At 42.6% G+C, this 144,179-nt stretch overlaps 7 protein-coding genes across 8 annotated transcripts in view; 4 read left to right on the top strand and 3 right to left on the bottom strand.

Annotated features, from left to right (window-relative positions):
* Positions 1 to 32,132: 32,132 nt before the first annotated feature.
* Positions 32,133 to 34,870, bottom strand: mcee (methylmalonyl CoA epimerase). Its single transcript, XM_071905912.2, has 3 exons — positions 34,773 to 34,870; positions 33,791 to 34,131; positions 32,133 to 32,509 (listed from the first exon to the last, which is right to left on the bottom strand). The coding sequence occupies exons 1-3, from the start codon at positions 34,798 to 34,800 to the stop codon at positions 32,357 to 32,359; spliced, it is 522 nt and encodes a 173-aa protein (XP_071762013.1). The 5' UTR covers positions 34,801 to 34,870; the 3' UTR covers positions 32,133 to 32,356.
* On the top strand, positions 34,840 to 39,763 carry mphosph10 (M-phase phosphoprotein 10 (U3 small nucleolar ribonucleoprotein)). Its single transcript, XM_071905908.2, has 11 exons — positions 34,840 to 34,970; positions 35,641 to 36,310; positions 36,512 to 36,702; positions 36,860 to 37,037; positions 37,236 to 37,377; positions 37,501 to 37,568; positions 37,698 to 37,835; positions 38,002 to 38,112; positions 38,722 to 38,829; positions 38,915 to 39,145; positions 39,488 to 39,763. Exons 1-11 carry the CDS (start codon positions 34,885 to 34,887, stop codon positions 39,635 to 39,637), a joined length of 2,073 nt encoding a protein of 690 aa, XP_071762009.2. The 5' UTR covers positions 34,840 to 34,884; the 3' UTR covers positions 39,638 to 39,763.
* A 747-nt stretch (positions 39,764 to 40,510) lies between these two features.
* ist1 (IST1 factor associated with ESCRT-III) lies at positions 40,511 to 46,328 on the top strand. 2 transcript variants are annotated; one of them, XM_071905921.2, is made up of 10 exons: positions 40,511 to 40,596; positions 41,200 to 41,300; positions 41,477 to 41,657; positions 41,885 to 41,972; positions 42,122 to 42,205; positions 42,317 to 42,427; positions 42,615 to 42,803; positions 42,967 to 43,077; positions 43,648 to 43,693; positions 44,029 to 46,328. In XM_071905921.2, exons 2-10 carry the CDS (start codon positions 41,213 to 41,215, stop codon positions 44,193 to 44,195), a joined length of 1,065 nt encoding a protein of 354 aa, XP_071762022.2. In that variant the 5' UTR covers positions 40,511 to 40,596; positions 41,200 to 41,212; the 3' UTR covers positions 44,196 to 46,328. The 2 variants fall into 2 exon arrangements, with proteins under 2 accessions (XP_071762022.2, XP_071762023.2); XM_071905922.2 differs by lacking the exon at positions 40,511 to 40,596 and adding an exon at positions 40,625 to 40,804 and having other exon boundaries at positions 41,202 to 41,300.
* A 39,619-nt stretch (positions 46,329 to 85,947) lies between these two features.
* Positions 85,948 to 99,998, bottom strand: pkd1l3 (polycystic kidney disease 1-like 3). Its single transcript, XM_071923000.2, has 23 exons — positions 99,585 to 99,998; positions 98,491 to 98,628; positions 98,299 to 98,324; positions 97,970 to 98,003; positions 97,786 to 97,847; positions 97,420 to 97,482; positions 96,419 to 96,577; positions 96,190 to 96,302; positions 95,935 to 96,058; positions 95,727 to 95,849; positions 94,906 to 95,125; positions 93,954 to 94,135; positions 93,588 to 93,818; positions 92,720 to 92,821; positions 92,445 to 92,623; positions 91,456 to 91,602; positions 91,137 to 91,339; positions 90,427 to 90,614; positions 90,114 to 90,246; positions 89,162 to 89,357; positions 88,324 to 88,540; positions 87,456 to 87,540; positions 85,948 to 86,530 (listed from the first exon to the last, which is right to left on the bottom strand). The coding sequence occupies exons 1-23, from the start codon at positions 99,931 to 99,933 to the stop codon at positions 86,484 to 86,486; spliced, it is 3,321 nt and encodes a 1,106-aa protein (XP_071779101.2). The 5' UTR covers positions 99,934 to 99,998; the 3' UTR covers positions 85,948 to 86,483.
* Positions 99,999 to 100,443: 445 nt separating this feature from the next.
* Positions 100,444 to 111,330, top strand: dhodh (dihydroorotate dehydrogenase). Its single transcript, XM_071923001.2, has 9 exons — positions 100,444 to 100,520; positions 101,594 to 101,806; positions 101,965 to 102,164; positions 104,017 to 104,099; positions 105,184 to 105,371; positions 106,499 to 106,612; positions 109,410 to 109,563; positions 109,668 to 109,827; positions 110,839 to 111,330. Exons 1-9 carry the CDS (start codon positions 100,503 to 100,505, stop codon positions 110,999 to 111,001), a joined length of 1,293 nt encoding a protein of 430 aa, XP_071779102.1. The 5' UTR covers positions 100,444 to 100,502; the 3' UTR covers positions 111,002 to 111,330.
* Positions 111,331 to 128,081: 16,751 nt separating this feature from the next.
* LOC139929930 (beta-2 adrenergic receptor) lies at positions 128,082 to 129,965 on the bottom strand. Its single transcript, XM_071923005.2, has 2 exons — positions 129,680 to 129,965; positions 128,082 to 129,019 (listed from the first exon to the last, which is right to left on the bottom strand). The coding sequence occupies exons 1-2, from the start codon at positions 129,963 to 129,965 to the stop codon at positions 128,082 to 128,084; spliced, it is 1,224 nt and encodes a 407-aa protein (XP_071779106.2).
* Positions 129,966 to 143,697: 13,732 nt separating this feature from the next.
* hp (haptoglobin) overlaps positions 143,698 to 144,179 on the top strand; it is a 3,847-nt gene continuing 3,365 nt past the window's right edge. Inside the window, exons 1-2 of the mRNA XM_071923004.2 lie at positions 143,698 to 143,720; positions 144,084 to 144,172. Of these exons, the coding sequence (XP_071779105.1) occupies positions 143,698 to 143,720; positions 144,084 to 144,172 (112 nt within the window). The remainder of the gene's footprint in view (positions 143,721 to 144,083; positions 144,173 to 144,179) is intronic.

The raw sequence follows: 144,179 nt of genomic DNA, 5'->3' as shown, positions 1-144,179 counted from the left end.
AGATACTGCCATCTTATCACTACTAGCAAACTAGAGACTATGCAGTGAAAGGGACACTGGGCGACGTCAGGAATGAATGCTGTAATGCTAAACTAGGTTATGACAAGCAATCTTTGCTTTTTCATTGCGGCTTCAAAACCGATCAAAAGTCACTTTAACAAATAAAGAAATCCATATTAGAGGAAACCTCTAAAGCAAAATAGCCTCGGATGTAGTTAGAGGAAATCATTTTACACCCCTATTCATTTTCTTGTTATAGTCTGACAGGGTGCGGGATCCGGAATCCCTCATTTAGGCAGAAATATTATGTCACACTTGACTGGTCTATGATGAGGCGCATCGTTCCCCCAAGATTAATCAAAACCCAATCAGCAGTGTCGGAGATATCGCATGTGACGGACGAACGCACAGACAAATGAACAAACAAACGAACAGACAGAGATCCATAGTCACACTCCATTTAAAGTAATATTTCACTTTGGTACAACATTATCACCTTTTCAAACCGTCAATATGGATTGACTCGGGGAGGGCGCGGGGTCAGGGTTGGGGTAAACTGAATTACTGAACAACGGCGCTGACCCCCCAGCTGTCTGCCAGGCTGACCTGTCACTCCTACTGAACTGTCACTGACAGTCAGGAGAGATGAAGGTGAGAATTAATCCCTGGCTGACAGAAAGATCCACCTGACCCCACACTGAGAGGTCTTCCACAATCCTACTTCCTATCGACATTTCTCCAGAAACTGCTGGCTCCCTCCAGCCTCTAACCACCATTCATCCACACCCAGAACAACAGCAGAGCCTTGAAACTGCTCAGCGAGGTGACTTCTGTTGTTCCAGTAAATATGACCCATTAGGGGACATAGAGGTTTGTTTCTATGTTCCAAGACGGCGATTAATTGATTGATTCCTATGCTGGAATGCGGCAAATCTACTGGAGTACGATAAAGAATATTTCTATTTTTTATTATTATACTTACTTATTTTTGTATTTTTCTTTTTTAATGTAATTTACTAGACAAATTATGGATTTTTTTGTGTTTTATGTGAAGCACATTGAATTTGCATTGTATGAAATGTGCTATATAACTAAAGTTTTCCTTACCTTGCCTTGCCTTCTTGTTAATGACAGGTCTCTGGTTTGACAGCTGCCTCATAATTATTATTTAGAGTGGACAACACACTGCAGTATCAACTCTATTTTCCAAGGGTCTGTTCAGATATCAGACCATGAAAACAGCCTCTATTTCTGCTCTCGGAGAGCCGCGGCCCATATTGACAGAATCCCGAGAAAAATGCTAATAATATTCATTGAATGTGGTGATGTTCATTGTATTCAGTGACAGCACAGAATAGAGCAAGCAATATCGGGCCAGCAAATATTCCCTTATCTTGTTGACAGACAGACAGGCTGAACAGTAATGGCTGGGCCCACTAATGCAGTTTGGTGGCAGGCGCATGAAATAACTTCTGGGTTGGGTCAATTGCACCATCCCCGAGGGAAGGCAGGAGGAAAATATTCATCAGCTTTCACATCACACAATTGAGACATATAAACACACACACACACACACATACACACCCCATCAGCCTTAACCTGCCTTTTTTCCACACCCGTACGAACACCCTTACATCCCGAAATGGAACAAGAGAACATGAAAGCCGCTGAGCATTGTGTGAGTTTTTGTTTGGTCTCAGTATCAGCGCTGGCCAGCAGACAGGCTGAGGATTAATCACCTAGACACTGTCGACTCAGCCACACAGAGGAGCAGCGCCATTCTTGACAAGAACAAAGACAGACAGCGGCTTGAATTTGATTATCAGTCCAGTCCCATGCTGTAGTGCCATTTTAGCTTATCTGTGTGTGCATAAATGTTTGTTTATGTGTGTATTTGTGTGTGTGTTGGACCCATGTGACTGTGTGTGCCAAGAATATCGATTCTGATCAATATATTGGCTCTGGTGTGTATCGCCTGACTGCCTGACTGTGCATGTGTGTGCACGTGCGTGTGTGTGTGTGAGTGTGCGTGTGAATCTGTCACATCAGTCCTCCTGAAGCACTGGCAGCCTCAGGAGGGGCTGTCACATCTCCCAGCATCCTTCATGCTTTACTGAGCCCAAGGGAAACACAAAAAGTCAGGCTGAGAGATTGAAATCTGCCCACCTCTACTCAACACACACACACACACACACACACACACACACATATACACATACACATACACATGCATACATACACTCATGTCCCAACAGCAGCACTGTAATCTTGTCTGTATTCCCCCAGCAACAAAAGTAAATAGCAACTAGAGGAGAATAGTAACTGTTCTCTTCTACTTTCAAACTTCAAAACATGACAATAACTGTTCATTCATGTTGCATAATCTACTAAGGATTTTTTTTTAAGTGCATTTACTTTGAGAGACAGAAAAGCCATCTGTGAGTCCCTTCATGCCAACTATAAAGCTATGCTAATGAGTTTAGGGAATCTTTTCAGATGTGGAAGCTTGGAGAAAACAAGGAGACAATAAGCGCAGCAGCAAATGCAGCCTGACAGAGGAGGCAGGCCTGCTATGTAATAATGCATGATTCAAAGCTATTTTAAGATAGTGGATTGCTAAACCTAGATTTCTGTGGGGAAATCTCGCTCACATCACTCTGTGGAAACTGTGCCAAGCAGGAACGCAGTCGGTGCCTGGGTTCGGTAATGAGGCTGGCTTCAACTCAGTGTTACCTAGACAGGGTGGGGGACGAGGTGCCTGTTCATGTCCGGCGTCATCATGCTGCGTCTGCAATGGTTTGCTCAGGTTTACATGGCAGCGGTGAATGTCAGGGCCACCTATGGAAGCAGCCATGTTGCTGTTAAAAGCCTTCTCTACCTAGATCCCTCTCTCTTTCCTCTCTTTCCCATCTCATTCCAAAGCCAAAAGATAACAAACTGGCAAATACATTACATTCAGTAAGCACTTTAAAAAGATTATAGATTTCCTGTCATTTGATACTGAAGAACTGCCAAGACTCTAACTACCACATTTAAAAGTTATCATCGTATCATATTCCTGTGATCTAGGATTGTCAGTATTTACGAACATGAGCCAATCTCTCCTAAACCTAGAAACCACAGAACCATGACAAGGTGTGATGCCATTCTGAGGTACAGCATAGGGCTACTTCATTATCAATAGTAATAAAATTGATAAAATTGGTGATAAAATAAAGGGGAAATCTTCATTTAAAAGGTGGTTGGTGTTGATCAAAAGGCTAGGGCTTCACCTGTTAAGTAAGTAAAGAAATGATCACCCAGGATCTTTCAGGTCATTTGTGTTCTTTCACAAAACAAGTTGTTCTGACTGCATTCGATTCGCCAAAAGTCTGTTGTGCAGTAAAATTATTTTGTGTTAATCCACGGCTGCCATGGAATTTTCACCCTGTCCTTGCATCAATAAGCCAGAATTAGGTAACTAGAGTTAGGTAACTATTATTATTTATTATTTTTGCACAAACTTCATAGCAAGAAATACTGACATCCAACTCTTGCTAGCAATTCTCCCTCTGTGCAACATTTCAACGGTTATTGACATTCATTTATTTGTAGGCAGAAGAACAGAATGGCAGCCCATGCAATCCTGCTCTCTGAACAAGGCACATGAGGAGGTACTTGAGGAGTGAAAGAGAGGTGAACAGGTAGAGAGAGAGGTGCGGGTGTGATACATTTCTGGTGGGAACGAGGTGGGAGGGCTTGGGAGCAAAGACTAGAGGGAAAATGGTGCAGCAGTGTGCCAGAGAACCAATAGGGGACTATTGAATTTTGTGGTATATGCAATGAATGTAGAACGATTCCTGTCTCGGTATGTGCTCCAAGCAAAAGTAATTGACTAATGTATCATACTTTTCATTCAAGAGACTGTTCTGTAGAGTTGTCTAAACACTGAATAACAGCAATAAAAAAATCAGATATGATGATCAGCAGTCTGTCAGATTTATGGATATTTGCTACCTGTGTGCATGTGGCAATTTAAATAGGGTGGGGGTATTTAAAAATTCATCCCAGGTCACCAGATGTGTGATGCTTTACAGGAATAGTCAAGGCCAAAAGGCACAGGTTCCTTACTGTAGGTAACTCATACATTAGGAGTTTTTTGTGTCTTAAACACAGTGCATGCATTTAAATGCAAAATAGTGACAAATAGCAAAACAAATAAATGGTCAGAAATATGCAGATTTTGTTGATTTGGAGTTTACCTTAAACTAAATTGGAAGATTTATCCTCCCTTCCTAGTAAGGCTGTCACTTTTTTGATATGCAAATGTATTTCTCCCAACAGAAAGACGCTTGAGCATTGGTAATTCCTCTGCCCCCCTCGGATCCTGAATGTCATTTTCTTTGTAATGATAACAAGATCATCAAAATATACCAGTGTTGCTCAACACACTGCACTGTTCTGCTGAATGAAGCTGATGCACAGTGGAAATTGCATGCTCAGTGGTACTTTTGCTTTTAAATCAGAACAATAGGAAAGCACCTTGTTCAGCAGCTAAGCACCTAATTCATTGTCATTAACACAATGACTCTACTGTGAACATGTTGATTGTTATTTGCAGGCTGTGTTATGGTTTGTGTGGAGGCTACACTGCTGTGGCACTGCGGTACCTGCATCCTTTCAAAAATGGTGAATCGAGTCAAAAGACACCCACATACATTTCCAAATTTATTGTATAATTTTGAAAGACCGCCGTTAATGGTTTTGTTCAAATTCACTTTTGGGAAAGGATGACAGCCCGAGGCACGAAACAGACAGACAGACTGAGAGAGAGAGATACACCAACAAACAAAAACAGCTCACCATCAGCTCATCAGTGCTGTTGTCTCTAGACTTTCCAGGTCTGGAGAATTCTGGGTAAAAGACTGATTTCAGAGACTTGCAAATTTCCCTTCCCCTAAAAGAGCATCGCTAACACTGAAACCTTGGCAGAACTGGCACTGGCCAGAGGAGCTGAGTCATAGGTAAGACGGGACAGTTACAAAGCAAAGTAAACAGGAGTAGAACAGTGCAAAGCTGCAGGCAATAGTAGAGAGATACGTCAACTAACAGATACAAAACAGTAGGTGAACCAGAAATCAGGGTGCTGCAATACTAGACAAACATTAGAAATGGCTTCAGGGAGTTTGGCCTAGTAGTTATAAAGCCAAAACATTCACACAGAAACGCAACCTCTTTATCCTCTATATTGGCTTCTTGGACCCAGCTATGAGGCTTGCATCCTTTCTTGTTTGTTTCTCTTACTAAATGGATTATATAATATGCAGCAAAAGTGCATGAGCCACTTTGCATAATGTAAACAAAAATTGGGGACACTTGTCACAGCTGGAGATAACGTTCTGTTAGCAACTTTGCAACCGTCATTTGTACAAAAATAATTTCTTGGTTTGCGCTCTAATGCAATCATAACAACAGAAATTGTGTTTTTCTCCTTATTAGCTTTGTCTTTCACACACAAGGGCATTTATGAAAGGAGATTTTAATGACTTGACGCTTAGCATAAAAGATTGCCAGGCATGTCTCCAGTGATGAATAATGTTCTCCAAAATGTATTTAAAAATTTGGAGGGTATGTTGTGACTTTCATTCCAAATACAGGCTTATGCTTTCACTGATGATGTTTATGTTTTGACTGCAATCATACTTTTATTGTCTAGGGATCTTAAAAAGAGTCAAATCAAAGGAGAAGTAAAGCAATGCCAAAGATGGCAGCTGGTAGATACATAGACTACAGTCATTTCACTGTAGAGTGAAGAGCATTAATATCACTGTCCCTTGGGATCAAGCCAGGGATCATAAGATAGTAACAGAGGACAGAGGGGGTCTGACAGGGCTCAGCAGGGTTGGCTGACCAAACAGGGCCAACGGCAGCGCTGATCCCATGACGACAGAGGTCTGGATTATTGTGGCTCTGAGTTGAATCCCCTTACATCACACCACTTTGGATCTGGTCCCTCTGCTCTGCTCTAAACCTACACTGAGGACCCTTCCTCCTCGGTCCCCAGAGTAATGACAGGCGACAGGGAGGCCTAGTGGTTAGAGAGACCATCCTTCAACTGGAGGACCCAGGTTCAAGCCTTGTGACATCAAGCATGTGATCTGCTGAAGTGTCCTTGAGCATGGCACTGAATCCCCACCAGCCTCAGGTTCACTACTCTGCAGCTGACCGTGCACTCTGACCTCTGACCTTCCTGAGGAGGCTGACAAGCCAACAGAGTACTTCCCTACAGCAGTCAATAAAGTATCACATCATCAATAAGCCATTATGGTCTCATCATTGCATATCTGGTAGTAACCTAAACATGCATTGGTGCAGCTATTATATGGTTAATTTCTGTGCTGATTTTGGTGGGTAACTGATACCCCACTGATACATTTGATGGATTTTGTGTTTAGATAATGTCAGCTTGTTAGCTCTACCATAGTATCTGGTTAGCTAACTATCTCTGTCTTGTTAACACTACAAACCTATCTGGTAGAAGCTGACAGCGTTAGTACTTGCTAGTAGTCTCCTGTTAACATTAACATGGTTGCTTTGCTAAATTAGCCTGCTGGCTAGTTGTTAACTATGTGCTGTTTGTTTAGGATAACTGAGCTGACTCTTCTCAAGCTATAAATCTATAAATCAAGAGTTTTGGAGTAGAGACTAGGATTAAACTTTAGAAAGACACTTTACTATGTCACTAAATGTAGGATACCTTATCGGACCATTCACTTTTACTTATCACTGAATTGACCTACACCCACAACACAACAATCTTTTTCAGGTAGCCTATGTCTCTTTCTAGCCGGGTTGTTAGTCATTATTTGGGCACAGCCAATTCTCCTCTGGACCTCCATGATGGCACCAGATGTGGTTGCTAGGAGATTTGTGATGTAACTGCAAAGCCTCTATTCAACACATCAAGCCTAATTTTAAATGAATTAGCGAGAAGCCCTTTGTGATAATACTGTATTGTGTTCGGCAAGTGTTACAATATTATGTCAAATTTTACTTCAATTAATTAATTTCCTTCTTATTAAAAGGAAAAATTGCCTAATTTTTTTTGGTACTCAGAGCTTAAATACAGCAAATGTACCAATACACCTCAACTGAGCTGAAGGGACTGGTAGGAACCACTGCCTGAGCAGGGAGACGAAAGATGATTTGCATGGTTTAAAAAATTTAATTTTACCTGTTTTTGTTCACAACTTTCTCAGAGGACCTCATACATTTATGGCGACCTCGTACATTTTGTGCCGGCAGGTAGGCAAATTCGTCTAAATGGCAATAAGCAGGAGAATTTTCACGCTACATCACGATGCACACACAGGTGCACAAATAAAAAGACACACACACTCACACACACACTCTCGCACACAGACACCCACACACAAAATACTTAAAACTGACTGTGGGAAAATGTGCTCCTGCAAAAATCAACAGAATAAAGTTCAAGGCTCTTTGTAGGGTTCAGATGATTGCGTCCCGTGAGAGGCAGGAGAGAAGAAGAGAGCAGAAGAAAGGGGAAGAGAGTGAAGAGGCAGATGATCCCTCCAACATTTAACAGCATACGTGATGACAGGAGGCAACTTCATAGCTTGGCATCAAATTCCACCACGAATAAGAGGTTAGCTATCATTACATTCATGGTTTGGTACCACAGAATCAGTCTACACATTAATGGAGCCGCTCTGGCTTTTGATGATTTATAGCAAGCTACGAGACAGCCAGCTTCTTTGTCCTCTCCTTCGTCTTCAAAGCTTTTAATCAGAATAAGTGAAGCATCGCAGCTGGCAGACTGAGCAGACATGACTGCGCTGGCTGACTCAAATTCCAAATGCAGCCATCCCAAACTGGTTTACTATTGAAGTGCTATATATGAGGCCTAACAGCCATGGAGTTCCCATAAGTACTATCAGTAACATGCAGATGGATGGAGACCTATTTTGGAGCTGATTATGGACCTAGTCCAGAGTGAGCATGGTGTGAAGCTCACATCAGTAATCTGGTTCTAGAGGCACAGTTCTTAGTAGGACCGCAGAGCAGGCCGTAGCCTGAAACTCACAACAGCCCTGCCCCATCTCTCTCTAATCCCCTTACTGCACAGTCAGTCATAGTGCGATGTGTTCGAAAGCAGTGGTAAACATGAAATAAGGAGACAAGTGCAAAAAGGATTTCTTGCCATAGGAAGAAGCCTTGACTAGCTTGTTCCCTGTGTAGCTTTGGCTCTCCTCAGTATACTTATACAGAAGTAGAAATGGGGTTGGATCCTTGGGTGGCCATTTCACCATTAACGTAGCAATCCTGGATGATGACTTTAATCAAGTGGCTGCAACATCAAATACCACGATACGTTGTTGAGTGTCGGGATGATTGCACTCCAATACACAGCTCTGTTGATCTCTCGCTCTCAGAGGATGGCACTGTGCCGGGGTGGATGAATATTCCAGCAGCAGATGAATAAGAGATGAGGGGAGGCAGCATTGAGAGGCTCACAACATTTTGGATTGCTCAACTGTTGTTTTTGCCTCTTTCTCCTCCGCCCCTGTATGTCTTCAAACGAGTTCTCCCAGGATGCCCTCCCTCCCTCCCTCCTCAACAAGCACCGCCGCCTCCTCCCTTGCTCTCTCCTCCCTCACTGCACTTCCTTCCTAACCTCTCCATATCACCCAATACTTCCTCTTACCTCACTCATTTTTCACCTTCCCCTCTGTCCCTTGATTCTCACCTAATTCCTCGCCTTCATTCCTCTTGTAAGCACATTCACTATCTTCATCCCCCATCGCTTCCTTCAATTTGCGTACCTTCATTCACCCACAATGTTCTCTTATGTGGTATTGTGTGTGTTGTTGAAATCTCTCTCTCAAGTTGAATTTTGCTCCGACTCAGGCTGACTCGATCACCTTGCTAAATGAACCTCCTCTTTCGCTCCATGTGACAAATTATGACCACACCTAGCATCACGAGGCCAGACCCAAATCAGGCATTTTCCCCAAATCGTGGTTTGGGTCTGGGAAATACCTTCCCTTTTTCTCTTTTCGCAGTTTTAGACACTGTAATTCCTGAAATTGCATACATCATATCAGAGATGAAGCCTTTACAGAAGCTATATTTACAGGAGTTAGTTCAAGGGAGAGATGTGTTAGCATGTCTGCCAACAGGCTACAGAGAAAGCTTCTTTGTTTGATTCTGATTGGTCATCCGCTTCCTTTGCTTTCCCCCCCCCCCCTTTTGTGTGAAATACATAGGGATATTTAACAGGGTTTCTCGCTTGCATATGAAACCCTGGTAGAGGTTGGACCACACCCGGTATCTTCCTCCCACCTTTCCTCCATCCCTTTCTCCCTTATTCCCCATCCTCTTCCCCTCCCCTCACTGTTTTTTCTTTGCGTGCCAGTATGGCAAGACTCAGTAGACAGCCAGGCGGGTTAAGGAGCTCCCTAAGGCCCAGAGGTTGCTGTGTCTGTCTGTTCAATACCCAGCAACAGGTCTCGCTGTACATCAGCACACAGCAACGCATGACATGGGGGAGTAGATGGAGGACAGGGTGTTCTGAAGGTGCATGGGCAGCAAGAGCATCAGGAAGATATGCAGCTTTAAGGAAACTTTGAGCCTGAAATGTATTATGCATCCTGAAGTCTTGATTAGCATGACAGAATATTGCCCCTTCGGCAGTGAACCTATCATCCAGATGACAACAGATGCAAAAGTTGCCATGTCTAAAGTGTCTCTGCAATGACTAGCCTAGTCTTCCTGTGACACTTTCTGTGAAAGAAATCCTCCCACATTTTTCAGTACCGTAACAACCTGCCAAGGCACAGTAAAGTTGGCTTACCGATATCTGTAGGTAGGTAGGTAGAGCAGCTCTACGCTCCAGGCGTTGACCTAAAACACAGAAGAAGAGAGCGTCAAACTGAGCACCCAACTGAAAACCCAGATGAAAAGACGCATAGTTCAGCATAGAAAATTGCCTTGATCCCCCCCTCCCCCTCCCCTTTACTTCCCCTTGCTACCTGGGTCTCAGAATAATAACATAGTCAAGCAGTTGTCGGCTTTTACGTGAAAATAGCATCATTAAAGCACCCACAGCCTCATTCCCACATTTATTTCTGAGGAAAATTGCTCATATACAGAGAAAACAATCCGGGTGTATAAGACGCCTAAAATGTCCTGACTTCAGCTTGAGAACAATGACATACTATAAAATCTGACTGTCAGACAGAGAAGATTTAGACAGATAGAGGCAAACACCTACAGATGAGCAAGACAGGAATACACACACATACACACACATACACACACTTGCAATCACACACGCACACACCAAATCACACAGCAAACAGCCCTCAGTTAGTGTTCATTGTGACTTGTTGCATCTACATGGTGACAATGGTTTCATTAAGAATACAATGAACCTCTGTGTTGGATAGGAAGGCTGACAACGTGCTTTTGCGATCAAAACCCAAAGTCAAAATGCTCAACTACTGAAATAGGGGAAAGACAGGATGGGAGAGGAGAGGAGAAGAGAGGAGAGGAGAGGAGAGGAGAGGAGAGGAGAGGAGAGGAGAGGAGAGGAGAGGAGAGGAGAGAAGGAATGGCGGGAAGAGGGGACGAGGGAGAAAAGAGGAAGGATGGAGAGATGTTCGCCAAATGAGACATACCACCCAGAAACAGGATGATGGGCTCACTGTGGTGGGCTCTGCCTGTCACATCCCAGAGACAGGATGTCAGGGCAAGAGGGTAACAGCAAACCTATCGAAGCAGCAACACGAGCTCAGCTGCATTCTCCCTAACCCTGACAGCAGGGCTTCACCATCTGCCACTAAGCCAAGGCCACATGTCACATCTCATCCTCACGGCCCGAGTCCCCTTGTGACAGCCTCAAGGTTGCTGTCCCCGCTCAGCAGTTGGGTCAGATCAGCCAGAAAACACACCAGCAGCTTACACAGTGTTGGTGTCAGTGTGACAGCTCTTTTACAACACCCAGGAGGGGGGTGGAGGGCGGAAGGTGGGGGGGTAATGGGGGATGAAGGGTAAAAGTAGGCGAGTGGGGAGGTGTGAGATGGGGTAAAGACAGCAAGAGTGATACATCAAGTAGCAATGTGCCAAATAACAGAACAGCTATTCTAGCGTGATTCCCAATGGAGGGAGAATCATGTGGCCCTCTCACAAAATAGGATGTACTTATGCTGTCTTCATGCAAAGCTATTTCCACTTGACGATTCAACAACCACTGATCAAACTGACTTATTATCAAAAATACGCTTCACAAAGAGCTGACTCCAAACAACTGATATGCTGTTGGATCCTCGGCGCAGATTTATCTTCCAAACTGCGGCCACATGTTGGATGAGAGGAGGAAAGAGAGGAGCAAAACGGTCTTTTGAACTGCTAGTGATCGGCACCCGCTGACTCAGTCTCCCAGGGGAACAGAGAGCTCGGTACAGAGACAGAGAGGAAACGAGTGCCTGAGCTCGTTACAGCGCACACGCTCCCCGTTAGGAGGGAAAGCAGCAACTTTTAGCACCTCTACTCCACGAACCGAGAGAACACTTCTCCAGCAATTTGCTCTCAAAAACAAACAATAATCAAGACACTTTTTTTCTGATCTTCAGCAGCCTTTAGTTCTGGAGTGTGGACTTCCAGAAACACACACACACACACACACACACACACACACACACACACACACACACTGTGTTAGACAGATAGAGTTACAATGACAGAGTGTCTCTCCTCTCCAACCACTGCTGTAGTCCTCCATTACTCCCCTCCTCCTACTTGCATACAGCCCTGAGGCTTGTGTTGGTCCCACAGGCCCATCTCACACTGCAGCACACTGCAGCTACACAGTCTCCGACACCAACCGACTCGGCAGATCACACTCACAACCAACCTAAAGGACAAAACATTTAGAGAGAGCAGTTACTCGAGGCACCTGCAATCTAGGAATCTTTGGGTGTTGTGTATCCTTACGCCCAGTGCCATATCAATGTAGACACTGTGGAGCAAACGTGGAAAAAGGCAGTGAATCAAATTACAAGTATAGGCCTATATTAGCCTGGATCCATATTTGCTAGTATTGCTGTCCTTGCATCTGCTTTCTTGAATTTCATTGCTAATGTGCTAGATTGTCCCTGACCAGTCACAGTACAGAAGAGTTGTTTTCCTCTACTGGGTACATGTAAGCATTAGAGCTGAACATTTAGGATAATTGAAAAAAAATCGAAATCGCAATTTGAACTTCTGCAATTTACAAATCGCAGAGGCTGCAATTAGAGAGAGAGGAGTCCAAATTGGATTTTTAAACAAGGTGTTTTAGTGCTTCGGGTAATCTCTGGTCCATGAATCAAGTATATATGGTGAAAACCTTTCAGTAAATCCTGCACACTGACATACAAACACTGACAAAATCACTTTTTCTTCAAATATTTATGAGAAGAAAATGTTGAATCACAGTTTAAATTGCATTTGCAATATCCTGTCAAATAATCGCAATTACATTTTTTGTCAATATCTTTCAGCCCTAGTAAGCATGAGCCAACAGCGTCCAGCCCATGAATTAGAGAGTCAAATCCGAGTGCTCAATGCCTGTAAGCTGCCAATTCCTTGAATCTCAAAATGTACATGGTCATGCGGTTAAGTACATGCATCCATTCCTCCTTAATAGATACGATTAAGGAGGAAAATGAGCGATGCAACAGTCTGGATCCAGACTGGGCCTATATTGACACTTTCTTAGTGCTAAGAGCTCGGCTGAGGAGGATATAGCTGCTATCTGATCTGTTCTCTGCCAGCTAGTCTGTCGCTCCATTAGTACCTGTAGTGACTCCTTCACCAGGAGATAAGACACCAAGACTGTGAGCTAGACTCAGAGTAGCAGTCACACGTTGAAGAGAAAAAAAAATAAGTGCAACTCAACAGTGGCTAACACCAAACAAATTGCAAAAAAGGAAAACTTCTTAGAGGAAAAAAGCCCCAGTCTGCACAATCACTACGAAAGATGTTTTTGTTTTTTTTTGCGGTGTGGAGCAACTGGTAGAGAGCAGCCATGTTGATTAGAATGACCTCCTGACATCAATCTCACATATACACGTGCACACACACACACACACACCCATACCTGCAGCACAATTCACCCGTATAGCATCACAGCTCAGCAGAGTCCATCTCCGAAATCTATCCCCATTGATCTCCGTCCTCCCTCCCTTCTCTCCTATTCCTTACAGCACACCATTCAATCTAAAGCCTTGCATAAGCTGTTCCCTGGCATTTTACACCCCGTCAACAGTTTACAAGGTTGCCCACTGCCATGCTGGTGTGACCTCATGTCCCAGAGCAATCACTGAGCTCTCTTTTCTGAATCACAGACCTGAGGCACCCAGAGATGGAACGGAGGAGGAAATGAGAGGGCTTTAAGGCAGAACAGAGATAAACACGCCCCTGACTGTTAATGGTCCAGTTAGGACGGCCTGACCTCCAGCTTTACTACGCTTATTTACTATCCAGTCAAACGTAAGAGGAAATATACAGGCTATATATCCATATCCATATCCAGTACAACACCTGTATTATTACCTTGATCGTGATCCAAACAGTTTTTTGAAGGATTCTGGTGCATCATATTGTATATTGTTCAACATAACCCTATAGCGTCTAGCATGGTGACGATAGGGTCGATAGCGCTGTGAAGACTGAAACCAGAGCTCATGTTGTTATTTCAAACTCATTATCTATTCAGTTCAAACCCGCCTCTATTAATTCTCTCATTAGGATTCTTCTACTATCCTCAGCTCACCCGGGGCTGAGAGGCCACCGCAGAGGAGGCCAGTTTCAGCATGTAGGACCATGGATAGTTTAGAGCTCATCGCTGAGGTGTGGGACCGCTCTCCTGATTTGAAAGCCTTTGATGCAGTGCTTCAGCAGCCAGTTATACGCAGTATAGTACACTAGTTTTGTTCAGTGTTGGGTGTCTGTGATGTAGAGCTGTCCCTTAGAGAAAAGTTCGCAGAATACAGGGCAAACCCAAAACTGCTACACCAATTTCTTTTGTTTAAGCTAACTGTGGATAGCTCAAAGATATGGAAATACATTCAGAAAAGCTAGAGGAGGTGAATTCAAAAATTGTTCCCTCAATAGGAAAAGTAAAAATAAGTTGATAAAATATCTTTTATCCCCATTTAACCTCAGAATGTGCCCAATTTAGGATCATTAGGTTTATTTGTGTTGTGTTGTTGAGAACAGAAGGGGTAGTAATGTGGTTTTCAATTGCTCTGCTATTTAGAGTAGGCCTTTAGGGAGAGAGCACCGATAACTGTTTTGTTCACAACTGTAGCTTCCCATAATTCATTTCAACAATGTACATTACGATAATGTAATTCTGCACATATATATGCACACATTTTTTAAAGGTTAACGCACCAAAAAAAAGTGAATTAAAGCCGTTAAATATGTGATTACATAATTTTAAGTCTGATTCAACCCCCACAAAAGATGCCCAATGGGCCTATTTATGTAGTAGGGAGGTAACTCCAAACAGCCTTTTAGTAAGGCTTTAACTTGATCTATTTTTCCCGCGGCACAAGACGTGGGCATCAGGAGCCAAATTCAGGTCAGTCAGTCGCTCAGTAATCAGAGGCTTAACCCTTATATACAGCGCACTAGCAATTCTGACTTCTTGTTTTCTTTTCTTTTCTTTTCTTTTCTTTGGTTTACTGAATAGTATCTAATTAAGATAAAAGTTCAATTATCGTGAACATTTAATATAGTTATATATAAATAACAATAATATAACAACCTTACTGGATTTTTTGTTAAACTCCCCCAATCTTTCCTTGTATTCAACAAGATGATCATCTGATTGGCAATCTCCCCCCATTGCATACTCTTTTATGTGCACTCTTTCACTCATTTATGTGCAGCCTTGCCTTCTCCCAGATTTCAGTTGGCAGTGCCAATGCTGATGGGAGTAGTTCATTTTTGATTAACTAGTTTAACAATGTGATTGGCCGATCACTGATCCGCTGACCGATTGAAATGATGCATTTTATGGGTTACAGTACCTCCTCACTGTTAGTCAGTGCATGAGTTGTCCCTCCAAGATAACACCAAATAGTAACCTTTGCAATTGCAGTCGCTAATCTATGCTTTAAAAAACATTTTTTTTGCCCTGTGAATATTTTAGTTACAATTAGATTGAGTTAGCAAAGCAGTTTTGCGTAACAGATGTGCAATCTATTAAGTTCACCCAATGCAAATGAAACATTTTGGCAAACAGGCTACTATGTTACTATACTGAAAGACAGCTGACCTACCAGAGCATAGCAGTATAGTAGAGTGGATCTATTCTTCTTAACAATACATCGGTGAATGATGTGGTTATCCTGATTAGGACTGTAGTAACGTCAACGTTAATGCTGCACACCTAGCTAGGCTCTGTGGGACTGGACAGCATTTGTACTTGCTCATAAATGTGCATATTTTGATTACCCTAACTCATTGATAAATCTAGTCTGGTACATATGACCACTACCTCAAGAATTTCATAATTCTCTCCTGGCCATGTTCCTTTCATTGCTTTTCTCTCATCTTTCTTACTGCACCAAATACGAAGGACATACTACATGGGTGGACTTCCCACTCTGCTTTAACTTTTTGTTGCCGCTATCATAATCTTGATCTAACCCCTGTTCTTTGATTAAGTTACTGTCTATGACAATATAATCCCACAGCTCTGCCTTTCTTTCAGTGTCAGCTTCCCCCAACTCATCAGTCAGCACACTTTGATCCTGCCTGGGTGTCGGCAGAAGGGTGTGTACCTGTTAGTCTGCAGCGCTGCAGTTAAGCTCAGACACCACCACTTTTACTGTCTACTGACTTTATTTTCATTGTTCGCTGCTTGTCTCTCAGTGTGATGCTTTACAAGGAATCAGCGGTAGCACAGGAAGTTCAAAATCGTTCCTAAACCCTCACAGTCTTCCAAAGTAAAGCTCTGCGTTTCTTTCCTGTCATTGAGAGCGTTAGCATTCACAAAGCATAAGAGATAATAGCCAGGATTATATCCACTGCTGAGGTCTTATTCTGAATAAGCTGTTTATTTGTATTTTGTATTGTACTCACAAATAGTCCTGTGTAAACGAATAAAGAGAACATTCAGCATGAACTCTCAGGTACAGTAGAAAATAACAATAAACCAAATAATGAATACATCACTCAGTAATCAGGCTAATGTCAGCATATCCCAGGTATTTACAGGGGATGAGAGCTTATTCTGTTTATTGTGAACAGAATATAATGTTTACATGCACAAGCTCAATAACGACGTACTTGAGTCTCCTGAATAATGACAGGATATTGATGTGCGTGTGAAGACACTCATTATAGCAATCACATCAGCCCACTAGACGCCAACCTGTCAACTCCTGTACTGATACTCATTCATTGTAATTCCAAAACACTGCAATGCTTCAGGGGCAAACGAAAAAAACAGTGGTGTCCAACACTGACTCACAAACATCAACAAAAATAATGAAGGAGGTAGAATACATCAATTTGATGTTTGCCTGACTTAACATTAACCACAAAATGGGGCTGCACAATCTGTGACCTTCTTTCATTACAATATGAAATGATTAATGAATACATTCATTGTTAGCTGAAAATTAAATGGTCAATAATATTGATCACCTACTCAGAAAAATGTCAGACTTTAATATCCACTGCGGATAGAGCATGTAAAGGAAAATACCACCCTTGGATACTCTTATCATCATCAATCTGCAATGTTCAGTGGATTCCTGGAGTTATTTTTTACTTTTGGTGTTAGTTATTTCCTACATTTCCCAGAATGCCTTTTGACAACCTCCAGACAACATGCCTGAGCTTGTTGCATCCAGTATGTGTAGGAAGCAACAGCATAGTAACAGCAAGAAAGCAAGAGTTTTTTTCAATCGAGAAAAAGCAAGAGTCGCACCGTGACTGACAGGGGACTGACACCAAAACCTGACGTTTACCGTTTATTTTCTGCTAGCAAACTCTATTGTAGCTACGCTAGAAATATTTCAATGTGACATCAAATTATCTACGTTTGGCCTGCTATCCACAGGAATAAGAAAAATACACCACCATGGGCCCAGAAATGTAAGGTAGGCTACATCACCAATAGCTGCTTTTTAACAGTGTTTAAGTGTTTGTGGGTGGATTTTTCCTTTAATAGGCATCGCTACACAGCATGCTCCACAGAGCAGATACTTTAACCTATGAAGTGAGTGCGTAATAGCAATAGAAAGCTGGCCTACATAGCAGCACCGCAGAACAAAGAGGAAGGTGTGGGCCAGAGATGCAAAGGCCCCTGCTGAGTCTGGCCTTTGATGTGTTACCGAGGTTCTGATGTGTCACACTTTTTCACATCCTTCACCATTACGCACTACAGCATGACGGCATAAAAGGATATCTGCACATCAGTCTCTCTAGTTGACTGACGGTCTCCACTGACAACCTTAACACCCAAGCTCCTGTCAGAGGGTTAATGCTGATGAGCTGTCCAAGGTACTGAAAAGGCAATTATGGCTGCTTGCCTAGCTGTCTAAAGGCGGCCGTATACAAACAACGAAGTAGAACTTCACTGAAAGAGAAACACACTCAAATACGGTGCCGCATACAAATTTGTGTATACACACTGCAGCTTTGTTTTGTTCGTTTATTTACACTCCACTCCAGTGGGGGGCGCATGGAGATTAAAGAGGCAGCCGTAACCTAGGGAAACCAGAAATAGCGGTGACCATAGATGGCTGAGGGAAATTGAGGATTTTCTAGTGCTGAAAAACGATGTAAAAAACGCAATGAACCAGAGGAGGAAAGGAGAAGCTTTTCCACAACGCAATACAACCAGTCATGTGATATTTTAGATCAATCACATGTGGCTCTTCGTTTTTTTTCCACAAACATGGCCTTTTTTCATAAGAACCTGCCGAAATTCATTTCTGCAGCAAGTATGCGGCCACTTTAAAGGCAGTGGGAGGGGTGCGTGGAGGTTGGTTGGCGTAATCACATTAAGACCTACTATTGCTCTACAGCCAGGTTGAAATAATTAGTCAAAACAAATGCATCGTGTAACGTCACCTCAGTTCAGGTTGAGTCGTTCCAACGTTTTTCCTGTATGAAGGATGCTGTAGATGCGAGGGGGATGCTTTGGATATTTCCAGCCTCTCGCTAACTCTCACGTTCCAAAATCATCTCAAAGAAAATAAGCTCGACTGGACTTCATTCAAAGGCAACATCGATACTGGTGAATCAATATCTCATCTCTATAAAAACCACAATGTGTGTGGAGTGATAAAAACACAGATGTGAAAGTGAAAGACACATATAGGATTTTTTTTGTCCCATTTTTTGTCTCATCATTATTTAGGAATAAAACAACCGATTACTGGTTCATCAGCCAACACACACTTTCTGGAGTTGAATGTCATTTAAGATTAAACTTTATTGATCCATATGGGGAAATTGGGCAAAATTGCCTTGCATTGCTTGCTCAAATTTAGCTTTAAAAGAAAAAATACTTGTGACAAGATGCTCTCATGGTTGATTTCTTTGTATATGAGCGACAAAGCTAGTTGTTTCTTCCTACCCAATAATATAACAATTTATATTTTTCTTCTTGGATAGGCATATAAGCACCAATAATATCAATGGAAATGAACTAAGATTGAACCAATACAAAACGTAAGGCAAACATCAGGTGACAATATCTGCATCCCAATATATTTGCCCCTACTGTTTAGCCTACACAAGCGGAAGCAGTAGAATTTTGATTTTTCGCTATTTTGCTCTTTCTTGTTCTCTCTCTTCCCTTATCTTCTCTTCTGTTTTGTTACTTTTCTTTCTCGTTGTGGTACTCTCTCTTCCTCTCTGGATAACTTTCACACTATAGATCAAACTACCATCTGGTTGCTCTGCATCAGCTCCATCACACAACTGATTAACAATCATCTGTGCTGTCAACCAAGAAACATGACTGGCTGTAGCAATAATGGCCCAGAGCCGGTACTCCAAAACAGTTCAAGATTCACTCCAGTTCACACTCATCATGCCTGAATGAAAACAGCATGCAGCATTTTCCCTGGAATCATATTTACCTCTGCATCCACAGACATTGTTGTTTCTGTGAAGAGCAGCAATCTCTCGTTGCAGAGAAGGAAATTTACCAGATGTGAATTTGTCCGTGCAGCCCAGCAGTGACAGCAGCAGGTGAGGCTCTCACCACATCTAAATGCTAATGTTATGCTCTTCTTCAAACAAATGCGGTGGCTAATGAGCTGGCTTGGTGAATGCATTCTAAGCCTAAGTAATGACATAACTGAAGGCTTACCGAGGGAGAGGAGTCATCTTGTGACTTGCAACGCAGCAGGAGGGTTGGTAAAATGGGTACATCAAGGTCATGCACACATACACCAGCACAAACATACACCCACACGTATTATCACACACAGACACACACACACAGCCAAAAAAACTAAAATTTCAACTCCCAGAAAACCTGTCAAGTTTTCTCATTAACGCCTATGCATTTGAATAGCTGCTTCTTCATTGTTTCTCTGCGTCCATCTCAAAACCTTGAGTCCAACTTCCAGCACGAGACGGATCTACCGCTGCCAGTCCAAAGTGACAATTATTGACACAGTTGACATCAACCATATTCTACCTGGGAACCACACAGACTCACGGCACACACACACACACAGTACAAATTCACATGGAAGGACACAAAAACAGACACGCTGCGAACTCTAAGAGGGGCTAACCGATAATGAATGGCACTCTGTATATGACGCATACTGATGCAGCACACCATGAGAGTGCAGAATCTGTCAACACATTAGACAGGTTTCTATGCTGATTCTTGTTGCATGCTGCAGTGTGATTCGGGAAAATACAAAATACCGAATTGATTAAACTGTCAACCAAATGGCTACAACTGTAACTTGAGCATGAAACAGTGAAAATCAAGGGTGAGGGCGTAAGGTGAAACTGAATAACTAAAAGTACTGAGGCCGACTGTGTCAATCTTGACAGATAATTGAGTAATTTGGAGGAAGTATGTGAGGACAGAAAATGGCTGCTTGCCGACTCTAGCGAACAACAAAATGAGAGCAGGTGGACTGAACTTCATAGATTCTATTACATTTGCTCAATGTGCGTGTGTGTGTGTGTGTGTGTGCGTGTGTGCATGTCTACACACATGTGATCGTGTTTGCCTCTTCATGAACATGTCAACAATAGGGCTGGGTATCAGCACTGATATCCTGATTTGATTCGATTTCAATTCACAAGGTCCCGATTCGACTTGATATTGATTAGATTCAATATTGATTCAATTAGGGGTACTTCAGAGAATTAAGGCTGTGAAACGCACAGGGAACCCTCTATAATATGGTGCATTACTAAAAAGGTTAATGTTTAACATTGACAACTGGAGGAGGGGAGGCCCGCTACAAATAATGTTTTGCGAAAATCTACACACATCCACTGAAAAAAGGCATAGATTAAAAAAATCGACCTAACTGTGATCTAGTAGTTGGATTTCTATTTATGGTTTATGCTAGACTGACATTTTCACTGCAGAGTTGTGCTGTGCAGTACCATGAAAGTCACAGATCTTTATTCATTTCCATGAAACCTGCTTGGTTCCAGCAACCAACTGTCACAGATTTTAGTCTCATTTTAAAGAAGAATAAAATAAGGGACAGTTATTTAGATATTTAATACTGGTTACTCACTATCTCCATCAATTTGCCAGGACATTTAACAGTGCTGGGCTCTGGACATCTAACTACTGATAGGCCTAAATCCCTATAGAGAAGAGCTGATAGAAATTGTGATATATCAAAGTTGCATAACAGGCAGTGGTTATTCATCAGATGTTGAAATAATACTGATGTAGCCCACTTACCACACAGAATACAATTGTGAAGGGAAACCTAAATGCAGAGAGCAGACTAATGTAGATCATTCACACACATCCACTTATAAAATAAGCTTGTTTCAATGGTTTTCTCTCTCTCCCTGGGTGTCGCCTCAGAGCCATTCTTTAGTGCCACCCATGATTAATGCAGCTATGAATGGGTTTCTCTCTCACCATGCAGTGTGAGAGAAGGGGCTTGCTTCTTTCTTTCTTTCTTTCTTTCTTTCTTTCGTTCTTTCTTTCATTTTGCTTTTCTCCAAATGTGGCCTGGTTCAGTCTCCAAGAGTGAAATTGATTTGAGTTCATTTGCATGCTAATGCCACAGAGAGGTGAAATGATGTGTAGATATCACCTCATTGATTCTAGAGGACACCACCACGCTAGACAAAATTATCTGCAGTTAAAACTATATAATTCATTGACAGTCTTCACTTTAATTACATAGACTCATTTGGTCATTAAACTAAACCAGGGAATGATGTGCAGCTGTCGTGAGGGGCATGTATAGCAGAATGTGTGTAGGTTTTTGGTTATCTTTATTTACATATTATATATTATTTATTCACGCCCTATTTGTCTGGACGGGCTAGTTAAGAACATTCTATTTTGTAAAGGCGGTCTTGTAAAAACTGCTTTTTGAGGAGAGTAAAGGGGAAGGAGGGCATTAAAATTAAAACAATGAACACAACAAAGAGACAAGACATCAAAAAACATAACAGACAAGGGCTACAAATAGCTGAGCAACATCTGAGAAAGAACAGATATTACAACCAGACAGAACCACTCCTGAGCACGGCAGGTTATAAGACAACATCGGCGCATCTGATGTGTACACACACTGGTGTATAATCAAGATGCAGTTTATCATCACGCTAAAGCAGACTGGGGAAATAAATGGGCCGTGGTATCAGCTGGTTCTGACCACCAGCCAGGTCCAAAACAAATGGAAGTTCTTTTAGAAACTCAGACACAGCAACATTTCCAGCTGGAGAGCACCATATTTTCCTCTGCACTGAGTTTTAATACGGCAAATGTTTACTTGCTAACCAGTTTTCTAACATTGAGCTGGTTGTAAAATGTAGAAAAGCATACAACATCGACAAATCTGTAGTAAGTCAAATAAGATAAGATAAGATAAGATAAGATATCACTTTATTAATCCCCTTGGGGAAATTCGGGAATGCACATAGCTAGATCAGATGCAGTATGACTTCTCTGCCTCCACGCAATATAGCCTATTGTATGTGTGCTGTAAGTCCATCAGAGAATCAACTGAGTAGGCTACGTTTTTTAATTCATCAGGACATAGTACTGCAAATTGTGAATTTCCTGTCTATATAACAGAAGTATCTCTGAAATAATTTTGAATATTATATAAGGCAACAGCAGGGCATGAATTTTCTGCCATGTCACAGTTTAAAAAAAATACATCCAGCCTGCAAAGGCATGGTGAATTTTTCATGCGGCACTTGATGAAAAATTGTCCTCCCTGACTTAGAAATATATTGGGTTAGGAAGCAACTGGAATTGTCTTTTTTAAGGATTATTTTTAACTAATTTCTATCTGATTTGATGGTATGCAACGGAGAATTATGGTAAAGATGCGCAAGAGAGAGATGGCAAGATCTGAACTGAATGGTAATGAGCTGGATTCAAACTGACATCAAAACAACATGATATGCAGCTTAGCCCAATGAGCCACCAGGATGCCCTGCAATAGAAGGAATAGAAGTTAAGTTTCAGATCCCTGCAGCTTATTCCAGTCACTGTCAGCAGCCAAATGAAATGAGGACAAATTGGAGACCTGCAGCTTTTAGTTTTGGGGATGTTTAACAGGATGTGTGTGGGGGATCAGGTATTGTAAGTGGCGGATGAAGTTTGTAACAGGTTTGTCTAGTGGGAGTCAAAAGTAATTTGTGCACAGTCCGCTGAAAAACACATGTATGCCTTGAGGACCGAGGCCTCGGGACCATGTGGCCTTGGCCTTCACACTGGACTTAATGCTTCAGCACAGTGTCGATTCACAACACTCAGCAAAGTGTGAACGGCGCGTCTTGCCGCTATCTGGAAGCTGTCAGCCCTCTGCATCCCTCACAGACTTCTTCATGCCCCAGCTAGCCACCTCTTCGATATTGACTGCCTGAAGGTACGGGTCACTGATGCTCTGAAGAATGTCAAGGGAGTAAAGATAAGAGTTTGATGCATTTTGGAGACTCTGTCCTCACCCCTCGATGGGCTTTAGAGCAGGGCCAGAGGAGTCGAAGAGAGAGACGTTATTGACAAGAGAAAATCGAAAAGGAAAAAGAACATGTCATAGCAGAGACAGCTGACGCATGCTGTGGAAGTGAGCTTGCTGGCTAATCACTGGCACAGAGGTGGTTTTCTCTCTCTGCTTCTCTCTCTCTCTCCCAGTGATTGGAAACTATTTACATCAGAAGTATCTATATCGCCTTGATCCATCCCACTGCTCCCAAGTTTCTTATCCCCTCTGAGAAAAAACAACTACACAATAGTTCAAAGACTGTCTCACATTTTCAAAAACTGTCAGAAACGATGAAGTAAGAAATGTTAAAACAATGCCTCACCGATTTACAGAGAGTGACCTTGGTTCCTCCTCATTTTCTTTAGCAGTTATTATTTAAGGGCAATAAAGCAAGCTACCCCTGAGTAAAAAATGAACCGTTCAGTAAAAATAACACTTGGCCTGTCACGCAGCCCATCAAACCATTTCAAATCAGTAGTGACATCAACAGTATGTTCTCCCGTGTTCACGTGGGTTTCCTCCCACAGTCCAAAAAAGTCAGGTGAAACTCTAAAATTGCCCATAGGTATGAATGTGAGCGAGATGTCTATGTGATAGCCCTGTGATGGATTGGCGACCTGTCCAATGCATGCTGGGATAGGCTCCAGCACCCCCCTACCCCCCACCCCCACCCTGTGACCCTGAATAGGAATAACCGGGCATGGAAAATGAGTGATTGAGTATCCAGTGGGTGGAGGCTGGATGAAGGACTTTAAAGGCTGCAGGCTCTCTGACATCTCTGTCTCCAAATCAAAGTAGTCAAGTGAGAGTAAAAAAAAAACACATATGCAGAGGCAAAAATACAGATCATACTCCAGAAATTGGAAGAGACAGGGCTGTCAAAACAGCTTGAGTAACATTGATATGGCCATCATAGCGTGTGTGTGATACTCGGGCAATGTGAAGGCCTGACCCACCTCCTTGAGGGCATCCAAGCTATGTTTAGTGACAACTGTTGAACTATGTTGTAGCCTAGCCTTTTTTTATGGCAAATCCTTTTACAGTAACATGGCAAATTCAAGCCTTCATCACACATCACTAGACACAATTATCAAAACCAAAATCAATACCACAACGCTATGAATACGAAAATATGCACCACCAATCCAGCGTGCCATGTTCAATGAACACAGACTTGAATGAGGAAGCATTGATTTTGTAGATGAGTTGCAAATTGAATATGTATGGTAGAGAGCTATTAGGAGCAGCAGCATCGTCTGGTGTGTTGTGGTGAGTCAATTATCTTTGCAGCTCTGACTAACTTTTGATGTAGTAATCAAGCCCATAAGTGGACTAGAAAGCTATTTCCCTTTGGGATGAACAGTCAATTGTCGTCAGTCTATAATCTCTTGAGTAAAAAGGTAAAAAAAAAAAAAATAGCTTTGGCCAACCTGAAGATCAAAATCCTTACTGCACAAACAGAGCAGCCAGTAAAACTGTGCAGTGGAAGACAACAAGCCAAAGCACTTACTCTGTAGATAGATTAGGTTACAGTGCTATTTCAAACTACCTCATGAAACAGAACCAGTATGGGTAGAACGGTTCAGTATATTTTCAATTAGTGGAGGTGAAATGCTACTGTGAACTTTTTTTTTTTTTATTTACTATTGCCAACTCTTTGGTACCTAATATTCTAAATTAAGCTTGAAAGGTCTGAGTGCACAGTGAAATCATTTGCTATGTGTGTTCATTTTTCCAATGAAAGGCGTGCAGGATCAGCCACATTACACTTATTTTTCTGACAGAGAGGTCAATCAGTCTGTTTTTAATGGAATTTACTCTGTAACTCAACAGGAATAAAATATACTCATGTCCAGTGTTTTTTCAGACCCGCCAAACGCCCTAGTAATGTATACTCGGATCAGCTCCAACACATCCACCGACCATTATTGATTTAAATTGTCAACCTGTGCTGGGTTCCCCCCCTCTCAGGAGGTAACACAGCAGCCAAGGAAATGAATATGGTCATAAAAGCCTATTTTAATGTGAAGTGGTTCTATGTAAAAAGCTGGTTGGAAGCCAGAAGATTGGACTGTAATGTCAGTGGCAGCATGCAGCGCTTAGGTGAGATTATACCCGCCCTCCTCATCTGAAATGCCTTATCACGTCTCTGTTCGCTAGCTAACACACAGCTACTGTGTGGCCGACAGTTCACCCTCTACATCCTACATCCTGTGTTAAAAGAACATTACTAGCTGCTTACACTAATTGCTCACACAAAGCTTTTCCACAGTCGTACGGTTGCCTGTAACAACAGTGCAGCATCACTTAGCCCACCAAAGCCTCATAAATCATAGTTTGATTTGCCTTTTTGCCTTTCTGCTGAAAAAAAATTGTATGCAACTCGAATATCTACAGCTACCTTATAGCTTTACTTATCTTGGAATATTTTATTTTTGCCAAAGGGCATAACAGTCTTCTGCTTCCATCCATGCCAATGGTAGGCATACATGAGCAGCATAGAAAACATAGCCTAAATGTGAAATCTATAGCTTACATTACATATTGTCACTGTCAGGAGAAAACCTTGTATCTCTAAAATGTTAACTTTTCAAGAACTATTAAAAACAGCCATGTTTTTAGCTTGATGTCAGTGTGTTTTTGACATTATCCAATGTGTTTTGAAAAGGTTTCATAAGCCGAAGACCTTGGAGAATTATCTCAACCCATAGAGGAGTGTGTCATCCTTCAATTCAAGTGAAAAAATGAAAATCAAGGAGCGTGATTAGTTTTGTTTAACTGAACCTACTAACAAGTGCATTTAAATCAATTGTCTTTATAGGCTAATGACTTTAATCGCAGATGCCCCAATAATTATCATCATCTCAGCGGGACGGGAGGCGGGACGTTGCCCTGCTCTCCCTGCCGGCTCTCTCTGCCTCCCCTGCCAGAGCCCAATTTAGGATCCTCCTGCTGCAGCATGAATAAGATCCCAGCAGGCTGCAGGGACAGTGTGTTTGTCCTTCAGCGCAGGTGCCACACATAAAACTGTCCCCAGCCTCCTTTCTAGGGCTGTGGGTGGGGAAAGAGATAGTGAGGAAGCAGGGGAGTGAAAGAGGTGAGCGCAAGAGGACAGTGGGGAGGGAGAGAGCGACAGAGGAAAAGGAAAAAGCGGGAGGAGAGGTGAGAAATAAGACAGACCTAGAAGGAGCGAGGCAGAAAAGACAACTTGGCATCCGCGGGTTGAGGCGGATCTCCACTCTCAATATAAAGTCCACCTGCTGTGTCCATCCTCCAAGGCCTCATAGGTTTCCATCATGGCTCCCTGGGGGCTCCTCACTTTCTCTAATAGCCATGCATCACTCTCCTCTATCTGCCCTCATCCTCTGTTATGGCCTTGGTCATCACTCTCCTCCTCGGCACCGCCACAGCCTTTGTTCTCCCTCTCTCTGCTCTCCCTCTGCTCTCCACTCCCCACTGTACAAGCCCCTCTCTCCATCTAGGCTATACACAGTCCCACTGTTTTTACCTCTTTTGTGATCTCCTCTTTGTCATACCAGGGTTTTACAGCGATTTCTCCACACTTTAACAGCCATTCTCATGCAACCCGTCAACCCTGTGTCTGTTTGCCATTTGCAAGATGTACTGTATATTCCACAGCAGGGCCAGAGTTGATTCACTCTGGGGACAATATCTGTGTTGTTAGAAAAACCAACAAAACAAGGCTTGTAAACACCAGACAGCCCACAGGGTTATAGGGACATCATGCAAGTGGAAGACGGCTATTGAGATGCATTCTGCATGACTGGACGTGGACGGACGCTAAGGATGCAACATTGTGCGATGCAAAACAGACCCATCTGACAAAACACGAGCCCATCAGCCTGTCCCTTGCTCCCACTAAACAATACCCAGACAGACGTAACGCCTGTCAGCGACTGCCCTCCCCTATGGCCGGCACTGGGACAGAGTGGTACACAGCAGACAACAAGGGAATACACAATAGACATAACCAGGTTCACCAAATGTAGGATAAACAGACTGTATACACCATCACTTATTGTAACAGCACTGGCTTTATGTTGTAAACGACTGGAAATCCATATTTTCAGAAGCTGTGGAGGAGGCGGTGGTGTGGACTTGGATGCAGGAGTGTATTCTTAGCCTTGCCTTCCTCACACACTTTTCAACTTCAAGCCTTGTAACCATCACCATGATCCATGGATGTGGGTAATGCTTCAGGATAGGCTATGCCATTCTCACTTAAAAGGCACACATTGGGAACCGATATAAGATTAGACTGGGATCGCATTTTGGTCCACATTTAACAGGATCTATAATAAAGAAAGTGAGCATATATCAGGGTTAGGTAAGCCATTCCCATAAAGAGGAACTCCAGAAGAGGCTGCTTACGCCTGGGGTACCGTTTAATAAAATGATGGTGGAGAGGAATTGGACCATTAAGGACATCTAAAAATTAATGCCCTTGCCTTCCTCATCCACGAGGCACCATATAGGCCTATTGTACTGTAACTGTAATCGATAATTTTAGGCGTTGACTAGGCTGCAACATAGATAAATCACCCAAAAAATGCAGCAGTAGGTGTGCACAGATCACTTCCAAACGTCGCCCCCCTGTCCTTTTTACAACTTATACTGGAATAAATATCAGCTAAAGCTTAAACTGGACGGTAACATTTAAAGCAGGAAACATTTTCAGTTAAAGATAACCGCCTATCAACACTGATGCTGAGAACAAATACACTGGCTGGGTTAGATCAGCATCCAACGGTCCTCTAGATGCCTTGGAGGAAGAATACATATAGCCTTGCTGAGCGGTTTCATCTTTGTTTACCGGTGAATTATAATCGCATTATACATTTTCTTAAGCGGTATCTTACCTGGAGGATTTCATATGCTGATCGAGTCACCTCCTTCCGAGATTTGTGAAGGATGATGCTGGCGGATCGCGCATCACTCAGTGTGTTTCACCGAGAGAAAAGCCTACAGAGCGTTACAGCCTGATGGCGGAGCCCCGGAACCTGTATATAAAACGACCCCACTGCAGTTGTCTGCCTGGACTGCTGGAAACAGACGTGTAGCTAGCTAACCCCACCCGAGCAGTGCCGGGCTCGTTACTCGAAAAATGTAATCCGTTACTCATTACTCGTTTCGAAAGTAATGCAGTGATTTTGCTCGTTTTTTCACTCCGGTTGGTGATTCGTTACACTGCTAGCTGCTCTTCCGTTACACACCCTCGAAAATGCCGGTTATCCGTTAGTTTAAAAAAAATAATCCAGATAGTTCTATTAGCCTAATGACCTCACCTGTGAATCAGGGAGGCAAACATTGTCTTCCTTTGGCTCGATAAAAAGTAGTCTGAGTCCTGAGAAAGTTAACTTTTGTCATTTCTCATCTAAGCTTGTATCAGTGTGATAGGACGACGGCTAATTATGATGAAAACAAATCAGTGTTTAAATGGAATGGTATCAAAAGTATAGGCATAGGCTATAACGGTTTATTTTTTATTGGTAGACTAACTGTAATATTACCACAGAATTTAAAATGTTAATTTGTTATGGCCGTCCTCAGAATATGTTCATAGCCTATGTTTAAAAAAAAAAAAAAATGTAGTAGCATACCAGATTACATTCTCTCATGAGAGTCCAGCAGGCTAGCCTACATCTAGGCCTACCAGAAAATTATTATTATTATATGTATTTCCAGTAAACAATTTTATTTCGAATGAATGTCATCTACCTACAAACATTCTTTTTTTCTTTCTTTCTTTCTTTTTTTCTTTATTTGTGTATTTTCACATCTCAAAACAAAGCCAGATGTGTTCAGCCTGAACAGCCTAAATAACAAGACGGTTCGTCACATTTTATTTTATTTTTAGGAGTCAAAAGGCTTGGGCAGCCTTAGGCCTATTAAACCCTGCCTGGGTGTAGATAGGCCTACAAGTAAAAAAAAAAAAAAAAGATCCAAGATCTGAAATATTGGAAACTGATAAAAACAATTGTTTCAATTTAGCCCTTTTCATTCTCGGAATAAGGGTTATCACCCCCTGATATCTTACACAAGGTTGGCACATCCATGTTATGACAATAAGAGATTTCTATAAGCTGTTAATCCTTCCAAATGCATAATTACTGAGTTTACAAGCAGCTCACTGCTGGGCGATCACATTTACTAAAATGACATTATATAACAAAAGACACAGTGTGAGAATGAAGCCCATCATGTTTCACTTCACACAGCATTATCCATTACCTCCAGTACAAGCTGAGGTGAACAGTTCATATAAAGGCCTCGCCTCTTCTACTGGCATGCATGAATGCTGCTAGATATGATTTAAAGAATATGATGTGAAGAATAATTTCTGTGCTGAATTTATGAAGCCCAACCTGGTTTCAGCCTAGTAACTATTTTTCTATACAGAGCTTACCAGGCGAGAGGGGAGATAATATAATACTCTAGTGTTTGGCATTGTAGATGTACAGTGAATCTACATCCATCACTGCATGTATGACGCCCCCTGCTGATAATCATCCCACACCCTGCTGTTTCCACTGACTTATTTTCTTGAAGATATATTTTTTTTCACTTTGAAATGTATTGAATGAACTTTTGATTCAAGGACTGTTACAAGCTGAGTTACATTGTGGCTTACAGGTTTCATTCACTGAGCTGGAGATATTAAAATGTATGAATGAGCATATAAATACTTTGCAAAATCCCTGAAATCGTCCTCTTTATTTTATCAATATAAGTGTAGGCTACTTCATGACAAGTTATTTCAAGTTGCAGTGTGTTTTTGAACTACATTGTCCATCACTGAACCAACAAAATAGATTCAACAATGCTGCATTTCAGTTTCATAGTGTCTGTGTTAAATTATATTCTGTATCTTCTACAAAAATATTTCTACAAAAACATTTGCATTCGCTTTTGTTGAGACATCACTGGAACAATTCAATACAACCCACTAAAATAACATCATTCATTGATAAGACTCCCAGTGATGTTCAGTCTTTTCTCCATCAGTAATAAAAGCTGAATTGTGACCTGTGCATATGGTGAAATTAAGGGGTGCATGTATATTCAAAATGACACCGTGGGTATAAAGCCAATACTGTTCCTACTACACTTACTACTATACTTACATCTTAAACATACCAAATACCAAACATAGATTATGTAAAAAATAAAAAATAAAAGAAATTACATCTGTCCTCTGAAATTCTGGGTTGAAAATGCCCACTCTGCATTAAATCACATAAAGCAGACAATATAACATCAGATGTAAGGATAATAAGGATGCAAAGAGAGTAAAGAGGTGCCAAGTAATTACATCTCTTGTTTGAAGATTTGTCTAAGGTCCCATTATAACACACCCAAAATGCTCTGCTGTGTTTGACCACAACTTGTGGCAGAAAACCCCTCAAAATATCAATCAAGCAACAGACAGACCCGTAAATTGCTATTAAGTTCTCCTAATAGCATAATGAAATTGTACATCTTTCGCCAACCTTTTGGACATTCTTTGCCAAAGAGAAAAGATGAAACAAGGTTGAACATGTATATATATATTTTTTCTTGGGCTGATTGATCTCTGTTTCCTAGCACTAGCAGAACAAACTGCAGCATGCCAGAAGCAGATCATTCCAGATTAATTGCAGGACTTTTCCATGCGGTGTTCAGACAGCACTCATCCTGACAAACTATTCCTCTTACGAAACTGCAGAAATAGACTGCAGTGAACACATATAGCTAAATCGCTATTGCATAGTAAGCTTGACTAATGTTATTATGAACAATGCTGAAGGCTATGGATTGATTACTGCAATTAGGGTGTTCCACATTGCTATTTTTGTTCAGTTAAATTCATAGCAGCCTGGAGAACAAGGCACTGAGGCGATAAAACAGCAGCCTGCAACAATGAAGATAAAGCAAGCACACACACACACACACACACTATTTGACTGCGTACTGCTGCCTTTCATTATGCTGAAACAACATGAACATTACACTTTAGCTGTTTGAATTTTAGCTCTGTCTAATCAGGTTATAGAAAGCATAAAATAAAAATACATTGACAAGAGCAAATCAAACAAGTGTACAGTAATTAATAAAAACATGATTTAAACATAGGACTAGGACTTCTGTTTTATGGTTAATGGACTATCCAGGTATAAACACTTCAAATCAGGACAATGTGTGGTGCTGTGCCTGCAGCCCAAAAATAGGAGACAAGGAGAGAAGGTCACCCTTGGTTGTTGACGTGAGTGGGTGATACAATCTGGTCGCTCCTTCAGTTCTGTTTAAAGGTGCATGGTGGTTTATTTTTTCCTGTGCTACAAAAGTAAACTGATAAAGAAGAGTGCATTTATTCATTTTTTTCCAGGGGGCTGGAGCCTATCCCAGCATGCATTGGGAGGAAGGCAGGGATACAACATGGGTAAGTCGTCATGGATAAGAAAAGCTCTTCCCTCATTTAGTTGTTTAGGTTTTAACATTCCTTTGTTACCTGGAAATTTTATTCATGACCAACTTCCCATTCAGTGTTCTCTTATGATATTGCCCAGTTGATGTTCATTACATTTTTATAGAACGTAAAATGCACTTATAAAATGGAATTGCATTCTAAACAACCTCCGCCGTTTCATGAGGGACATACTTGATGGAAATATACTTAAAATGAATTGCAATTCAATTCCAGCAGCATATACAGTATAGCCATCCTGTTCTAGATGTGCATGTTTCCAGCGAGGGTACAGAAAAGTCTCAAACTCCAAACCCAAATTCAGATAGAAGAAGTCTGAATATTCTGTGGTATTATGTTTTACAGACACTGTCGTTCGGTCAGAAAACAGACGATGGAATGCACACGTTGTAAATGGTATATTATAATTTATTCACAACAAACCGGCAAAAGGAAAAAAAGAGTGGCAGAATTGGAGCAAAAACTTTGCTTGGAGGCACACTTCTGAAATGCAAAGATCAAGTGCTATAAGGAACAATATTGCAAAATCAACATTTGTAATTATGATGATTACTACAATGGTTGTGAAATTTACAAATTAACAACTCTTAACCAGTAACACCAGTAACATCAGAAAAACAGGTGCTCAGGCTTCTTCCAGCTCAACCAGCACGCCGTCACAGTCTTTAGGGTGCAGAAACATTACCGGTTTCCCATGAGCACCTATTCGGGGCTCTGCAGACAGAGTCCTGATGTTCCTCGCTTTCAGGTCCACTATCGCAGCGTTGATGTCGTCAACCTACAACCAGGTAGCAAATTCAGTATGTTAATAACCTCAGTGAATCATCAAACATTAGTTATTCTTATACACACACTCCAAATATAGTACTGGCAGTTTGTTAGTCCGCTATAAAATGTGCAGCCTCACAAATCAAACACTCTTTAATGGCACATGATGATATGAAATGCAGGGAATGTACACTCAGTGGCCACTTTATTAAATACAACTCTCCATTTATGTAAACAACTCTTCAGCGCAATGAGTCACCAATTAATAATGCATGAGTATAAAGCACGCAGACAGGGTCGAAAGGTTCAGGTTACTGTTTGACTCAAGGCAAGAATGGGCAAGACGTGTAATTTAAGCAACTTTGATTGAACGTGGTATGATCATTGATCTGAGACGCACCAACTCCAGCATCTCAGAAACAGCCGCCTATGATTTACACACACTACAATGTCTAGGAGTTAACCAGAAACGGACCAACAAACAAAACAAATCCTGTCAGCTGCAGGCCTGTGGGCAAAAACGCCTTATTGATGAGAGAGGTCAGAGGAGAATGGCAAGACTTGTTGAAGCTAACAAGTGAGCCACAAGTATGCAAATAACAGCTCAGCACAACAGTGATGTGCAGAAGGGCATCTCAGAACACACAGCTTGTCTAATCTTGAAGCAGATGGGCTACAGCAGCAGAGGACCAAGCCAGGTTCCACTCCTGTTGGCTAAGAACAAGAAGACGAAGCTACAGTGGACAAATGATGATCACCAAAACTGGATGATTGAGGAGCGGGAACACATTGCCTGTCTGATGAATCCTGGTTTCTGTTGTGACATGCTGATGACACAGTCCAAATTTGGCATAAACATGAATCCATGGATCCATCCTGCATCCCTTCATGGCCACAGTCTATTTTTTCAAATGGATACTTTCAGCAGGATAATGCACCTTGTTATGAAGCGTGCGTCTACTCCAATGGTCTGTCCAGTCCCCAGATCTCAACCCAAAACAGCAACTTTAGGATGAAGTGGAATGGAATGATCATAGCCCAAATGTGTTGGCAAAAAATCTGCATGAATTGTGCAATGCTATCAAGTCAGCATAGATCAAGATCCCTGTGGAACATTTCTGGCACCGTGTTGAATCCATGCATCGAAGAATTCAGGCTGTTCTGAAGGCGAAAGGGCGTCTTACCCGGTACTAGCTAGGTATACTTAATGAAGTGGCCACTGAGTGTATGTCTGGGTCTGGAAGCATATTACCACAGTCTGCTAAACACAATGTTACCAGAGCTGTCTCACCTCAATACAAATATGGTGCATCCCTCCAGCCTTATTCTTCTGCAGGAAGCCAGCGATCGGGCTTTTCTCCCCCAGAGGATGGAGCAGCTCCAGTTTAGTGTTCCCCAGCTCCACGAACACTGTGTACACCCCATGCTCGGGCAGGGGCACCTTGTCACTAACCGTGGCCCCCAGCACGTCCCGGTAGAGAGACGTGGCCTTCTCCATGTCCGGGACGGCAATGGCAACGTGGTTCAGCCTCCCCAGCTTCCATAGTGAAGCAGGGACGCCCTGGTGGAGGGCTGCTGTGGTTGAATGTGCTCTCAGCAGAGTGTGACGAGTGCATCTGGAAAGACCTGAAACTGAACACAAAGTTGAGAGTATAGTGAGATGAACTGTAGCGACCAGGATGAAACTATTAGTCCTGTGACTTGGGTATTTGCTAGGGCAATGAAGGTTATTGCAAAAGGACTGTGACATTTCTGTATACTTTATCACAGGGTGTTGTCAAGTGTCATTGATTTAAATTCAAGATTTGTAAAGGTATTTTTAATGTTGATTATAAAGAAATATAAGACCAATTTTCCAACTGCAAAAAAACGTCAAAATGAAAACAACTGTAAACCTATAGGGCTACGGGACTAGGCTGATTTCTCACTGGATCAAACAGAGCACCAAGAAAACTAAGCAGTTTCAGCTATTTATGTGTAGTTTCGAGTGTGCCCTGTACCAAAATTTGCAACAAGAAAACAGTAAGTTAACCAAGGGGTTTTACAGTATAGTAAATTCACATATGCTTCAGTCTCCCTCTCTCTGATGTAACAAATATTAGCGATAACAAAGAAAGTAACTACGCTTCTGTTCAGTAACACTGTAGTCCTATTTGACGATTTTAAAAGAAATCAGAGACTATCTAGACATTAGAGATTACAAAAACGAGACAGAAAACTAGTCGCTTGCTAGATTATTATTGACACACACACACACACACACACACACCAACCTGCAACCTTCAGCACGGTGGACGCCATATTTCCCCCCGGAACCTAACAGCAGTAGAGTTTCTTGGGGAGCCTATTTACCTGCAACACATACGTACCCATGCGGGGGAAACGATGGCTACCGGAGATGTATGGAGTGTGCTGGAGGATTGTGCGAAGAAAATAAATGTCAACACATCGCACCCAGAGAACTTTCTAAGGCAAGTCCAGCTGTTTTACTCGTGCTGTTGAAAAAGTGGCAGTAACGTCGCTTCATTTGTACGCTTGAGTCTATCGAAAAGGCTAAGCTGGCTAGCTGTAGCTGCTAGCTAGCTAACTGCAACAACTGCTGGTCCACATGCACGTAGTAGCGTTAGCACAGTATTTAATTTAATGGGTAACGTTAGTTAGCTGTCATAGTCTACCTCCTGGGTGCTTGATAACCTCAGCGTTCAGCTTGGTAACATTAAAGAGCTGTTGCTTGGGTGTGTATTTATTAAAGCACAAAATTTATGATGTAACTATTCCTTGTGCTACTTGAATGAGCACCTATGTAGAAACCCTGCTTGGGTGTAAGCAGTGGAAAGGGGGGTTGGTAAAAGTATGTTGTTGGGGTTTATAAAGTGGAAGCCTCTTATCTCAGATGTTTTGAGGAATTACGACCGCAATAACTCCAGAAGAAGACTCAACTCACCTATCCAATATGTACACTTAGGTTTACTCTTAGTTCACAACATTATACACCCAAGACTTAAGCTCAACATTAGGTAAATGGGACAGCTGACCCTGAGCTGAACCTCACAGGTGTCTGTTGGGGGGGAAAAAAACAAAAACATGTTACTATTAATATATAAGATTCATAATATTGATTGTGTGTTCCCACTTTTACAGTCTTCAAGATGGAGTGGCAGCAGACTTCACCTCCCTCACCAAGACGCTGTACGACCTCCACAAGGCCCAGGAGCCTGCGGATTGTAAAGGCAGCCCCCTGGTTCAGCTGGTGGTGGAAAATTTTGATGAGGAGCAGATCTGGCAGGAGCTGGAGCTGCAGAACACTGCTGTACTGAGGCACTTTGAGAATGTAGTCAGTCAAGCTGTGTCAGATGACGTGTTAACCGTACTGGCTGAGGAGGAGGAGGACGTGGAAGATGAGGATGGAGAAGAAGGAGAGGATGATGATGATCAGGAGGAGATGGTTGATGATGAAGAAGAGGAACCACACAGGCAGTCTAAGAAAATGGCTGAGGGTCAGGCAGGGGATTACTCAGATGAGGACTCTGATTTAGATTTTGATGTGGACGCCTTGGAAAAACAAGAGAAACGGAAGAAAGACATTGCAAGGAAAGGCTCCAAGACTATGGGGGTTCCCTCTGCGGTTGATGACAGGTTCTTCAAGCTGTCAGAGATGGAAACCTTTCTCGATGATATGGACAAGCGGGAAGGGAAGGACGATCAGGGGGGAGATGATGTAGACTATTTTCAGGACTTGCCCTCTGATGAGGAAGATGATTTTGACCTAGAAAAAGTACTTTCTTCAAAAAAACCAAAGAAACAAAGCACCGTAAGTAACTATTGTGTCACTCATTATCATTTTGTCTAATCTAGCTCACCATATTCTTAAAATTTGATTGTGAACCAGATAACTGAAGGAGAAACATACTATCAAAAGGGTGTAAAATCACTGTTTGAGTTGTACATATGTTATTGATAAACAACAGCAGCACCATATAGGAAATATGTTGATTCCTGTTTATTTTGACAGGAAAAAAGCTCCAGGAATCTCAAGTACAAGGACTTCTTTGATGCTGTGGATGGTGAACCAGCTGAGGCAGATGACCAATCAGATGATGAGGGTGACGATATGGATGGGATGCAGGAAGATGATGAAGAGGAAATTGATGAGGAGGAGGAGGAGGATGATGATGATGATGAGGAAGAGGAGGAGGACAATGAGTAAGTGGTTTAAAAATCATTTAATGTATAACATGAACTATTTCATTTGTGTGTGTGTGTGTGTGTGAGAGAGAGAGCGCGAGAGATGTGGCTGGGTTGCAGGGGGTTAAGCACAATTAAGGTTGATTCCAGCAAATTTGTATCTGTGCTGTACCAGGGACATTTTTAAGGACAATGGGAGGAGCCAGTCCAAGGAGGCTCTGAAAAAAGTGACCTTTAACCTTTCTGGGGACGACGACAGCGAAGGAGAGGACATCGAGGACATTTTTGGAGGGAAGACCCCAAGATCAGCAAAGTCTGAATCCAAGTCGTCATTTGAAAAACGGCAAGACAAGGTAACCGGGTTTTACATTTTTCTTGTTTCTCGTGGTGCAACAGTAATGTTTGGTGGCCGAGTGTTATACCAAGTGTTGACCGTTACTGAATGCACCTTGAGAGAAGCAGAATAAGGGTGCTGCTGGATCTGCATAAACCAGCAAACCTATGAAATAATAGCAGTTATTTACATTGCTTGTTGCTATTCCAACTTCCAGATGTCAGAGAAGATCCAGGATTTGGAGAAAGCGGCACTAGCGGAGAAACCCTGGCAGCTGTCTGGAGAGGTCTCTGCTCAGGCGCGTCCAGAAAACAGCATGCTTGAAGAAAATGTGGAGTTCGAGCAGACCTCCAGGATGGGTGAGTGGCCGTATTGTGTGTGTGTGTGTGGTGTGGGAATCGGCGGATGTCCTATTAGATATATACCAATATTCAGAACTGTGTCGTGTATACACTGATGAAGCTTTTTCTGTGCTCCGTTAGCTCCTGCTATCACAGAGGAAACCACACTACAGCTTGAGGACATCATCAAACAGAGAATAAAAGACCAGGTCAGCATATCAAAGATACATGAGTTTTGGTGCCAGCACAAACTGATATAGAGTAGTCGAATATGGGAAACACTGAATACATTTAGTGACTTATTTTAACCCAAGGACTTTTATGTGTGTTTTTGTAAGGTGTTTGATGATGTGGTGCGTAAGGAGAAACCCAAGGAGGAGGTGTTTGAGTACAAAAAGAGACTAACTTTGGACCATGAGAAGAGCAAGCTGAGTCTGGCAGAAGTCTATGAGCAGGAGTACCTCAAGCAGGCACAGGTTTGTCTTTCATTCTGTTTTCATACAGTGTTTTCCACTGCTGAATCAAACAACACAAAGTGAGCTAACAAACTGAGCTAGACTGTACTGTGTGTGCAGTCACACACCCGCCAGATTTTTTTTTGCCTGTCTTATCAAGTGTCCATTGTTTCCTTTTTAATTTCAGCAAAAGACGGAGGAAGAAGAGAACCCATCCCATGTAGAAATTCAAAAGCTTATGGACACACTATTCCTAAAGTTGGATGCTCTCTCCAACTTCCACTTCACACCTAGACCAGTAAGTTTTGTCGGACAACGTTGACTAAAAGTGGTGGAAGAGTAGCAGTGTAATTATTACTTAGTATATAAGCAGATTTTCTCTGTAGAGAATACATAGGCCTTCACACTGAGAGAAAAAGTAGATGGTTCCCATGATTCCTGGAAAACCTTGAAATTCAAAAACTAGTTTCCAGTCACAGAAGACACATTAGAATATGAGTAAAATATCTAGAAAAAATGTCCTTTTGAACAATTCTGTGAAAAACTGAAGGTTATATGTCCCTGTCTCAGACGTCACCAGAAATATAGTTATTTCTCAAAAAATCTCATCTTGTTGGAGCATTATGCTGGATCTACCTCCTGTAAATGATTTCCCCAATTTGATCTGTGGCTAGAAATTGCATTCCAAAGCTTTGAGACGCATAACTTTGTAACACTGGAACATTTTTTCCTTAAACGGCACAGTTTCATGGAAATAGAAATGTTGAAACTTTTGACATTGAAGCTATCCTTGAGAATTTTGATAATGTCCTGAACAAATCATGGAAAATGACTTTCTAAAAACGGTGGCAAGCCACTGCACTTACTGAAAGGCTAAACTCATGCTGCGCCTCCTCTCTGTCCACAGCCCGTCCCTGAGGTGAAAGTGGTGTCTAACTTGCCTTCCGTTACCATGGAGGAGGTCGCTCCAGTCAGCGCTAGCGATGGTACCCTGCTAGCACCAGAGGAAATCAAGGTTTGTCTTTCATCATATTCAACCACTGATTTGATCTGGCTGCATGTGAAGTGTCGTGTCTGATACTATTCTCCTCTAACCAAAGGAGAAGAACAAAGCAGGGGATGTGCTGGGTAATTCTGAGAAGACGTCAACAGACAAGAAACGTGAGAGACGCAAGAAGAAGACGGTGAAGCGCCTCAAGATCAAGGAGAAAGAGAAGAGACAGAAACTTAAAGAGGCCAGTAGAGCTGGAGAGAACAAAAAGCTATCAAAGGCTGAAATGGCAGAAAACCTGAAGAAACTCACAAAAGGAGGCAAAGCTACGATAATCAAGGTCGGTATTGTTGTTTCTCTGTGTTGATCATGTTGTTTCTCAGATCTGGATGATTATATTATGTGGCACTTTTCCACAGCTGGGTCATATATGGCTTGTTGGGCCAATTCAAAATGTTCATATCACCAGTATTTTACTATTTGAAATTGTGGCCCAGTTCATAAATCTCTGTCTTCAAGGAAAAAAAATCATGGACATGTTTAGGAGGAAATTGGAGTGTCATAATTAATGACTGTGACTGACTATGCTCCCAACAGCCAAAATGGACCAAATCCCACAATAGAGACTTTTTATTTACATAATGAAGATGATATGAAGTAACATTGCACTCCTCTGTTTCAGGACGAGGGAAAGGACAAGGCTCTGCGGTCCTCCCAAGCCTTCTTCTCTCAGCTGCAGGACCAGGTCAAAAGTCAGATCAAAGGTGCCAAGGACCAGTCCTCCAAGAAGAAAAAGCACAAAGAACTTTCTGCCAGCAAACTCAAGTTATAATTATGATGTGTTATCATGGTAGATTGACATTTTATTGTACAGATTCATTTTTTTATGAGAAAGCTGCAATATATTTACCAGCAAGTCCTTGTAAATGTTGTCATTTCCATCTAAATAAACTTAAGTGCCCAGATTTGTTTGAATTAATGTTCTTAATGTTATGATTAGGGGCTTTTTAATCTGTTATAATAAATGTTTGTTGTCATGAAGGCATCTCAGAAAGGAGAGAGGGAAAGTGAATGTACCTTTCTGCTGAAGACCCACAATTGTTAATATCCAACATCGCCCTCTAGTGGTGGTATCTTATTTTCATTTATTAGGAATGGAAAAAAATACAAAAACACAAGTATGTATAGAATGCATACAAAGCACTCTAGTAGTTAGGGGTGTATAACATGATTACAAAAAACCTAAAGGAAATGCATCAAATCCACAAACTTGTCAGTAACATTTATAATTATGAAATGTAGCCATTAATGGAATACATTTGTTACTCCTTGCTTCCATTCTCCTCGAAAAAACCCACCACAGGACATAGTTATGACAGATATGGTCAATAATGAAGCTACAAATGTCTTGAGAAACTTTCTGAGCATGTAAGCAATCCCAAAATAAATGCACTACTGTATGTGTGTGGACATTACAAAAGGAACCGCTTACAGTAATGGCTCTATTCAGCCCGTCCCGAGAAGTAGCGGTTGGCAGGATAGTATGCACGTATGATTTTAAAGGAAACCTCTTTCACCTTATTAAGAGAATGGTTGTTAGACAACACCCAATCTCACTGTATATCAATAATAAACTGATACCGGTCAGGCCAAAGATACGGAGTGGAAAGGTAACCGCCCACCAAAAAAGTCCCCATGACGTCACGAATGATCATCATCACGGAAGTGAACCAAGAGAAACGCAGGCAGCAACCCAAATAAGTTGGTGTTTACTCGGACTGGTAATTACAGGTACTGTCACTTGTCGGATGTTCATGAACTGCTAACCGTGTTGAACTTAACTCTTGTCAAAACTACTTGAGCACGTTTGTCAATTTGTTTAGTTAGCTATTGTTCAGCTGTTTGTGAGCTAGGTAACGTTAGCTAACGTCGGCACAAGAAGATTGCTAACAAAGGCTAGCTAGTTAGGGTAGCGCCGCAGACTGAATTTTTCCGGTACGTATCGGTAAGGCTATGATCAAGTAAATAAGCTGAAGAGGAAAAATAGATTTGGGGATAGCAACGTTATTCGTATTCAAGAAGAGGTTCGTTGACGTCGTTAGCCGTCGTCAGCGGCTACCAGCTGGTTGACGTTTCCGTAGTTCATGTTAGCAAGCTAACTTCATGGTGTGAGTGTGTGTGTGAATGTTTGTTTGGTTGGAGTCATTCTCCGCCATCTGTGGCGATGGATTGGTGTAGTCATGCTCACATGATTACGTGACTCACTTGAGCAGAGGTGGGACAGGGAGAAGTTGCCCAGCCATATGTAATTTTACAACGCAGTGGGTTTCGGTCGTATGGTTTCTTCTGGACTGTGCTCATCTCACGCAGGATTTGCTCTCCTCCTGTCCACAGAGAGCGGACCATCATGTTGGGAGGAGGTTTCAAAGCAGAGAGGCTCAGAGTCAACCTCAGGCTGGTCATCAACCGACTCAAACTCATGGAGAAAAAGAAAAGTGAGTCATGCACTAATGGAAAAACTGTTGTACTCTCTCATGATTGATTTCTAGACTCTCTAATCAAATTGGCCGCTTACTTGCAATGTAAAGACCAGTGGGTTTCCTTTTTGTCTGTTCCTCCCTGCAATGACAGTTTACCTTTTCCCACTCCCATCCCCCACTTTAATATGTAGCTGAGCTTGCCCAGAAAGCAAGGAAGGAGATAGCTGATTACCTGTCGTCGGGGAAGGATGAGCGGGCGCGGATCCGTGTGGAGCACATCATCAGAGAGGACTACCTGGTGGAAGCCATGGAGATCCTGGAGCTTTACTGCGACCTACTGCTTGCACGCTTTGGCCTCATTCAGTCTATGAAGTGAGTGATTTGGCCAGCCAAGATGCACTGATCACAATTTATTAAAAGTACCGATGCACAGCACACACACACAAATCTATATGATAAAACTATGAGGGACACTGGGTATACACATTCACTTTCCTTTTCATCTTTGTCATTCACTTTGTGTCTGGCTGTCACTGCCCTCCTCTTCCTTAACCCTGTTCTCTTTCTCCCCCTTAACTCCTTTCTCTGTCTCCAATCAGGGAGCTGGATCCAGGCTTACAGGAGGCAGTGTCCACCCTCATCTGGGCAGCTCCTCGTCTCCAGGCTGAAGTGTCAGAACTCAAAATAGTAAGTACTCTTACACAGTGTATTGTGGCGGACAATACTGAACAAATCCCGTCCAGCTTTTGAAACCTGTCTTGATTCACTATAATGTCAAAGCCATCGGGGGGTTGGCAGCGTCTTGACAACTTCATCTCCACTCACTTTTCTTTCAGGTGTCTGACCAGCTGTGCGCAAAATACAGTAAGGAGTATGGCAAGCTGTGCAGGACAAACCAGATTGGCACTGTTAATGACAGGGTAGGCATTTTTTCCCACTGCCTGTCTCTGAGTGTGTTCATGAATGTATGAATATCTAGTCTGGAGGCTTCCTATCTGCACCTAACCGCGTGTCTGATCTGTATTGTTTAGCTGATGCACAAATTGAGCGTGGAGGCCCCTCCCAAGATCTTGGTGGAGCGCTACCTGATAGAGATAGCCAAGAACTATAACGTGCCATATGAGCCTGACGCCATGGTCCGGGTGAGTATTACAGAATCAGATATCACTGGTTCACATCTCTCGCTCGATAAAAAAGGATGAATCCATGAATAATGTATATTTATCCATTGCTTTCCTACCTTCCATTCGTCTCATACATGTCAGCAGTCATAACTAAGGGCCTCCACTGACTGTACATTTGTTCTGTTTCCCCCCCATCCCCTGACAGCCCGAGGTGTCTCCTGGCGAGGAGGCAGACCTGATTGATGTGGACATTGACAATAAGAAGGGTGGAGGAGGAGGAGGAGGTGGTGGAGGAGGTTTCACTGCTCCTATTGGTGCCATGCCTATGCCCATGCCCATGCCCATGCCCATGCCTATGCCATCAGCATTCAACTATCCACCTCCCAAAGGAGGAGTAAGGCATTTTTACAGACGCTGCTCATTCTGATCTTGATGTGATTTATTGCCAGAAAACAATCACAATTCTACTTATTCCTGTTCGGGATAGCTTGAGTTATAAATAGACAATAGTCAACTGCTTGGCTCAGACTTGTACCTGACCATTGTTTTTTCTCCAGGAACCCTTTAGTGCCCCCGTTGGGACCTACAACAGCATGAACAACTTCCAGCCCGGCATGGGAGGAGGGCAGCCCCCTCAGCTGCCCAGTTGCCCCCCAACATATGAGTCTGTAAGTGACTGAAACCTTCAACCCCATGCCCCCACCTGTTCCTGCCCCACAGACAGCTGGACAGACGGGCGGGGCAGGGCAGGGCACCACTCAGGGAAGAGCAGTTCATTTTAGCTTGCTTGCAGCCTCGCCTTTCCTCTGCAATTCGACGCTATTTTATGGAGTCAGGGAGTTAGTGTGCTTAGATTCTGCTTTAAATGCACGGCCGTAGTTTGTATGAACTGCTAATAACCACTAACCAAATGCTCCGAGTGGGTTTATATTGAACAGACCAGAGTGTATGCATTTATATAGTCAGAGGAGGAATTATGTCCCACAGAAGGTATAGCAAGAGCTTATAGTTTAGCTTAATCCATTTTTGTGGCAAGCAAACTTGAGGTGTAAATTAACCTTGAAGGTGATGGTTTTCTCAGAAATGCAGTGGCTTTTCCCATTACCCTAATCACTTATTGGTTACTGCTACATCATTGAACTGAATGATTCTGTCTCTCTCAATACTAATATCTTTAATAGTATTTCATATTTATGTGAGGATGAGATGACCCCAAACACACTTGATCTATTTTTCAGATTGATGACCTATCTGTCAAACCTTCTGTTCCTTCCCAGGCAGTAGGTGAGTTCTGCCAGTCACCAACAATTGCATATTATAATCCTTATACTTTGAGTTTTCCATGTAAATTGAGAAGAGTCCAGTGTTTGTGTTATTTAATCTGTCTGTCTATTCAGTGGTTGTACTGCCTGATTTGGCATTGTGCGCTGTGTGTATTTTTGTCAGACCACACACACACCTTTCATTCCTCACTACCTGTAATTAGCAGTGAGGAATGCTGTTTTTTTCTGTCTTTGGCATATTGAATGCTCTTTTACCCTTGCTACCATTTTAAGCTGCTATTTGGGTTAGATATATAGTTGAGTATATCATGTTGAATGTCGTGTGTTGCTCTCCAGCCCCTGGCCCTTCATCTCAGTTCTACGACAACAACGCTCTCCCGGAGCTCCCCTCTGTTCCTGACACACTCCCCACATCCTCCTTCGGCGGGCACACTACCACCTCAGATGACATCGACTTCGACGACTTGTCGCGGCGGTTTGAGGAGCTGAAGAAGAAGACCTAATCACAACAGTCCCGGTCTACACACACACACACACACACACACACACAGGACCCTGTGTCGTCACCGCCGCTGCCCAGACCAGGAAATGGAAAATGCTAAAGGCTCTGAATCAGATATGGATTGTTCGCTCCCCCTTCCACAGTGACGTAATCTTAAATAGATGCTAAACTTAACCTTGCCTCATTCAGACAAATGTGACTAGCTCACTTAGGGTGTGGTTGCTGCTCACTCAACTATGTAATCTTTAGAAATCACGGTTCTGTTGACAGTACCAGTGGGCACTACATTTTTTACTGCGCATCATACATATTCTTACATACAATCGAGTGTTCGATCAGGAGTCCTTTCTACAAACACTTTGGATGTATAGAGGTCTCTGTGACTAAGTCCACTCTGCTTTGAACTTTTCCCATTTGTCTGTGTGATATACTGTCTGGGTCTTATATCTAACCAAACGTATAACAGATTTTATTTACTTTTTCTAGGGTTTGGGATAAGATGAAGATGTATATGGCGTGATTCTACTTTGGCACCTGTTGTATTGCTCTGGTGTTTAGCGGTATGTCACTGAATAGTGCCCCAAACCAGTCAAACCAGCCTGACTGCCTTTACCAGTTTTGTTGGGAAGTTGGCATTCACACTGTTTTATTCTCCAGATTGTTTCCGAGGCGAGGCTCAAATACCCACAGTTTGCTACAGCAAGGTACCACAGCAAGTGGCAAGAAGTCCAGATAATTTAGGTGCGGAGAAGCCATATATTCAGTCTCTTACACAGTCCTGCAGCTTTGTAACTGTAGAAAGGACATTTTGAAACACTCCCTTACTCACTGAAGTTGTCAAACTCCAAGGAGTATCAGACTGTATAGCACTGTCATAAACCCCAGCGGCACATGTAAAATATTCACCTCCTTTATGGCCTAATATTATGTTTAAGATATATGGAGCCCTCCTGGAAAAGCTCATGGTGACGCATGTCAAACCTGTTGTATGACATATCTGTTCATCTGTTACAGGGGTGGAGGGGCACAAATATAAACTGAGAAAACGGTGTATGGAACTGTGTAATATATTAAGATACATAGACAATGATATTGAGAGACCTATTTACAGGAATGATCGTTTTAATTGTACAGAAAGAAGATTTTGGTAGTAGGAAGGTGTTCAATTATTGAATAATCTGTTTGTTTTATATACATCATATCTCCCAATAAAGTTTCCGTGCCCTTTTGAATGTCAGTTTTACCAAATACTTGCACTTTCTGTATTTTTGATCTAAATCATTAAATTTGAATGCAAGACATGGCTGCAGACAGAAAATAGTCTTAATGGTGATCACACAATAACCTAATTTGATTGATTTGATGTAAATATTGCCCCCAAATGTAATAAGTTTATTTTATCCATACACTGTGTAATGCTAAAGTGTGATCACATGTGCATGTATTATTTACAGTGTGCGCATCACTGCTTTCGCCTTTCGTTTCTAATCAGAGGCCTTGCCAATCTGCAGTAGGACCACGTATTATACATGTGACCTGCATATAACCTCACTTGATTAAGTTAGATTAGTTAATTTGCTTTCCCCAAAAAAAACAAATAATTTTAAAATGACCTGTTTAATTATGTAAATGTATGTATTGGAGGAAAACATACTGTCTGGACTGGAAGTTTGGATAATCTATGGAGAAATGGGAGTGTAAGGATTTTGTTGTCATGTAGGAAAATACATTGCTGCTCCCTCACCCCACCCAACCTTACCTGCATGACAAATGGATGGTGGCCTTATCATGAATGACATGACTCAGCAATCTCTGGAAAGCAAATGGTGCATCTAAAAGCTTTCCCACCGGTCGATAGACACAGTACATCAATAAGTAAATGAGAGAGCGGGAAGAAGAATCTGTTTTAGGGAAAGGCCTAGTAGAGAGTAACACTACTGAACTGTGATCTGCTCACTGTTTTATTTCTATTCTTTTCTATGTTGGACTGTTTGAGGAATCTTTCATGCTAAACTTGAACAGACACAATATAGTGTCTTCTCGTTACAAAAAAAAAAAGGAAATTCATTATTCTTTTCTCTGTTCACTAAAATTATGATTTAATAAATGACTGTTTGGAATTGGAATACTGGAATGGTCTCTGCTGTATTTTATTTTTTTATTCCATTTAATTAAGATACAGCTTTAACCCCTTGTACCCTGACTTTACCTGACTTTACCCTTAAGTTTCCCCTTAAACAGCTTCAAAGTTAGAAAAAAAAATGTCCTAACTGTACAACAATGTCACATCCATATTCTGTATCTGCTCGTTCCAACTCTTTCTTGAAGCTCTAGCTGCTTATATTGAATGAAATATTCAAATACAAGACGCCACGTTTTTATGGCTGCACCATTACATCAAATGGAAAACATCTAGATGTTTGTGCATCATTTTATACACATTTCCCTGTAATTCAGAATGACACATTTGGTGTCTTTGGAGAACTTGTTATCTTGACTAGAATTTAAAATAAAGTTCTGTGGGTTTGAACAAAGCTTGGCCGTGCAACCTGCATTTGTAATGATGGACACAGTGGCGGGGGCGGTAGGGAAGATGAGGTTAGCACAGCTATGTCTAGCATTAACCAGTAGGGGGCATTAATGTGCCAAAACGATACTGGGATAGGATCACTGAGCCCATGAAGATGCAACAGTAGCAGTGAGCAGGAACAGATTCCTTTAACTTTCAGACTCCATTGTCGAGAATGGAGGATTGGTTTTGGTTTAGTGTTTTATTCTAGAGGAGAAATATGTATTGAAATTCTTCATTAACCCTAACAAGTTTGGATACTGACAATCCTCCAGCTGCCAGGTCATACCCAGCCACATGTGACTTGTCTGTTTGTGTTAAACGTGTTAAACTGGTTTAGATTGTTTATGCTTCCTCAGAACTGCTTCTGAGGACCGCCCGCCCGAAAACTAACCTCCTTTGTTAAACAAGGGGGCGGGGCGTAAACAGGAACTAGTCAGAGGCCAGAGATAAAAGCGCGCGTTTCCCAAGGAGGTTCTACATTTGTGTTTCCTGTTCATCGTTAAAGCAAGATGGCGGCACGCTTCGATGGAGACGAGGATGTTCCAGTTTTCGGTGGTTACATGTACACCAGCTCATCCGAGGAAGATGATATAGAGTCAGAAGAGGAAGAACTGCTGTTAGCATACTTGATTTCTAGGCGAAGGGAGGAAGAGGAGATGGAACCTCACTGGGAGATGGTCGATGAGTCCCGCGAACAAAAGGAGAGTGGAGGAGGAGAGAAGAGTACAACAGATGCGTGAGCTGCATGAAGACAAGCACCTCTCCTACTTTATTTTTTTTTTACTTTATATTTGGCCGAAAGACGGTCAGTAACTTTGTTTTCTAGCGTCGGGCAGTTCCCAACAGTGTGTGGCTGCAAGTTACAAGATGGGGACTGCGACGGTGTGTGCCTTTGTTTCAGAGGTCTGTGCAGAAATTTGGAAGGCGCTCCACGGCGAGTTCGTCAAACTTCCCACAACAACTCAAGAGTGGGTGGATGTAGCAAGAGACTTTTGGAATTTCCCAAATTGTGCAGAGCTATCGGTGGGGAACGTGGAGTGGAGCAGGCCGCTGGAGGGGAAATATTCGAGAAGTAGCAAGCTGTAGCCGCGGAGGGGAACTAGTTATCAAAAATGCTCCTCATTAAAAGTTGTTTTAAAAATAAATAATTGTTCATTATTAACAAATATGTAGAAAGTACGTAAATTATTTTTTTTGCATGTTTTTTTCCCCCCAATACATTTTGGGCTAAACTGGTGGACTGGTTTGTGTCAAGGGGTATTTTTATTTTTTATTTTTAAATGTCACAAAAAATTCCTTTGTGTGTGCTTTTGGAAAATACTATCTCTGAAATTCTTGTTGTAATTATTACAGCCTAGCAAAACTCACAACTAATCAAGCAAAGTTTTTGAAAGATGCGCTCTTGAAATTCCACCTCAAAGGCTGTTTTAACCAATGAATTTGTTGTAGGCTTTTGTAAGAGCCTACTTTGCATACGACTGTATACAGCTGCAGCCTACAGTCATGCTGTTCTTACACAAAAAAAATAGTCTATGCCTTATATAAACACACACAATTGAAATATTCAATCAACAGTGCAAAATACTGAGATTAACAATGGGTAAATTGCCAGTAAAAGGCATCAAACAAAAGATCTTTTTCATGTTTTCCTTTAACACAACAAAAACAGTTTAATGGGTTTGTTTATTTATTTATTTATTTATTTATTACTGGTTATTGTGGGGTGACGTGCCAGGAAAGCCACCAGACAATCCCGACATTTTACAACCATAGAATAGAAAGTCGTGCTAAAAACTAAATGCAAACGGTAACTGCAAACGTGACAGATAACAGGTATTACTGTGTAAGCAAGTTACAGCTTTAAAAACAATTTATATATATTTACTAGCGAATGTTACAACACTGCATTCCCAAATTGATATTGAATAATGCTGCTCTTTGTCATTTTAAACTCCATCTCCATAAGTAGCGTCGCTTACCGTCCGCTTCAACGCCACTTTCACTTCTGTCTGAATCCGATATCTAAAGTTGCCACGGTTCTGTTTCTCCACTGCTGCGCATGCGTCGTCTAAAACTGCTGCTCTAAAACTGTGGTTGCGCTCCGCGGCTGCAGCAGGATGCTTCTCCATTTTGTAGCAAGGAAGAAGGGTCTCAATCTAAAAACACAGACAGAGAGGCAGACAGACAGACAGACAGACAGAGAGAGAGCTTTTAAAATGTGCGTTTTACAACCAACATATAAACTTTGAGTAAATCACTTGTAAGAGAGGACAGCTACTGGCCTGATTTTGCAGCAACGAAGTAGGGTCTCAATCTAAAAAGGTAGCTAGAGGGGGAGACAGACAGACAGACAGACAGACAGACAGACAGACAGACAGACAGAGAGGCAGACAGGCAGGCAGGGTTTAAAACATGCGTCTTACAACCAACAAACTTTGAGTAACTCACGTGTAAGAGAGGACAGCTACTGGTCTGAGTTTGCAGCAACGAAGCAGGGTCTCAATCTAAAAAGTTAGCTAGAGAGGGAGACAGACAGACAGACAGACAACAGACAGACAGACAGACAGACAACAGACAGACAGACAGACAGACAGACAACAGACAGACAGACAGACAGACAGACAGACAGACAACAGACAGACAGACAGACAGACAGACAGACAACAGACAGACAGACAGACAGACAGACAACAGACAGACAGACAGACAGACAACAGACAGACAGACAGACAGACAGACAACAGACAGACAGACAGACAGACAGACAACAGACAGACAGACAGACAGACAGACAACAGACAGACAGACAGACAGACAGACAGACAGACAACAGACAGACAGACAGACAGACAGACAACAGACAGACAGACAGACAGACAGACAACAGACAGACAGACAGACAGACAACAGACAGACAGACAGACAGACAGACAACAGACAGACAGACAGACAGACAGACAACAGACAGACAGACAGACAGACAGACAGACAGACAACAGACAGACAGACAGACAGACAATTGACAGACAGACAGACAGACAGACATGCAGGCAGGCAGACAGGCAGGCAGGGTTTAAAACGTGCGTCTTACAACCAACAAACTTTGAGTAACTCACGTGTAAGAGAGGACAGCTACTGGTCTGAGTTTGCAGCAACGAAGCAGGGTCTCAATCTAAAAACACAGCTAGAGGGGGAGACAGACAGACAACAGACAGACAGACAGACAGACAGACAGACAGACAGAGAGGCAGACAGACAGACAGACAGAGAGGCAGACAGACAACAGACAGACAGACAGACAGACAGACAACAGACAGACAGACAGACAGAGAGGCAGACAGGCAGGCAGACAACAGACAGACAGACAGACAGACAGACAGACAGAGAGGCAGACAGACAGACAGACAGAGAGGCAGACAGACAACAGACAGACAGACAGACAACAGACAGACAGACAGACAGACAGACAGACAGAGAGGCAGACAGGCAGGCAGGGTTTAAAACGTGCATCTTACAACCAACAAACTTTGAGTAACTCACGTGTAAGAGAGGACAGCTACTGGTCTGATTTTTCAGCAACGAAGCAGGGTCTCAATCTAAAAACACAGCTAGAGGGGGAGACAGACAGACAACAGACAGACAGACAGACAGACAGACAGACAGACAGACAGACAGACAGAGAGAGAGAGAGAGCTTTTAAAATGTGCGTTTTACAACCAACATATAAACTTTGAGTAACTCACGTGTAAGAGAGGACAGCTACTGGCCTGATTTTGCAGCAACGAAGCAGGGTCTCAATCTAAAAAGGTAGCTAGAGGGGGAGACAGACAGACAGACAGACAACAGACAGAGAGACAGACAGACAACAGACAGACAGACAGACAGACAGACAGACAGACAGACAGAGAGGCAGACAGGCAGGCAGCGTTTAAAACGTGCGTCTTACAACCAACAAACTTTGAGTAACTCACGTGTAAGAGAGGACAGCTACTGGTCTGATTTTTCAGCAACGAAGCAGGGTCTCAATCTAAAAACACAGCTAGAGGGGGAGACAGATAGACAGACAGACAACAGACAGACAGACAGACAGACAGACAGAGAGGCAGACAGACAGAGAGACAGACAGACATGCAGGCAGGGTTTAAAACGTGCGTCTTACAACCAACAAACTTTGAGTAACTCACGTGTAAGAGAGGACAGCTACTGGTCTGAGTTTGCAGCAACGAAGCAGGGTCTCAATCTAAAAAGGTAGCAAGAGGGGGAGACAGACAGACAACAGACAGACAGACAGACAGACAGACAGACAACAGACAGACAGACAGACAGACAGACAGACAGACAGAGAGAGAGCTTTTAAAATGTGCGTTTTACAACCAACATATAAACTTTGAGTAAATCACTTGTAAAAGAGGACAGCTACTGGCCTGATTTTGCAGCAACGAAGCAGGGTCTCAATCTAAAAAGGTAGCTAGAGGGGGAGACAGATAGACAGACAGACAACAGACAGACAGACAGACAGACAGACAGACAGACAGAGAGGCAGACAGACAGACAGACAGACAGACAGACAACAGACAGACAGACAGAGAGAGAGAGAGAGCTTTTAAAATGTGCGTTTTACAACCAACATAAACTTTGAGTAACTCACGTGTAAGAGAGGACAGCTACTGGTCTGAGTTTGCAGCAACGAAGCAGGGTCTCAATCTAAAAAGGTAGCTAGAGAGGGAGACAGACAGACAGACAGACAACAGACAGACAGACAGACAGACAGACAGAGAGAGAGAGAGAGCTTTTAAAATGTGCGTTTTACAACCAACATATAAACTTTGAGTAAATCACTTGTAAGAGAGGACAGCTACTGGCCTGATTTTGCAGCAACGAAGCAGGGTCTCAATCTAAAAAGGTAGCTAGAGGGGGAGACAGACAGACAGACAGACAACAGACAGACAGACAGACAGACAGACAGACAGAGAGGCAGACAGACAGACAGACAGACAGACAGAGAGGCAGACAGGCAGGCAGGGTTTAAAACGTGCGTCTTACAACCAACAAACTTTGAGTAACTCACGTGTAAGAGAGGACAGCTACTGGTCTGAGTTTGCAGCAACGAAGCAGGGTCTCAATCTAAAAACACAGCTAGAGGGGGAGACAGACAGACAACAGACAGACAGACAGACAGACAGACAGACAGACAGAGAGGCAGACAGACAGACAGACAGAGAGGCAGACAGACAACAGACAGACAGACAGACAGACAGACAACAGACAGACAGACAGACAGAGAGGCAGACAGGCAGGCAGACAACAGACAGACAGACAGACAGACAGACAGACAGAGAGGCAGACAGACAGACAGACAGAGAGGCAGACAGACAACAGACAGACAGACAGACAACAGACAGACAGACAGACAGACAGACAGACAGAGAGGCAGACAGGCAGGCAGGGTTTAAAACGTGCATCTTACAACCAACAAACTTTGAGTAACTCACGTGTAAGAGAGGACAGCTACTGGTCTGATTTTTCAGCAACGAAGCAGGGTCTCAATCTAAAAACACAGCTAGAGGGGGAGACAGACAGACAACAGACAGACAGACAGACAGACAGACAGACAGACAGACAGACAGACAGAGAGAGAGAGAGAGCTTTTAAAATGTGCGTTTTACAACCAACATATAAACTTTGAGTAACTCACGTGTAAGAGAGGACAGCTACTGGCCTGATTTTGCAGCAACGAAGCAGGGTCTCAATCTAAAAAGGTAGCTAGAGGGGGAGACAGACAGACAGACAGACAACAGACAGAGAGACAGACAGACAACAGACAGACAGACAGACAGACAGACAGACAGACAGACAGAGAGGCAGACAGGCAGGCAGCGTTTAAAACGTGCGTCTTACAACCAACAAACTTTGAGTAACTCACGTGTAAGAGAGGACAGCTACTGGTCTGATTTTTCAGCAACGAAGCAGGGTCTCAATCTAAAAACACAGCTAGAGGGGGAGACAGATAGACAGACAGACAACAGACAGACAGACAGACAGACAGACAGAGAGGCAGACAGACAGAGAGACAGACAGACATGCAGGCAGGGTTTAAAACGTGCGTCTTACAACCAACAAACTTTGAGTAACTCACGTGTAAGAGAGGACAGCTACTGGTCTGAGTTTGCAGCAACGAAGCAGGGTCTCAATCTAAAAAGGTAGCAAGAGGGGGAGACAGACAGACAACAGACAGACAGACAGACAGACAGACAGACAACAGACAGACAGACAGACAGACAGACAGACAGACAGAGAGAGAGCTTTTAAAATGTGCGTTTTACAACCAACATATAAACTTTGAGTAAATCACTTGTAAAAGAGGACAGCTACTGGCCTGATTTTGCAGCAACGAAGCAGGGTCTCAATCTAAAAAGGTAGCTAGAGGGGGAGACAGATAGACAGACAGACAACAGACAGACAGACAGACAGACAGACAGACAGACAGAGAGGCAGACAGACAGACAGACAGACAGACAGACAACAGACAGACAGACAGAGAGAGAGAGAGAGCTTTTAAAATGTGCGTTTTACAACCAACATATAAACTTTGAGTAAATCACTTGTAAGAGAGGACAGCTACTGGCCTGATTTTGCAGCAACGAAGCAGGGTCTCAATCTAAAAAGGTAGCTAGAGGGGGAGACAGACAGACAGACAGACAACAGACAGACAGACAGACAGACAGACAGACAGACAGACAGACAGACAGACAGAGAGGCAGACAGGCAGGCAGCGTTTAAAATGTGCGTCTGACAACCAACAAACTTTGAGTAACTCACGTGTAAGAGAGGACAGCTACTGGCCTGAGTTTGCAGCAACGAAGCAGGGTCTCAATCTAAAAAGGTAGCTACAGGGGGAGACAGACAGACAGACAGACAACAGACAGACAGACAGACAGACAACAGACAGACAGACAGACAACAGACAGACAGAGAGGCAGACAGACAGACAGACAGACAGAGAGAGAGCTTTTAAAATGTGCGTTTTACAAGCAACATATAAACTTTGAGTAACTCACGTGTAAGAGAGGACAGCTACTGGCCTGATTTTGCAGCAACGAAGCAGGGTCTCAATCTAAAAAGGTAGCAAGAGGGGGAGACAGACAGACAGACAACAGACAGACAGACAGACAACAGACAGACAGACAGACAACAGACAGACAGACAGACAGACATGCAGGCAGGCAGGCAGGCAGGCAGGCGGCGTTTAAAACGTGCATCTTACAACCAACATAAACTTTGAGTAATTCACGTGTAAGAGAGGACAGCTACTGGTCTGAGTTTGCAGCAACGAAGCAGGGTCTCAATCTAAAAAGGTAGCTAGAGGGGGAGACAGATAGACAGACAGACAACAGACAGACAGACAGACAGACAGACAGAGAGAGAGAGAGAGCTTTTAAAATGTGCGTTTTACAACCAACATATAAACTTTGAGTAAATCACTTGTAAGAGAGGACAGCTACTGGCCTGATTTTGCAGCAACGAAGTAGGGTCTCAATCTAAAAAGGTAGCTAGAGGGGGAGACAGACAGACAGACAGACAACAGACAGACAGACAGACAGACAGACAGAGAGGCAGACAGGCAGGCAGACAGGCAGGGTTTAAAACGTGCGTCTTACAACCAACATAAACTTTGAGTAACTCACGTGTAAGAGAGGACAGCTACTGGTCTGAGTTTGCAGCAACGAAGCAGGGTCTCAATCTAAAAAGGTAGCAAGAGGGGGAGACAGACAGACAACAGACAGACAGACAGACAGACAGACAGACAGACAGACAGACAGAGAGAGAGAGAGAGCTTTTAAAATGTGCGTTTTACAACCAACATATAAACTTTGAGTAAATCACTTGTAAGAGAGGACAGCTACTGGCCTGATTTTGCAGCAACGAAGCATGGTCTCAATCTAAAAAGGTAGCTAGAGGGGGAGACAGACAGACAGACAGACAACAGACAGACAGACAGACAGACAGACAGACAGAGAGGCAGACAGACAGACAGACAGACAGACAGACAACAGACAGACAGACAGACAGACAGACAGAGAGGCAGACAGGCAGGCAGACAGACAGACAGACAGACATGCAGGCAGGCAGGCAGGCAGGCAGGGTTTAAAACGTGCGTCTTACAACCAACAAACTTTGAGTAACTCACGTGTAAGAGAGGACAGCTACTGGCCTGATTTTGCAGCAACGAAGCAGGGTCTCAATCTAAAAAGGTAGCTACAGGGGGAGACAGATAGACAGACAGACAACAGACAGACAGACAGACAGACAGACAGAGAGGCAGACAGACAGACAGACAGACATGCAGGCAGGGTTTAAAACGTGCGTCTTACAACCAACAAACTTTGAGTAACTCACGTGTAAGAGAGGACAGCTACTGGCCTGAGTTTGCAGCAACGAAGCAGAGTCTCAATCTAAAAAGGTAGCAAGAGGGGGAGACAGACAGACAGACAGACAACAGACAGACAGACAGACAGACAGACAGAGAGGCAGACAGGCAGGCAGCGTTTAAAACGTGCGTCTTACAACCAACAAACTTTGAGTAACTCACGTGTAAGAGAGGACAGCTACTGGTCTGATTTTGCAGCAACGAAGCAGGGTCTCAATCTAAAAAGATAGCTAGAGAGGGAGACAGACAGACAGACAGACAGACAGACAGACTACAGACAGACAGACAGACAGAGAGACAGACAGACAGACAGACAGACAGACATGCAGGCGGGCAGGCAGGCAGGCAGGGTTTAAAACGTGCGTCTTACAACCAACAAACTTTGAGTAACTCACGTGTAAGAGAGGACAGCTACTGGTCTGATTTTGCAGCAACGAAGCAGGGTCTCAATCTAAAAAGGTAGCAAGAGGGGGAGACAGACAGACAGACAACAGACAGACAGAGAGAGAGACAGACAGACAGAGAGAGAGAGAGAGCTTTTAAAATGTGCGTTTTACAACCAACATATAAACTTTGAGTAAATCACGTGTAAGAGAGGACAGCTACTGGCCTGATTTTGCAGCAACGAAGCAGGGTCTCAATCTAAAAAGGTAGCAAGAGGGGGAGACAGACAGACAGACAACAGACAGACAGACAGACAGACAGACAGACAGACAGACAGACAACATACAGACAGACAGACAACAGACAGACAGACAGACAGACAACAGACAGACAGACAGACAACAGACAGACAGAGAGAGAGAGAGCTTTTAAAATGTGCGTTTTACAACCAACATATAAACTTTGAGTAAATCACGTGTAAGAGAGGACAGCTACTGGCCTGAGTTTGCAGCAACGAAGCAGGGTCTCAATCTAAAAAGGTAGCTAGAGGGGGAGACAGACAGACAGACAGACAACAGACAGACAGACAGACAGACAGACAGACAGACAGACAGAGAGGCAGACAGACAGACAGACAGACAGACAGAGAGGCAGACAGGCAGGCAGGCAGGGTTTAAAACGTGCGTCTTACAACCAACATAAACTTTGAGTAACTCACGTGTAAGAGAGGACAGCTACTGGCCTGAGTTTGCAGCCACGAAGCAGGGTCTCAATCTAAAAACACAGCTAGAGGGGGAGACAGACAGACAGACAGACAGACAGACAACAGACAGACAGACAGACAACAGACAGACAGACAGAGAGAGAGAGAGAGATTTTAAAATGTGCGTTTTACAACCAACATATAAACTTTGAGTAAATCAATTGTAAGAGAGGACAGCTACTGGCCTGATTTTGCAGCAACGAAGCAGGGTCTCAATCTAAAAAGGTAGCTAGAGGGGGAGACAGATAGACAGACAGACAACAGACAGACAAACAGACAGACAGACAGACAGAGAGGCAGACAGACAGACAGACAGACAGACAGACAACAGACAGACAGACAGAGAGAGAGAGAGAGCTTTTAAAATGTGCGTTTTACAACCAACATATAAACTTTGAGTAAATCACTTGTAAGAGAGGACAGCTACTGGCCTGATTTTGCAGCAACGAAGCAGGGTCTCAATCTAAAAAGGTAGCTAGAGGGGGAGACAGACAGACAGACAGACAACAGACAGACAGACAGACAGACAGACAGAGAGGCAGACAGGCAGGCAGCGTTTAAAATGTGCGTCTGACAACCAACAAACTTTGAGTAACTCACGTGTAAGAGAGGACAGCTACTGGCCTGAGTTTGCAGCAACGAAGCAGGGTCTCAATCTAAAAAGGTAGCTACAGGGGGAGACAGACAGACAGACAGACAACAGACAGACAGACAGACAGACAACAGACAGACAGACAGACAACAGACAGACAGAGAGGCAGACAGACAGACAGACAGACAGAGAGAGAGCTTTTAAAATGTGCGTTTTACAAGCAACATATAAACTTTGAGTAAATCACTTGTAAGAGAGGACAGCTACTGGCCTGATTTTGCAGCAACGAAGCAGGGTCTCAATCTAAAAAGGTAGCAAGAGGGGGAGACAGACAGACAGACAACAGACAGACAGACAGACAACAGACAGACAGACAGACAACAGACAGACAGACAGACAGACATGCAGGCAGGCAGGCAGGCAGGCAGGCGGCGTTTAAAACGTGCATCTTACAACCAACATAAACTTTGAGTAATTCACGTGTAAGAGAGGACAGCTACTGGTCTGAGTTTGCAGCAACGAAGCAGGGTCTCAATCTAAAAAGGTAGCTAGAGGGGGAGACAGATAGACAGACAGACAACAGACAGACAGACAGACAGACAGACAGAGAGAGAGAGAGAGCTTTTAAAATGTGCGTTTTACAACCAACATATAAACTTTGAGTAAATCACTTGTAAGAGAGGACAGCTACTGGCCTGATTTTGCAGCAACGAAGTAGGGTCTCAATCTAAAAAGGTAGCTAGAGGGGGAGACAGACAGACAGACAGACAACAGACAGACAGACAGACAGACAGACAGAGAGGCAGACAGGCAGGGTTTAAAACGTGCGTCTTACAACCAACATAAACTTTGAGTAACTCACGTGTAAGAGAGGACAGCTACTGGTCTGAGTTTGCAGCAACGAAGCAGGGTCTCAATCTAAAAAGGTAGCAAGAGGGGGAGACAGACAGACAACAGACAGACAGACAGACAGACAGACAGACAGACAGAGAGAGAGAGAGAGCTTTTAAAATGTGCGTTTTACAACCAACATATAAACTTTGAGTAAATCACTTGTAAGAGAGGACAGCTACTGGCCTGATTTTGCAGCAACGAAGCAGGGTCTCAATCTAAAAAGGTAGCTAGAGGGGGAGACAGACAGACAACAGACAGACAGACAGACAGACAGACAGACAGAGAGGCAGACAGACAGACATGCAGGCAGGCAGGGTTTAAAACATGCGTCTTACAACCAACAAACTTTGAGTAACTCACGTGTAAGAGAGGACAGCTATTGGTCTGAGTTTGCAGCAACGAAGCAGGGTCTCAATCTAAAAAGGTAGCAAGAGGGGGAGACAGACAGACAACAGACAGACAGACAGACAGACAGACAACAGACAGACAGACAGAGAGAGAGAGAGAGCTTTTAAAATGTGCGTTTTACAACCAACATATAAACTTTGAGTAAATCACTTGTAAGAGAGGACAGCTACTGGCCTGATTTTGCAGCAACGAAGCATGGTCTCAATCTAAAAAGGTAGCTAGAGGGGGAGACAGACAGACAGACAACAGACAGACAGACAGACAGACAGACAGACAGAGAGGCAGACAGACAGACAGACAGACAGACAGACAACAGACAGACAGACAGACAACAGACAGACAGACAGACAGACAACAGACAGACAGACAGACAGACAGAGAGGCAGACAGACAGACAGACAGAGAGGCAGACAGACAACAGACAGACAGACAGACAGACAGACAACAGACAGACAGACAGACAGAGAGGCAGACAGGCAGGCAGACAACAGACAGACAGACAGACAGACAGACAGACAGAGAGGCAGACAGACAGACAGACAGAGAGGCAGACAGACAACAGACAGACAGACAGACAACAGACAGACAGACAGACAGACAACAGACAGACAGACAGACAGACAGACAGACAGACAGAGAGACAGAGAGAGAGCTTTTAAAATGTGCGTTTTACAACCAACATATAAACTTTGAGTAACTCACGTGTAAGAGAGGACAGCTACTGGTCTGAGTTTGCAGCAACGAAGCAGGGTCTCAATCTAAAAAGGTAGCAAGAGGGGGAGACAGACAGACAGACAACAGACAGACAGACAGACAACAGACAGACAGACAGACAACAGACAGACAGACAGAAAACAGACAGACAGACAGACAGACATGCAGGCAGGCAGGCAGCGTTTAAAACGTGCGTCTTACAACCAACATAAACTTTGAGTAATTCACGTGTAAGAGAGGACAGCTACTGGTCTGAGTTTGCAGCAACGAAGCAGGGTCTCAATCTAAAAAGGTAGCAAGAGGGGGAGACAGACAGACAACAGACAGACAGACGGACAGACAGACAGACAGACAGACAGACAGACAGACAGAGAGAGAGAGAGAGCTTTTAAAATGTGCGTTTTACAACCAACATATAAACTTTGAGTAAATCACTTGTAAGAGAGGACAGCTACTGGCCTGATTTTGCAGCAACGGAGCAGGGTCTCAATCTAAAAAGGTAGCTAGAGGGGGAGACAGACAGACAGACAGACAACAGACAGACAGACAGACAGACAGACAGAGAGGCAGACAGGCAGGCAGACAGACAGACAGACAGACATGCAGGCAGGCAGGCAGGCAGGCAGGGTTTAAAACGTGCGTCTTACAACCAACAAACTTTGAGTAACTCACGTGTAAGAGAGGACAGCTACTGGCCTGAGTTTGCAGCAACGAAGCAGGGTCTCAATCTAAAAAGGTAGCTAGAGGGGGAGACAGACAGACAGACAGACAACAGACAGACAGACAGACAGACAGACAGAGAGGCAGACAGGCAGGCAGCGTTTAAAACGTGCGTCTTACAACCAACAAACTTTGAGTAACTCACGTGTAAGAGAGAACAGCTACTGGTCTGATTTTGCAGCAACGAAGCAGGGTCTCAATCTAAAAAGATAGCTAGAGAGGGAGACAGACAGACAGACAGACAACAGACAGACAGACAGACAGACAGACAGACAGACAGACAGACAGAGAGAGAGAGAGCTTTTAAAATGTGCGTTTTACAACCAACATATAAACTTTGAGTAAATCACTTGTAAGAGAGGACAGCTACTGGCCTGATTTTGCAGCAACGGAGCAGGGTCTCAATCTAAAAAGGTAGCTAGAGGGGGAGACAGACAGACAGACAGACAACAGACAGACAGACAGACAGACAGACAGAGAGGCAGACAGGCAGGCAGACAGACAGACAGACAGACATGCAGGCAGGCAGGCAGGCAGGCAGGGTTTAAAACGTGCGTCTTACAACCAACAAACTTTGAGTAACTCACGTGTAAGAGAGGACAGCTACTGGCCTGAGTTTGCAGCAACGAAGCAGGGTCTCAATCTAAAAAGGTAGCTAGAGGGGGAGACAGACAGACAGACAGACAACAGACAGACAGACAGACAGACAGACAGAGAGGCAGACAGGCAGGCAGCGTTTAAAACGTGCGTCTTACAACCAACAAACTTTGAGTAACTCACGTGTAAGAGAGAACAGCTACTGGTCTGATTTTGCAGCAACGAAGCAGGGTCTCAATCTAAAAAGATAGCTAGAGAGGGAGACAGACAGACAGACAGACAACAGACAGACAGACAGAAAACAGACAGACAGACAGACAGACATGCAGGCAGGCAGGCAGCGTTTAAAACGTGCGTCTTACAACCAACATAAACTTTGAGTAATTCACGTGTAAGAGAGGACAGCTACTGGTCTGAGTTTGCAGCAACGAAGCAGGGTCTCAATCTAAAAAGGTAGCAAGAGGGGGAGACAGACAGACAGACAACAGACAGACAGACAGACAGACAGACAGACAGACAGACAGACAGAGAGAGAGCTTTTAAAATGTGCGTTTTACAACCAACATATAAACTTTGAGTAAATCACTTGTAAGAGAGGACAGCTACTGGCCTGATTTTGCAGCAACGAAGCAGGGTCTCAATCTAAAAAGGTAGCTACAGGGGGAGACAGACAGACAGACAGACAACAGACAGACAGACAGACAGACAGACAGAGAGGCAGACAGGCAGGCAGACAGACAGACAGACAGACATGCAGGCAGGCAGGCAGGCAGGGTTTAAAACGTGCGTCTTACAACCAACAAACTTTGAGTAACTCACGTGTAAGAGAGGACAGCTACTGGCCTGATTTTGCAGCAACGAAGCAGGGTCTCAATCTAAAAAGGTAGCTACAGGGGGAGACAGACAGACAGACAGACAACAGACAGACAGACAGACAGACAGACAGAGAGGCAGACAGACAGACAGACAGACATGCAGGCAGGGTTTAAAACGTGCGTCTTACAACCAACAAACTTTGAGTAACTCACGTGTAAGAGAGGACAGCTACTGGTCTGATTTTGCAGCAACGAAGCAGGGTCTCAATCTAAAAAGATAGCTAGAGAGGGAGACAGACAGACAGACAGACAGACAGACAGACTACAGACAGACAGACAGACAGAGAGACAGACAGACAGACAGACAGACAGACATGCAGGCGGGCAGGCAGGCAGGCAGGGTTTAAAACGTGCGTCTTACAACCAACAAACTTTGAGTAACTCACGTGTAAGAGAGGACAGCTACTGGTCTGATTTTGCAGCAACGAAGCAGGGTCTCAATCTAAAAAGGTAGCAAGAGGGGGAGACAGACAGACAGACAACAGACAGACAGAGAGAGAGACAGACAGACAGAGAGAGAGAGAGAGCTTTTAAAATGTGCGTTTTACAACCAACATATAAACTTTGAGTAAATCACGTGTAAGAGAGGACAGCTACTGGCCTGATTTTGCAGCAACGAAGCAGGGTCTCAATCTAAAAAGGTAGCAAGAGGGGGAGACAGACAGACAGACAACAGACAGACAGACAGACAGACAGACAGACAGACAGACAGACAACATACAGACAGACAGACAACAGACAGACAGACAGACAGACAATAGACAGACAGACAGACAGACAGACAGACAGAGAGGCAGACAGGCAAGCAGGCAGGCAGGGTTTAAAACGTGCGTCTTACAACCAACAAACTTTGAGTAACTCACGTGTAAGAGAGGACAGCTACTGGTCTGAGTTTGCAGCAACGAAGCAGGGTCTCAATCTAAAAAGGTAGCAAGAGGGGGAGACAGATAGACAGACAGACAACAGACAGACAGAGAGAGAGAGAGCTTTTAAAATGTGCGTTTTACAACCAACATATAAACTTTGAGTAAATCACTTGTAAGAGAGGACAGCTACTGGCCTGAGTTTGCAGCAACGAAGCAGGGTCTCAATCTAAAAAGGTAGCTAGAGGGGGAGACAGACAGACAGACAGACAACAGACAGACAGACAGACAGACAGACAGACAGACAGACAGAGAGGCAGACAGACAGACAGACAGACAGACAGAGAGGCAGACAGGCAGGCAGGCAGGGTTTAAAACGTGCGTCTTACAACCAACATAAACTTTGAGTAACTCACGTGTAAGAGAGGACAGCTACTGGCCTGAGTTTGCAGCAACGAAGCAGGGTCTCAATCTAAAAACACAGCTAGAGGGGGAGACAGACAGACAGACAGACAGACAGACAACAGACAGACAGACAGACAACAGACAGACAGACAGAGAGAGAGAGAGAGATTTTAAAATGTGCGTTTTACAACCAACATATAAACTTTGAGTAAATCACTTGTAAGAGAGGACAGCTACTGGCCTGATTTTGCAGCAACGAAGCAGGGTCTCAATCTAAAAAGGTAGCTAGAGGGGGAGACAGACAGACAGACAGACAACAGACAGACAGACAGACAGAGAGGCAGACAGGCAGGCAGACAGACAGACAGACAGACATGCAGGCAGGCAGGCAGGCAGGCAGGGTTTAAAACGTGCGTCTTACAACCAACAAACTTTGAGTAACTCACGTGTAAGAGAGGACAGCTACTGGCCTGAGTTTGCAGCAACGAAGCAGGGTCTCAATCTAAAAAGGTAGCAAGAGGGGGAGACAGACAGACAGACAGACAACAGACAACAGACAGACAGACAGACAGACATGCAGGCAGGCAGGCAGCGTTTAAAACGTGCGTCTTACAACCAACATAAACTTTGAGTAACTCACGTGTAAGAGAGGACAGCTACTGGTCTGAGTTTGCAGCAACGAAGCAGGGTCTCAATCTAAAAAGGTAGCAAGAGGGGGAGACAGACAGACAACAGACAGACAGACAGACAGACAGACAGACAGACAGACAGAGAGAGAGAGCTTTTAAAATGTGCGTTTTACAACCAACATATAAACTTTGAGTAAATCACTTGTAAGAGAGGACAGCTACTGGCCTGATTTTGCAGCAACGAAGCAGGGTCTCAATCTAAAAAGGTAGCTAGAGGGGGAGACAGACAGACAGACAGACAACAGACAGACAGACAGACAGACAGACAGACAGAGAGGCAGACAGGCAGGCAGCGTTTAAAACGTGCGTCTTACAACCAACAAACTTTGAGTAACTCACGTGTAAGAGAGGACAGCTACTGGTCTGATTTTGCAGCAACGAAGCAGGTTCTCAATCTAAAAAGATAGCTAGAGAGGGAGACAGACAGACAGACAGACAGACTACAGACAGACAGACAGACAGAGAGACAGACAGACAGACAGACAGACAGACATGCAGGCGGGCAGGCAGGCAGGCAGGGTTTAAAACGTGCGTCTTACAACCAACAAACTTTGAGTAACTCACGTGTAAGAGAGGACAGCTACTGGTCTGAGTTTGCAGCAACGAAGCAGGGTCTCAATCTAAAAAGGTAGTAAGAGGGGGAGACAGACAGACAACAGACAGACAGACAGACAGACAGACAGACAGACAGACAGACAGACAGAGAGAGAGAGCTTTTAAAATGTGCGTTTTACAACCAACATATAAACTTTGAGTAAATCACTTGTAAGAGAGGACAGCTACTGGCCTGATTTTGCAGCAACGAAGCAGGGTCTCAATCTAAAAAGGTAGCTAGAGGGGGAGACAGACAGACAGACAACAGACAGACAGACAGACAGACAGACAGAGAGGCAGACAGGCAGGCAGCGTTTAAAACGTGCGTCTTACAACCAACAAACTTTGAGTAACTCACGTGTAAGAGAGGACAGCTACTGGTCTGATTTTGCAGCAACGAAGCAGGGTCTCAATCTAAAAAGATAGCTAGAGAGGGAGACAGACAGACAGACAGACAGACTACAGACAGACAGACAGACAGACAGACAGACAACAGACAGACAGACAGACAGACAGACAGACAGACAGACAACATACAGACAGACAGACAACAGACAGACAGACAGACAGACAACAGACAGACAGACAGACAGACAGACAGAGAGGCAGACAGGCAAGCAGGCAGGCAGGGTTTAAAACGTGCGTCTTACAACCAACATAAACTTTGAGTAACTCACGTGTAAGAGAGGACAGCTACTGGTCTGAGTTTGCAGCAACGAAGCAGGGTCTCAATCTAAAAAGGTAGCAAGAGGGGGAGACAGACAGACAGACGACAGACAACAGACAGACAGACAGACAACAGACAGACAGACAGACAGACAGACAGACAGACAGAGAGAGAGAGAGAGCTTTTAAAATGTGCGTTTTACAACCAACATATAAACTTTGAGTAAATCACTTGTAAGAGAGGACAGCTACTGGCCTGATTTTGCAGCAACGAAGCAGGGTCTCAATCTAAAAAGGTAGCTAGAGGGGGAGACAGACAGACAGACAGACAACAGACAACAGACAGACAGACAGACAGACATGCAGGCAGGCAGGCAGCGTTTAAAACGTGCGTCTTACAACCAACATAAACTTTGAGTAACTCACGTGTAAGAGAGGACAGCTACTGGTCTGAGTTTGCAGCAACGAAGCAGGGTCTCAATCTAAAAAGGTAGCTACAGGGGGAGACAGACAGACAGACAGACAACAGACAGACAGACAGACAGACAGACAGAGAGGCAGACAGGCAGGCAGCGTTTAAAACGTGCGTCTTACAACCAACAAACTTTGAGTAACTCACGTGTAAGAGAGGACAGCTACTGGTCTGATTTTGCAGCAACGAAGCAGGGTCTCAATCTAAAAAGATAGCTAGAGAGGGAGACAGACAGACAGACAGACAGACTACAGACAGACAGACAGACAGAGAGACAGACAGACAGACAGACAGACAGACAGACATGCAGGCGGGCAGGCAGGCAGGCAGGGTTTAAAACGTGCGTCTTACAACCAACAAACTTTGAGTAACTCACGTGTAAGAGAGGACAGCTACTGGTCTGATTTTGCAGCAACGAAGCAGGGTCTCAATCTAAAAAGGTAGCAAGAGGGGGAGACAGACAGACAGACAACAGACAGACAGAGAGAGAGACAGACAGACAGAGAGAGAGAGAGAGCTTTTAAAATGTGCGTTTTACAACCAACATATAAACTTTGAGTAAATCACGTGTAAGAGAGGACAGCTACTGGCCTGATTTTGCAGCAACGAAGCAGGGTCTCAATCTAAAAAGGTAGCAAGAGGGGGAGACAGACAGACAGACAACAGACAGACAGACAGACAGACAGACAGACAGACAGACAGACAGACAGAGAGGCAGACAGACAGAGAGACAGACAGACATGCAGGCAGGGTTTAAAACGTGCGTCTTACAACCAACAAACTTTGAGTAACTCACGTGTAAGAGAGGACAGCTACTGGTCTGAGTTTGCAGCAACGAAGCAGGGTCTCAATCTAAAAAGGTAGCAAGAGGGGGAGACAGACAGACAACAGACAGACAGACAGACAGACAACAGACAGACAGACAGACAGACAGACAGACAGAGAGAGAGAGAGAGCTTTTAAAATGTGCGTTTTACAACCAACATATAAACTTTGAGTAAATCACTTGTAAGAGAGGACAGCTACTGGCCTGATTTTGCAGCAACGAAGCAGGGTCTCAATCTAAAAAGGTAGCAAGAGGGGGAGACAGACAGACAACAGACAGACAGACAGACAGACAGACAGACAGACAGACAGAAAGAGAGGCAGACAGACAGACAGACATGCAGGCAGGCAGGGTTTAAAACGTGCGTCTTACAACCAACAAACTTTGAGTAACTCACGTGTAAGAGAGGACAGCTACTGGCCTGAGTTTGCAGCAACGAAGTAGGGTCTCAATCTAAAAAGGTAGCTAGAGGGGGAGACAGACAGACAGACAGACAACAGACAGACAGACAGACAGACAGACAGAGAGGCAGACAGGCAGGCAGCGTTTAAAACGTGCGTCTGACAACCAACAAACTTTGAGTAACTCACGTGTAAGAGAGGACAGCTACTGGTCTGATTTTTCAGCAACGAAGCAGGGTCTCAATCTAAAAACACAGCTAGAGGGGGAGACAGACAGACAACAGACAGACAGACAGACAGACAGACAGACAGAGAGAGAGCTTTTAAAATGTGCGTTTTACAACCAACATATAAACTTTGAGTAAATCACTTGTAAGAGAGGACAGCTACTGGCCTGATTTTGCAGCAACGAAGCATGGTCTCAATCTAAAAAGGTAGCTAGAGGGGGAGACAGACAGACAGACAGACAACAGACAGACAGACAGACAGACAGACAGACAGAGAGGCAGACAGACAGACAGACAGACAGACAGAGAGGCAGACAGGCAGGCAGGGTTTAAAACGTGCGTCTTACAACCAACAAACTTTGAGTAACTCACGTGTAAGAGAGGACAGCTACTGGCCTGAGTTTGCAGCAACGAAGCAGGGTCTCAATCTAAAAAGGTAGCTAGAGGGGGAGACAGACAGACAGACAGACAACAGACAGACAGACAGACAGACAACAGACAGACAGACAGACAGACAGACAGAGAGGCAGACAGGCAAGCAGGCAGGCAGGGTTTAAAACGTGCGTCTTACAACCAACAAACTTTGAGTAACTCACGTGTAAGAGAGGACAGCTACTGGTCTGAGTTTGCAGCAACGAAGCAGGGTCTCAATCTAAAAAGGTAGCAAGAGGGGGAGACAGACAGACAGACAACAGACAGACAGACAGACAACAGACAGACAGACAGACAACAGACAGACAGACAGAAAACAGACAGACAGACAGACAGACATGCAGGCAGGCAGGCAGCGTTTAAAACGTGCGTCTTACAACCAACATAAACTTTGAGTAATTCACGTGTAAGAGAGGACAGCTACTGGTCTGAGTTTGCAGCAACGAAGCAGGGTCTCAATCTAAAAAGGTAGCAAGAGGGGGAGACAGACAGACAACAGACAGACAGACGGACAGACAGACAGACAGACAGACAGACAGACAGACAGAGAGAGAGAGAGAGCTTTTAAAATGTGCGTTTTACAACCAACATATAAACTTTGAGTAAATCACTTGTAAGAGAGGACAGCTACTGGCCTGATTTTGCAGCAACGAAGCAGGGTCTCAATCTAAAAAGGTAGCTAGAGGGGGAGACAGACAGACAGACAGACAACAGACAGACAGACAGACAGACAGACAGAGAGGCAGACAGGCAGGCAGACAGACAGACAGACAGACATGCAGGCAGGCAGGCAGGCAGGCAGGGTTTAAAACGTGCGTCTTACAACCAACAAACTTTGAGTAACTCACGTGTAAGAGAGGACAGCTACTGGCCTGAGTTTGCAGCAACGAAGCAGGGTCTCAATCTAAAAAGGTAGCTAGAGGGGGAGACAGACAGACAGACAGACAACAGACAGACAGACAGACAGACAGACAGAGAGGCAGACAGGCAGGCAGCGTTTAAAACGTGCGTCTTACAACCAACAAACTTTGAGTAACTCACGTGTAAGAGAGGACAGCTACTGGTCTGATTTTGCAGCAACGAAGCAGGGTCTCAATCTAAAAAGATAGCTAGAGAGGGAGACAGACAGACAGACAGACAACAGACAGACAGACAGACAGACAGACAGACAGACAGACAGACAGACAGACAGAGAGAGAGAGAGCTTTTAAAATGTGCGTTTTACAACCAACATATAAACTTTGAGTAAATCACTTGTAAGAGAGGACAGCTACTGGTCTGATTTTGCAGCAACGAAGCAGGGTCTCAATCTAAAAAGGTAGCAAGAGGGGGAGACAGACAGACAGACAACAGACAGACAGACAGACAACAGACAGACAGACAGAAAACAGACAGACAGACAGACAGACATGCAGGCAGGCAGGCAGCGTTTAAAACGTGCGTCTTACAACCAACATAAACTTTGAGTAATTCACGTGTAAGAGAGGACAGCTACTGGTCTGAGTTTGCAGCAACGAAGCAGGGTCTCAATCTAAATAGGTAGCAAGAGGGGGAGACAGATAGACAGACAGACAACAGACAGACAGACAGACAGACAGACAGAGAGGCAGACAGACAGAGAGACAGACAGACATGCAGGCAGGGTTTAAAACGTGCGTCTTACAACCAACAAACTTTGAGTAACTCATGTGTAAGAGAGGACAGCTACTGGTCTGAGTTTGCAGCAACGAAGCAGGGTCTCAATCTAAAAAGGTAGCAAGAGGGGGAGACAGACAGACAACAGACAGACAGACAGACAGACAGACAGACAGACAGACAGACAGACAGAGAGAGAGCTTTTAAAATGTGCGTTTTACAACCAACATATAAACTTTGAGTAAATCACTTGTAAGAGAGGACAGCTACTGGCCTGATTTTGCAGCAACGAAGCAGGGTCTCAATCTAAAAAGGTAGCTAGAGGGGGAGACAGACAGACAGACAGACAACAGACAGACAGACAGACAGACAGACAGAGAGGCAGACAGGCAGGCAGACAGACAGACAGACAGACATGCAGGCAGGCAGGCAGGCAGGCAGGGTTTAAAACGTGCGTCTTACAACCAACAAACTTTGAGTAACTCACGTGTAAGAGAGGACAGCTACTGGTCTGAGTTTGCAGCAACGAAGCAGGGTCTCAATCTAAAAAGGTAGCTACAGGGGGAGACAGACAGACAGACAGACATGCAGGCAGGCAGGCAGCGTTTAAAACGTGCGTCTTACAACCAACAAACTTTGAGTAACTCACGTGTAAGAGAGGACAGCTACTGGTCTGAGTTTGCAGCAACGAAGCAGGGTCTCAATCTAAAAAGGTAGCTACAGGGGGAGACAGACAGACAGACAGACAACAGACAGACAGACAGACAGACAGACAGAGAGGCAGACAGGCAGGCAGCGTTTAAAACGTGCGTCTTACAACCAACAAACTTTGAGTAACTCACGTGTAAGAGAGGACAGCTACTGGTCTGATTTTGCAGCAACGAAGCAGGGTCTCAATCTAAAAAGATAGCTAGAGAGGGAGACAGACAGACAGACAGACAGACAGACAGACTACAGACAGACAGACAGACAGAGAGACAGACAGACAGACAGACAGACAGACATGCAGGCGGGCAGGCAGGCAGGCAGGGTTTAAAACGTGCGTCTTACAACCAACAAACTTTGAGTAACTCACGTGTAAGAGAGGACAGCTACTGGTCTGATTTTGCAGCAACGAAGCAGGGTCTCAATCTAAAAAGGTAGCAAGAGGGGGAGACAGACAGACAGACAACAGACAGACAGAGAGAGAGACAGACAGACAGAGAGAGAGAGAGAGCTTTTAAAATGTGCGTTTTACAACCAACATATAAACTTTGAGTAAATCACGTGTAAGAGAGGACAGCTACTGGCCTGATTTTGCAGCAACGAAGCAGGGTCTCAATCTAAAAAGGTAGCAAGAGGGGGAGACAGACAGACAGACAACAGACAGACAGACAGACAGACAGACAGACAGACAGACAGACAACATACAGACAGACAGACAACAGACAGACAGACAGACAGACAACAGACAGACAGACAGACAGACAGACAGACAGAGAGGCAGACAGGCAAGCAGGCAGGCAGGGTTTAAAACGTGCGTCTTACAACCAACAAACTTTGAGTAACTCACGTGTAAGAGAGGACAGCTACTGGTCTGAGTTTGCAGCAACGAAGCAGGGTCTCAATCTAAAAAGGTAGCAAGAGGGGGAGACAGATAGACAGACAGACAACAGACAGACAGAGAGAGAGAGAGCTTTTAAAATGTGCGTTTTACAACCAACATATAAACTTTGAGTAAATCACTTGTAAGAGAGGACAGCTACTGGCCTGAGTTTGCAGCAACGAAGCAGGGTCTCAATCTAAAAAGGTAGCTAGAGGGGGAGACAGACAGACAGACAGACAACAGACAGACAGACAGACAGACAGACAGACAGACAGACAGAGAGGCAGACAGACAGACAGACAGACAGACAGAGAGGCAGACAGGCAGGCAGGCAGGGTTTAAAACGTGCGTCTTACAACCAACATAAACTTTGAGTAACTCACGTGTAAGAGAGGACAGCTACTGGCCTGAGTTTGCAGCAACGAAGCAGGGTCTCAATCTAAAAACACAGCTAGAGGGGGAGACAGACAGACAGACAGACAGACAGACAACAGACAGACAGACAGACAACAGACAGACAGACAGAGAGAGAGAGAGAGATTTTAAAATGTGCGTTTTACAACCAACATATAAACTTTGAGTAAATCAATTGTAAGAGAGGACAGCTACTGGCCTGATTTTGCAGCAATGAAGCAGGGTCTCAATCTAAAAAGGTAGCTAGAGGGGGAGACAGATAGACAGACAGACAACAGACAGACAAACAGACAGACAGACAGACAGAGAGGCAGACAGACAGACAGACAGACATGCAGGCAGGCAGGCAGGGTTTAAAACGTGCGTCTTACAACCAACAAACATTGAGTAACTCACGTGTAAGAGAGGACAGCTACTGGTCTGAGTTTGCAGCAACGAAGCAGGGTCTCAATCTAAAAAGGTAGCAAGAGGGGGAGACAGACAGACAACAGACAGACAGAGAGAGAGAGAGCTTTTAAAATGTGCGTTTTACAACCAACATATAAACTTTGAGTAAATCACTTGTAAGAGAGGACAGCTACTGGCCTGATTTTGCAGCAACGAAGCAGGGTCTCAATCTAAAAAGGTAGCTAGAGGGGGAGACAGACAGACAGACAGACAACAGACAGACAGACAGACAGAGAGGCAGACAGGCAGGCAGACAGACAGACAGACAGACATGCAGGCAGGCAGGCAGGCAGGCAGGGTTTAAAACGTGCGTCTTACAACCAACAAACTTTGAGTAACTCACGTGTAAGAGAGGACAGCTACTGGTCTGAGTTTGCAGCAACGAAGCAGGGTCTCAATCTAAAAAGGTAGCAAGAGGGGGAGACAGACAGACAGACAGACAACAGACAACAGACAGACAGACAGACAGACATGCAGGCAGGCAGGCAGCGTTTAAAACGTGCGTCTTACAACCAACATAAACTTTGAGTAACTCACGTGTAAGAGAGGACAGCTACTGGCCTGATTTTGCAGCAACGAAGCAGGGTCTCAATCTAAAAAGGTAGCAAGAGGGGGAGACAGACAGACAGACAACAGACAGACAGACAGACAGACAGACAGACAGACAGACAGACAGACAGAGAGGCAGACAGACAGAGAGACAGACAGACATGCAGGCAGGGTTTAAAACGTGCGTCTTACAACCAACAAACTTTGAGTAACTCACGTGTAAGAGAGGACAGCTACTGGTCTGAGTTTGCAGCAACGAAGCAGGGTCTCAATCTAAAAAGGTAGCAAGAGGGGGAGACAGACAGACAACAGACAGACAGACAGACAGACAACAGACAGACAGACAGACAGACAGACAGACAGAGAGAGAGAGAGAGCTTTTAAAATGTGCGTTTTACAACCAACATATAAACTTTGAGTAAATCACTTGTAAGAGAGGACAGCTACTGGCCTGATTTTGCAGCAACGAAGCAGGGTCTCAATCTAAAAAGGTAGCAAGAGGGGGAGACAGACAGACAACAGACAGACAGACAGACAGACAGACAGACAGACAGACAGAAAGAGAGGCAGACAGACAGACAGACATGCAGGCAGGCAGGGTTTAAAACGTGCGTCTTACAACCAACAAACTTTGAGTAACTCACGTGTAAGAGAGGACAGCTACTGGCCTGAGTTTGCAGCAACGAAGTAGGGTCTCAATCTAAAAAGGTAGCTAGAGGGGGAGACAGACAGACAGACAGACAACAGACAGACAGACAGACAGACAGACAGAGAGGCAGACAGGCAGGCAGCGTTTAAAACGTGCGTCTGACAACCAACAAACTTTGAGTAACTCACGTGTAAGAGAGGACAGCTACTGGTCTGATTTTTCAGCAACGAAGCAGGGTCTCAATCTAAAAACACAGCTAGAGGGGGAGACAGACAGACAACAGACAGACAGACAGACAGACAGACAGACAGAGAGAGAGCTTTTAAAATGTGCGTTTTACAACCAACATATAAACTTTGAGTAAATCACTTGTAAGAGAGGACAGCTACTGGCCTGATTTTGCAGCAACGAAGCATGGTCTCAATCTAAAAAGGTAGCTAGAGGGGGAGACAGACAGACAGACAGACAACAGACAGACAGACAGACAGACAGACAGACAGAGAGGCAGACAGACAGACAGACAGACAGACAGAGAGGCAGACAGGCAGGCAGGGTTTAAAACGTGCGTCTTACAACCAACAAACTTTGAGTAACTCACGTGTAAGAGAGGACAGCTACTGGCCTGAGTTTGCAGCAACGAAGCAGGGTCTCAATCTAAAAAGGTAGCTAGAGGGGGAGACAGACAGACAGACAGACAACAGACAGACAGACAGACAGACAACAGACAGACAGACAGACAGACAGACAGAGAGGCAGACAGGCAAGCAGGCAGGCAGGGTTTAAAACGTGCGTCTTACAACCAACAAACTTTGAGTAACTCACGTGTAAGAGAGGACAGCTACTGGTCTGAGTTTGCAGCAACGAAGCAGGGTCTCAATCTAAAAAGGTAGCAAGAGGGGGAGACAGACAGACAGACAACAGACAGACAGACAGACAACAGACAGACAGACAGACAACAGACAGACAGACAGAAAACAGACAGACAGACAGACAGACATGCAGGCAGGCAGGCAGCGTTTAAAACGTGCGTCTTACAACCAACATAAACTTTGAGTAATTCACGTGTAAGAGAGGACAGCTACTGGTCTGAGTTTGCAGCAACGAAGCAGGGTCTCAATCTAAAAAGGTAGCAAGAGGGGGAGACAGACAGACAACAGACAGACAGACGGACAGACAGACAGACAGACAGACAGACAGACAGACAGAGAGAGAGAGAGAGCTTTTAAAATGTGCGTTTTACAACCAACATATAAACTTTGAGTAAATCACTTGTAAGAGAGGACAGCTACTGGCCTGATTTTGCAGCAACGAAGCAGGGTCTCAATCTAAAAAGGTAGCTAGAGGGGGAGACAGACAGACAGACAGACAACAGACAGACAGACAGACAGACAGACAGAGAGGCAGACAGGCAGGCAGACAGACAGACAGACAGACATGCAGGCAGGCAGGCAGGCAGGCAGGGTTTAAAACGTGCGTCTTACAACCAACAAACTTTGAGTAACTCACGTGTAAGAGAGGACAGCTACTGGCCTGAGTTTGCAGCAACGAAGCAGGGTCTCAATCTAAAAAGGTAGCTAGAGGGGGAGACAGACAGACAGACAGACAACAGACAGACAGACAGACAGACAGACAGAGAGGCAGACAGGCAGGCAGCGTTTAAAACGTGCGTCTTACAACCAACAAACTTTGAGTAACTCACGTGTAAGAGAGGACAGCTACTGGTCTGATTTTGCAGCAACGAAGCAGGGTCTCAATCTAAAAAGATAGCTAGAGAGGGAGACAGACAGACAGACAGACAACAGACAGACAGACAGACAGACAGACAGACAGACAGACAGACAGACAGACAGAGAGAGAGAGAGCTTTTAAAATGTGCGTTTTACAACCAACATATAAACTTTGAGTAAATCACTTGTAAGAGAGGACAGCTACTGGTCTGATTTTGCAGCAACGAAGCAGGGTCTCAATCTAAAAAGGTAGCAAGAGGGGGAGACAGACAGACAGACAACAGACAGACAGACAGACAACAGACAGACAGACAGAAAACAGACAGACAGACAGACAGACATGCAGGCAGGCAGGCAGCGTTTAAAACGTGCGTCTTACAACCAACATAAACTTTGAGTAATTCACGTGTAAGAGAGGACAGCTACTGGTCTGAGTTTGCAGCAACGAAGCAGGGTCTCAATCTAAAAAGGTAGCAAGAGGGGGAGACAGATAGACAGACAGACAACAGACAGACAGACAGACAGACAGACAGAGAGGCAGACAGACAGAGAGACAGACAGACATGCAGGCAGGGTTTAAAACGTGCGTCTTACAACCAACAAACTTTGAGTAACTCATGTGTAAGAGAGGACAGCTACTGGTCTGAGTTTGCAGCAACGAAGCAGGGTCTCAATCTAAAAAGGTAGCAAGAGGGGGAGACAGACAGACAACAGACAGACAGACAGACAGACAGACAGACAGACAGACAGACAGACAGAGAGAGAGCTTTTAAAATGTGCGTTTTACAACCAACATATAAACTTTGAGTAAATCACTTGTAAGAGAGGACAGCTACTGGCCTGATTTTGCAGCAACGAAGCAGGGTCTCAATCTAAAAAGGTAGCTAGAGGGGGAGACAGACAGACAGACAGACAACAGACAGACAGACAGACAGACAGACAGAGAGGCAGACAGGCAGGCAGACAGACAGACAGACAGACATGCAGGCAGGCAGGCAGGCAGGCAGGGTTTAAAACGTGCGTCTTACAACCAACAAACTTTGAGTAACTCACGTGTAAGAGAGGACAGCTACTGGCCTGATTTTGCAGCAACGAAGCAGGGTCTCAATCTAAAAAGGTAGCTACAGGGGGAGACAGATAGACAGACAGACAACAGACAGACAGACAGACAGACAGACAGAGAGGCAGACAGACAGACAGACAGACATGCAGGCAGGGTTTAAAACGTGCGTCTTACAACCAACAAACTTTGAGTAACTCACGTGTAAGAGAGGACAGCTACTGGCCTGAGTTTGCAGCAACGAAGCAGGGTCTCAATCTAAAAAGGTAGCAAGAGGGGGAGACAGACAGACAGACAGACATGCAGGCAGGCAGGCAGCGTTTAAAACGTGCGTCTTACAACCAACAAACTTTGAGTAACTCACGTGTAAGAGAGGACAGCTACTGGTCTGAGTTTGCAGCAACGAAGCAGGGTCTCAATCTAAAAAGGTAGCTACAGGGGGAGACAGACAGACAGACAGACAACAGACAGACAGACAGACAGACAGACAGAGAGGCAGACAGGCAGGCAGCGTTTAAAACGTGCGTCTTACAACCAACAAACTTTGAGTAACTCACGTGTAAGAGAGGACAGCTACTGGTCTGATTTTGCAGCAACGAAGCAGGGTCTCAATCTAAAAAGATAGCTAGAGAGGGAGACAGACAGACAGACAGACAGACAGACAGACTACAGACAGACAGACAGACAGAGAGACAGACAGACAGACAGACAGACAGACATGCAGGCGGGCAGGCAGGCAGGCAGGGTTTAAAACGTGCGTCTTACAACCAACAAACTTTGAGTAACTCACGTGTAAGAGAGGACAGCTACTGGTCTGATTTTGCAGCAACGAAGCAGGGTCTCAATCTAAAAAGGTAGCAAGAGGGGGAGACAGACAGACAGACAACAGACAGACAGAGAGAGAGACAGACAGACAGAGAGAGAGAGAGAGCTTTTAAAATGTGCGTTTTACAACCAACATATAAACTTTGAGTAAATCACGTGTAAGAGAGGACAGCTACTGGCCTGATTTTGCAGCAACGAAGCAGGGTCTCAATCTAAAAAGGTAGCAAGAGGGGGAGACAGACAGACAGACAACAGACAGACAGACAGACAGACAGACAGACAGACAGACAGACAACATACAGACAGACAGACAACAGACAGACAGACAGACAGACAACAGACAGACAGACAGACAGACAGACAGACAGAGAGGCAGACAGGCAAGCAGGCAGGCAGGGTTTAAAACGTGCGTCTTACAACCAACAAACTTTGAGTAACTCACGTGTAAGAGAGGACAGCTACTGGTCTGAGTTTGCAGCAACGAAGCAGGGTCTCAATCTAAAAAGGTAGCAAGAGGGGGAGACAGATAGACAGACAGACAACAGACAGACAGAGAGAGAGAGAGCTTTTAAAATGTGCGTTTTACAACCAACATATAAACTTTGAGTAAATCACTTGTAAGAGAGGACAGCTACTGGCCTGAGTTTGCAGCAACGAAGCAGGGTCTCAATCTAAAAAGGTAGCTAGAGGGGGAGACAGACAGACAGACAGACAACAGACAGACAGACAGACAGACAGACAGACAGACAGACAGAGAGGCAGACAGACAGACAGACAGACAGACAGAGAGGCAGACAGGCAGGCAGGCAGGGTTTAAAACGTGCGTCTTACAACCAACATAAACTTTGAGTAACTCACGTGTAAGAGAGGACAGCTACTGGCCTGAGTTTGCAGCAACGAAGCAGGGTCTCAATCTAAAAACACAGCTAGAGGGGGAGACAGACAGACAGACAGACAGACAGACAACAGACAGACAGACAGACAACAGACAGACAGACAGAGAGAGAGAGAGAGATTTTAAAATGTGCGTTTTACAACCAACATATAAACTTTGAGTAAATCAATTGTAAGAGAGGACAGCTACTGGCCTGATTTTGCAGCAATGAAGCAGGGTCTCAATCTAAAAAGGTAGCTAGAGGGGGAGACAGATAGACAGACAGACAACAGACAGACAAACAGACAGACAGACAGACAGAGAGGCAGACAGACAGACAGACAGACATGCAGGCAGGCAGGCAGGGTTTAAAACGTGCGTCTTACAACCAACAAACATTGAGTAACTCACGTGTAAGAGAGGACAGCTACTGGTCTGAGTTTGCAGCAACGAAGCAGGGTCTCAATCTAAAAAGGTAGCAAGAGGGGGAGACAGACAGACAACAGACAGACAGAGAGAGAGAGAGCTTTTAAAATGTGCGTTTTACAACCAACATATAAACTTTGAGTAAATCACTTGTAAGAGAGGACAGCTACTGGCCTGATTTTGCAGCAACGAAGCAGGGTCTCAATCTAAAAAGGTAGCTAGAGGGGGAGACAGACAGACAGACAGACAACAGACAGACAGACAGACAGAGAGGCAGACAGGCAGGCAGACAGACAGACAGACAGACATGCAGGCAGGCAGGCAGGCAGGCAGGGTTTAAAACGTGCGTCTTACAACCAACAAACTTTGAGTAACTCACGTGTAAGAGAGGACAGCTACTGGTCTGATTTTGCAGCAACGAAGCAGGTTCTCAATCTAAAAAGATAGCTAGAGAGGGAGACAGACAGACAGACAGACAGACTACAGACAGACAGACAGACAGAGAGACAGACAGACAGACAGACAGACAGACATGCAGGCGGGCAGGCAGGCAGGCAGGGTTTAAAACGTGCGTCTTACAACCAACAAACTTTGAGTAACTCACGTGTAAGAGAGGACAGCTACTGGTCTGAGTTTGCAGCAACGAAGCAGGGTCTCAATCTAAAAAGGTAGTAAGAGGGGGAGACAGACAGACAACAGACAGACAGACAGACAGACAGACAGACAGACAGACAGACAGACAGACAGAGAGAGAGAGCTTTTAAAATGTGCGTTTTACAACCAACATATAAACTTTGAGTAAATCACTTGTAAGAGAGGACAGCTACTGGCCTGATTTTGCAGCAACGAAGCAGGGTCTCAATCTAAAAAGGTAGCTAGAGGGGGAGACAGACAGACAGACAACAGACAGACAGACAGACAGACAGACAGAGAGGCAGACAGGCAGGCAGCGTTTAAAACGTGCGTCTTACAACCAACAAACTTTGAGTAACTCACGTGTAAGAGAGGACAGCTACTGGTCTGATTTTGCAGCAACGAAGCAGGGTCTCAATCTAAAAAGATAGCTAGAGAGGGAGACAGACAGACAGACAGACAGACTACAGACAGACAGACAGACAGACAGACAGACAACAGACAGACAGACAGACAGACAGACAGACAGACAGACAACATACAGACAGACAGACAACAGACAGACAGACAGACAGACAACAGACAGACAGACAGACAGACAGACAGAGAGGCAGACAGGCAAGCAGGCAGGCAGGGTTTAAAACGTGCGTCTTACAACCAACATAAACTTTGAGTAACTCACGTGTAAGAGAGGACAGCTACTGGTCTGAGTTTGCAGCAACGAAGCAGGGTCTCAATCTAAAAAGGTAGCAAGAGGGGGAGACAGACAGACAGACGACAGACAACAGACAGACAGACAGACAACAGACAGACAGACAGACAGACAGACAGACAGACAGACAGAGAGAGAGCTTTTAAAATGTGCGTTTTACAACCAACATATAAACTTTGAGTAAATCACTTGTAAGAGAGGACAGCTACTGGCCTGATTTTGCAGCAACGAAGCAGGGTCTCAATCTAAAAAGGTAGCTAGAGGGGGAGACAGACAGACAGACAGACAACAGACAGACAGACAGACAGACAGACAGACAGACAGAGAGGCAGACAGACAGACAGACATGCAGGCAGGCAGGGTTTAAAACATGCGTCTTACAACCAACAAACTTTGAGTAACTCACGTGTAAGAGAGGACAGCGATTGGTCTGAGTTTGCAGCAACGAAGCAGGGTCTCAATCTAAAAAGGTAGCAAGAGGGGGAGACAGACAGACAACAGACAGACAGACAGAGAGAGAGAGAGAGCTTTTAAAATGTGCGTTTTACAACCAACATATAAACTTTGAGTAAATCACTTGTAAGAGAGGACAGCTACTGGCCTGATTTTGCAGCAACGAAGCAGGGTCTCAATCTAAAAAGGTAGCTAGAGGGGGAGACAGACAGACAGACAGACAACAGACAACAGACAGACAGACAGACAGACATGCAGGCAGGCAGGCAGCGTTTAAAACGTGCGTCTTACAACCAACATAAACTTTGAGTAACTCACGTGTAAGAGAGGACAGCTACTGGTCTGAGTTTGCAGCAACGAAGCAGGGTCTCAATCTAAAAAGGTAGCTACAGGGGGAGACAGACAGACAGACAGACAACAGACAGACAGACAGACAGACAGACAGAGAGGCAGACAGGCAGGCAGCGTTTAAAACGTGCGTCTTACAACCAACAAACTTTGAGTAACTCACGTGTAAGAGAGGACAGCTACTGGTCTGATTTTGCAGCAACGAAGCAGGGTCTCAATCTAAAAAGATAGCTAGAGAGGGAGACAGACAGACAGACAGACAGACTACAGACAGACAGACAGACAGAGAGACAGACAGACAGACAGACAGACAGACATGCAGGCGGGCAGGCAGGCAGGCAGGGTTTAAAACGTGCGTCTTACAACCAACAAACTTTGAGTAACTCACGTGTAAGAGAGGACAGCTACTGGTCTGATTTTGCAGCAACGAAGCAGGGTCTCAATCTAAAAAGGTAGCAAGAGGGGGAGACAGACAGACAGACAACAGACAGACAGACAGACAGACAGACAGACAGACAGACAGACAACATACAGACAGACAGACAACAGACAGACAGACAGACAGACAACAGACAGACAGACAGACAGACAGACAGAGAGGCAGACAGGCAGGCAGGCAGGGTTTAAAACGTGCGTCTTACAACCAACATAAACTTTGAGTAACTCACGTGTAAGAGAGGACAGCTACTGGCCTGAGTTTGCAGCAACGAAGCAGGGTCTCAATCTAAAAACACAGCTAGAGGGGGAGACAGACAGACAGACAGACAGACAGACAGACAGACAACAGACAGACAGACAGACAACAGACAGACAGACAGAGAGAGAGAGAGAGATTTTAAAATGTGCGTTTTACAACCAACATATAAACTTTGAGTAAATCAATTGTAAGAGAGGACAGCTACTGGCCTGATTTTGCAGCAACGAAGCAGGGTCTCAATCTAAAAAGGTAGCTAGAGGGGGAGACAGATAGACAGACAGACAACAGACAGACAAACAGACAGACAGACAGACAGACAGAGAGGCAGACAGACAGACAGACAGACATGCAGGCAGGCAGGCAGGGTTTAAAACGTGCGTCTTACAACCAACAAACATTGAGTAACTCACGTGTAAGAGAGGACAGCTACTGGTCTGAGTTTGCAGCAACGAAGCAGGGTCTCAATCTAAAAAGGTAGCAAGAGGGGGAGACAGATAGACAGACAGACAACAGACAGACAGAGAGAGAGAGAGCTTTTAAAATGTGCGTTTTACAACCAACATATAAACTTTGAGTAAATCACTTGTAAGAGAGGACAGCTACTGGCCTGATTTTGCAGCAACGAAGCAGGGTCTCAATCTAAAAAGGTAGCTAGAGGGGGAGACAGACAGACAGACAGACAACAGACAGACAGACAGACAGACAGACAGACAGACAGACAGAGAGGCAGACAGACAGACAGACAGACAGACAGACAACAGACAGACAGACAGACAACAGACAGACAGACAGAGAGAGAGAGAGAGATTTTAAAATGTGCGTTTTACAACCAACATATAAACTTTGAGTAAATCAATTGTAAGAGAGGACAGCTACTGGCCTGATTTTGCAGCAACGAAGCAGGGTCTCAATCTAAAAAGGTAGCTAGAGGGGGAGACAGATAGACAGACAGACAACAGACAGACAGACAGACAGACAGACAGACAGAGAGGCAGACAGACAGACAGACAGACAGACAGAGAGGCAGACAGGCAAGCAGGCAGGCAGGGTTTAAAACGTGCGTCTTACAACCAACATAAACTTTGAGTAACTCACGTGTAAGAGAGGACAGCTACTGGTCTGAGTTTGCAGCAACGAAGCAGGGTCTCAATCTAAAAACACAGCTAGAGGGGGAGACAGACAGACAACAGACAGACAGACAGACAGACAGAGAGAGAGCTTTTAAAATGTGCGTTTTACAACCAACATATAAACTTTGAGTAAATCACTTGTAAGAGAGGACAGCTACTGGCCTGATTTTGCAGCAACGAAGTAGGGTCTCAATCTAAAAAGGTAGCTAGAGGGGGAGACAGACAGACAGACAGACAGACAACAGACAGACAGACAGACAGACAGACAGACTACAGACAGACAGACAGACAGACAGACAGACAGAGAGGCAGACAGACAGACGGACAGACAGACATGCAGGCAGGCAGGCAGGGTTTAAAACGTGCGTCTTACAACCAACAAACTTTGAGTAACTCACGTGTAAGAGAGGACAGCTACTGGTCTGAGTTTGCAGCAACGAAGCAGGGTCTCAATCTAAAAAGGTAGCTAGAGGGGGAGACAGACAGACAACAGACAGACAGACAGAGAGAGAGAGAGCTTTTAAAATGTGCGTTTTACAACCAACATATAAACTTTGAGTAAATCACTTGTAAGAGAGGACAGCTACTGGTCTGAGTTTGCAGCAACGAAGCAGGGTCTCAATCTAAAAACACAGCTAGAGAGGGAGACAGACAGACAGACAGATAGACAGACAGACAGACAGAGAGGCAGACAGACAGACGGACAGACAGACAGACAGACAGACATGCAGGCAGGCAGGCAGGCAGGGTTTAAAACGTGCGTCTTACAACCAACATAAACTTTGAGTAACTCACGTGTAAGAGAGGACAGCTACTGGCCTGAGTTTGCAGCAACGAAGCAGGGTCTCAATCTAAAAAGGTAGCTAGAGGGGGAGACAGACAGACAGACAGACAGACAGACAACAGACAGACAGACAGACAGACAGACAACAGACAGACAGACAGACAGACAACAGACAGACAGACAGAGAGAGAGAGAGCTTTTAAAATGTGCGTTTTACAACCAACATATAAACTTTGAGTAACTCACGTGTAAGAGAGGACAGCTACTGGCCTGATTTTGCAGCAACGAAGCAGGGTCTCAATCTAAAAACACAGCTAGAGAGGGAGACAGACAGACAGACAGACAGACAGACAGACAGACAGACAACAGACAGACAGACAGACAACAGACAGACAGAGAGAGAGAGAACCTTTTAAAACGTGTGTTTTACAACCAACATATAAACTTTGAGTAAATCACTTGTAAGAGAGGACAGCTACTGGCCTGATTTTGCAGCAACGAAGCAGGGTCTCAATCTAAAAAGGTAGCTAGAGGGGGAGACAGACAGACAACAGACAGACAACAGACAGACAGGCAGGATTTAAATCTTATGTCTTACAACCAACTAGAATTCGCTGATTTGTCCGACCAAAATTTCTACTTGAATCTAACCTAACTAGCTCAAACCAATATCCAAATTAGCCAACGATAGCTCAAATTATAACGAATTGATACAGGACACTATAATTTAGCAGTTGGTCCAGCGTCGGTTTGGCCAAATGTAGTAATGTTAGTAGTAGTGGTAGCTAGTAGTAGTAATAGTAGTAGTAGTTTTTGTAGTTTTTGTAGTAGTAATAGTAGTAGTAACAGTAGTCTGACATATTGAACCAAATGAAGTTGAAGCTCACCATCATGACTCTGTCCTGTCTGCCCCAGGCTGCTGCTGCTCTCTGTAAAATCTGTTGTTAGACCACCGAGGCCGATCCCGCGCAAAGCAGCGGTTGCTCCCGAATAAAATGTACCGGGGCTAGTAGGCTATCAAGAAATTTCCAGGTGTTCATTTTACTCTACTTTCTCTGTACAGTGTAGGTCTCCAGCTACCTGAAACCGCAGTGGCAAACTGTCTCACCTGGACAACATTCTGTCTTCTAGAATGATCCGTATTATGACAGCATAAAGCCATGCACGCTGGTGGAGATTGATTATCTTTTTTGTTTTTGTTTTTAATATGCAAAATATTGCAAAATATAAATATAACATACAACATATAACAATACAGATTGGCTAAGTAATACAAACAGGAATGAACAGGAACCTGTAAATCTGCCCTTTTTATCCTTGGTGTCCTTTTCAGAAACACCTAGATAGTCTACAGTACATCTAATGGCCATCACTTACACTGTGAATACCTGGAGCTATATGCTGAAATGAGGCAGATGACCCCCCCCCCCCCCCCCCCCCCCCCCCCCCCCCCCCCCAAACCACCACCACCACCACCCCAATTTAAACCACAATAACACTTCTGCCATAATGCTGTATCAAAAATACAGTAAGTAAGTATTGCAATCTACAGCAGCGAACATAATATGATTTTTAGATTGTATGTGTTGAGCACCAGCTGTAATTTTGTAGGATAATAACCAGTCTGTGAGCAAAAGGGGCACCTCTGCAAACTCATTTGCACTTTTGGCAATATGTGTGTAAGTTGCCTAAGGTCTCAATCTAAAAACACAGATAGAGAGGGAGACAGACAGACAGACAGACAGACAGACAGACAGGCAGGCAGGCAGGGTTTAAAACGTGCGTCTTACAACCAACAAACTTTGAGTAAATCACTTGTAAGAGAGGACAGCTACTGGTCTGAGTTTGTCATCTCTCCCTGGTTTCGTGGTCGTGGGAGATGCAGCCTTCGCCTTGCATGTTACCCTTCAAGTTAAGACCGTGCCTTGATATGATAAATAAATACACAATCAGATAAATACATATGATGCATACATATGATTAGGGATGGGGCAATATGCTTATGGCACGATACCATACGCGACATGGGGTTCACGATTCGATACAACCTATTACTGAACTAGGAGTTTGTCTTCACCTTGTCTATACTACTGTAAATCGTTAAACAGCAATCCATATTTTTTTTTTTATGTTTTCATGGTAAATAATCACAAGCTCATTTTTTTGTTATACCACATCATCGTTTTAACTGTCAGAGGCTGATAATTGTAAATCTGGGTTTCTTTTTACTAGCCCAATGTTGGAAAGTATGGGGTTGAAGGTTTAGTTGTATTTTTCTTCTTGAATATTCTTTTATATCTTGTGATTCAATACAGAGGTGGGTGCCTGTAAATATTCTGTGTTTGTGTTTCTTGGGATAATAATGGTGACTGTGAGACACACACCCATCAAAATGAAATAAATGTGGCAAAATAACTTTATACTGCCCATCTGAGTTGAGATTATGATATTACAGTTTGGCTCAAACTATAAACTATGCCCCTGCAGTCCCATGGAATCTGCAGCCACTAGAGGGCAGCACTGTAATGAAATTAATACCATAGCAAGAGTCAGAGATGCCTGGATGCCTCTGTCTCTCTAACAGGAGAAAGATCTGCCTGGGTCCGAGTTCAATGATGTCAACTTGTTGAAAAACCGTGTGGAACTTGTTCAGTGTTTACCTTGAGAGAAAGCCCACTGCTGATGATTCAGTATACAGTGGAAGTGAAGATAAAATTCACATTCACTGAAAAATGTCAATTCTCATCCGATAAATGCATTGCCTAAATGTGATGCTTGACACAATATACTCAAACTGTTTGCATTATCTGACAGGGAGGGCTTGTACTACATGCCAAGGGTTTCTACCATAGGATGGTCATTGTCCAATACTGTTGTCTGTTAACAGACAAGAGGCTCTTGTGTCCTTCGTTCCTTATTGTTTCCGTTACACAAGAAGGAAATCATCTTGCTATTTTAGCATGAAACTGAGGTATTGATTTGTCCTTTTTGTTATCCTGTTATCCAATAAGTCATATTAGTTAAGGGTTGTAACTCATGCCCCAAAATCATTGACCAGCTCCCTGATTCTTCACACTACACCTGTGGAGGAAATGAGGCCTGCCATTCTTATGAAACAGAAATCTGGAAGTGGAAGTTGCACCAACTGCTTTACCTTGACAGTCTGCACTTCTTTCAGTTTAAAGTAAAGAAATTAATACATTAATTACAATAAATGAAGATTTTTTAAATGTAGTTCAACATAGACAGACAGCATATAGATCATACAGTTTATTCAAGTTCACACATGCAACACATACAATAGGAATAAATGAAAAAATAAATCAATCAATCTGTTCATGATTAAATGTAAAAGTAAAAGCACAGATCACAGAAGGTCTAAAGGAACATGTCTGCACACCTGCTTATATCCCATAACCAAGAGCGTGAACCTAGATGTAGTTGGGTCTACTCATAAATCATTTAAAGGCAGGACAGGCTGAGTCACATAGAAATAGACATGCAGGATGAAAATGAGTTATGACATGCACATATGTGCTGCACGGTGTCAGAGAGGTGAACTGAAGAAAGTGGTCAATTAATAATTGGGTCCCATATGTGCAATTGCATAATTTGCTTCGCCTGTCTCTACATCTTTCCATCCTTCTAAAGTCCAAAGTGAATGTCTATGTTAGTGTACAGTGAATGTTTGGCCCTCACAGTGTGACGGCCAGTTATGTTGACAGCAGGAAGGTTCGACTGATACGGGTTTATGAAAGGCCAATAATATCAATATTTTTAGATTGAAGCTGCTGATGGCCAATATTTTCTTCTGATATTCAATATTTTTTAATTTGACCATTTTCATGCTGAAAAAACACAAGGATTCAGTGTTTCCCCTGACCATTTTATGCTTGGTAGGGTGGAAAAGCCTCTGAAACAGCATTTAGACCATCATGGGACTGATGGGAAACTTTCCAATGCAAACCCATACTAATTAAATTATTTTGGGGTTAGCAGCTCTAAAGCAGAGAGACTCACTGCACCTATTCAATGGTGAACTCTTGGATAGATTACCACCTTTAAATGAAGAATTAATTTACAGAAAATATTACTGAAAATGAATCGAATGAATAATGTGCAGAGAAAATACAATTTCATTGCAGGTTCTACAGACTTTTTATGTAGCTGCGGTTGCCCACTGCTGACATATTGCCAGTGGATGACAGCGACTGGCCAATATCTAATGTTAATATAGATCTAATCATAATCAATAAAAGGCCAGCAGCGCTACTATCCCACTACTGGTTGTGTTTATGTTTACTTCATTGGACTGAAGACAGTTTTTCCACTCTTGAATTAATAGAAAGAGCTCATGTTAGGACTTGTAGTATACAACAGCTAAACAAGCTGTAAAGGTTTTTGAAGCTGTAAATGGATTTCGGCATGAAACAAACCATTTTTATACAGTGACAAAAAAATGAACAAACAAAGCTGTTTAAAATTAGCAACATTACCATAAGACATTTCTTGTATATACACATACATCATCATGGATAATAAATGATTTCAAGGAGCAACACCTTCAATATGCAAGAGCCACAGTCAATTAAATTGTAATACCCCTATACTGGGAATCACCAGTGCAGCAAAGTCTGTCAGGCGTTGGGAATTTCATACACATAACAAAACATTTGAATGTGTTACGCAATTTTATATTTAGAAAATAAATCTCCCATATAATATCTTAAGTGCAGAAGAGTGTATGGGAAGCCGGGGCGCCGGGGGTTGCAGCTGCGCCCGTCTCACCCGACAGCTTCTGTGGCTAAATGGAGCTTCCTCACTGTGTGTCCCTGCCAGCGTACTGTCTACACTTGTCTTGCTGCTCTGTGGAGAGGAGAAGACAGTGCTGTGAGACTCATGGTGCTTTACTTCTCCCCAGCTGGGGGACGGATGAACAGATATGCTTAGCGGAGAGAGGTCACTCAGGAGGAGCACTCAGAGCAGAACATCATTGTTGTCAAAGCAATATTTCAATCTGGTACAACATTTTCACTTTTTCGCTTGTGTAATTGCATAAGAGCTCTGGAGCAGTCGGCCTGCAACGCATGGGGACAAAGAATGGTATAATTGTCTCTGTCTACTTTACAATGTTTGTATATGTGTTTTAACTTTAACACTAGTTTTTCCAAAAAGAGTAAATCTAATTAAGTGATGTTGACTCATACTGGTGCTTAAAAGTAAAAATAGTTTACCAAAGTGAATCAGAAGAAAATAGAAAAGGCATATCACTCTGAGTCAGTATTGTGTGAAATAAGATATAGGCACAGACTCTGTATTTCTCAACAGTTCCCATCATAATTGAAATTTAAAGGTTGTGTTTTTTAATCTTGCAGCCTATTCCAACATCTCAAGCTTATATCAAGAAAGTTTAAAAAGGCTATTCCTACCTCATGGGTAGATAATTTTGCTATTTTCAAGAATCTCAATTGTGCAAGGTAATATAAACCACATTTATGAAAGTTTTGTGTTTCAAGTAAAAAGCTTGAAAAAGGTTATATGATCTTCAAACAAATTAAACCTCTTGAGACAGCAAATGTATCTTCTAAGAGACAGAAGATTCAACAACATCAACAATATCCAAGACAAGGACAGAAAAAAACACAACCTTACTTGAATAATGTGTGCAACAATGTGCATGGAGCGCACACATACTGAGCACAGTACCTTGGCCTACCTGTGTTGTTACAAAACTCACAGACTAATAGTTACACTGAAGGCAACGCTGTGTGATGTTTTTTCTTTCTCTTACCTAACAGCACTTGCTCAATTTCTTCAGTCTCCTCCACTGCCACCGGCTTCAGCAGCAGGGCGAAAAACACAGCAATACCTATCACCTTTGGACAAAAACAAGTCATTTTTTTCCTTGATAAAACATTGTATACTGATACATGATGATGAAGAATGCAAAACTCCTGTTAAAGTTTCTGTAAGAAATGGTATTAAACCACATGAAGCAGATTATCTCAAATTGGGTTATTTATGCCTCATCGACTGGTAAAGACAGTCAGATGCTTTTCTTTGTTTCCTAAGAAAAACAAGTAAACATGTCGCCCCCATGAGTGATGCAGGCATCTCTTGGGCCAACTGCTACCAAAATGCACCCTCCCTCCAAGTTTCATCAAAATCGGACCGGTGGTAGAGCAGTTATGGCCTTTAAAAGTTAGAAATTTTGACTTTTAATTATTGTGCCCCCATTAGGCCAATCATTGCATGCATGGTGTCTGAGATCTCACCTTTGATTTAAAAATGTTTGCCCTGTAATTATAGTGCCCCCATGAGGCCAATCAGTGTAATTTGTAAGGATAGGACTAAAAACTGGACTAAAATCATGTGAAAATTCTGCCAATAATTCCACTTGTTTCCAATGCAGTTTCACTTGTTTCAGGGATATTTTAGAGCAGTGTCAATATCTTGAAACAATGCAGATACTCCACTAGTATCAATAAAATAACCTTTGATTCAACAAGATGAAATTCACACTGGAAACTTATCGCACCCCAATGGCGGATTTTTCACTTGTTTTAGCAAAAAAATCTGATTTTAACACTCAATTTTAGATTAAGTAACTTGTTAAGATGAATATTTTGTGCAGTGTATGTTTTCCCATCTTCACCTACCTTGAGTGGCTGCAGTATAAAGATGCTCTGGAAGAGGGAGAGGCCCAGAGACATGACCCACTTGATGGACTTCTGCTTGCCGTACTGGAAGCCGTAGAGCAGGGTGAAGTAAGTGGACACTCCGCTGATGGACAGCAGCAGGAACCAGCCGATGAACACGCACCACCAGGGCAGCCAGCAGCCCGCCGACTTCCTCTTCTTGCTCACGGGACGCGGGCTGGAGCGAGGGAACGGTGGGAGAGGAGAGGAAAAGGAGGAAAGATGACGACTGAGGAATAGGGATGGGACGATATGCTTACCTCACCATACAATTCGATACGCAATATGCGGTTCACAATTCGATACAACCACGATACGATGTCATAAATAAAAGTTCAATGACAACAAAGTCTGACTGTGTAAAATTATGTTTATTTCTGAGACACAAATCTTTCTAGCAATGCCATTGGCTTACTAGAATGTAAACAACAATTTAAAAATGTCATTAAAAAGTGCAATAATATAATTTGGATGGAGAGCTTGTGAAATTGTGATGGGCAAGCCGTCTTATTTGAGAGTACTACAGCAGAGTAAAATGTAGCTAATATCACAATTTATTTTTCTGCTCCATGATACGTTTTGTCACATTTTTGTATCGTGATATATTGAATTTCGATATATTGTCCCATCCCTACTGAGGAATAATCAGAAGATAAGTAGATATGAGATGTTCCAAATGAAAAGAAAACAAGTGACATTCTTTGTGATATTTCTTTAAAGAGAACGTTTTTGTGTGTGTGTGTGTGTGTGTGTGTGTGTGTGTGTGTGTGTGTGTGTGTGTGTTGTTGACAGCGCTGACCAGTAGGCCATGTGGCTGGAGAAGACCATCTCAGCCTTGCGAAGCAGCAGGTTGGTGACGTTGAGCGCCTGCTGGTACTCGTCCGGACTCGGGAAGTTCTTTCCGTCCAGCCTCTCCAGACACAGCAGCAGGTGGGAGAGGCAGGACAGGATGAACTTGCTGCAGTGCACCCAGTGGGGGTCGCTCTCACTCTCCCCTGGGACAGAGACACACAGACAGAACAGCAGGGGGTTCAGGGTGAAGGACTGAACGCCCCGAGTGCTGCAAAATACATCATGTCCTGTCACCAAGCTAGAGGCTCTGAGGAACTGGACCTGATCTTACCAATTGTCATTCACTATATAGTCCATATTGTATATAAACTATTGTCACTCTATATAAGTGGCCTGCTTATATGTTGCATCTTTACCCATTATTTATTATTTAAGTGCTGTTTTGAATTGTATAACTGTATTATTGAACTGAATTGAACTGAACTGAACTGAACTGAACTGAACTGAACTGAATTGAACTGAACTAAATTGAACTGAACTGACCTGAATTGAACTGAATCGAATTGAACTGAATTGAACTGAACTAACCTGAACTGAATTGAATAGAATAGAATTGAAATGAACTGAACTGAACTGAACTGAACTGAACTGAACTGAACTGACAGAACAGCGTGTAATTTCACTCTCATGTATGTCCATTCTAGCGGTTTAGGTTTTGCTTTTAATGTTAAGTTTTCATCTCAATTTTACTATTGAATATATTGTGCTTTACCCCCTCACCATTAGGTAGAAATGTATAATTTTGCCCCTACTTCGACAAAGTAACCTTAGTACACAAAACAGATGAAGGCTGCCGCTGAGAGGGAAATTCTGTGCTAGACCCAATTCCTTGAATTAAAGATTCGTATTTAAAGGTATTGTAATGCAGCGTGTCTTTCATGTGCTAAAGAGGAGAGTACCTTGCATAAGCTGGATGAGTTCATGAACCCTGTCCAGAGCGGGGCAGAGGTCAGAGGCCGACTCCAGCCTGCCCAGCTCTGACATCTTGTTTCTCGGACTCCTGCTCAGCAAGTAAACCAGCTCCTCCGTCTCCTACACAGCATGTACAACAAAATGCAAACTGTGTATGTATACTATTACTACAAATGTATACAAAAACACTGTGGGAATACTTCCGCTGACCTTACACTGAATAATGTATTCAGTAAAACGTCAGTGGAAGTCAAAAAGCACACAAACACACACGCCAGCGATGGGAGAATGTAAAAAGACCTTCAGAATGGTTGGTATGGAAACTGCGAGGGGTTTCAGGTTGTGCACAGGACTGTTCTTCTGGGCCTGTGAAGTGAGTCGAGGTCTGACGCTGCGGAAGATGGTGATGATGAGGATGTTGATGGGGAACATGAGGAGTCCACTCTGCACCCCCACCATGATCTCCTGCCAGGTGATCTCCAGTGAGCCTGGCCACATACAAAAAAGATTCTTCTTACACACACACACACACACACACCCATGCACACTGCTCTGCTTGGTATGAAAAAAACTGACAATAGTGTGTGTGTGGTGCCACTGCTTGGTATCTCCTTTTCAGCACCTATGACTCTGCAGAAGCATTCACTCGAGTGAATGCAAGACAAAACGGTGTAAGTGCAGCTACATTCCCTCACCACCCACGTTTTATATTCATGCTGCAAGGCTTTACTCACTCCATTGTTCTGAGTACTGAATGGCTAAATCAGTGAGGGAACTAAACGTTATGTGGTAAGATGTAGTGATGTCACATTTGCTATTCCTTCCTAAGACTTTCTTTCTTCTATAGTTTCTTTCTTTGTTTTTTCTTTCTTTCTTTCTTTCTTTCTGTCTCCCATTTTTGGGTTCGTTTCAGCATTAACCCCCACCCCAAATAAAAAGAAAAACAAACATACAACGATGCAAAAAAACACTAAAAAAAAAAACTGCTAAAAAATGACTCATTGATTCACCAAAGGAGAAGAGTACTGGTGAGTGCTCATCAGTAGGAATGTTCCAGAAGGCGATGTTGATGGCCATGGTGCAGAGGAGCAGGCTCATGCAGCAGGAGACCCTCTGGGCACGTGTGAACGGACTGCGCCAGGGCGGGTCCACGATGGACACCCAGATGTGTTCGTCCCTAAAGCCGGTCGACGTTCTGCTCTGGAAAATATTCCTGACAGAGAGGAGCGCAAACCCGTTACGATACTGACCTGTGAACATCCTCTTCCTTTGAAACGCACAAGAGTGGAGTCGGTTTGTTTCAGCAGTGTGAAGCGGTCCGACTCTCACCTGAAGCTGGCGATCTCGTTCGTCTTTGCAGCGTTGAAATTTTTCTTGGTCATGCCCTCTCCCCGGTCGGCGCTCAGCCAGCAGTCACACAAGAAGTGCCAAACCTGTCGTGACTGGAGGTCCTGTATGGTCACCTTGTTTATATACCTAACAGGAACACATAATACTGCATCAGATGATACATTTATAGCATAGGTATAATTACATGAAAAGTATATTACCAATACACAATGTTAAAGCTGCACTGGTGGTGAAGAAGTCATTTTTCCTTTCATTGTGACTTTAAGAGTGGAGTCAATATCAAACTGTGGTGCTATATTGCTATTACATTGTCCTTGTACTTATGCATTAAAAATATAATCAGTGATCCGTGTGCTCCAGTGCCTTCTTTGGTTTGATAGCCAGTTTCACCTATTGCTATTAGACTATAATGGTAATACTGTATACAACTATACAACATTTTGTGTGATTCTATTTGACCACTTGTAAAAGACCTATTATACTACACCAGAGGTTAGATTTGATATTCTAATATTCTCTAATACTGTATGTGTGTGTTTGTGCTTAGAGTGGTATTTAAAGGCAAGTGTTAACAAGGCAGCGCTAAGCGACAAGGCAGGCTTGACATTTTGAAGTGTCACTGTGAAGAAGTCAGCAAGCTATCCTGCAGAGAGCGGATAAATGCCACCTGTAAACAGCTCTAACAACCCTTTTACACTGACACCCCTCAATTCTCCACATACTCAATGTGGAGCGCTACTATTCCCAGCATGAAACAACACATCAGCTGAGTAAGAGTCTTGTTAGAGTAAGGTTTTGTTATTTAAAGGTACAACCTGATAGAATCATTATTACAGGGATATTGACGTAGAGAAAACTGACACACTTTTTTTTTTCATAGAAAGCACTTTGTTCTTTAAGCTGGGAATGTGCTATATAGGTTATGTTATTATTATTTTTACTACTGAAGTGTGCTTTGCCTGTAGTACCAAGAGGGATGCCCTCCGGAGTTGTCGTGCTGTAGCCTGAGGTTTCGCAGCTCTCCCAGTGGGAAGGGTGTGGCGAGCAGGAACATGTCGACGCCTCCTCTCTCAAAGACAGGCTTGTCAGGATCTGTGAGGTTGTGCGTCTCACTCTCTCCCTCAGAGCCGATCAGCTTCACCGTGACCTACAGGACAGCACAACTTGCTGATGCAGTGGCACTGGGTTCACACAGCAGTGTCCTGGCCCTGCACTGTATATTGCTTAAGCCAAGAATACTTACGTTGGCAGAGGTCCCAGAGTTCTTGCGATGGCCAGTTTGGACACTGAGCAGGTAGTTGTACTGGGCACATGGATGGCTGTCCTCCAGCAGGGTCATCTTCCTCTGACAGTTCACCACAAAACATTTGTAGTGCATAAGCATGCTTGTGTTGGGAGAAATGGTTGCTTTTGGGTGAAGGAGTGAATATGTTTAGTCATGATTTAAACCTGCAATAAGCGATATCAGACCTTATAACCAATCCTGAAACTAATGTGTGCTATGTGGAGATTTCATTGAGACATAATGATATAAACCAGTATCCACACACGCGGGCCAGCTGTGTTGCTGTTTTCACCTATTTTCTAAAGCTTGTTGTCAAATTCCGCTCCAGAATGAAGCTCCTCCCGGTCCATTCAGTATTTTCATATTCAGTATTTAAAAAGAAAAAACTAGCTTGGCTCCTCCCTCGCTGTTTAAATGCGGCACTCTCCGCCTCCCATTCCTGAAAAAAATTCTCGTAATGGCGGAATCGATGAAGCGAGCGACTAAACTTGTTAAACTAGTAAACTTGCTACCTACCTCTTTGCTTGTCATTGTGGAACATGTAACCTTCAGCGGGAGAAAGTTCCGGCAAAGTGAGACCGGTAAAGGGCGACACTTCTCCGTAGGTACGTCTAAGCTTAGGTATTAGTCTTTTTGCACGATGCTTTGCTAGGTTTGTCCTTAGAGGCAAACGTAGTGCAGTAGCTTTGCTGTGCTTTATTTACAAATATGTAACGGAAAATCACTTATTGCGGCTTTAATATGAAAAACGCATATAAAACACCAATTTCCTGATGACTGCAAAAACATTAGACATTAAACAGTAGGCTGGTCTGGAAAAACTCACCCTGGCGAGCGCCCTGCGATCGGCATAGCAGGCCCACAGCAGAGTGATCAGGTAGAGGCCGAAGAAGGCGCACAGCAATGCCAGCACCACATAGTTGTCAGACACGGTGGCGAACAACTCCGCTGTGCGAGACACGTCCACGTAGTTGGGCATCACAAAGAAGGAACTTCCAAAGAGAGTGAGGTGGTTACACAGACACTGTGTGCGGTCTGGAGTGGTTAGCTCCCCCACCTGAGACAATCAGAGCACAACAATAGTGTGAAGTGTGAAAAACTGCTGAGTCAAGGAGCACAGGCACAATTTAAAAATGCATTTCTTTTGTAGGCTTTCTTTTGCAGGCTTTACCTTGCTTAAGTGGAGACTTACCTTGCAGCCATCTGTGCTCCATAACTCCCTTTCTATGTCCCAGTACATGCACTTGCTGATGTAAGAAGTGAACTCCAGTGTCAGGCCCGGATCCCAAGTGGAATTGAAGGGAACAGTGTCGATGTACCAGACTCCAGTGGTCTGCTCCAGCATCTCAGGGGTCACAATCCAACGATAGCCCACTGTTGCAAAGAGTAACTGACAAATTAATCTGTAATACAAGGACTCCTGAAAAATATTTAAAAATACTTTGTGTGTTTGATATATATTGCTAATTGGGAGAATTAGACATGGATTTTGTTATAAAAAATGTTTTTTTTTTAAATACACGTAAGGCAAGCCTTGAGTGTGTCTGTACCTGCATACTTTAAGTAGCCCAGTACATTGGATATGTTGTGTGTTGTTGTAGGTTTTCTTTGGGATCATCTTCATTATTATGTGTGTCAATTGTAGGCACCCCACCCACAAGGTGGCACCATACCAAAAAATGAGCAGGTTACCTGTTTCCTGTACGACTGTGTTGGTAGGTTTAATTAATTTGGTTGGTAGGTTATGATTCAGATATTCAAAATAGTTTCTCGCAAATTTCTGTTTTTTTTTTCTTGCAGATTTCTGACTTTAATCTCAGAAAGATTTTTCCTCTGAATATTACCCCCCTACAATGGCCCTAATACACCGTTGTATTCCTGTGACCTATACTATTTAAACATGATTCAGTCTAAAACACAGAGTCCTGGTGAAGACCCTTAGGAGTCTTTTAATTGATAAAAGTGGTTTTGGAGGATAGTATGTGTATTCTACGCTTCATTTTTGCAGACTTCTCTTCAAGCTTCCCAGCTGCTATGCGTATGACTAAATGATATATAGATGTAAGACCTTGACGTCTAATTACGACAGAACAAACCGGGGGACACTGAGTAACACGTCAGCACCCGCCTCTGGTTACAGTTACCTGTGCGGTTGAGGATGGTGCTGCTGCTGTAATAGGTTTTGTTGGGAGGTGAGCCGGGAGCCAGGAGGAGCAGCAGCGACACGTTGGTGCTGGGCTCCACGCTGAAGAAGACGGTCACATACGGGTCGGAGATGTTGAATGTGGTCAGTGCTTTGGTGTTCTCCTTCAACTCTATAGTATTATTAATGACTGTTGAAGCATTTGTACGAGGCAAGAAGATCTGGGGAGACCGGAGAAAGCATGCAGAGTTAGCATCAGGAATATAATGCTCTAATTAGGGCTGGTTGATATGGTTGAAATCAATATCAAGATGATCATGATCAAGGACGTGCATTCGATATCGATATTTATCATGATACGGCTCGTATATACAAAATAATCAAATTATGTTCATTCCATTGAACCGAACGGTAATGTTAGGTGCGATGTCAAACAAAACTGAAATTTTCAAATAATATTCCTACCATACTTCATTTTGTCAGAGTTTTAAAATAAAATGTGCTTGTTATCATCAGTTTAGACAGCAGAATTGTGTGTCACGATATCCCAAAATCACCATATTGTTAAGATATGATTCCACTGAAAGACGATAAAAGATAATATTGAATTATTGCCCAGCCCTAATTCTAATACTGGAATGCTAGAAGTTTTTTGTGCTGGTGATGGCCTGTTTTGCCCTGCCCTCTCCTTCCAGTGGCACAAAACTCAATTGCTTTTAAGATCCCTTCTTAGCAATACAGTTCTAATGCTACAATACTCACTGCCCTCGATGTTCCCTACCCTAATTAACCCGTAACCTTTATTTAATGCCGCTCCTGTACCTCTATCATCTCTGTCAGGTTGGTCAGATGGATGTCAGTGCGTCCATTGCTGAGTAAAAGACTGGAAACAGTTCCTGAGATGCTGTCATTAGATGGATGGGGATTCCTTGAGAATGTAGCCATCTAAGAAGAATAAGAAAACCTCTCATGAAAATACTGTGGAACGACGATGCACACACACACACACACACACTCATAATACACAGACCTGAGCGTTGATTGTCTGGTATTGTCCCAGCTGAGACTTGAGTAATGAATATGGGGGGAGTTTGATGTACACGCCATCTTTCTCTGAACCCAATATTGCATTGTCCAGGCTAGCCGGTGTGTGGCTGGGAGAAAAACACATTTGGAATCTATTAGAATTTTTAAATCTATTTTAACCATATTATCTGGGTAAAAAGGAATGCTACATTTGGATTAAGAATATCAGGTGATGGATATTCTTGAAGAAAATACCGACCTGCTCTGATAGATGGTGCCTGATGGGTGTTTAATGACAATTCGCATGTTGGTTGTGCTACCCAACAATACACTGATGGACCGATAGATCTCAAAGATCTGTTCAAACAAAGACTGGAGGGAAACAACACAACAAAACATCAACCAACTCTCACAGCCATAGTGCTGGTATGGCATTAGTGTCTCTGAATGGTTAAAGTTACGGCAGGCCTACGTTCAGCTGAACTTACCGTGGGGTTTGGGTTGCTCAGGACATCACATTTCTTCATTGAGAGGAGCAGGATGGCACTGCTACAGTTGATAATATGACTGACAGTTTCATTGTTTTGTAAAACGTAGTCTGGAGTCAGATTGTTTGTGCCTTCCAACAGGTACTGAATGAAGTTGTCCTGTGAGAGGGAAAAGTAGCGAGGGTTAAAAGTGTCGTGCTCTTATGTTCATAATCACTTAAAGGAGGGAAGGAAGGTATTAGCCATGCATAAAAAGAGGTGGACCAGTGTGAAGAATAAAACAAATTAATCCTAAGCTTATAGGAGGGCAGACATCAAATACTAGACACTGTATCTGAATGGCACATTCTGTACATATGGTATCAGCATCTGTAATGAATATATTTTATAAGGTGTTTTGTTTTTTATAATGATAGTCTAAATGCCACATCACCTTATGTACAAATATAGCACCATCTGTAGACTTTAACATAACACCTTGTGCATTGCTGTAAATTCACTTGCTCGCCTCTTCAGTTTTAGCATTTGTTTCTCATTGTTATATCTGCATATATTAATGATATTTTCATAATGGTTCCACTATGTCTTACAGTACACATACCTAACTTCCCCAAAGGGATCATTTAAGTTTCATCTTATCTTATCTTATCTCATCTTATCTTATCTTATCTTATCTTATCTTATCTTATCTTATCTTATCTCATCTTATCTTATGTTATGATATGTTAGATGTTATGTTATGTTATCTTATCTTATTCTTTTACTGTATTTGCTTTCAAATATTGCTATAATATTTTTATACTTTGTTTATTTTACATTCATATTGTTCTAGTTGTGTAGGAATAGCTGGAGTTAATTCCTATGTTATACTCCTACTACTACTACTACTACCAATACTACTACTACTACTACTACTACTACTACTACTACTACTAATAATAATAATAATAGTAATAATAACAATAATAATAATACACATAAATATAAATGCTGCTACCCACCCTGTTCTCATTTGTGGGCTCCTCTCCATCCATTTCCATACGCAACAATTCTTTATCTGCTTCCTGTCTCAATAAAAAAAAAAAAAAAAAAAAAAAGCATTAGTATACAAACCCTGAGGTATAATACACTGTGGGCTATAGTAATAAAACAGACATAGTGACCACAAGCTTTTTGCCAGTTCCTTCAACAATGCTTATCCAAAACTGAAGCTAGTCTGCTAGCATGTCTACTGAATTATCACACACAGTTTATCTGCACAGAACTACTTAATGCAAGGTGTGATACACTGTTCAACATTCAATGGTCTCCATGATATGTGAGCAGAAAATATCCTATGGGTGAAATTTTAATAACGTATCTCTGACCTTAAGCAGTTGTTCGATGTCTGTGACATGCAAACTCATGTTAGGTGCATTCCTTGCAAACCCTGAGAAACAAAGGTGTGTGTGAGAGTGGGAGACAGACAGACAGAAACAATTATTACTGTGATGTCTTTCACCTCCATGGTTGCTTGAAACATTGAGACACATATGGAGCAATCTGACTTACGAGATTTTGTTGCATGACTGGACTCTTCGGTATCCTGTGAACAAAACAAGAACAAAACTCAGTTTCTTGGACATTTATGCAAAATTCTTTGTACAGGCCCACTTTTTTGACTTTATGTCTCTGTTTTATACTGTGTATGTTATATGTCTATTTATTCCACTTCTTGCATTTATTGTAAGTCATTCTTGATTTCAGTACCAGCTAAATGCCTAATATCTAAATGTCTGGCTGCTCTAAACCAATGAATAAGATGATAATCCAGGGTAGCATGGCTTCACTGCATAGCCATGCCATTACTTTGAATAGGATTTCTAATTTTTATCTCTTACCTTTACCTCTGGTGAAAATTGCAAATCTGTAAAACAGGAATACTACTTTATAAACTGTGAATGGAATATCAGGTCAGATAACACCTTCTAATAAACTTCACACGGTTGTTGTGAATGAGTCAATTATGATACAGTATTGCCTTGAAGAAGGTGAAGGAGTGAAGGAGGAGGCTGTTGTGAAAAGCTTCGTACCCCAGGTGCAGAGGAAGCCTCGTCTCTGGCTGCACTCTGATATGGAAACCAGCTGAAGGGGATTCAGCTTCATGTAGGTGCAGGCGAAAGGAGAGTTGTCCTTGGAAACATCGTCATTTTCTGTCGTGGAATCAAGCACTGCAAAGAAACGTGTGTACATCCACATTCACAACATCCACACACACACACACACACACACACACACCGATGAACACAATTTCAAATTAGTTTTCAAGCCTTCAAACAATCACACATACACATACACACCTACACAGACACAAACACACTATATACTCACAGACATACACACACACACACACACACACACACACACACACAGATAAACACTAATTCAATTTTCATGCCTATTGCTTTTTGGACAGTATATATCGCAACATAACTGGTGTGAACACTTTAGAAACCGGGCTTTACATAGAACTTTTAAAGTCTGCTTTTAAAGGCTGAATGCTTTACTGACATAACTGACAACTAAGCACATGAAAGACAAAGACCAAATTAAAGAATGAAACCAAATTAAAATGAAAGAAATGTTTTTCAGACATGGTTGTCACATTCGAAACACGTTTGCTGTCATCAAAGTTTCTCCCAACAGCCAAGGGTGCAGCTTAATTAAGAGGGCCATACTTTATCAATTCATTAGGAATCAATTAATTTCCCAGCTCATCGAGAGCTAAAGTCAGTTGCAACAAAATCCTAACAGATGAAAATTCAATTGAAGGGAGTTGCCCTTGATCCATATGCTCAGTGAGTTCATGACGAAATACCCAACCTTCCCATGATCTTATGTTCTACGGATAAACAGAATTTAATATTTGTAAACCAGCATATAAACCACATCAATATGGGTGAGGCTATTTTAACCAACAATAAACAACTCATTTCCATTTAGGAGGTAGAGGAAAACATTTTCATATCACTCTTTTGTTTGTCATTTACAAGCAGAAAGGCATTTGGCAGTCTATACCCCACATCCAGCCCTCTGCTCCTTGTGTGTATGAATAGCCACAGCCAATTCTGATCAATAAATAAGCTTGACAGTGGGTTATAAAAATATGTTGGTGTGTTTCACTCACCCATGATGGGCTCCCGGTACTCCCCTAAAACCCCCTCCCCCAGCCACCAAGTGAGGTTCTTCATGTTCCTCTCTCTTGTGATGTTCTTCAGGAAACTTTTGACCGGGCTGTTGGCCAGCTTCAGGAGCTCCCCTCCTCGCTTTTCACATGTACTCCTGGCTTGGGACCAGCTCTTAGGTCCTTCAACAAACTCATAGCAGACATTTCTGAAAACATACTTGCACTGTGCAGTGGAGTTATTACATCTTGTCTTCTCTCCGTTGTCTGTACAGGGTTCAGACCGGTCAGCCATAGATAGAAATCCAACGGCAACCCACAAAAAGAAACAGGTTTGAAGTAACAGGTCCATAGTTATTATAATGTATAGAGCTGAAGCGCATAGTGCTGCAGGAACTGTGGCTGAGACGGCAATTGTGTATTAAGCAAGGTAACTTCTGTCTGTCTCATGGAAATGAGAAAGCTTTCTCCAGGAAAACTATGCATATGTTCTTACTACATTAGGAAAATCACTGCAGACACTCAAACAAGATGCAAAGTGAAAAAGTGACTTGGTATCACCAAAGGTCAGAAAAGCTGAACGTTCCCACCTCCTACTCTTCAGTGTAGGCTGGTGTGTTTCAGCTTTTTGTTGGCTGTTTTAATGAGAAACACATATTCTTTATTATGTGTTATTAAGTCATTGTTCATGCATCAAGATTGCTTTTTCAACTCGATCAATGAAATTAGTCACTGTTTTCAGTTGACCTCAACTGCAGTATATGGGTGTGTAGGAGGCTGCCCCTCCCCCGCCCCCCGCTCCCCGCTCCCGTCACATCTTCGGAAGTATCGCGAGAGGGCATACAGGAAGTTTGAGTGTGATTGTGTAACGTGACTGGAAATGCTTCCAGTGCCCTTAACGGGCATGACATAACTTCACCCATGGCGGGACGACTGAAGGCAAGTCCAGTGATAACATCCTCTTGTGTTTGTGAGGCTCTGATTCGTAAAATCATGAATGACAACGTAGCTACGAGAATAGAGTGACAGATGTTTTACTGTTTGCTAGCTCGGCTGCTCCGCCTTAGCAGTGTGTTTGCTACACATGTTGTTCAGAGGATGGTCATGCTTGTCTGAATGGGCTAGCTAATTAGTAAGATAGTCAGGCAGCTCGTTAATAACTTTGTCATATGGCTCAAACCTCTCAGTCCCTCAGACAGCAACATTTTCCTTCAGCTTCAGCAGCTGGTTTTCTGCAGTGCCAAGTTAACTAAATGGACCATTGAGCTGTCTGACTCACATAGATTGCTAGCAAAGTTACTAACTTTTGCTAGCTGTTATCGAGCTCATTTATTTTGGTTTTGATGTGGTCTTGGGTATTCACACTGACAAACCAGATAAATCCAGATGTATTTTCCCAAGGTTTCATAATCTTCATAACCTCAAGTTAACCTCTTGAGCAGCTCAGGTGGCCAACAGCACCTGGGAATTGCTGCTTCTTGTTGCCAAGCAACATTTGAACACATTTTTGACCTTTTTTCCCCACTTTGTTATCTAAATGGGAGCATTGTTTTCTACATTACCCACAACATTTCCCTAGTGTATCACTGCACTAATGCAATAATAGATGAAAGTAATCCAATAAGCAGCACTGTACAGCAAACCAGTGCAATTAAGTTGATTGCATTTGCATTTAACCTTGCTGATGGTATGTACGTAGGTTTGTGAATGCATTCTGTGAGGTAGAAGGTTGTCTATAGGCAATATTGAAAAGAAAAAAAAAAAGAAACATTAAAGTAGTCGGTTAACATGAGGTAACCTTCTTTCATCAGTATTTTATTCTTAATCATTGCCAAATAAACCAGTTGGTTCATCTCACATTCTCATTTGTCAAACCTATGTCCTCTATCATATTAAGTATTGTTTAGTTTATTATCCCAAGGCTGATATACGCATCACATATACAGTATATTTGTTAAGATAACAATGAACTATGTTGACATCGGACTTGTTATTTTCTGGTCCGTCTACAGAAGCAGCTAAAGGAGGCGGTGAAGATCATCGGCTCAGGTGGCCTCCTGTTTGCCTCCTACCTCACTGTGGTTGGAGATGAGCGTTTCTACTCCAACCAGTTAATGCCCCTGCTGCAGAGGGTTGTGGGGGCAGAGACGGCCCATGTGATGGCAGTGAAGGTGATGGGTCTGGGTCTGGTACCTCTGAACCGCTACCGGGACCCTGCGTCTTTGGTAAGTATGGAGGCATCAGGCAGTGTTTTCTCATAGGCCGCTTTCTAATGTTAAATGGTAATCTAGAGTGCAGTGGGCCAGACACTTTCCACATACATCAGAGCGATCTCAGACACTGCTCACTGACCTGGTCGCCCTTGTCATTACGTCATCTACAGGAAGTGAATGTCCTGGGATGCAAGTTCAAAAACCCCATTGGGATTGCAGCGGGCTTCGACAAGCATGGAGAGGCCATAGATGGACTCTACAAAGTGGGTTTTGGCTTTGTTGAAGTGGGGACCATCACTCCCAAACCTCAGGATGGGAACCCCAAACCGCGTGTGTTTCGACTCACTAGAGACCAAGCAGTCATTAACAGGTAAGTGTTGAATAGGCTTTGTAATTGGCAGTGCTTGTCAATTGAATCGAATGCGATTTAAAAGGGTACGATAAAATTAACGGACACAAATGACATAGAGTCCCGCCCCACTGAAGGGTTCTAGTGGTCTTGGTGAATTCAGCCGTTTTACTGGCTGACTAATGATCACTAATGACACAACAGGTCTGAAGTATTGTGCGCCTCTCTCCTATCTGTGTCTTCTAGCATAACAATGTCCCTAGCAACAAGGCATATATAGTATATTAACTGATTCGTATTGCCTGCTACGGCCACTTCATGTTGCATTTCAGTGGACAGAGGCCACAGGAATAACACAGCAGTTATGAAAGCTAAAATTTAGTTGAAATAAGTGCTGTTTGGTGGATCGTATGGGTGCTGAATTTACTAGTGGAACCTAATGACCTGGAAAAGGTCTTGTGTCATGTTCTGTGAGGAATGTATGTTAATTTTCATAGTAGGGATTAATTATAATATTTCTTATGTCAGAACTTAGAGCTAAAAAGCGCCTCACCTCACGGAGAAACTATCACTGTGGAAGAATTTATTATTTAACCTATGCAATGTAGCTAAGAGCCCCATTTTTATGTTGCAGTTCACAATGTGTTTATTCCATTTATATAACAGTGAAGCAATCACATTAGTCTTAGAGTGGAAGACAGATAATATTCTCTTTAACATCGTTCACCATGTTCCAAGAAAATATGCCGCCTACAGCACATGCTGCATTTTAGATGTAAAACGCTGGGAATAGGCAGGAAGTAGGAAGTTCATGTGTTTCCTTTTATCTCATTTCCATTTTCAGTTTCAATTCGTAGCACAGGTTCACAGATTTTAAAGAGCTAAATTAGTTAATCTTCCTTTACCACCTCTTCCCCTGTGTCTGCTCTCTCTTTATACCCAAGGAAAATGTGAGGCATGGATATAAATATTCATGAGTTGCTATAACAAAGAATTTATCTACAAGTTATAAATTCTAGCAATGGTGTTGATAGGAAGTAGCAGCCAAATTCAAGCACGAGACAATTACCCTATTTCATATCAAGAAATTCCTTCATTTTAATGTCTAAAAAAAATTGTTTGACTCCTGCCAACTTGACAAAATCATGTAGAGCAAATTATCTATCAGTGTAATGTACAATCCTAAAAAATGTTACTTTTTTTGTCCTTGTATTTGGCCAAACACACTTAACAAAATTCATTGAAATGTATTTATGTTTGAACAATTTTGGAAAACCGGATTCCCTTAGGTGTCAATCATCAAACAAGTCAAATGACAAATAAACTCTTACTGTTAGTAGAAGCCTCTAACATCTAAGTGGCACAGAACATAAATTCATATGTCTGTACATGATCTAATATCACCTTGTTTTCCTGCCCGTTTCATTGCTTTTTTCTGGAATTACTCAGTTGATTTTAGAGTGTCCGTTTTAGCGACAAATGAGGGTAAAGCCATAGGCCCATATTTCTGTGGGCAGATGAACTCTGTTTAGTATTGTCCATTCTGCATGTAGGGTGCAAGAGAAGAGCATTTCAAAAGTTAATAATTTAAGAATTCCTCCTCCCGCTCAGTGTACAAACAGCCTTGTCAAGTGTGTAAATGTAATGAGGAGAAAATGAAAGTGTTGCATTTCATCCCAGTGTTGCTTTTTCATCTTTCTCAAGAGGGCATGAAAAATCTGTGGTTATAAATGTCTGTTCAGCCTATGCTGTTTGTTTAATAGGTTTCTAGTTCTTTTTCAGTATGTTGCATGAGTGGCCTATAAGTATTATGTTTTTGATCAGTTGTACTATGTGTGTGTGTGTGTGTGTGTGTGTGTGTGTGTGTGTTTAGATATGGATTCAACAGCTATGGTCTGGCAGAAGCGCAGCAGAGGCTGAAGTCCAGGGAAGGAACCCAACTAGAGCTGACAAAAGGTTGGCAAGACTGCTGGAAGTTTCTGGACATCCAGTACTCACTAACTTTCTGTCCATCCTCTTACTATTATAACAAGTTCACGAGTCACAGTTCTCCACAGTGTATTAGCCAGTTACTACTGATTTTGGCAGGTAATATATTCAGTCTATGAATGGGTGGCGGAGGACTGTAGCCTAAATAATCCCTCTTACAAAATCAGAAGTTGCTATAGTGGAATTCAGACTTGTAAGTGTGATCATCTGTAGGTGAACACAGCCTGTCTATAAACCTACTAATAGATTCTTGAATTGGCATTGTTCCATAAAGCCTACAGCTTGCAGTCAGCTGTGAAGGAAATAGACTAGGCAATAAGGAAACCATAATGTTGATGTAATTTAAGATTCGAGATTCAGGCTATAGTTACAGATTGTAAGACATGTAGCCTACAGTAATCATGAAATGAATCATTGATAGCTACTTTTATCCAGTTGGAAAAAATGCAACCTCTTTAATCAAGTTAAAAAAATCATAGCCCGTTTGTATGTTTTTCCTTTCACTTAAACACAACTTTTTAAATTGCTTTCAATTACATAAAACCCTCATTAATGCTTTTGGAAGGCTAAGGTGTATCTGTAATTCTCCATAAGAATTGCTTATTTGCATGCATATTTAATTGGTAGCTCTGTTGTGCTGTTTTGTCTGATTATATATATTTATTGTTTAGTAATTAGTAATTAATAACTAAGTCATGGTGAAAAGGCTAAATTGCATGTGTGGTCCAAGTTTTTCTTTTCTTTTCTGTTCTGTTCTATTCTGATGATCCTGACCTGTCCTTGTGTCATGTGTTTTTTTTAATTTTTGTTTTGTTTTGTTTTGTTTTGTTTTTTTCTATTCAGGACGTTCTGTCTGATCTATACCTGCTTACAGCCCATTTACCACAGGGTAAGCAGGCTCCCAGTGAGTCATGTCTCTGATGCAGCCTGTGTTTGTGTTTGTCTGTGAACTTTCTCCTATGTGTGTGTGTGTGTGTGTGTGTGTGTGTGTGTGTGTGTCTGTCTTTGCATATGTGTGTGTGTGTCTTTGCATATGTGTCTGTGTTTATAGCTGGCCTTCCCCTGGGCATCAACCTGGGGAAGAACAAGCTGTCCCAGGACGCGGGGGCAGATTACCTGGAGGGGGTGAGAGTGCTGGGCCCTCTAGCTGACTACCTGGTGGTGAACGTCAGCAGTCCTAACACCCCGGGTCTCCGGGACCTGCAGGGAAAGACTGAGCTCAGGCAGCTCCTGCATGGGGTACGACCATCTCTAGAAATGTCCATCAGCAGTGTTTCATTTATATTCATTTAGCTGCAGTGGCCTCCACAACTGGAAAACTGCCCCAACAGTTAGAAAAAATTAAATACAGTGAAAATTCATCATCTGGCCTTATTGCTCCCAACATCTATAAAACATTCTACAAGAAACACCGCATAATGATAATTATCCAGAGTCTGTTTACTGTCCAGCTGCTCTGAATGTTTAGGATTGTACAATTAACTTCCAGGATTAGCATTAAAATGATTAACGCCTTGGTTCTAAGGACCTGTGGGTAGGATTAAATGGATTAGCAATAGAGAGTTGCAGTTGAAAGTATTTGGAAGCGGTTTTAGCTAAATCAGGGACTTCAAAATAGCACAGCTTAGTGTGAAGAATACTAATTTTAGCCGCATATTCCCATAAAGCATTTCCTTACATTTTAATTTACGCTCAAGGAACTGCATTAATAGGCTGCATTGTTAGTCCTCACTTTAAGAAGCATTGTTTGCAGCCTAGCAAAACCTTTTACAAAGGTTTGATAAAATAAATCAATAACTAATTTTGTTCAGAATGAGAATGTTTTCATTTCACTGACTATTTACATACAGTAGAAAGACAGTGATAACAGCCATACTTGACAGCTCTTTTCTAGTGTTTGCCAAAATTCGTTAAGGCTACTACAACTCAAGTGACAGATGACTCAATTTTCCCTGGCATGTTTAATAAATAGATAAATAACATGTTTTTTTTTTGTTTTTTGTTTCTTTTATTGATCCGCTAGTGAAATTTAGCCCTCTTTGCACCGCGTATGTAGGTTTAAATTAGTCAAACACATATTCTTGTCGACTACATCACCCATGAATTAATAGACTAGTTTTCCATCCCATTCCTGGAAATTTTCTGTAGTCTAATGGAGATTCATTACTCCTTTAATAAATCTATATTTCCAGCATTTAGGCTTTCTGAGTGTGATATCTGTGCCGCACTGTAATGTCCAAGACTGAGTAGTATCTTGTAGCTCAGAATAACTTTTGTCTGTATGGTCTGTGTTTCCTACGTCTGTGGTGATCTCTGACCCCTCATCACCCACCTGACACGCTCACATCCTGATACAATCCCCCCAGGTGCTGAAGGAGCGCGATGCCCTGCAGGGAGAGCGCAAACCTCCAGTCCTGGTGAAGATTTCTCCTGACCTCACTGCCCGGGACAAACAAGACATTGCAGATGTTGTCACTGAGGTCGGCACCTATTTGTTACGGTCGTTGATTTTCCCATCCATTGCTTTGATTTGACTCTGTAGCTTGACACATGTTCTGAATTTTTCACTTTTAACATTTCATTTTGTTTTGTTATTCTCTCTGAAACTGCCATGTTTTAAGAACTGTTCATTGATGGCAAAAAAGTTATGTGCAGGTTTAATATAATTGGGGTTGTATCTTACTCACCCTGGAAATCTAGTTCTCCCTTGTTGGGATAAAGGATTTAAATTTTCAACCTTTTAACCTCCAACATCTCAAATTCTCCTTTTTGTTAATAGCCATTCACTGGCTAGCAAGCAAAACTGATTACCAAGCACTTTTTGTTGAAAGAGTGTGACATTTTTGTTATGATTTGAGATTTGTATTTGCTTTCCATTGTTGTCTCTGTCCATTGGCGTCTCATTTGATGAGATGATCAGGTGCTCAGGGTGTTCACAGCCTCAAGTCGTTCATTCAACAATTTCTGTGCTACATCTACTTAAAAACCGAGCAGCACAACTTTTGGCCACCAGTTTTGAAATTGGTACCAGTGAGCGCAGAAGAAGAAAACTTGTCATCCCCAGTTGTGCATCACGTTTTTCCAGCACACACTGGAGGACACACAATTGCGCCATGAGCACACATGTCTGATGCAAAACATGTGTGTGAAATAGAGGGCATGTGCAAACATCCACCTTTTTGTTATTGGTCAATACCTGTTGGACAAGCAAACATGAGGTCTTTCTCAGTATGTGTTCTTGTCTGTTATCATGTTCTTCGTGACACATTTGATGTTATATCTAATGGCCAAAGTACAATTCCAAACCAAAAGAAAAAGGAGGACAGAAAAAGATCCCAGAAATGGATTTGCCAACCAGAAAATGTCAAGGATGCATCCGATGGTGACTTGGCTGAAGAGAATGAATAAGAAGCCCCAATATTCATTGCGAGGACAACACATTGTGTCCAAACTAGCTAGCACAAAGACACAGCGCTGTAGTCAACAGTGCAGAACTGGTTGAAACAGCTGGGAAAATCAATACATGTGTGTCTCAACTCATCATGCAACCTCAAGCACAAAGCCCATGTGAAGATGCATTCACTGCGTTTGCATTCTTAAGATGTTTGTTTTCCTTAAGACAAGTTAGGAGGAACGTTCTCCGCAAGGACACAAGTATCGAATTGTAATTCTTGGCTTTGATAATGACATATGGTTGTAATTGTGGAAGCTACCAAAAAGAAGATGCTGGTGCTGCTAATGCTGAATTTTCTTTTCGAGAGCTGGGGATCGAGTGATAATAATCTAGCCAGCAACTCAACTGTCACTCAAATGGGAAGGTGGTTACACCCTGGAAAAGGGTGTGTGTGGTTTGCATGTGACGAGTTACCTCGGACGAAGCGGTGGATCAGTGGTTAGCACTGTCGCCTCACAGCAAGAAGGACCTGGGTTTGATTCCCGCCCCTTTCTGTGTGGAGTTTGTATTTTCTCCCTGTGTTTGTGTGGGTTTCTACCAGGTGGTCCAGCTTCATCCCACATTTTCTCTAAATTGCCCATAGGTATGAATGTGATTGTCAGACACTGTCTTATTTATCGTAGCGATAGTGATGCCCCGCCTTCTGCCCAATGCATGCTGGGATAGGCTCCAGCACCCCACAACCCTGAAAAGGAATAAGCGGGTAAAGAAAACGAATGAATGCATGTCACCCTGGAAGAAAAGAAGTAAACTAGTCAGAAAAAAGATGTAAATAATGTAGAAAGAGAAAAGAAAACTAACCTTGCAACTGTTTTCTCAGGTAAAACGTTTATTCATTTTGTAGCTTAGTTTAACACCTACTAAAACCTTTTTGGGTGAAAATTAGGATATAAACAAATTTTCATGCTTTCTCAGAGAATCTCCACAGCGCAGCTTTAAAGCCATTAGAGACTGAAACGTTTACCCAGCAAATGGCTTTTTGTGGTTATTCAAACTTTGATGAATCTATAAAAAGATACTCAACTTAAATCCACTCTTCCAGGACTAAAACCGCTCTTTTAGCTACATCTCCTTTAGGTAAGCTTGCTGCTTCAATGTCGTTGTAAGTTGGCCTTTTAGTACTGTAGTTGAATGCAAACGGTTACCCATGAGATAAACACTCACACAAGGTTGTGATTTTTATTTTTGCCTTCATCCATTATCAGAACAAGGTAGGGGTAGGTCAGAGGTGTCTTCAGTAGTAGGTCACTATTGAGCCTTGCAGGGCTTGGAGTGCTGTGTGGTTACGTAAGCCACGAGTGACTGAAGAGCTACTCGTGTTCGCTGCTTGATCTCCTAGTCTGCTCTTTTCACCACTCTGCAATCAGCTATTTTTCAGCTGCATCAGAGCAGTGTTGTACCTCCAGCTCTCACCAGCACACCTCTTGCTCAACGCAGATATTTAAACAGATTCAATCCTCTTCTCTCCTCTGCTCTCCTAGCCTCGTCACTACTTTACCAGGCAGGTGGAAAACGTAGAGCAGTCTCTCTGTGCTCACTGGAGCGAGAAAGAGGCCAGATTTAATGGAAGCGACGCTAAGGAGGAAAAAGAAGGCAAACATTTGAACAGCGCTCTGTCTCTCTGTCACACCGCACTTCACATTAGAGCTCTGCCTGAGTCAGATGGCTTTTTTCTCACAGCCACCCACACACACACCAATTATCTTTCTGCAGTTGCAGGCGCACGGCACGCTCACTCCCCCTCCCTTCCTCTCTGCCTCTCTGTGTGTGTGTCTGTGTGCCTCTGTGTGTGTGTGTGTGTGTGTGTGTGTCTGTGTGTGTAGCTGGGAGTGGACGGTCTCATGGTGTGTAACACCACAGTGTCCCGGCCTGAGACACTGCAGGACCCTCAGAGCTGCGAGGTGGGGGGGCTAAGCGGCCAGCCTCTCAAAGACCTCTCCACACTCGCTGTCAGAGACATGTACAGCCTCACCAAAGGTACTTAGTTATTTACTCACCAAAAATGACCAAAATAGAAGCACTAACAACAGGCTTATGTTGCGGTTTGTTCCTGATCCCCACTGTTCTGTGTCTAATCATAGGTAAGGTACCAATTGTGGGAATCGGCGGTGTGGCCAGCGGACAGGACGCCATGGATAAGATCCGTGCTGGCGCGTCATTGGTTCAGCTTTACACAGCTCTCACCTACCAGGGCCCACCCATTGTAACAAAGATAAAGCGGGAATTGGAACAGCTTCTCAAGTGAGTGTGAATGGGAGTTGTAGGGAAACGGTTTCCTACCACAAACCTGGAGTACAGGCGGGGTTGGCAGGTCCTTAAATTAAACGAGATTTGGCACCAGCCTCCTGTCAGTATTTGGCAGCAGTGCCAGTGCAAATGACTGAGGGATGAGACAATTGTGCTAAAAACTCCATGCAAGCCATTCCATACAGTATGTCGCTGTAATAATAATAAGATAATGTAATGTAGATATTTTGATCTCTATAGATCCCCCTTGTAATCTTTTGAATTGAGTAAGGTACTTCAAATGCAGTTCATCTGTTCAAGGATGGCAGAGGCAGTTTTTTTTTATTTTTTATTATAGACACCTTGTAGTCTATAGTATCATTTAGGTCTTGGCCACCGGCAATGTTACAGCAGTTTATTCAATTTTTTTATTTTACCAAAATATTATTTGCTTTTTGTTTGCTGCCACCCTTTGAAAAGATAACCTCTTTGAAGTTGGCAACTCAATTACTCAGTGTATTTCCAAATGATAAAAACTCCACCGTTGCACAACGTTCTTTACCAGTTGCACCATGTTGTAACTATGATACTCATCGAAAATGATATTTTTCTCATGAATACATTTGACTACAGCACTTTGATGTTGAAACCCGGTCATGGTTGTGTTAATGAGCTAAAGTCAGCAAGTGGTTAGGAGTGAAGAGTGCTACTTTCAAGGACTGCTTAGTCAGCGCCATGTTAGGGATTTTGAAATCAGCTGGTATTTATTGAAACTATTTTGTCACTGTATGGCTGAACTGAAGGACTGATTGACAGCCTCCAGCCAGTAAGATCTGGGCTTTCTTGCAGGCCATGATACAAAAATGGATATTTTAAAAAACTGTCAGAAGTTTATCACAAATTTGTCACAAATTTATATAAAGATTTATAGCATTAGTTTCCATATTTTCCTCCTGTCCTGTACTCTGGAAAACTGATGTTCTCACCGTGAATTATTCTCATCCCCTACCAACTGTCTCTTCACAGAGACCAAGGTTTCAGCAGCGTGTCAGAGGCGGTCGGAGCGGACCACAGGGGAGCAGATGGGACGACTCATCAGCAGAGCCTACATAGAGAGTGGGTAAATGTTAACACAGACTCTGGGAGCAGAGCGGCACCTGTAGCTGTGGCTGCCAGCTCCTCCGGCTAGGAAACATGATCCTGAACTGATTGTGCCAATGGCTGTTTGCTCTGTGATCAACCCTCTGCCTTGTCTGCACTGGTTTCTAAGGCGGGAGATACGGTCTGAACTTGTAGCTTAAACCATACATTTAGATGTCGAGGGGAGGAGTGCGGACGTTGAAAAACTGGGTTGGTGATGGAATGCAGTTGAACACACCGAAACTCAACTTTCTACCTTTACTTGAAAACTATCATGTAAATTATCTTTGATGTCTGTGATGTTACATCTACAGTATTTGAAAGCTGCTCTCTGATTATTTGTAGCTTTTATTTCAGAGGTTTATTATTTGTTATACAGTGTAACAGCAGTTATAGTAGTTCTCAAGTGCATACTGACACCAAAGTGCTTGTACTATTCAAACACAAACCTCACAAACCTGTTAATACAAATTTATACAAGATGGTTTTTTGTTTATAAATAAAATAATCTGTCATATGATTGTTGTACGGATAGGAGGGCAAAATTATTGGTTTGTTATTCTCTGTTTTTAAGAATTTTTCAGTATAGTAGTTGAAACGTACATTCAAATTTCATAATAATTTCATCATTTCTTAATCACTTCGTATTCTTTGCTCATCTGAAAATAGAGGCCATCATTCAGAAATGCATCCTCGAAAAAAACTATCCCACAATTACTGTTTACCCTTTTAACAAAAGTGGTACTCAACATGGTACCGCATGGGGTTTGAATAGGCTTGGTGTTTAAAAAAAAACCAATCTAACACAATTACTGCTCAAATGTCATTCAGGTTTAGACTCAGGGTTTTTGTTGTGCTGTGGTCTAACAGAAAGAGGTGTTTTGTCCTTATTGCAAGTTGTAAAGCCAATGATTAATTTATAAAAGCATGAGATATAGAAGGGCAATTTCTGGTGGGTGTTTGTGAGCTCTCTGTTTCAAGGTATGTCAGGTATGTCAGCCTTATTTAAAGCTACATTAGGCAAGATTTTTATGTAAAAATAGCTGTCTTATCCGCTCTGAATCACAAAGTGGGGCTGCAGCAGAGAAGAGCGTCCCATCCCGGCTAATTGAGACCCTGTAGGTTCGCCTTATTTGCCCCAGTAAAATTCTGGTGTAGGAAGTGAGGAATCAAACCTGGAGAGCGAAATACAAACTGCCCTGAACAGCAGCAAGCGAGCACAGCGTCCAGAGAAAGATGGACTCATCCATGTTAGATCTTTTCCCTCTCTATCTTTTGCCTTTGGTATAAAGCGATGGCAGATTGGCCAGGTTGGTAAACATGAGCGTTCTGTGTGCCTTTTACTTTACCTTATATAATTTGTGGATATTGAAGTTTAAATCTTTCAAACAGTTACTTCTCGCTGCCATTTGGAGCTGCCATCGTACAAAGTTGCCTAGTGTATAAACTCTTTGACTCAAATATAATAAGAGTTTTGTTCCAAAGCAAGATGTCCACCACTGATATCCAACAACACCTACTCTTACAGAATGATTGATGATACGAAACTAAGAATTATGGTACTTTTTAAAAGGATCGTGGGTAACTTGAGGCCTTTTGTTTACAGACTGGATCCTTTATTTTTTTGGATAGTGAATCATGAACCTTTTTCTTTATTTTGCAATAACTGGTAGAATAGTAACTTCAACACTCTAAAGTGTAGCACTGTTAATAAATGGCAGATTGATTTGGTGGATCCACAAAATGTTTGAGTTTTCATACCAACATGAGTTTCATTCGGTTAAGAAAAAAATCAATCAAATCAATTCCATTTCACCATTTTTCCCCAATTAATTTGTTGGACAGCAGTTTCAGATTTTGCATCTTGATGACATTTAGATTGTTCTAAACCATGTAAATAACATTAATTTTTAAGTTAACTGGCATACACCTTTAATTTTAATGTAGCTGTCCACAAATTGGCTTTTGGTGAGCCAGTAGGCATATACTGTAAAACTATATTGTAAGAAAGAGTGGTTGAGTCTTCAATGGAGTTGAAGTTGTCATGATTCATCATTCCTCTCAAAGAAATCTTGAAAGGTCATTGTTCCTGTCCCTTGGAATTTGGACCTTACAAAGTTTTGGTTAAAGAAAAGTCTCAAAGATTTTCCTTTAAGATTCAATTTACTATGAAAGCGTACGTCACATCTCAAATTCAGAAAGCAGCATTTTAGAAAGCCTGTCTGCATTGTGTGGTTTCTCACGCCATTAGACCGCTGCTGAGATAAGAGAGGAGGAGAGTGGGTTATTTTAAGTGCTTCCTGGACATTAGGGCAGACAAATCTCAAAAGTCTCCTCTTCACCAGCAGACATTTTTAGGGTGTCTAGTCCTCTTTCTGCGTACTGAAAATAGGGCATTTTGATGCTCATTATCATTTTATATAAAAAAATGACGTCTCCAGGGATCCATGTATGGATGATTGTGTTGCATAACAGCATTGTGCAGACTTGTGTTGACTGCTGAAATGGAGACACTGACATAAGAATAAATTACATATGTTTTGAATTTGTTGAATACTTTGTGAAATGCTGGTGAGACTGTGTATTGTGTGTGTGTGTGTGTGTGTGTGTGTGTGTGTGTGTGTGTGTGTGTGCGTGTTTAAAAAAATAAGAATAAAAAAAGTTGGCCATTTGACACACCTGCAGGAAAAATGGTTATTGTAACAGTGAAAGGAATGCATACATGTACATGCAGTTTTCTCGGGGGTTCATTGTATCATAGTCATGAATGCTTGGAGGCTGCGGACAGCAATACATACTGTGAGGGAAGAAGATCTGACTATGTATTTGAATATAAATTGTGTTTGCATGGTCCACTGGCACTGTAGATTTTTGCAAACTCAGTTTTGCGTGTGTGTGTAACATGAGGCATACATGTGTGTGAGGGCAAGCTGTTTTTTTAACACTGCTTTTAGTTATTTTATCCTCTTGTTTTTTCATGAGCATGTGCTTCATTAAAAAAAACAAAAAAACAGTGGCAATTAAAAGTCAAAGAGATCTAAGAACCAATCATCTTGGAAAATAACACTATATGATATGTCTTGTCATTCACACAGCAGATTTGTGAAGGTGCATCCGAGATTAAAAAAATAAATAAAAATCTTCTCCAGTTCTGCCCACACAACATAATCTTAGCTCTCAGCAATTACAAAAAAAAAAATATATATAATCCTCAATCTTTCCAAAGAGTAAGTACATCTGTCTGGGCAGAATGTAGTTAACTTCATTCCTTCCTAATCATCTGCAGCAGCCACAGTTGAGTTCAGCAGATATTAAGAGATGTTCAGGCTCAGAAGAACAGTGGACTAGATGAGTTTGCTGTGTTCCAGGCAGCGGCAGAGAAACCCCCTCCAGTCCTCTGTCCTCCCCTTAGCTGAACTCCCACTCCCCTCTCCTCCCGTTAGCTGTGGGCATCTCGTGGTATCATGAGGCCGCGCATTAGTACACACAGCCACAGATTGTAGCATTGGCGGAGGCTATTGTTTTCACTGTTTATTCTCGGGCTTTTCCTCACACGTTGACACATAACCCCAGCCTCCGATTGGCTTTTAGAACCGAGGTTGCCTTCCTAGCCTATCACAGCGCTGCCTGCTAATCCCAGAATAGACGGCAGTCAGTAGACAGTAGTCAATGATGGCAGCGGGACTGGGAGGATCAGCTGTGAACTGCTGAGCGCTTCCTTCTCCAACCTCTCCTGAGGCCAAGTCCAGACTGGCTTGTATCCCATATGCGGTGTCATTGGGGGGAGGAGAGGAGAGGAGAGGCCCGGCTCGCAGACAAACAAATCTCAAAACTGATGGCCACTTAGATACTTGGTTTCCTCATATAACATTGATCATAGCCAGGAGGCAGCACTTATCTGTCCCTGAAAAGCTATCTGTGCCGTGCTGTACACTATGCAGAGGAATAGGAGGGTCAAGACTGCCGCGCTTCAATTTGAATGAGCACTAGCCAAATAGTATTTACCACCGGATTAAATATTACACACGTATTCACATCAGCAAGCTAGACGGATGTATTATGAAGGCTGTAGAGTTCAAGGACTATTTTTTCAATCACACAGTGTGACTTAGCGATGCAGATAATAAACATTATCTGTAGAAAGCAGATATGTCTTGTTAATACACCTACGGCCAGTGGAAGAGGAGGGGGAATTACTCCTTGCTTGACTGCAGAGAGAGAAAGAGAGAAAAACAGCGGACAAGAGAATGAACATAGCACACAAATTCTCCCCTTGTAAGATCTGTATGCAAAGCCTGTAAACAAAACAATGCTAATGCAGAAGAACAGATGAGGAAAGGAAATGGACTATAGGTCAGATTTTTTTTTGTCTAGATGGCTTGACTTTCTTCCTGAATGAGTAATAAGACTCTCCAAGAGAGTCTCCATAGCCTTGTAACATTGCTTGTGTAGTCAAAATATTCACATTGATTGGTCTAATTTAACGCTTAAGTGCTCCTCACCGCCTGTCTCTCACTATATCTCTCTTGCTCTCTCTCAAACATTCAAACAAATGTAGTTTGGCGAAAACAAATATTTGACATTTATGCCGTCCTCTGATCCAGTTGGCTTTTACTTTTTATAGATGACATTTACTATTTGTGTCTTTTTTGGTGTGCATATAGAACATGAGATGTCAAAGCCAATGAACCATTGTTTAACTCAAAGAGACTCTATTGGGAGATTTTATGAGCCTGGCTGTGTATGAGAACTAGGGTCTAAAAGATCCAATGTCTTGTGGGTCATCGGTCTCGAATGTAATCAACCCTGAATGTTACGAGGTGAATCCGTAACACAATGATAGTTTCTGGATCATCTGCCGACTTCAAGAACACAATCTAAAACTCAACCTAAAAGAAATATGAATAAATCTCAATATCACCGGTTATGGTTTGAAAAACCTGCATAGGAATGTATTGTTGGACCCTGTGAAATCATTAATATTTACCAAATCAGACCTTGATATGTAATAAACATAATTCTGGATGCTTTCATTTTGTTATCCTTTGTCAGTCTTTGACAATTGTGAAGTGGCGTAGATATGGGGGTGTAAAACTATTTCAAAAGTGTTGGGAGTTCACAAGAGCACAGTAGACTCCATCATTAGGAAAACTACTCGGACTCTTCCTAGAGCTGGTCGTCCGACCAAACTGAGCAAGAAAAAGCCGCATGACAGCAGCCTGGAGTTTGTAAAAAAAAAAAAAAGGCATGTGAACGACAGAGCATGAGGCGAAAGATTAAGAGATCTGATGAAATGAAAATTGCGCTCTTTAGGTGTAACGCAACATGCTGTGTCTGAAGGAAATCAGGCTCAGCTCGTCACCCGTCTATCAGCATCTCTACTGTGAAGCATGGAGGTGGCAGCATTATGCTGAGGGGGAGGCTTTTCAGCGGCAGAGACCGGGAGACTTGTGCGATTCGAGGGAACAATGAATGGAGACAAATGCAGGCAAATTCTTGAGGGAAAACCTGCTTCAGAGAGCCAAAGACCTTAGACTGAGGCGGCGATCCAACAGGGCCGTGACAGTAAGCATACAACTAAATCAACACTGGAATGACTTCAGAGACGCTCCCCATCCAACTTGACCGAGCTTGAGCTAATCTGCAAGGAAGAGTGAGAGAAAATCACTAAATCCATGTGTGCCAAGCTGATGTATCCAAAAAGATGCAAAATTGCTGCCAAAGGTGCTTCTGTGCAAAGACTCGGGGTTCAATGCAGGGTTAGACTGATCTGTCAGTTTGCATATATATTGGGATGAGACCGGCCTTCAAATGAATATCTGATATTATATCTGATATATATACAGTATATATATCTGATATCAGAAAGTCATGTGGTCCACAGCCGATATGATGGAGGGTCCCAGCTGATGGCAGCTACATAAAAACAGTCTATAAAACATGCAATAAAATTTTATTTTCTTCTTTATTGTCTTTCTTCTTTCTTCACCCATTTATTCTTTGCATTTTATTTATTCATTTAATTGTTTATTTAATTCATGTTTTTTGTAAATTATTTCTTCATTTAAAGCTGTGAACGCAGAGTTCAAAAGGTGCAAGGAGTTTTACATCATTCTCGTTGCTATGATGCTATCTAATTAGCATTGGCTAGCTAACCTGAAGCTAACCTGAAAGTGAAGATGGACAAGAGAAAGTTTGCGATTGCTGTGCTTGCTCTTGAAGCAGAGGATGAGGAGTGATTTGTAGATGCAGGATACATCTAAAGTATGATACTGTAGGCTGCTTCCCTTTTTTAATTTTTCTGATGGTGACGTAATGGGCGTAAACGGCTAACCCTGAAAGATTTTCATTAGTATGGGTTTCAGTGGAGAGTTTTAGTGTCACATGATAGTGTAAATGCTAAGAGTTTGAGCTTAAGAGTTTAAGCTAAGTTTAAGAGACTTTTCCACCCTGACAAGAATATAATTCCAGGGGAAACACTAAATACTTCCGTACTACGTCATATTTTTTTGGTATGACGATAGAAAAATTTAAAGATATTGAATATTGGCGATTCCAGCTTCAGTGCAAAATTACCTATTGATATTGGTATCAGCCTTCAAAAGCCCATCTCCGTCGAACCCTAGTGGAATACTTTTTAAATGAGATGTTTCTGTATTTCATTACCTCCGCCAAGTCCGTCTGTTAGCAGGATATCTCAAAAAGTTGGCCACGGATTTGCACAAAACTCGGTATGAAGGTTGGTTATGGGCCAAGGAACAACTGATTAACTTTTCATGTCGATTGGCCAAAAGGGGGTGTGGTGGTGGGCGTGGCATATCACCAAAAGGTGCAAAACTTCTGAACAGATTCACGTAACACTACAAAATCTTGATTACATGCTTGTCACAGGGCAAGGAACAACTGTTTAACTTTTTACGTGGATTGGCCAAAAGGGGGCGCAGCCTATCACCAAAAGGTGCGTAACTTTACTACATTTTATTTATGTCTCTGGGTGAAGCCTTGCAGGGTGTTGTCAGACATGGCGGAGGTCTGCGCTCTACTGAGCACATTTTCTAGTTTTCAATATATTTGGATTTTGCAGGTGCATTTTCTGAAGGCGCTGTAATCTCATCTATGAGGTTGGAAAGGCATTGTCATATCAACTGAAGCTTCTCTGTCACTGACTTTCAGTAAGACCTTGTCACCTTGGCGTAAAACCTGTACAGTATGCTTCAAGCTACGGTACATATCTTCTCTCAATATGAAGTTTCACTAGGAGATTATCTAATAATAGATTATCAGTAGTAATATTCTGTTTTGTGCATTTTATGTCAATTATCAAGGTTAATGGGTTTTAGAGGTTACTAGGTTACAAACTGATTATCATTTGTTTTCAAACTGTGTTCTTTATTCAGTCAAGTACAAATAACTTTGCCAGAAGCCATCCTAAAGCCCGGCCAATCTACACGGCCTCTCTCTCTCTCCCTCTTGCTCTCACTTACTTGCTCTCATACGCACCATGTCTGAGATGTCACCGTCTTGAATAAAGGGCAGGTCCTGACTGAATCATGTGTGAATTTATGAAAAACGTGTGAAACGTGTTAATGGACAGTAAGGGGGATGTCAAGCCGACCTGATTATGCAACTCTGAGCGCTGTAGGTGCTGTCCAAGGTGTTCGTGAGTTCATACCATGGGGAGGGGGGGGGGGGGGGATGACAGCTGGGAGCCTGTCAGGTCAGGTCAACCAACTGGGCATAAACGCTCTCCTTTAATGCTGTCAGTGCTGTAATGTTATTCGTAAGATTATTTTAGCCTGTAATTAACATACTGGGTCAGAATTAATGGAAACATAGGAAACGTTTAGAAAATATGACTCGTGAGTTATGTGGAAGCAACAGTATGATATGACAGAATTAAAAAGTGATTTGTAAAATGTGTATTATATTGCAGTAATACCCAAGGGGGCAGTATTTACTACCCATAACTATAGTTTTCTTCAAACTAGTAGCCTATACATGCATATAAACAAAAGAAATATTGTGAAATAGCCTACACTCCAGAAGGGATGCCATAGTTATCCTTTATCTAATTTTCCAAAAAGGTTATTCAAATTTTCTTCAAAAACAACCTCAACTCAAAATCCTTTTTACAAACATGCTGGTCATGGCAGCTATGAATACTGTTGACACGGATAATTATGTATGCGTGCATGGACAATTAACAGTCATCCATGTTATATACTTTTGTTTGTTAGTGTATGTTGGGGTGGGGAGGTGGGAGTAGGTGGGGGGTGCCTATGTGTTCTGTTTTTGGTGTTTTTCTGTATGCTTATATATTGGAAAAAGCCCAAAATAAAATATTCAAAATTAAAAAAAGGTGCTGGTCACATTCCAGTCCTTCAAATGTCACCTACAGTACAGTGTTTGGGGAGGAGGCACTGGCCTAGTGCTCCCATGTGGTTTACTCTGGTAAAAGATGAACATGTTGAAACGGCTCAGCTCTTGACCGTGCTGGCCAACCCACAACAACACACTCTACTCCACAGCGGGCAGCAGCCTTACCCACACCCTCTTTGACTCTCATACATCACTGCACTTCATGTAAATAAGAGCGGACTGGCAGGGCCGTCCTGGTGTCTCAGTGGTCTAAGGCCCATACCATGTAAATGCGATGTAATGGGTTCGAATCCGACCCAGGACCTTTGTTGCATGTAATCCCCCTCTCTCTCCCAGTCTTTCCTGTCTCTCTAAATGTTTAACTATCTAATAAAGGCAAAAATGCCCCCCCCAAAAAATCTACTAAGAGCTGAGTTGCACCGAGACGAGCAGACAGTGGCCACAATACAGCCGTGTTGCAACACTGAGCACATCTGGAGCCAGGCTCTGGCTTGTTCGCTTGATCTATAATATCCAAGGCTTTCCTTTTCCTTTCCTCCTTACAAAATACAAGCATGAAGGATAAACCAATTTTGCTCTGAACGAGATGAATAGTGCATTGATCTAAAAGCCTTTTGGATACCCCAAGTATAGAGATGGGAAAAGCTTCCAGCATGCCAATTCTGTGTACATGCTGAAGAGGATCAAAGCTCTGGAAGAAAATAAATCTTCTTTTGTGTCATTCTGTGCATAACAAAGTAGATCTTAGCTAGCTTGAGTGCTGCATGTTTCCAATGCTGAGTGATTGAAGTATACAGCCCAGTGTCCTTCCCCAGATGGCAGTTATGAAAGCCGGTGAAGCCTCTGGCTACTGGCAGTCACAGGTGTGACAGAGGCGGCCTGAGCTATACTACACACCATCATGCCCAAACCTATTACTGCTGATGGGATGCATGTATGCATTCACATATACACAGAAGGGCAAAAATACATCAAAATGTAAAATATAAAATTTAAGTAATACTAATTTAAGTACATTTAGTTTGTCTTTTCATAAAAAATACATCTTTGAAATGGTGACATCCAAACACTCAAGAGCAAACAAATTCATTCCTGTTGTCTAAGGCTAAGTTAGAAAACGTTGTAATAAAACTAAAATGGTGAAAGACTGGAAGGAAACCAAGTAACACTTCAAGTGTCTTAGTGCCCATGCAGTGTGTTTGTATGGGATATACTGTTTCAAGATTTAAAGTGTTTTCTAGGTGTGATTCTCTAAATGCCGGGTAAGACTGGGCATGTGGAATGTAAATGGAAAGTCATGGGATAGGCTAGAAAGTAGCTATGCCTTGAACAGGACATCCTGAACAATCTGGCCTTTGAGGCTAATTGGTTCATTTCCATACTTATCCTCCTGTGCTGTCCTAGCCACGAACTTACCATTCTGATTTTCTTTTTATTGAATTGCAATAATTTGATTTCAGAAAAGTCTAATCTCTGACATTAAGAAAATATTTTAGATATTTAAAAATGTAAAAAATATTGTCCTCAAATGTATGTATTGTTCCAAACTAGATGCTTTTTTCAAAATTTGCACAAAATTAAGAAGCTTACATGTACAAACTCTTCCCCTTCTACTCTAAGACATTGCTCCATTTCCAGCACTTGCCCAACTCATTTCCTTGTTCATCACTTATGTTCAGTAGGATCTTGATCAAATATCATTTTGATGACTGGTAATCAATAAGCTGGCCTCACTGCAGGTAGCAGGGCAAAACTGTAAAGGTCTGATTGTAGACGCTGCCCGAATATTAAGGTTTCATCGTTTCTTTTTTTAGCACAGTCCTAGCGTTATTTCAGGTTTTACATAACTTTCACATTCAACAAAGTAATAAACACACACTCACGTTCAGCACTGAGCCATGCAGTAAAGCCATATGGGACTTCAGTTCTCATTAGCCCAAGAGAGCGTGAAAAGAGTAAGCTAAAAGGCATGGGAGATAGCCATCACCCAACCTGGCAGTGGCTGTCTAAAATATTGTAGTCTACATGCATCGACACTACAGGCCTTTTATATCTTGGCCGACTCCTGCCTCTACATAACACTTATACATAATTTGATTCATTTAATTTACCTTTATACTCGGGGACACATTGAGGGCAGGTGGCTTCTTTTACGGGAGTGCCAAGTGTAGAACGTGAAAATACAAACGTACTGTACATGAAAAGAACAAAAACAAAACAAAAACACAATAATGAATGATACATTTAAACACAAAGCAATTTAAATTAGTGGCCAAGGCTTCAAATTGTGCAGACTAATTAAAAAAGTCAGTGCATTAATTAAAAACATTCACAGTTTAGGCTAATTATCACAATATAGACTATCAAAAAACAATGTCTATTGCAGCTTCTCTGAAAGATATGAGAAACCAACAAACACCCTTGGCTTATCCAAAGATTGTAGGGATTGTGTTGAATTCTTGATTTATTTATTTAGATTTCTATTGATGAAATTCCACATTACATAATCTACACTTCTAATACTGTCAGACTTAGCACAAAGACCTCGTGGTTTTTACTGTGAGAGAGACTTATACCTATAGAGGGAACTAAATTCAGACAGTGTCAAGGTGCTCAACAGGTGTATTTCTTGCAGATTGCTCAAGTTTATTAGTCGTTTGGATAGATACGTGGATAGATCTGTGATTTCTGTTTTTTAAGTCTGTAATATACCTCGCTCTGGAATCACTGCTGATGATTTCAAGACCAATAACTGTTGTGTTATTACTCTAAACACTTTACAATGGCCGTATTCCAGTGTATTAACCTGCGTATTAACCTATGGAAAAGTATTATAGGTACACAATATCACTGTGTAGGTACTTGAAAATTTCTGGAATAAGGACTGGAATAAGACCATTGTAAAGTGTTACCAACTACTTTGGTGAAACATGATAAAACCCCCGGGATGAGTATTACAGAGCAGGCTATCTGCCTGGAGACAGGCTACAGTGGCATCATGACAGCACCACTCAACTAAAGTGCAATAGTAGGTTCATTGAGGAGACTTTAGAAGAACAACGCAGGCGGGTGTATTTATAGAGAAAAACGTCAGTACAGACTCCAGGTAGATCTGACCTCAGACCGCAGTCTGCACACGGCTGAGGCTCGGTCTGCTGGGGTAGATGGCATCCAGCGCTGCACAGGGGCCCAGTCTGTGGCCGTGGGTGAATAATCTAGTTGACATATCTGTGAGGTGGGGGACAGGGGAGGAGGGGCGGCGATGGAGCATGGTGTACCTGAAATCTCAGAGGACCTCCTGCCCTTATTCTCCAAGAGTAGAACGCTTCCTATCAGAGCAGGGAGAGGCGGCATTGGCAAATCAATTACAAAATGTAATCATACCGGCCTCTCACGTCTAATTTCCGTTGCAGTCAAGGAAGAACATTTCAGCGCTAAAATTATTGACGGCTACACAAGTTATGCGTGAACGACTTCAAAATAGGAATGCCGGCAAATGGAGAAGTAATTGACCGTGCAGAGGTTCAGAGTGGAGTAAGTCACAAATTTAATTTAAAAGAGGGCAGGCAATCAACTTTTTTCAAGGACTGATTATCCCTCTAGTGGTTCAGTGAATAGCTGACCTGCAGCAATCAACATGAACTCAATAAACTTATTTCTCCTAAATGTAAAAGAAAAAGTAGGCCAGGGACAGTGAGCGACATTGGCAATGCAGTGTGTTGTCATTTTTGAATAATGGCGAGTTCATGCAGACTGATTGCAATATCACTCATACGCTGCTCAGATGATGAATGTGGAACAAATTGCCCCACAGTGAAAATACAATCAGCATCAATCCTTGGAGGACGGAGTCTGAAACCATATTTTCCACTAGCAGAGCTGCGTAGGGACAGAGGGAGACAGAGGTATTCCCCGTTGTTCAGTATCAACTTACAGATTATTTTGGCTCCTGCAAAGCCAGGGTAGAAGTAGCTTGTTGTTCCCCCCTGTGGAAGGACCGGAGCACCCCTCCCAACCCGGCCGCCCCCCCCATCACCCCTCTCAGCCATCTCTGCCTTTGCCCTTTCCTCTGTCAGAGCCAAAAACAGACACCAGCCACAGGTGGTCTCTGCGCTTTATTGGTTCTGACACACATCTCTAGCCTTAAGAGCTTAGAGAGACAATTAAAAATTCATTAGGACAATGAAAAGAGAGGGGATAAAAAAGAAATAGGACAGACAACAATACATAACCTTGCTAAGGCTCCAAAGTGCTCTGACCTATCGTCTACATCATCTCTTGCTTGCGGCATTGTTGTGTAGCAGTGTAACAATTGAAATAGAGAGTCTGTCTGATATAGAGAAACAATGTTGCCCTGCTGTTACCCTGAACCATCCCACAACAGAAGGACATTAATTAATTCATTCAGTCTTTATTGTCCTTGGAAAAATGTGGAAGCCTAGAAATACGCAGTCACTGGTGCATTCAACCATTCTGAGTTGTAATTCTAGGTATATGGTCCTCAGAGCAAATGGACTCTATACTAAACTAGACCAAGGTTGAGCAGTATGATTAAAGCACACTTGTTCCAAACACGTGAAAACATTCAAATGATTCTGACTGACTAACAAATGACCAAGGGCCTTGATTTTTGTTTACTTGCAAATTAGTCTTTTTGTCTCTGTCTTATTTATAAAGACGTGAACAGAATTTGTATTTTCTTTGTTGAATTGTCACTGCACAGAACATTTTTTTTGTAAGATTCACAAGAATCTTTTCACTTAGAAGCCTTTATGCATTACATTACAATAATCATACAATTTTACTCAAATGTGGAAATTTTAGAAAGTGGGACATGATGAATAACCTGCTGTAGGTTTTCTTACAACACGGTCTTCTCTACACAAGAGGGCTGTGTCAGCCTTTCTGTTCCCCAAGTGCGTTCAAAATGAACAGTACATTTTTCTGTCTTGCTAGAGCCTCTAAAGTGGCTGTGTGTAGTGTTGAACTAGGCTGGATTCCTGCCCAACCCATGAAATTATGCCTCCACCCTATTAAAAACTGTCATAATATCACTGGAAAGATAAATTGTCCTTAAGCCAGTTTGCTTCAGCTTTTCAGATGAGCTCTTCCAATTGATTCTCCCTGAAATCTCTCACCTGAATCCTAGTCTCAGTTAAAACTGGTCTTACCTTAGTGTGCTGAGGGCGTCAAGTATAACAACAGAAACTTTCGCACATTATATATCACTGAACAATTAATAATTACCTGAGCATTATCAAAAGGTATCTTGGAAGTCTTGAGGATCAGGATTTTAAATACATACGTTGCCCATTACTTTCCTTTTAGATATAGCACATTGTACAATCACATTGTAGCATATTCTGTCTCACCCAATATATAATTTCCTGTCCCAAATGTGGATCTGGTAACCCTAACCCTAACCCACAGCTTTCACTAACCAGACTGTTGCACCATCAAAAACCTTAAAACTTCAAAAATGAATAAATATTATCATAATGAAAAGCAATACTCCTGGATACTCTTAGATTCCCAGAAACCAAGGAAAAATGGCATTTAGACATAATTGCTTCTATGGAAATTATAATGGATATTTCATGCGATTCTGATTATGTTAAGGGTTGTACTAAGCGATTATCTAATTATTTTTGAGAGTGATGCAACATATAGCCTGTCAGCTTATTAGACTGTAACAAAATCCTGTAAAATAAAATAAAACAAATAACTAGACATGGATTTTGATGTTTGTACATAAATCCCAGGACATATGAACATGTCCTGAGATTTATGTACATTTATGTACATTTATGTACATGACATAGCTTGGAAACTTGCCACCTCTTGCAGTAAATTACCATCCATATTGATAATAGCTGGTTTAATCTGCTACTACAATGACAGGGAATGACTGACTTTGGCCAGAAGCAAAAGAAACGATATTAAGGTAGCTGGCTGTCTTAAAATGTGAATGGTGCTATCAGCCAAATTAGCCCCCACAGACTCATTACCAGATAAAGGAACACAGAGAAAGCACTTTATAGGACTATATGCACACAGAGGTGCATGAAAGCATGTAATCTCCTCATTGTGGACCCTGCATCACAAATGCAAACCCCCCCCCAACCCCTCTCTCTCTCTCCTGTCTCTCTTCCTTTCTCTCTTTCTGACAGTCCAGTGTTCCTCAGTCTTGGAGTGGGTCACATGTGCAGGCAAGTGTCGGATCATTTATTTCATGGTGGGACTGGAAGTGGAATATGCTTTTATCACATCACCGCTGACATTATAGCTTCAGCCTCTCCATCTCCTCTTCCATCCCGCTCTCTAATGCCTTCTCAAATTACAAGATCGCTCTGAACTGGAGGGATTGTTAGATTCAAGCACACACACACACACACACACACACAATCAAAATCAAAATCCTCAAATTACAATTTGAGCTGTTTTGGTTTATTATGTTTAATGCCGCAATTTCCAAACCCTAACTTCTGTGTTTTTAAGCTCAAGCTCAGTGCGAGAAATAAGAAAGCACAGTAGATGTCACTCTGGATTCTTACCTGGACTGTACCCAAAAAAAGAAAAAGAAACAAACCCTCATGTTGGGTTCCAGGGTTATCCAGTGGTGTGACTGTAGCTGGCAAAGGAGCTCGTTCCCTTCCACTTTACATAACATGACAAGTTGGATCCCAATGGAGTCAGAAGAGGAACATTCTGGAGAAAATGGAGAAACGCTGAAGTGGTTTTCCAGCAGCTTGTGTAACTGCTGAGGCTGTGAATTTTACAGCAGAGAGCCGAACGACATCTGAAGCTGCCTGGATGCATTACCGTCACTTATGTGAACCCCATTAAACTCACAAATGATGTGTTCCCAAATACATTTATTATTACCAAATCTGATGTAATCACCATATGAATTATGCAATACTGATACAACTCTGTACAGTGTTTCAATATCAGCACAATAATAATCACTTATTTTAGTACACAGAACCAATGTTGATTAGGTTGGACTTTTCCATGACTGTGACACAGCTTTTTTTTAAACTAGAAAAATAATTACAATTTTTGTTGAAACATAGAATGGCTATGAGTTTGTACATTTTCATTACTGAAGACACTCATTCATTCAATGAAGTGTGCACATGGATGTTTTTTGACCATTTTATTCCCTGATGTTTGTTGTTGGGTCAACCTATATTACAGCACCTTTTGATATCTACATATGCCTACTTGCATGTACACTGGATTCTCTATTAGTTGGATTTAATGGGCACTTCATGGTAAATAAGACAAACAATGTTTACAATTGTCTCTCACCATTTTACTATCACATCAGTGGAACTTCAGATAGTTTCCAGACTCACAAAATAAATCTGGAAACAATTCAGAACAATTAATGGCGAGGCGAGCATCTTCTTTATTGTTGTGTTTTTTAGTTTACTTATTATGTTTATTCAGTTTACGGGTTGTTACCATAGTAGATACCTGCCAATAATGGTAGAGTAAAAATAAAATGCAACTATTTTCTCAAGAATGAAAATATAGCCATTTTCATGCTATGAAATGCTCTTCTACCTCACTTGAAGATTAATTTATATTTTCAAATTGTACCCTCTAAACAATACATAATTCCCAACAATACACAAGACTTACAGCTTACACACTGTTAAGATAAGGTTACGTTACGATTATGTTATACCGTATAAAGATAGGCGGGCAGGGTGTGAGGGCCTGCCATTATTATAACGCTGTTTACGATACATTTCTGTGGGTGGCACCCCATTCATTTAGTCTATATAGATTTCCAAAATAAACAGATCACTCTTTCATTCACATTTGCTTAGACAAAAATAAAACAATCATTACATTATTATAAAATGATAAAATATTATATAACAAAAATGAAACTTTAAGAAACCATGAAATTGTGCAAAAGTAACATTATTGTATTAACAAAAGTACCACATTATGTCTGACACATAACACAATGCAGATGACTCAGATAATGATAATTGATAAAGTGCATTTCAGATTGTTGAGGCAGATTCATATGACCATAGAATGAAATTAGATGCTGAATGTAATGGATGTGATAGCATAGAGATCAAACCAATGGTATGGGCTGTTTCCTTATCCTAAATATGTCTTATCTGCCTTATTCCAGTTCTTAACGAGCAGATATCTAAACACATAAACAACACCCCTTGTATAAGTCAACACATGAAAACCCACAACTGATATAAAAAACAGAATTGTTGTGCCTCGTGATTGCTGTGAGTGTCTGTGAAGCTCCTGGAAATTGGTTTGGTTCCTGAAATCAGTGAAAGGCCCGTCAAAGCCCTCTGATATAAAACCTCTTTCCAGAGGTTTGACTACACAGTCACATAGGTTGGGAGGGCGACCAGAGAAGTGGATGTGGATTGCTGTGGCAGTGGCAGTAGCTACAAGAGCCTGAAATTATGCAGATAATGGCCCTCTTGCTCAAGACCTACGTGTGTTTGGCCAATCCTGATAACGGTGTTATCATGCCATGCATAGATACAAGTTGGCTGTTCCATAGGCAGGTGTGGGTGGGAGGTCAAACGCTTAAATTTCAGCTGGGTTTGAATTCCATTTACAGTTTTATTTCACTCAGTGCTTGAAACAGAATTACATTTTTTCTGTTTAAAATAGCCTATTTTTATATTAGAATTTTAATTGTTTGAGTGAATATTAAGATCTGAATGAAATTTAACTTTACTGGACCCCAGCCCTCAGGTCTTCTCGCCATGTGGGGGGGACTGGTCTCTATGAAACAGCAGGGTCACACCCTTCCTGAAGCGCTGGTCCCTGACGCTGTAGATGATGACGTTACAGCAGCTGTTCCCTGTTAGGATCCAGAAGGCAAAGAAGGAAAAGTTACACCAGGTGTATCCCACCACGTTGCCCAGCACGAACACCGCGATGGGAGAGAAGGACGCCGTGAAGGCAAACGTCAGTATGCCGATTGTCTTGGCGGCTTTGATGTCTGAAAAGGAAGGCCTGTGAGGACACCCTCCCCCTCCACCTCCCCCTCCTCCCCCTCCATCGCCCAGACTGCCCTCTGAGAGCAGTTTACGTTTGCGGGAATAGCGGCGGATGCTCGTGAAAGACAGGATGTTCACTGCCAACGTGCCACCGAGCAGCGTGAAGTCAAATGCCGGGAACAGCAGCAGGATGTTGGCGTCGGGCGGCAGCTGGCCTCCGTACCACAAGGGGGTGTAGTTGCACATGCGGCTGCACTCGTTGTACTCCAGAGTAAAGTTGCTGCTGAAAATGAGGGGCGCGAGAGCCAGCAGGAAGCTCGCGGCCCAGGAGAGCAGGATGAGGAGCAGAGTTCGCCTCCGTGTCACCAGGGCGTCCTTGTGGAGCGGCCGGAGGATCGCCACACTTCGCTCCACTGTCATGAGGAAAATGGTGCTGATAGAGACGAAGGTGCATCCGGCAAACACGGGGCCAATGAGCATGCAGGGCTGCCAAGGGCCCACTAACCCACCCAGGGAGGAAGAGGAGGAGGATGAAGAGGAGGAGGAGGAGGAGGAGGAGGGAGTGGGAGTAGAACTGCCCTGGTACCAAATCGGAGGCGCGTTGGTTACCATCAGAGAGATTTCAGTGTAGACAGAGAAAGGGACCACAAGAACACCCACCATCATGTCTGCTATGGCCAGGGATACTGTCAGAGAGAGAGAGAGAGAGAGAGAGAGAGAAAGAGAGAGAGAAAGAGGGGCGAGTGAACACGTTCAGCTCTCAACAGACCCACAGTCATTCCATTCAATTACAATTTCACTATGGTGTAGAAAAGTGCAGTTTTGTGAATATTTTTTTAAGCATTGAAGAAAATAAATTAGCTGTTTTTATTTTGACCTTTTCACTGTACTGAACAAACAAACAGACAAATTAAGAGCATATTTAGAGCAAATGGAGCAAGTGCCTTTTGATCTAGGCGCTCTGACCCGGTTAATGTGGCGTCTGTATTTGTCTGTATTCTGAATTTGATATTTGTATGAAAAGTGTGTGAACTGAAATTGTCACATCAATTCAAACAAATTAGATCTTATAAGCATTTCTTTTCTTGATAATAATGTATTACATTTCATAGAAATATGAAAAGTTTCATTTTTGGATTGAGTTATTTGCAGTATGAATATTGAATTTCTTTGTAATAATTTACTGTGTGAATGAAGGAACCTGAACTGTGTTTCAGGTAACTGATTAGCTTTGTGGAATACATGAGCATTATTAAGGAGAGAAATTTGTGTGACTTGGCAAGTGAGACCATTTCTGCTGCCAACAAGTTCTAGGAGGTAAATAGTTTAATAGTGTTACCATTTACCTTTCAGGTATCCCTGTGGTGTTCGGGACTGCCTTGTTTGCATGAAGACAGTGAGGGTGACCACATTTCCGACCACGATGGCGAAGGCCAGGCTGACCATAAACACCACTGCCAAGGTGCGATTGAGAAGGCCACAGCAGCAGAGGGTGCAGAGAGGGGCCAGTGACCGGCCCGGCCCCAGCTCTCCCGACTGGGCAGCTGCAGTCAGGTTGAAAGGGCAGTCTGTAGTCGCCAGCAGAACCGCTGTACTCCCGGGAACACTGACGTTGGCAAGCAGGGCAGTCATGGCCCAGGATATTTGTTTATCCCTTTTGATGTGTGGGTGGTAGGGTCCCTTAGGAAACCATGTCCTGGGCTGAGAAATTATCCTGTTGAAATATAAAAGACATATGGAGGCAGTTAAATCATCTATCCAACCTAGTAAAATACAGCAGAAAAGAACAGAAACAAAAACAAACCCTAACCCTAACCCTGACCCTAACATGAAGCATACAGACAATAACAAAAACCCCAGACTTTTGCTTATACCGAATGAAATATTTTCGAACCCAAGATGCCACTGTTACTGACTGCACAATTACATCAAATGGAAAAAAAAAATAGATAACCCTAACCTAACCCTAACCCTAGCAGCCAGACAGTCATGCAGAGTGGCTATTTTGTCAAGATGTATCATCGGCGTAACATAGATCAACAGGTTAATGTATACAGCTTCTGATGTTAGTAGCAATGTTCTTCTTGCTACTTATTCCACAGGTTGGTGCATAATATGAATTTCATTGCTGCACATTAATCTTCTCACAGACATAGCATACTTTATTAACTCTGAAAGACTGTTGTTGGAGACACCTGTTATCCATTGTGTGCTCATAATATTGGCTCATCAAGTCATGCAGTATAATCACATAATGTGTGGAGCGAGATGCAGGGCCAACAGTATGTGATGAAAAGTACGTGGCATGTTTGAGGACAGAGAGGGAGGTATGGTTAAAGTGCTAACATAACTGTAATTTGCCCTACAAATGTTGTAGATGAAAGACTGGATTCCCTCAGTGTGTATAAGCCTAAAAATACAGGCATAAGAAGGGTAAGAACTCCATCACCTATAGGCCCAAATTGGGAGGGATGGTGATTTTTTCCTTATGTGTTCCAGTTACATACTGTCCTTGTTCTCTGACAGTTTGGAGAGCCTCGGCGCTGTCAGTGCCCATGCAGAAACTCTGGGTTCAGAACCAAATGTCTCTCTCAGCTGACAACTAAATACACAGGTCCTTCAATCATCATTGCTGTTCACTGGGCTGGAGAGCATGAAGGTACACAAATCCGAGAAAGCAAAGGGTAACAGGAGTGGACACATTCAGACCAAACCTAGTCCCGTGTTCTTGCACTGGCTGTGGGTGCAGAGGCGTAGTCGATAAAACATCACAGTTGTGAAGCCTGTAAACCTCCACTATTATCAACAGCTAATTAGCAGCAGGGGATTCAACAGGGGAAGAAAAACGCTCTTGGATGTTGTGTTCTGTGTCCAGAGTATTGACCAGAATTTAATGAAGTCAGGTCTACCTTCACAGCTCGTGACGCCATGCTTGTTGGCTTTCGATGAAATGAATGTCAATGTTATTCCTGCAAATTAAATTCGAAGTTGCTGATAGTAAAACGCCATGGGAATTATCAGTACAGAGAGACAGTGCAAAAGCAGAATCATATTAATATGTAAGAGGGGTAATATACATAATGCAACTTGATAAACCCTCCTTATCACCACATCATATTCTTACTCAGTGATTATCTAATAGAATAGGGGATTAAATAGCTTTTTAAGCATAGCTATTTAATGAGCCCACTAGAGACCGTGGCAAACCAACAGCGGTGGATTCTATAAAGTCACAAATAGGGATGGGCCGGCTTTCAGGTTAAAGGCGAGAGCCCAAATAACAAAAGGTGCAATGTTATACACTTCCTTCTGGTATGGTGTGGATTTACTCTAGGGAGGCCTTGGACCTGAGGTAAAACATAATGACATACAGTAACAATCAGAAGTGTCAATGGTAATTCATTTCTTGCCTAAAAACAGACCAAGACCAAGCTCTCTAAGGGAGAAAGAGAATGTTTTGAAAGAGATTATCAACATTATGAAAGAATCTTGGCTGGCATTCTCAGCAGCTTTGGGTAAATGTTCTTGTCATAACAAAGCCTTTCTTTGCTTTCATCTCATCCGATGGTATTGGTGCTAAAACAAAGGCAAATCCATTTTTGGGAGGATAGAGGATGAACCTCATTAAGGGTTTTTTTCCTTTACCTAGAGTGAAGATGACAGGCGGAAGTCTCCCCTGTAGCAATACCCCAGGCATAGTGAGACAAGCAGCTGACAGCAAAGAGAGTGCATACACACACACTCTCTTTCTCTATCTCTCTCTCTCCCTCTCTCTCTCTCTCTGTTTTACTATTGGGAAAAACATGCCCAACATCTTCAAAACCAGAACAATATTATAGATCTACCTGTGTTTTGGGGTAGGAAAAATAATATGATACAATCTTTTTTCTTCAATCTTCATTGCTGGGGGTAACGTATTACAAAATATTGCTAGTCATATTCCTTTTTGTAACAAATAGTTACTTTAAGAAGTTTAAGTACTGTAGCGTATGTAGCTTACTGTATCCATATGAGGTTATGAAGAGAGGACTGACCAGCGTCTGGGCAGTTTTCATGGTTTTGTTTTGATTATACTATAGCTCAAGATATAGAATCATGTTTTTCACAATGTTTTACTAATAAATGTTATTGAGTTAAAAGGGTATTTATTGAATGAATTTGAAGACTCCTTAAAGTCCTCACAATACTGGACCCTGATTGGCTGACAGCACCAGCTCCTCTGATTGAAATGAGGTAAACCTGCTGAGTGGAGGTTTTCCAGTGGGTGTGTCTGTTCTAATGCTGCAAACTTGCCTGATTGGACGGATTTTATAAGTTGTTTAATGAGGGGAGGCAATCAAAACCAAGTCCAGTTGTGGTGTGTTGTCTGAAGTTAATCACATTTTATAGTTGAACGTAATGTAAACGTAATTCAAAGCGCAAATGTAAGCAATGCAGCGGCACTTACATTCAAGTTTTTATGCTTCTGTGTTGATGTGTGCGTAGCATGTTGTAGAAATCAGGTACACAGGGTGGCAGTGTTTAGGAAAAAATCATATCGCACCAAAACAAAACATAGAAGAGAGGAACAGGAAGCAGCTGTGACGACAATCACCAGTAAAAACAAACATGGAGAAATAGGATGTGATGGAGCAGTTGGAACTTGAAGAGTTGGATGCCGTCATGATCGCCCCTATGATCAACCAATCAGAGTGCGCAACTCTTGGGCAGGTATGCAGGTATACCCTTTTCAACCCCAAAATACATGTCAAATAGCATCAGTTTACGTGCAGAGACGCTATTTTCATTAAAGTTTAAAATGCCCTTAAGTCCGAAACTGCCAGTAAAAAAGGATGGATTTATGAAAATGCAATAACTTTCATTTTAACCGCTTTCATTTTGATCATATATGTACATAAATAGAGAAAAATCTGAATTCCTATAATTGGGCTCCTTGATGATGATGCCTACAGGTCGTGATTCACTGTTATTCGTTGTAGTGGAATATCTACCCAACAAAATGTTTGCAGATTGTTTGTTTTGTTGATGCATGCAGGGAATTTCCTTTGACAGGGCTGTCTCCTTGAGTGAGAGGTCAGGCATATGTAGATGTGTGTGTGTGTGTGTGTATTCTGGAGAAAGACCACGGGGCCTGGGTCAGGGCTCTCAGGCCAGGTTGCCCGATGCACAGAAGGGTCATGTGCTGTAATAACGGACAGGCTGGCTCAGTGTGGCCTGAAGCCCGGCCGGGTCGACCGCCACCGCACACGAGCAGAATGATGACTCTCCCTTCACATCTTGGCCTGTCATTCTGTCTGTGTTTGTTCCCCTCGTCTTTGTCACAGAAATGCACAAGACACACACACACACACACACACACACACACACAAATGCATAGATGTAATCAATGTTTGTCAGACTTTCCGGTCATTATCCTATTTTTCTGTCTCTATCACTCTGAATTTTGTTCTTTTAATATAAAGTCTCAATCAACATCTACATTAACAGTGGATTTTTTTTATTTATTCTAGGTTTCTCTTGTACTTCCCATGCCTCCCAACCATATTTTCACCTACACTCTTTTTTTTCTCTAAGTCCATCCATTTGAATTTGAGCCAGTATGTGATGGAAGCTGTAAATTATGAACATTTGATTATGGAAATGATACTCTATTAATGCATTACCAGTCCCTCCATCAATTGAGTTTTGACATAATTGTGTTGTGTCTTGGTGCTGTGAGCTCAACATTCACTCATGCATATGAATTATTACAAAATATGAATTTACTGTATTTTCTATAGCAGAATGTTTATTGAAGGGATCTGAATTCAAGAGATTCCAAATCAAAATCGATTTGAATTCAGGAGATCTAAATACTAAATTCATGTTCTATTTCAAAATGCGTTTGTAAACTAAAACAGAACAGCTTTTTTATGGCAGAATGGATTTTGGGAAATGGTAGTGTTTTGTTGTGAAACTTTGTGTGTCAGCATGTGTGTGTGTGTGTGTGTGTGTGTGTGTGTGCATGTGCTCCCTCAGTCCTGTCACTGAGTCCCAGTTTAAATTACGCACTGCTAATAGACATCACACCCACTGCACTTTACTCAACAGTTTTCCCTCTGCTCCAGAAGGGTGGCACTGCTCAGCTATCAGACCCCATGCAGTCTGTGTCTGTGTTTAAACTTTCACATTTACAACTGATTTTAAAAGATATTAAGACATTCATCCATCAGACAGTTTTGAGTTTCTTTTAATGGAAGCAGCATTGTAACATAATTTCACAGGAAGTTACTCTTTGATTTCTCAACACAAATATTAATGTAATGCATCTTACTGGATCTGCTCCATTAGTACAGAAGAATGAAAACTTAATATCGATGAAATTTTCTCTGTCATGTTAGGAACTGTTTTCTAACTGATTTCAGGCTCAGGGTTAGGAAAATCCTTCATATGCTGAAGTATTTTCAAAAACAGTTTTAGAGAGCTGTGATTTGTTGCAGAGGATTATGTAGTGTACCAGTGATACGTCTGGTATGAAAACGCAGTACAAACTTTCCCACACCAGTTGCAATAAAATCATATTTAAGTGTCAGTGAGGACAGAATGAGTGTGTGGTGTGTGTATATGTGTGTGGGTGTGTGTGTGTGTGTGTGTGTGTGTGTGTGTGTGCGTGCATGTGTGTGTGCTTACATGTGAGTGAATGCGTGTGCATGTATAAAAAGAGCTAATACGTTTGATCAGCTATCCCAGCACTCAACACAATATCATTGTAAAGAATGACCGATTCGCTGTTAGAAATCTTGCTATATTTTATATTTCCAGGGATATCTCCTTTGTCTTCTAAAACATTTGTACAATAGGAAAGAGTTACTCATTATCAATCAGTTATTTTAAATATTTTTAGGATTTTGCTGTGCATGCATACATCAACCAAAACTATAAAGGCAAAAAAATCCAGTTTGTTTGACACACTTAGACAAATGACTCAGATTACTTAGAGATTTAAATATTTTGATTTCATTTAATGATGTGATTCTCTACCATAGAATAAACAAATATCAGAAGAGCTTTATTCAAAACTATTACGTATCTACTTTGAGAAATAATTGTCGTGTATTGTAAATTGCAAATTGGTGTAATTCAGAAGAACTAACCTTAACTTGTGAGTATTTTGCACAAACTAATAATTCAGTGTGATGCAGCACACATCTGGCAAATGCATTATTCATGTTTGGACAGTGTTCCTATGAATAGAAGTGTGATATTCAAAAAAAAAAAGAAAAGAAAGAAAGAAAGAAAAAAATAAGAAAACATTTTTCCTTTCAAATATTGATGGATAATAAATAAAAGATGGATAATAACACCACAAAATATATCAATACCACATAACAAAAATCAGAAAGGAGAATCTTACCGGCATTTTCACTGGTCAAGATGAAACAGCTGTACAGAGAGAGGTTGCAGGGAATAGAAACAATCCAATATCAAAGCGCTGCCTTTGTGGGAGTAAAATCCAGTTAGAAATACTCCAGCGAAGACGGGAGTGGAGCTGTAGTCCTGGCATCATTCATCCTCCTGAGATGTACACACAAAGCAAGAGAGACAGCACAAGCCCATGCTAAAGCCTCTCACTCACTTGAGTTGTCTGTCCCTGTGATTCAGCCTCTCCTCTCTCCCTCCTCCGCCTCTCTCCTCTCCTCCTCTCTCACTCTCTGGATCGCTCAACCTCCAGTACCCCCCCCCCCCCCCTCCACTTCACAGCTTACACTTCCCCCTCCCTCCCCCTTTATACTCTAAACGGCTCCGAGTCCTTATCACACGCGCACGCTCTTTCCCTTCCTAGAGCTTCAAGGTAAAGTCCACACAGCAGCGCCGCTCTCCTTTCTAATTCTTTCCTCCACAGTCCGCCCTCTGCCTGTCCCCGCTCCCCCGTTCCTCTCATCTTCTCCTCCTGTCCCTCACTCTTCCAAAACATCTTATATACTACTGTGTGTCTTACAGCTTCCCTCGCTGTCGGTCCCATGCTTCCAGCCCACGGTCCGCTCTGTTCATTTCACTGAGTATTCTTTCCTCTCTGTTCCTTTTCCTTGCTGTTCTCCTCCACTCTTACTCTCTTTTTCGCCCCCTCTCTCATCTCACTCCGTCCCTCCGCTCGTCTTCCTAACTGCTGGCCATGTTCTCCAGCTCCTCCGCCGAAGACTATGCCCTCGGTCCTGTGAAAGAGTGGCAGAATGAGTGAAAGGGAAAGAGAGAGAGAGAGAGAGAGAGAGAGAGAAATAGATAGAAAGAAAGCCAGAGAGAGATACTATAGTGGGTAATGAGAGATGACCCTATTATGGGGGGCGGGGAGCATCCACTCTCGGGCATTAGTCCAGCTCTGCCCCCATGGCCTGAGTTGTGCATGGCTTTGATCCTTTCTGGCACGCGGGTCACGTCCCGTCCTCTTTGTTGCCCCCAGGAAGCAGGAAGTACAGCGCTCCAGCGAAACCCCCTGCCCTCAGATCCCACTGTAAACACTGGAAACATAGATAACAATACCTCTATATACCACATCTCCCTCAGATAGTACAGATAGTGTGAATTCATACGACGAGAGACACACACACCAATAGACGTACAAACCGATGGCTCTTAGTTTCCATGGAACATGCAGTCGATTATCTTATTGTGGCAGTGTATTCTGAAGAAATGTTAATAAGGTCAGTGTAAGGGTATAAACCGTGATGTATATGCTGAGCTGAATTATATAACGTAATCCTCATGGGTTCTGTAAACCTGCCAAAGCAAAATACTGTATGACATATTCCCTATTTCAATGAGGGACATATTGTACGTCATGATTCCCCATTCCAATAAGGGATAACCTGGCTTCTGGTTGATTACATGTAGTGTCCCAGTAGGCTGTCCCTGATTGACTTGTAATGCTAAGGCATGACTGGCTAAACTCATTTCTATAGTGTGCTGCCAAATGCTACAGCATGAGCCGCAGCTGAAGCTCATGCTATGAATAATACATGACAAACAGGCAGAATTCACCTGTGTGAATTTTCTCCACGGCGCTGACAGTTGCTGCAGAGCAGCAACTGTCTACCATGAGGATAGCATCTTATTTTCCTCCAAGAACTCACTCTGTCTCACATGAAGGGAGCCAGATAATATAGTAGCGTGGAAGAGAAAGAAAGCCAACATAGGCTATATACCTGGATTAAGCTTGGGTTTCTTAATACGCTCTGAGGTTTATAGATCCACTGGTGGGCATACCAGTGTGATTCGGTTCCATCGCCTCCTGCTTGCTTACAGTAACTTGAAATGCTTCAAGGCTCGGTCCTTCTAACTGATTTTCCTACTGGGCTCTATGGGGAAATAAACAAGGAAAACTGCTGAAGCTCATCATGTCTGTCTTTAGGCTCATTAGCAGCAGCAACATGATCTGAAGCTGATTGGACAAATCAAAGCGCTGTACCAGCCAGCCTTGCAATCCACACTGCCTCAGAGTAATTTAGAGTAAAATGTAACTAAAGCTGAATTCTCATAGAGATGCATTTAAATACATATATGTAAAAATATCTGGGAAATGCCCTTCAAAATAAGACGTCAAGAGCTTGGTGATGTGTATGGGCTTCAGACATTGCATAGTAAGAATTTCTGACTACACACTATTGGTGGTAGTAGGGCAAATGGCTTAAAACACACACACATATGCGCGCGCATGCACACACACACACACACACACACACATTAAACACACCTCTCCAAAGCCCAGGCATCAAGAGTTAGATACAATATACCAACAGAAGAGATAACAGAAGGCATAGCACTAGAATAATAAAGCATGACATCTATCCATACATCCATGCATTACATACATACATACAGTACATACATACGTACGTATGTACATACATAACCAAAAATGGGTTATGGCCCTATACCACTTGACAAGAGCTTCAATAGGTTTGCATAAGTCTGCGTCACAGGAGCAATTACATTGCTCATTTGGATCCCATCTATTAAAGGACATTTGTCTGAACATCCAATCAAAAATTGAGTTAGATTAGAGAAACAGTCTCACAGTAGCCATTTGTCGACTGTAAGGTTATTACAAGTCAAGGGTCGGTACAGCACAGCCTTGTGATCTCCTGCAACACACCCCAAGTCTGTGTTAGCTCAGAAAGTCCAGGGAGTAAAAAGGAGCCAGATGTCTGTGGAGTCACCATGAGGTAAACACTGTTGAAGTATAGCTGTTTTCGTGTGAAAACCTCATAACTCCAATTTGGCTGATTTTCACATTTTAGGGTTGAGATGAAACCCTTTCAAATCCCATTAGATAAACTCAAAAGTGCATGGTGGTCTAGCTAAAAACAAGGCTGTTTTTCTTAGTTCCTGCAAAGTTGACATTTTGGAGATATGAGACATTCACACGGCAGCGATAATAAGGCTTGTATGTGATCAAATTATAACCCCTGGCTTGCTTCCTCCTTGGGAACCACATGGACATGAAATCATATCAAACCAGGACAGGCTCTTCCATTTTTGGATTTAGTGCTGTAGCGAACGTACGTATCTGATAGGAAACACTGAATTATAACTGGCATTACAATACTGATGTTATGATTCTTATTACGTGCTTTCTGTTCCTGTGTGTCATGACTATTTTGCCCTACGGAGACAGCAGTACCTACTTTATGTGTGTTTTAAATATCATGACTAATATTTAGAATTCATATCAACAAAACTCCCAGCCATAAATACTACTAAATGATGTTCTATCCACTTCTGTACAAGCATTACTTTGGGCAAGACAGGAGACAAATTTGCGACGAATTTGAGCTTCAAATACCTGCAGCACAGGATAGAACTAGATGGAAACATGAGCTGCTCAACCAAAAAAATAGGAGAATTGGGAAGGAGTGCCTTGAAAAACTAAAGGGGTTTTGAAACGGAAGGTAAGCCTTTTTTTACTAATTGTTTCATACAGAAGGCACATCTGATGTTTATTGACCTAACCGCCTGCTGAACATGTGACATCTAGTGTCGCCAATCCTCTTTTCAGTGGCACCAAGGGTAAACTGAATGAGTCACGTTACAAAAAGGTTGTCTTATAGTTGGCTTGTATTGACAGCAGTAATGAAAAAATGGATGTGTCCTCTGGCTCTAGGGCGAGATAAAAGAAGAGAAGAGAAGAGGAGAGAAGAGGAGAGAAGAGAAGAGAAGAGAGGAGAGGAGTGATTGCCTCGGGATCACAACAACTTCCTAAATGACTTGCTTCTGCGTCTGATCTGCTTGAGTGGAGAGGAGAGCACACACACTCAGAGTCACTGATTAAAGCTTTTATTAACACTGCCGCCATGAAAGGACTTCATCCGAAATCACACTATTTGCCTGCACCATTCTCATGTCTAATTGTCTGTTTAAATCGATTCCCTCCGTCTCGTACACATTTCTCCGGGCTCCCTCATCTCGTCAGTAATACGACATATTCTCTTCACACAATGCACTTTAAAGCCCAATATATCAATCTGAAGTCTGTCCAGTCCGGCTTGTTAAACGCGGTATCCATGCATTGCACTGACTGCATGACTGGGGAAGGGAAATAATATGCCACACACTATTTGTCTCTGTACATTTGCCGTGTCGCTATCGATGTACATACTGTTATTCACACACTCTACACACATTTGTCGATGTATGTGTGCGTATACATGTGAAGATTCGTTCCAACATGAGAGGCACCACAAAATAATTGTGAATCCCATTAGATTTATATTTTCTAGTGATACTGACTGGTGAATATCAGGTAATACTGTTTTTTTTTTCAACGATGGATAGTATTGAATGAAATCTTCTATGTGAATGTGTCAAAGCATGCATTTGCAGACATTTGTGCAGCTGTAAACAGGTGGCAGGTGTGACTGAGTGACTGAAGGCCAGAGGTTGTGTATGCGTGTATGCATGTGTGTGTGTGTGTGGGTGTGTGTGTGTGTGTGTGTGTGTGTGTGACACTGACTCTATGTGGCATTGTAGTCATGTCTTATGTAACATGTCTACATAGGGGATGTCATCTTGAAAGCTTCAGAAGATCCACGGTTTTCCAGTCAGCCTCAGTTGTTCTGTGCTCCACCGGCGGCTTCACAATGTTACTGAGATACTCCACTCAGACTGGAAATGACCTCAAATTCAAGGTAAGCGGGGAGGAGATGTTATGTAATGGGTTATGGTGGAGGGGTGTCTGAAGCACTCAACTGAGTCACAACACTGCTCTGCTCCTGATGGCCCATCTGGCTCAGAGACGTGAATTACACCATTAATTCTTCATCACTCTCGTCATCATCAAAGTTTTAAGTTTGAAAAAACAGTCTTGGAACTGAACCCGAAAACTTTCTTGATATAAATCTGAATGAAAAGAGCAACTAAAGAGTTCTTTACATCATTACTTTCCCCAAGGAAGAGGAAAAATGTTCAGATGACCTACAAGCTCCACAGATTTATTCAATGAATGAGTCACACTGCTTGGATGCGTGCGTGTGGGTGTGTGTGTGTGGGTGTGTGTGGGTGTGTGTGTCTGTTGGGTGTTCATCAACACTGCAAAATATATAATCCACTGCTTCACCCACATTCAGCAGTCTAAAATAATAACCTGATTAAGTTAAATGAACAATCCACTAATTTGTTATAATTGTATTCCTTAAATTTCTTATATTCCTTATTTACAGTCATAAATTATCATTTCAAGACATGTAAAATGTTAGTGTCCTCTCATCTCTTAGGGTTAGGCATATTTTTGACTAATTACTGATTTTTGAAAACTATCTATGGCTGAGCCTATCAGCTATTTTTGCTGAAACGTGACAAAGTCACACAACTTATTGCTTTATGCTGATTCAAGATTGATAACTATTGTCCACTACTATTTATCAAAATTGATGGAAAGAGGGCTTTTCGTAATGCAGATGAGCTGAGAAGACATTTCTGTGCAGCAACTAGAATGTATCAGCAGTAATCTGAAAATTACACAATTATTTATCAGACTCCTACAAACCTCTGTGATAAATAATCAGGAATATAAATGTATTAACATTTTTTTTTTTACTCAAAAGTGCTAAAACACATGGTAGTCATTATTAATTAAAAAACAGTGAGTGGAAGTATTAAGAGCAGCAGAAACCACTTGCTGTTTCTTGCAGTCTTCCACAAAACACCTGTTTGGAAGCTGATTTAAGCATTATAAGCTTAAAGGCAACAGTAAAGGATAAGCGGTGTTTTCTCTTGCAAAAGCTGATTTTGTGAGTGATTAGAAGCTATTAGGTAATTTCCATTGCTCTTGACATTTACCGCACTTCCTTCTAACTCATCTCAAAGCTCCGGTGGGTACGTTTGAAGGAAAATGGAGAACGAACACAATTATCTCCCCTCTCCCCTCCCTCCACTGCCCATGCTGCCTGTGGCAAGCGGCCTGCAGCTGATTGACAACTTGGAGCGAAGCCCTGCTGCTCTAAAGTTCACCTCAATTTACACTGGAACCAAATAGCAGAGCGATGCAATATTGCTGAGATGACAATTTTACAATTGTCATCTCAATTTTTTTATGATACTTTCACCTGTCACATAGTTTGCTTAGACATGCTTAGGCCTCAGGTTGGACTATTTAGTATATCCAGAGAATGTAAAGATGCAGTCGTCTGCTCCATCATTCAGAATGAGATCATGCTCACTTTCCACCCTGTCAGTGCAGCAGTGGAGGTGGGACACCTGCCTATAGGTGCAGCCTGACCTCTGGCTCAACTGGCAGATCACACCTAATCATGTTTGTCTCAGTATAGGGATTGAAAGTAAAATGAACCAAAAAGTGATGCAAAGTAAAATGAATCTCAGCTGTCTCATGCCCAATAATGAAATACAATCTCTGCTACATTCGTTTGATGAAAGAAGTTATTTAACTAATATTGAGTGTCCAAAAGAATATGAATTGCTCCCTTCCTTTCCACTGTATCCAACCCATCCATATTGCTCTCCCAAAGAATCTGGTGGCCATAGGTGTATACTAAAGGTTGTATTTACTCCCTTATCCAACAGGAACACCAAGTAGAAAGAGTGGAGAAAGCCTCTTTTCATAATAGCAACAAGATCTACTTGGAAAAACCTGACTAACTGTAATATTCTGTTTCAAGATTTGAACACTGACTTGATCTATCACCTTATACTGCAGGAAGTTGTGACATTATTATAACGCTTTATTCCCAACACTGTAACTATAGAGCATACTAACTTCACCGTTGTGGTATTACTCTGTATTTGATGACTATTGATATTAAAGCAATAGCTTGACTTGGCAACTTCAGCACTTGGGATTAATATGATACCTTACGATATGAGACACTAAATTAAGTTTAACTATATCCCCAGCAGACATTGAAATGAAATCTCCCATCATAATGACAAAGCTGTGTAATCTCTCAGAGCTGTAAATGCCCAAAGCAGTAAAACTGGACTTTCCCTCCTGCAGCAACCTGGCACAGGTCTGACTTGCTGCCTTTGGCCAGTGCGACTTGTTCTCTCCATCGCCGACAACGTCAATGAAATATTGTGTACTTTTTACCCCCAGGTGAAAAAAACCTTTGAAGTCCAAGGAGTCAATGTGTGTTTTAGTTTTGGTAATAACAAAACAAACAGTACACTCTGTTGCAATGTCATTACTTTCTCATGCACAAGAGCTAAAACGTTGCAATCCTCTCGCTTCGTGTGCCCTAGTTTACTTTGAGTAAACAATGACGCAAACATTACAAACATTTAGTGACTGTCTTGCTTTGCAAAATCAATAAACACTGTATTGCAAATTAATATTACCCACCTAAACCTCCAATCCTCAGAAACCATGGACTTAAATAGTTCAAAAGAATTGGTAAAGAGTGCAAAACTCAATATGTGAATAAACACGAGACAGAGTGCTTCACACTACATGATCATCTTGCAACAAAACAGACTAAGACAGAAAATCTGTCTCATGCTGTGTTATGTCTTAGATACCCAACACTGCACAGAACATGACTTTTTGGTTTAGCACTGCCATGTAAATTCAGGCACTTTATGCCATATTGAGCTGATTTCTCCTTATTGTAGAAGAAGCTTGTGTTCTAGACAGAGGGAATACGTTTTTCAATCACAAATCACAGTTCTTCATCTTGAATCCAGTCAGGCTTTGGAGAGTCTCCAATACGACTGGAAGAGAGATTTCACAACCGATTTTTTTAATTCCAGGAATCAGTGTTTCAGTGCCCAGCAGAAATTTCCAGAAGGGCAGAGGCTGCTATCTCCCAGCAGTTATAAAGCCTCCCGGCCACAACGGACACAACTCACTCAGAGGAGAGACACCTTTAGCATGCAGAAGATGGATATTCTTAACAAAATGTGGTAAGTTAAAATATTCTTTAAATATTTTCAAACTTGTAGAGTTCATGATCAAAACACTATATATCTAGTTTGGAGGGGAAATCCTTAGCTGAAGCTCATTATTAAGTACCAGAAAAGGATCCAATCTGCAAATGTAAAAAATATTTTGTTAACTAAGGACTGATTACCTGTTATCCTTTATAAAATGAATATAATTTGTTTGAATTTTGTGCTATACAATCATTTTTTGAGAGTTAGTGTCACTTCAAATGGTGGATATCTCATTTTCATTGTCTTAAATCCGGTCCAGTTTTGTTCCCTCCACTGATCCAAAAGAAAAGAGAAAATGTATGTCTGTTGGTCATGTGACTCTGTTGTTCTCAGGTTCTCCCAGGCTGTGGTCCTGTTGGCTGCATGGGCCTGTCTGGCAGATGTGGCTCACAGTGAAGGTAAGATCAAACAATCTATGTCAGGTAACAC

The sequence above is a fragment of the Centroberyx gerrardi genome, chromosome 1, assembly GCF_048128805.1.
Source record: "Centroberyx gerrardi isolate f3 chromosome 1, fCenGer3.hap1.cur.20231027, whole genome shotgun sequence".
Taxonomy (NCBI): Eukaryota; Metazoa; Chordata; class Actinopteri; order Beryciformes; family Berycidae; genus Centroberyx; species Centroberyx gerrardi.
This window is presented reverse-complemented; position numbering and strand designations above follow the sequence as displayed.

What these genes read in the sequence shown, in the direction of transcription:
- mcee (XM_071905912.2), bottom strand. Translation starts at nt 34,800, where the DNA reads ATGGCGTCCACCGTGCTGAAGGTTGCAG. An exon ending in CACCGTGCTGAAGGTTGCAG is followed by an intron (nt 34,132 to 34,772) that starts GTTGGTGTGTGT and finishes CTTTGTGTTCAG; the next exon opens with TTTCAGGTCTTTCCAGATGC. An exon ending in TGCACCATATTTGTATTGAG is followed by an intron (nt 32,510 to 33,790) that starts GTGAGACAGCTC and finishes ACCTGGTTGTAG; the next exon opens with GTTGACGACATCAACGCTGC.
- ist1 (XM_071905921.2), top strand. Translation starts at nt 41,213, where the DNA reads ATGTTGGGAGGAGGTTTCAAAGCAGAGAGGCTCAGAGTCAACCTCAGG. An exon ending in TTGGCACTGTTAATGACAGG is followed by an intron (nt 42,206 to 42,316) that starts GTAGGCATTTTT and finishes TGTATTGTTTAG; the next exon opens with CTGATGCACAAATTGAGCGT. An exon ending in AGCCTGACGCCATGGTCCGG is followed by an intron (nt 42,428 to 42,614) that starts GTGAGTATTACA and finishes ATCCCCTGACAG; the next exon opens with CCCGAGGTGTCTCCTGGCGA.
- dhodh (XM_071923001.2), top strand. An exon ending in ACCGGGACCCTGCGTCTTTG is followed by an intron (nt 101,807 to 101,964) that starts GTAAGTATGGAG and finishes CGTCATCTACAG; the next exon opens with GAAGTGAATGTCCTGGGATG. An exon ending in TTGCAGATGTTGTCACTGAG is followed by an intron (nt 106,613 to 109,409) that starts GTCGGCACCTAT and finishes CTGTGTGTGTAG; the next exon opens with CTGGGAGTGGACGGTCTCAT.
- pkd1l3 (XM_071923000.2), bottom strand. Translation starts at nt 99,933, where the DNA reads ATGGACCTGTTACTTCAAACCTGTTTCTTTTTGTGGGTTGCCGTTGGA. An exon ending in CACCATCCTCAACCGCACAG is followed by an intron (nt 94,136 to 94,905) that starts GTAACTGTAACC and finishes TCTTTGCAACAG; the next exon opens with TGGGCTATCGTTGGATTGTG. An exon ending in ATCGCAGGGCGCTCGCCAGG is followed by an intron (nt 92,822 to 93,587) that starts GTGAGTTTTTCC and finishes GTGAACTGTCAG; the next exon opens with AGGAAGATGACCCTGCTGGA.
- mphosph10 (XM_071905908.2), top strand. Translation starts at nt 34,885, where the DNA reads ATGGCTACCGGAGATGTATGGAGTGTGCTGGAGGATTGTGCGAAGAAA. An exon ending in AACCAAAGAAACAAAGCACC is followed by an intron (nt 36,311 to 36,511) that starts GTAAGTAACTAT and finishes TTATTTTGACAG; the next exon opens with GAAAAAAGCTCCAGGAATCT. An exon ending in AGTACCTCAAGCAGGCACAG is followed by an intron (nt 37,836 to 38,001) that starts GTTTGTCTTTCA and finishes TTTTAATTTCAG; the next exon opens with CAAAAGACGGAGGAAGAAGA.
- LOC139929930 (XM_071923005.2), bottom strand. Translation starts at nt 129,965, where the DNA reads ATGACTGCCCTGCTTGCCAACGTCAGTGTTCCCGGGAGTACAGCGGTT. An exon ending in ACCACAGGGATACCTGAAAG is followed by an intron (nt 129,020 to 129,679) that starts GTAAATGGTAAC and finishes TCTCTCTGACAG; the next exon opens with TATCCCTGGCCATAGCAGAC.